Raw genomic sequence first — 112,253 nt, 5'->3', positions numbered from 1 at the left:
GAATCAGAACAATCTGTAAAGCACTAATAGAAAAAAAAACATGTGACTTGTTCCAAAGGATGCCAATTCATCTGGTGGGAAACTGGAAGGCATTGAGCCATGTTAATTTGTGCAAAATATTTAGGATATTCCAGTATTAGAATAATTATATGTCAACTCAGTTATTGTGATATTTCAGTGAATTTCAGTGAATGTCACTCCCTAGTAAAAATAATAATATTATTAAAATCCGTCAAATTCTATTTTAGACAGGCCATGTGGCTTCAAGGTTAGAATCTTGGGCTAATGCACAAAATGATGGAAAATGTCAACTCTATTAGTGGTTTAAAACAACCAAATGTTCCTCAGCACATTTAAACATTTTGCGTTATTATTTTACAACAAAAAAAGATTCAGTTTACTTGACCACAATTTTTTTTTTGTATGTCATTTCAATGTAATGAATTTGAATGAAATTAAGTGATGTCATGCCTTTAGTTTCGGCCTCATGTGCGCTTTGCACTCAACCTACAAGCGTACTGCACCAAAGCCCAACTGAACCGTTCTCTGGCACACCTCTTTCCAACCAGGCCAGGGCCGGCCAACTGAACCGCGCCTGAGCCCGATTCAGAGCACTCACACTTGTCAAACGAACCGGAAAACGTGTCTGGGAACTAATGCTTGTGAATTATTCAGGTATAGATGAGACTTGCTAATTAATATGAGATCATTAATAGTTCTAACACTTATGAAAGAATATTGTTTGTAGCTTTAGAAATCAGTCCATTAACTGAGATATTTGATTTTCTCCAATAATCCTATTGCTTTGAAGTGTCATATTTTCATTAAATTGTCATTTTTCCCATTTTATCTCACAATGTTTGCTGAAAATCCCATAGGCAGAAATGTAGTTCATTCATATCATCTCAGATCTCTCAAAATCATCCACACTGCCTTACTGAAGCAACAAAGCAGTTTAATACTATATAAGATCATAATTCTCATGAGACTAACATCTCAGGGAGCAAAACAAGCAAAGATGTTTATATATGAATTGCGAGCTGTATATCTTGGCATATTTATTAAATATGGCAGCCTAGTCAGATTCACAGTAAGTAAAACCATATGAGTCTCCAAATGTACAAAGATATTTTGAATTAATGCTTTGCTGATAGTGAGGGCATATCTGGTTCAGATGTCAAGCGTTTTACTCTGTTTGACACACATATTCCACTTGTTTTTCATGGTTTGGTTTCAGGTGTTCCCTGTGGTATGATGAAAAGCAGAGATAGCTCCATAACAATATTCACACAACCTTCAGTCACCAAACACCAGAGCACCGAGACTGTGTTTGATATTCTGTCGCATGGTTTAGAATCATAATTCCCTTGATGAGGTCACTGATTTGTATATTTTCAGCTTGTACAGCTGCACTGAAGCCGGACAGACCCCCGTCACACCCTAAACACTATTTTCCCAAAACTCCCCAAACATTTTCCCTAATCTCATTTCCTCAAACTGAGGACTGTGCAACAAAGACATCAAATGAAATGTGGGAATCAGTTGAAAGTGTATTTTTCCTACATCTGGTGACATGTCCTTTAACACATTGCAAGAGAGGATGTATTTTTCCTCTTTGGAGATTTGTTTAGCAGATTTTTAGTTTTCTTGTTATTATTTTGTGGGTAGTCGTCCTTTTGCAAGTGTTTATCAACTGTTCCGATCACTCTAATCACTGCATAAGTGCTTGACATTAAAGAGAAGAGGATGTTGCCAAAACCAAGAATAACCAAATTAGTGGAAGTTTACTTCCAGAAAACTTGCCACTTTGGGTGATCAGGAATAGACTTATTTTGATGTTTTATTCCTAAGAAAAATATGTGAGCTATCAGTATTTCTCAGCCATCCCTAATCTAACATGAATACATTTGGCCTTTCCTCCATTTCAGAGGTGTTGACTTTACTTTAGGCCAGTGTTTACATGAATTTAGCTGGAACTGGGTCAGGCTGGGGTCCTTCACACTCTGGTAGATATCTGTGACCTAACATATTAAATTATTCGTTGTGTTTTCTTAAGTAACAGTGAGCACTTTTAATAAACGTGACTGCATACCTTTCTGATGGTGTTTCACTGAATAAAAACATATTATATTTTCAAAAATCTTTGACGCGTCATGAACTTTAACATTCCAAGATGCATCACTGGAAAAGCAGACTCTTCCAACACTGAGATCTTTAAGGTGTCAAAAGGATAGTAAAAACTGAAACTGAAAAGAGCAGTGTATGACTAACTAAAAATATGTGTTTATCTGCTAGTGTGCCTGTAAACTTTTACTCTTCTGTTGTTGTTTTTTATGGTTTTGAAAAAATTCAACGGTTATGTCAAGTATATATTTTAAACTAAGCTTTTTATACACTTTGTGAACTCCATAGCCTTAACTTTTAAACTGCAAAACGGTATTCTTTAGGGGTATCTTTAGGTTCAATCTTAAAGGGTCATGAAACACCAAAACACATTTTTTGAGATGTTGAGAGTCATATATGTGTCCCACGCTGCTAAAAACACTATTAGGACACATATCTCACAAAAAAAGTGAAAATTGGTAGTTAATGCGTTATTTTGAGCAAATTTGTTCTTCTGGCTTGAAAAGAAATTTAGAAGCTACATCATGGCGATTAGATCCTTGTGGAAATTCCAGTGCGGAGAGTGGATGTCTGTACTGGTGGGTACAACAAGACGTCTTTGAGTTTTAATCATTAATTTACGAGAAACACTTGGTTCGAACCAATCAGCACGCTCTATTGTGTATGAGGTGCAACTTCATAAGCATGCACGATAGCTTTGAAGACCTGTTACAGTGTTCAGACAGCAGAGAGACGCCACGTTGTGTTGCCAACCATACTTAAAACAAGTGGAAGAAGAAGAATTGTTTGGAGACATGGGTCGTCAGTTTTACGTTTATAAATGTGTCCCAACGAAGGTTGTATTTTCATTTCCCTGCTATGAGACTGCAGCGTGTGGACTCACATGTGTGGATTACAGTGGTCTGCTAACAAGTGACAAAAATGTGTTTGTAAGGAACATTTTTTTTACCTGAGAGCTTTTCGTAACTGGAAATGATGAAATCCGAATTTCCGAAGATCCGAAGGACGCGGTTCCAGTTTGTGTTGATTGTCCTGTCTCTACAGATTTGGTATAAATTCCTCACCTTCCACCACACACCACACCCGAGAACCTTCACCTGATTACTGATCACCTGCACCCGCAATCACCACTCATGATAAATACTCACCTCAATCACTCAGTCTGCGAATGGAATCAAAGGGTTCCCCTCGTCTTCTCCTTAGAACTCTCCTGTGCTCCTCCGTGGATGTTCTTTTTCTTCATCCTTTGCAGCTGCATCTATTTAAGGGAAGTGACTATTGTTATATTGGCGTTTAACCACAGTGCTGAGCTATCTACTGAACTGTTTGTGTTTGAGATCGCTCACCCTCCTCAACGGCATTCACCTGCTTCTCCTACTGTTGTTGTGGCTACGTTTAAGTAAATGTCCTTGAAGTTTTACCTTCCTTGTGTGGCCGTGCCAACAACATTATAATTCCTTACATAAAATTACTGTAAGGCAAAAGCAATGGCGGCATGATCAAACAAACTAATAGTAGACTATTTGTGCAAACACTGCTTAAGAGCACTACTAAAAATATTTATATTACTTTCTAATTTTAGGCTAACAGGTAAATCATTCTGCAATTTGTCTCCCTTAACAGAGAGCACAGATTGACCAAAAAAGGTCTTACACTTTGGCACTATACAGTCCCATTAGCAGCTGCTCATGTGACTCTGTGAGAGGTTTGATGCCTACTCATTAGATCTGAAAACACCATTGGAACATGATTATTTAACATTTAAAAACCAATTAAGATAATTACATTTAATAAAACTATCATAACTAAAAAGTTATGTTTACATAAAACATCACAATGATGCCATCTCATAGGCTTTAAGGCTCATAGGCTTTTAGGCTTGTTTATATATCGAGTCAATAGGCTTTAATATAGCTAAAGAGGCTTGTGACCATGATGTAATGCAATATGTCAAGTGAGAGAATATCATTGTGTGTATGTATAATTTAGCAGTTTGATATGTTAAATATATTGTAATAAAATGAAAACAATTTAGACTTGGCAATGACCTTCTAACTTATATTTTTAACATGACTATCAATTTTTTGATTAATGTCTAGAATTATGCCAAGATACATTCACTTCAGTAATTTTATACCAATAATTTGGTAAGTGTGCAATCAGTGTTCTTTGTTTATGTTTATTCAGAGACAACATTAGTTAGTATCATCAGCAGTACTCTTTCAGTTTTTAAAGACATACCTTAGTCAAAAGTATTTAGTTACTAAGTTTACAGTACGTTAATATCACTACAATATTATGGACTGAAAGACTGAAACATGTAAACACCTTAATCAAACTATTACCGTTGTGTAGGATTTTTGCCGCATTTTGTGACAGGATAGTCTGATAGTGATAGATTGTGACACTATTCTCTGCACCTACCCAGTGCATCTAAGTTACCGAGAAATACAGTTTTTTTCTCTCATATGGCGTGCGGTATTAAATATTCCATTAAATCTACACTCTTCCAGCAGTTCCTCACATCCAATATCTGATTTGACATGGGGGGCATGCATGAAATGTTCTTCAAAAAAGTGAAAGTGCCAAACTGCAGTTAAAGTCAACAAATTAAGAATGAAACACTCGAAATTACATGAAACTCTAGGAAATGTGGATAGCGTGGTGAAGCAATGACGTTAATTGAATTATGTGCTATAACACGTAAAACGGGATCATGAAAGGAGCATTTAAAAAGCAGCTCATGTAAACACTCTAATCATATTACTGTCTTATTTAGATTAAGGCAAATAATTGGATTACTGATGTCCATGTAAACATAGACGCTGTCTATCTCCCCTGCATCTGTGTTGCCTCAGTCAGTGCGTGCAAGTACCGAAACTCCCCCTTTTTTATGCAAACCCTTCCCTCTTTCGCCACTCGACACTCCCGCCTAAACAAAGCCCCCCCGCCTAAACAAAGCCCACTTTCCTAACTTTTTCAAACTAGAGGTGTGAAAACACCCTGCTAAGACAGCGGGGTTTCATGGCCCTTTATTTAGAATTTAGAATTTTCATTTTTGGTCTGCATGGTTTTCATATCGATTTGTAATATTGCATAAAACTATTCTTTAGTCTAAATTTCCTACGAGGAGTTACAAAACTCCAAATTTTTCATGGCTTAATATGATGGAAAGATGATGTTCGTACTATTAACATCTGTTCGTCAAGACATTAATCCTTTATCAGGTAACAAGCTGAGTTGTTTTGGCAGCAGCCCAGCATGGAAAATACGGTAAGACCATCTGTTTCTCCCATTACTCATTCATAAAACAAAGACAGGAGAAATAAAAATATCTCTGATAAGAAAATGTCCCTGCTGTCTTTGCACATTTGAAATCCTGACATCATTGGCTACACCTGTGTGGTGTTTATTCTCAAGTTTTCCTCAAGCATCAACACGTGTCTTACACATCGTCCTTTGATTTCTTAAACAGTGAATAAACTATATTTATCTAGAACAAGAGCACAATAAAGCAGGTCTTTCAGCAGGATGATTTATGATGAGTACAGGAAATCTTGAAGTGTTGAGACAAGTTCCCTCATGTGAACTCCTTGATTGTTGCCACAAGATGAAGAACAATGTGGGCAGAGGACAATGAACACATTACACTCTAGTAGAAAGATGAAGACAGGAAGCAAGCTTTGATGAACCGGCAACACCTTAAACAACAATCAATGCAATAAGGAAAAGGTAAAACCAATTAGATGTTTTAAAATCAGAAATGCTTTGAAATTTCAATGTTCTTAATTCAGGAAACCCTTAGTCTGTCTTTAAAGGGTACCTATCATGCTAAATTAATTAAGTTTAGGCTTTGACCTATTAGGCTTTGATCCAAATTGTGCCATTTGGTGAACATCGCTTTAAATTCAAGTGAGATTGTAGTCCCAGTCAGAGGGCGGAACTATAAATGTCTGTGCCCCAGCGAGATTATCAATAATGGGCGGGGCTTTCCCCCTCTGATGACACATACAAACACTCAAAGAAAGGATGGGTTACTTAAACTCAAACTGGGTAAAATATGGACTAACATGAACAATGGGTTAAATTAGGATGAATACAGCAGTTAATTTAGTCCGTATTACATCTAGAAACGGGTTGAAATAACCTAGCTTGTTTTTTAGTAAAAATAGAATCAATACAATTTTTCCATCACAGGCTAGCTATGTTCACACACTGTTGCCATAAAACTGTGTTATAAATAAATAAATAAATAAATATATATATATATATTCTCACCATTTACTGGGGGTCCAAATGTTTATGAGTCTATTGAAGACAAAATAAGATATTTTAAAGGATACTGGAAACTGGTAGACACTGACATTTGTTAAAGGGAAAAGATATGTAGGCTGCTGGTTTCCAAGTGTTCAAAATATGTTATTTTCTCTTCAACAAAAGGGAGAAAAATGACTAAAAAGGAAGAGGTTGAGGGTAAGTAAATTCATTTTTGGCTGAACTACTCATTTTATATTAAAGCATGTTATATCCATGATAAGTATGATAAAGTTTACTTCTTTTTCAAAAGAGATGTTACATTACAGGTCATATTTACACACGTAAATAAGACGGGAAACTATCAGTGAGAAAAGAGTAAAAACAAGTGACTTTAAGATCTAAAATAACAGACAGACTGCTGCAATGGAGGAAATGGGTTAATAGGTCATTTCCATATGTTTACAGGCAGCAGCTGTCCATGATAACCTTCCTGATAACCCGGATGTATCCCCCACTACTCTTAACTTAACACACCCTGCTCATGTATGACCACCCCATTTCAACCAATAAATGTTGCTATCTGAAAGAATTCATAGTTGAAAGTCTCCTCTTTCACTCCATTGTTTGGTTAGAGCCCCTCCTAGATATTTCAGTCAATCATTTGCTAAAGTTAAGTAAATGGCATATTACTGTGCTGACCTTAATAACACGTTCTTTCTGTTAAATCAAAATATGTAAATCGTGTAATGTTTAGCTTGTTCAATTAGCAGACTCAATGTCCAGGTAACATCTTATAGTTCCAGTAGTTAATGTTAATTATTGTGTTTACTAACATGAACAAACAATGAACAATTAATTTCTTACAGCATATATTCATCCTTGTTAATGAAAATAAAGTCATTCATTCTTAGCTTTATGTGAACTCCCAGTGAACATTATAGTAATTATAATAAGCATATAATAACTGTGGGTTTTAATAATGCATTAGTAAACACTGTACCATTATAAATGCTTTAATAAACACATTATGGATTGATTGTAAAGTGTGACCAATTTCAAATGCTGAAGTACTGAAAGATTTAGTTACTCCGTTCTACATTTTATTTAAAGAACATGTCTTGTGTGTCAATATTGATGGAAAAATATAATAAATGTGCGAAAAAAAATTGTATTATCTGTGTACCCTAACTGTGTCACTTTGTTTGTTTTTGGCGTGTTGAAACAATATTGGTGAATGGTTTACAAAGTCAGAATTTGTAATGTAATGTAAATTTACACTCACGGGCGACTTTATTAGGTCCAACTGCTTGTTAATGCAGCCAATCACATGGCAGAAACTCAATGCATTTTGGCATGTAGACATGGTCAAGACGACCTGCTGCAGTTCAAACTGAGCATCAGAATGTGGAACAAAGGTGATTTAGGTGACTTTGAATGTGGCATGGTTGTTGGTGCCAGACAGGCTGGTCCGAGTATTTCAGAAACTGCTAATCTATTGGGATTTTCACCCACAACTATCTCTAGGGTTTACAGAGAATGGTCTGAAAAAGGGAAAATATCCAGTGAGCGGCAGTTCTGTGGGTGCAAATGCCTTGTTGATGCCAGAGGTCAGAGGAGAATGGCCAGACTGGTTCCAGCTGATGGAAAACTCAAATAACCACTCGTTACAACCAAGGTATGCAGAACAGTATCTCTGAAAGCACAACACATCCAAACTTGAGGCAGATGGGCTACAGCAGCAGAAGACCACACCGGGTGCCACTCCTGTCAGTTAAGAATAGGAAACTGAGGCCACAATTTACACAGGCTCACCAAATTTGGACAATAAAAGATTTGAAAAAGCGTTGCCTGGTCTGATGAGTCTCAATTTCTGCTGCAATATTCGGATGGTAGGGTCATAATTTGGCAACATGAAAGCATGGATCCATCCTGCCTTGTATCAATGGTTCAGGCTGGTGGTGGTGGTGTAATGGTGTGGGGAATATTTTCTTGGCATACTTTGGGCTCATTAGTACTACTAATTTAGCATTGTGTCAACAACAGCCAACCTGAGTATTGTAGCTGACCATGTCCATCACTTTATGACCACAGTGTACCCATCTTCTGATGGCTACTTCCAGCAGGATAACGTGCCATGTCATAAAGCCAAATCATCTCAGACTGGTTTCTTGAGTTAACTGTACTGAAATGGCCTCCACAGTCACCAGATCACAATCCAATAAAGCACATTTGGGATGTGGTGAAACATGAGATTCGCATCATAGATGTACAGACAACAAATCTGCAGCAACTGTGACGCTATCATGTCAACATGGACCAAAATCTCAGAGTAATATTTCCAGTACCTTTTTGAATCTGTGTGCCACAAAGGATTAAGGCAGTTCTGAAGACAAAAGTGGTTCCCCCGGTACTAGTAAGGTGTACCTAATAAAGTGGCCGGTGAGTGTATTTAACTAATATTTGTACATTTATTACTCTTCACAAAATAATAAATAAAGAATTATAAAAAAAGCTTATTGTTACTCTTTGATTGCTAATGAAATGTTAATGTACATGTTAACAGAGATGACGTATAGCAATGTGTTAATTTTTCATATTAAAGAGAAAGATCAAGACTAAAAGTACATTTTAATTAAAAAATGTTCATGCTATTATTGTTTTTATGTGATAATATATTGGCAAAGATGCTGTCATGTGAACTAAACTTGTGTATTCCTTGAATATAGACTGTGACTTGAAGATAAATACTAAATTGATCAGAAGACACTGGCTTATGGTAATGTTTTTTTGGGTTTTTTTTTTTTGCATTGTTTTTCATTGATAAAATGTCTACTGGACTTTATGATGACCTGAATGAATGCAAACCTTCCCTGAGACATTCTTTTCCATTATTGCATGCGAGGCTATTGGATTTCAAGCATAATTTGGGCAGATTTGGCTTCAGGCTCCTGCGGCATCTACAGCGCTTCATTCTTTAAGATGGAAGAAAGGAAGGAAGGCCGAAGAATCACTGAACAGACACGTGACGCAGAGCACAATCTCTCCCAAAGGAAAGATAAGACTGCTCTGGGACAGTGCGCAGGAGGGAGTCCTGTCTTTTGACGAAAAGCTGTTTTGTAAATGGATCTGCTCTTATCAAGCGTGAAGAATTTCAGAGCCACCTTTGTTTCACTAGCTGTTGGCTTATGCTCAGAATCCACTGAGTGTGCACTCAAAATCAAATTAAAAGCCATAAAGCATGAGCTGATGATTTTCAGCAAAACTTAATTATAGTCACTGATCATGCATAACTACGATTATAGAAGAATTTCTATTTATTTATTTTTAAATGAACCAGACTTTGAATAAATCCTTTTGATTTATATATATATATCATCTAAATCCACACTTTGCAAGGGGCAAAGCTTTTTTTTATTTTATTTTCTGAATAAACCTGTTAGGGAAAGCAGAGCCAAGATTCATTCCTGCAAAAAATACAGATCAGTAGCTTAGACAATTATGTGTGAAAGACTACAAGGCATATTATGTTGTAGATTTTTACTTTAAATTAAGCCACTGCTATGAATATTAAATGAGAGCCTCAGAGCCAGCAGCCATAGCAGTGTCAGGCTCACCTAATTTGAACTCAAAAGGGACGAAATGAAAACAACTCTTTGCTGCCACCTTGTGATAAACAGAATTTTTAGGTTGAGAGAGAGAAAGAGAGAGTGTAAATAAAGTTCAGTGTAAAGTTCTTGCTGTTTGCAGATGATCTTGTGCTGCTGTCGCCAACAGAATAGGGTCTACAGCAGCAGCTGGAGATCCTGCACAGCTTCTGTCAGACCTGGGCCTTGACCGTTAACCCAAAGAAACCGAAAGCCTAATATTCCAGAAAAAAACCCCAGATGTCAGGGAAAGAAACACAGTTTTACCCTTGGTATGACAAAAGTTGAACCTGCCACAAGCTACACACACCTTGGGTTGAAAATTAGTGCTAATGGAAAACTAAATTTGGCTGTGAATGAACTGAAAGAGAAAGCAAGAAGGGCCATCAAAAAATCAACACAAATAGAAATTCCAGTTTAAACCTGGCTCAAAATTGATGTGGGGTCGTCTCCTCGGTAATGAGTTTGATAAGTTGGATAAAAATCCAATTGAAAGCCTACATGCAGAGTTCTGAACATCCTCAAGGTACAGAGGAACCCACCCAGCAATGCACGCAGGGCAGTTAGGCCAGTATCCTCTACTCATGCTCATTGAGAAACGAGCCATCAAATTTTGGAAACACAATAAAACTAGTGACCCCAACTCTTATCATTTCAAAGCCCTCAAAAACCATGAAATGGACATTGAAAAAAGCCGATGATTCAGATGGTCCTGAAGCTGCAAACACAAACCAACATAGCAAATATGACTAACAGCAGCCAGCATCAGGACACTGACATGCTCATCCACAGAGTTAAGCCCAATCAAATTAGAAACACACAAAAAGAAGAGTATCTGATTTATTGGAATGAAGAAGCAGGAAAACAAAGTAAACTTAAATGTTATTTAGACCTAAACAAGGGTTATACCACAGCAACATATCTGAGTGCAGTAAAGGACAGTAAATTAAGAACAACTATGACCAAATACACAGTTCTCACAGTCTGACTGTAGAGACGGGCCGATACAGACAGAACTGGCAAGGCAGAGGTGGAGACGGAGGAACACTTCCTCACCCGCTGCACAAACTATCAGCACATCAGAGAAACATTCTACCCCAAACTCCAGAGCATTTACTCACAATTCAGTGAGTACTAGGGGTAACTAGGGGTAAAAAACGGACTGTATCCTTCTAGTGGCACAATACATTAATGCCTGTCACAAAAAGAGAAAGGAGACCAATAAAAACATTACAGTGATGCGCTTGCAAACACGCGCACACACACACGCGCACACACACACATCTAGAAAAATTAATTACTGTAAATGTACTGATTATTACTGTTTTATTACTCCTTTATCCTAAGATGTTGATTGTTAAACGTACAGTTTATTCTGATTTTTATCTATCATTATTTTTATTGATTTGTATGAATAATATGATATATTGGATAGTAATATGATATACTGAATAATAATATTAGATATTGAATAATATGATATATTATTTATATTTTATGTAATTATTATATAAACATCATCTTTTTACTACTACTATTTACTGTGTTTTTATTAAATATGTATGTTACTTTTTATGTAAACTTTATAAATGCTTTGGCAATACATTTATAACATTCGTTAATAAAGCAGTTATTGAATTGAATTGAATTAACTTGAATTGAGAGAGTAAGCGTTCCTACTCTATATTTTGATTGGACGAACTGGTCACTTGGCAACCGTGGTATGAACCGGAGCAAACTTGGCTATTTTGCAACATTCAGTTTCATGTTATGATCATTTTACATAATAATAAAACTGATGTGGGCAACGTGAGACCTGATAGCACGTGGCCAAAGGTTCTATAGGTTCTACACATCAAGTACGACAAACAGGTTTGAGTTTTCCACTTCCAGTTGAGTTCACCCAACATTTTAGTGTAAGGTTAACTTATTAAATTAACTACAGTTATTCGTTCAGTTGAAGTTATGCATCATATTAAGTTCTTTGAAGTATAGACCTAACTGATTGAAAATTACAAAAGCCTTAACGATGGAAAAGGCAGTGTGACATACCTCATATTGTGATGGGGAAATTCCATACAGAGGCCATTTCGTTGCCATATTAAAAAATAAATAATAATAATAATAATATATAATAATCATACAATTTTTTTCTGACAAATATGGAAAAACGCAGAAAGTTCTGTGAAGCTTAATTGTGTTTAACGTTGGGTAGGCCTACAGGAAATACGATTATGTCAGTATAAAACATTATAAAATAAACTTTCTCTTCTCAAATAAATATTGAATCTTGAATGGTAACCTCATTTCATCGACATTTATAATATACATTTTACAGTTATACAGTATGCAGTATACATTTAGTTATTTAAGTAATGCGTAAAAGAACACGTGTCTGTGAGGGTGTTTGGGCGTGTGCGAGGGATAGATGAAAGAAAAGATCTTGTAACCCTCCTCATGTTGCACTGAATGAACTCTACTTTCGCGGGAAATATCTACTAGATTGTTTGCATACGTACAGCAGTGTCAGGGATGGAAATTAATAAGCCTTTAACTCTTAGACTTATTCGCTAACTTATTTTACGAATAAAATCCCTTAGCGACATTATAAGTGATAAATATGGTGTATGGAATCATATTGTTGTATAGTATTGCAAATAGCGGATCTTTAAACGACCACCGTTGAACGTGCACCCCTCCAAATTTAAGCTGTAATGGTATAGTCCACGGTGGCGCGAAACGTCTTGCAAAGTTTCACGTTACACACGCGAGGTGGTGTATCTACCGGCTGTGTGACGGAAAATCAGCTGCCTTTAGGAAAGTGGTTGTATAAATCTATATTTTGCAAAACTAGGTTACGTCTAAGTACATTAATGCGTTAATTTGCGTTGCGTTCTGCAGTTACAAAACAGTCCCGCGTTTTTGTTGTGTAAGGCTTTGTTGTATGTTAGCTAATCGGGTCATTAGTGGAATATTCTTGCTGTGTGTTTCATTCTGGACTGCATTGCAAATATTTGGTAAGGTTTGAGAGATTTAATTCAGCAACCCGCTACCCTGATAGCAGCAGAAATGAGTGGGTAAGTTCATTTGTTGTGTATACAGTATGATGTGTTGGCAGGGATGTATGTTTTTGATGGTTTAACATTCATGTTGCAGCATTGTTAAAGAAGAGACACGCAGTATTTCTCCCCACTGCCCCAAACCCAACGAATCTGAAGAGCCTGAAGGCACTACAATTGAGGAGACCACAATGGGTGGGTAAAACGCCGATCACACACGGTAAATCTTTATAAGATGGTGTCCAACGCGTCTGTGCTGCATTTAACTTTATCCTACAAATTACAGAAAAAAGCAAGCATGAAGAGATGGTCATTACCAAAGAGATGGAGGAAGAAGAAAAGAATCTAGAAGAGGAGGGAGAGAAAAAAGAAAGAGAAATGATGGAGGAGGTAAACTGTTCAACAATAGGTTTTTAAAGATCTTAATATGGTTGCTGTTCTGCATTCCCATACTCAAAATAACAACATGATAAATATCTTCATTGAGGTAAAGTTGGTTTTATATTCACACATATGGACTTTATCCTTAATAATTAAATTTCAGGAAAGTATCATTTGCATATTCTGAATAGTAAAATCAAATTAGCAGTCAATGACTGTCAAAGTACAATATTATTCAGTCAAAGAAATGGTGCTAATTTTTTATTATACTTGCATGTGATTTCAGACCAAATATAGTAGAGCTAACGAAAGTAGCATGGTAAACAATATACCATGAGCGAATGTGTGAATATAAAACCAAGTTTACCTCAATATCTTCTGCTTATATTGCTTAAACTGAAACCCTCATGTTCGTTCCACTGTTCAGTATTTTCATCATTTAAGGTTATTCAGTATAAATAAATGTATCAGACACTGATATTCACTTTATCATAAGGGTCTATATTATGTTGCGTGTTGTTTTGACAGGCCAGACAATCCAGGGGGAACGATTCTCAAGAAATGCGGTTCAAAAGACTTCAGCACCTTCTGGAGAAAAGCAACATTTATTCAAAGTTTCTGCTCACGAAGATGGAGCAGCAGCAGCAAGAGGTATGTATTGTGTTCGGTACACAGGAAAGAGCTGGCAGGTTTACCATTTCCGCAAATAAATCTTGCTTGAGTGTTTAACTGAAATGAATTGTAAACTGGTGAAGCGGCACAGATGCGGATGTTTGCGATAAAGGGAGCTGTGAAGGAGCCAATCAAATGCAACCGTTGCTCTGCACCACCTGCCCTATTGTGTGGCATTACAGAGTGTACAGTGTCTTTTAATTACAGACCGTTAAGATCAGAATAAAATCTTTTTATTTGACACTGATCATGGAAGCATTTGAGAAATCCACTGCACTAGAACACTTCTGATTGTCAAGTATTTTTAAGTTTATAATTAGCAGAGAGATGTAACATGCTCATGTCAACTGTGTTATTGATGAGCAATTCCATGCAAATGTCAACCTTGCCATGAAAAAAATGAAGTTTTTACCAAAATGGTGAAACCGTTTCGACATTTTTTTGCGTAGGCAAGAATTTTACAGTACTTAAAAATACTTAAAAATGTCTGTCAGTGTTTTCAAACTATTATATTTGATTGACAAAGTCACAGAAGTGAAATTTGTCACACTCATTACGAAGAGATGTCACATCCATAAGGAAGCTTTTCCTCATAAATGCAAAAATGTCAAATAAAATCAATAATTTTTGTTCTATAGTGAGCTAACTCGTATCCATTTGATTAGCATTATTTATTTTGGGTTGTGCAGTTTAATTCACAGAATTTCTACAAAGTATGTTGTAGGGCTGGAGGAATCATCATAAAAAAATAATCGAAATAGACATTCAGAATCTATAATTGATCTAATCTTTCCAACTCAATTTTTTTTTTCAATTACTTTCCCCAAAATGGGGAAATGTGACCGCACTCTGTTAAGACAGAATTATACTTCTGTGTCGAATGTACGGGTATTGTTCGGCGCAGTCGTATACCTGCGCACCTCTCAAATGTCACTAGGCATTGCACGTTTGTATTACATTGATGATGATTGAAAGCTGTGGCAGAAAAGCCTTGAGACCGCATATTTTCCATTACAATAAAATAATTGTTTACAGTAAAATATTTGTTTACAGAAGATTCAATAAACGCACTGTTAAATATTATTTACAGGATGTACAAGAGGTATTTTATTTAGAGATGCTGCTTTTTTTTTACTTTTAATATGAAAAACATAATAATAATTGAGTTTTTCACTTTTTTAAAAAGAAAGAGTTGCTGTTTGTTTTAGGCAATGTGTGTTTTAATTTCAAAGTTGAAGTAAATGGTCATAAATAGTGTGTGTTTTCGATTATTTTAGAATCGAGTGATGCACCAGTTAGTTCAGTCAGAAATCTCTCACTTGTAATATGCGAGTATATTTACTGTACAAAACTTATCAGTGAACTATGAGGATTAAAAAATTTAATTAAATAATCGCTCATTAATCGCAATAGTTAAAATGTTCAATTAATCAAGATTATGATTTTAGGCCAAATCCCAGCCCAAGTATGTTGCATAATGTAATTTACTAACTTTTTTTGCTGTCATTGATAACGCATGTTTGTTTTTTTTTTTCAGTTAAAATCTATAAAATGTTTACAGGTTAATATTTTTCTGATCCCATAACTCTGTGGTTAGTTGTTTTGAAGAATATATACCGATGTTGCAATATAATATTAAAGTATATTTTTTTCTATGAATTTATGTTTTGAATTTTTACTGCAAATGTCACATCCATAACGCTGGAATTGCTCTGGTATAATTGTACTTGTATTCTTTAGGGATGCTCCGATCAGGATTTTTGCAGCCAATACCGAGTACCAATTTCTTGTCATGATGATCTGCTGATACCAAGTACCAATTCTGGTGCTTCATAATGCATAAAACACATTTTTCCGTACAAGTATGATACTTAAGTGGAGATCTTGCCTTACAGAAGATAATAAATTAAAGATGTTGCATATAATTCCTTAAACATGTAAATCTTATAACCATTTAGCGTGGACATGTAATGGTCAGAAGCAGTTTTACAGAAAATAATAGATAAAACGGATACAAAAAAAAATGGTAATTTAGAAACATTGCAAATGATAGAAGAATTCAACATGTCTCAGTGAAGTTTGGAACGCATATTTAATCTATTTTAAGTTAAAATGCAAATCTATAAATCCATTACTTTACTAAAAGCAAATCAATCTATAGACTACTGTTTATTGCAATAAGTATATTACATTATTATGCATATATACATATAATTATATTATATTAGAAGTTATATTTATTAAATATTCAAGTTAAAAAAAATTGTATTTCTCTAATTTTTCCAGCCAGGTTTTCATGAACTTGCAATATTGTTGAAAACACAGAACTTTCAGCTCTGATATGTAAACAGATTTCAGTTCTTATATGTCCTCTGCTTGTAAACTTATAAACAAACCAACATTTGTGATCAGTTCATGAGATTGGCGAGTACCGATTGAGTCATGAAATGTGATTATCGGCTAATGCTGATCAATCGGAGCATCCCTAGTGTTTGTGCATGTTTGTGTTTGACTAAGAAACTAAACTAACATCAATTTTCCAAAAATAGGAAAAGCTTAAAAAAGAGAGACTGGAAAAGAAAGCTGCTGTTCTGAAGCAAAAGGTAATGTTCCATCATGGTTTGTCACACTTTGTTGCTCGTATTAAAAGGGTAGATAAAATGACTAATGGTTGAACTTAATTTTCTCTCCCACAGGGCAGTGATAAAAAGACTGTAAAAGGTAAGATTCAGAGGACACATTTGTTTATGGGGTGTTTATTATGATTCTGTATATGCATGTGATGTTTTAAAAAGTAGTCATTAATTCTGATCTGTTTCTTACATGTTAAGTTGAGAGAAAGAAGCGTGTAAGGGAAGAATACAAAATTGCAGATGTTATGTCCAAAGAGGTGAGCATCTATTTTTAGCTTGTTGTAAAGTGTCATTGCTATTTTACTAATGTGTATATTTTTATTTTAAGGAAATTATGTCTAAAGCCAAAAAGCCAAAAATGGAAGAGGTAAAGTTTTTATTTATTTTATCAGACACATGAAATTAGTTTTTGAATCAAAGATTTAATTGGATGAGAATCATTTGAACTCATTGTAAATTGTTTAAACACCCTTGTGTGCACATTCTGCATTGATGACAAGGAGCTTGTGTATCTTACCAGCTGTCTAGCAGTTGTAATACATGACTTGGTTAAAGAAATTTGTTTAATTTAATAATGTAATGTTTGCTGTACGTTGGTGTCATTGTTCTCAAGTGTTTTTTTTTTTATTCTTCTGAAGGAGGCTCATGCTTCTGTAAAACTGGAGGCTGAGGATATAGAGAAGCTAAGTGACACAAACTCGGATATTAAAGGTCGACTCTCTGAGACTTTGAGGGAGAACAGCAAGCAGATGCTGGATCCAGAAAGAACCGTCAATGACCAACCTGTGCCAGCACAGCAGCCCCAACTCTTTACCGGGGGTGTGATGAGGTGGTACCAGGTGGAAGGCATAGAGTGGCTCAGGGTAAGTGCATGCTCTGAACACTTTTAAACAGTCCTGATTAAGTAGATGGCCTGCAGAGGGCAGTAGAGTTATTTTCTAGTGTCTCCGTTGAAGTTTAATGTGCATTTTTATTATGAATGATTTGGAAGTCTTCAACTCTGCTTCTAGAGATCCACTATACAACAGATTTTAGCTCCAACCCTAATAAAGCACACATGAAGCAGCTGAACAAGCTCTTAAGGTCAATTTGAAAATACACGGGTGCTAAAGCAGATTGGAAATTAACTTTGCAAGACAGTGGGTTCCCAGGAGCAGGTTTGAATACTTCTGCTTCGTGTTTATTTCTACCCAAACTCATTTGACTTCTCATACTTGTGAGTCACATGACAAGGATGTTCTGGTTTTCTTATTCACTACTCTGTCTGTTAGATGCTGTGGGAGAATGGCATCAACGGTATCCTGGCTGATGAGATGGGTCTTGGAAAAACCATCCAGTGCATCGCACATATTGCAATGATGGTTGAGAAAAAGGTCCTTGGGCCCTTCCTAGTTGTGGCTCCTTTGTCCACTCTTCCGAACTGGATTTCAGAATTCAAGCGTTTCACTCCAGAGGTGTGGAACAATAACTATAGCTCTGCTTATTGTAATCAATGCTTTAATAAACCAACAGCTGACTGTTTGAGAGGTTTTATCTATTTCACCTTTGTTCTTTTTTTAAGGTGTCTGTCCTGCTGTATCATGGACCTCAAAAAGAGAGGTTGGACCTGGTGAAAAAGATCCGTCAGCACCAGGGATCCCTCAGAATGTGTCCTGTTGTTGTTACATCCTTTGAAATAGCCATGAGAGACCGAAAGTTTCTTCAGGTAAACTGATTCAGCCTTTTATTTAAGACAGAAACTTGTTAATTAGCAACTGGTTGCATAGACTACATAGATGGGTCTTTATTAGTCATCCATTTTTAAGGTCTCTTATATAAAAACATAGACTTTTCAATTGAAAAAGTAAGATTATTCATTTGTCAACTCTTTTTTTTTTTTTTTTTGGCAGACTAGGTTTTATTGTTCTCATGTTTGTCTCCTCAGCGTTTCCACTGGAACTATCTGATTGTGGATGAGGGTCACAGGATTAAAAACTTGAACTGTCGTCTGGTGCAAGAACTAAAGATGCTGCCAACTGACAACAAACTGCTCCTGACAGGAACCCCCCTCCAAAACAACCTGTCTGAGCTGTGGTCACTCCTCAACTTCCTCCTCCCTGATGTGTTTGATGACCTGAAGAGGTATGAACTAAGAAGAGAAATGCAAAGGGAACTCAGGATCTTGTTGTCCACCATTCTGATTCTTTATAGGAGTGAAACATTTTCTTGATTTAAGATTGAGAGTTTTAATACACCAAATTAAACATTTGATGATGATTTTCCCTCAGTTTTGAATCCTGGTTTGACATCAGCACCATCACTTCAGATGCTGAAAATATTGTGGCTAATGAGCGGGAGCAGAATATCCTTCATATGCTACATCAGGTATCTTCACATTATGATTTTCTTTTTCTTGTAATTTACAGCTAGAGCATGGAGTATTATTAAATGTACTGACTATTTGACAGCGTTTACACATCCTCCCTTTGTTCTAAACCATTTTGAGTTTCTTTTTTTCCTCCTGAACACAAAATAATGTGTTTTGTAGAGTATTAAAAATCTTTAATAATTGACTTTCATAAAAATATTCTACTGTGGATGTCAGTGTTTTCCCATTCCCACCAAAAAAATGAACTTGTAAAGATTTGGAACCATGTGAGATGGAGCAAAATGTCACTTTTGGATAAAATATATATTTAAGTGTATATACAATTGTGATCCTTAAATGAATGCCATTTATTAATGTTTTCAGATCCTTACACCCTTCCTTCTGAGAAGATTGAAATCAGACGTCACACTGGAGGTTCCACCTAAGAAAGAGATTGTTGTGTATGCACCCCTAACCAACAAACAGGAGGCTTTTTACATGGCCATTGTTAACAAGACTATTGCCAAACTGCTGGGTCAGGAGAAGGTAAGTGTCAGTAGAGGAAGTCAGTAGAGATTTTCCTGGACAACGATTTACTTTACATGCAATAACAAGTAATTATTGTTTGTTTGATTCATAATCTCTTTTATAACTACAAGGATGAATCTGCGCCTGCTCCGCTAACACCCAGTGGCCGACCAAAACGCAGGAGCAGGAAGGTGGTGAACTATTCCGAGCCAAACACTGACTCTATGAAAGACCTTGAGAAGTACCTAGAGAAAGTTCAGCAGGAGTTGGACAGTCAGGCAAGGTCTGCCTCTTGTTTTGTTTGACCTCTGGTGTTTTTATTCAGTTACTTCTGTGTGCTAATGCTATTTATTTATTTTTTCTTTTAAAATTTCATATTTTTTTGCCATAAACTCAATTATACAGCATTTGCAACTTCTTAACATGTTGGTTACTTTCTCTTTAGCTCTACTCCTGTGGTGAATGTGTTTATGCCGGTTGATGCTCAAGTCAACTTGAAACTGCAGAACATCCTGATGCTGCTGAAGAGATGTTGCAACCATGCATACCTCATAGAGTATCCTCTGGACCCCACAACTGGAGACTTTAAGGTATCTTGCACAGAATTTGACATCATTTTGTACAGTGAAATGATCACATCTACTTTGCAGTAGTAACACTGGCAGTAATCTTACTTACAGATTGATGAACAGTTAGTGGAAGCATCAGGGAAATTTCTTATCCTGGACCGAATGCTTCCTGAACTGAAAAAAAGAGGTCACAAGGTAAAGGTCACAATAATTCCTCATACAAACAGGCATGCATTTTAATGATTAACAACTCTATCAGTTAGTGTCAAACTCCATTGTGGTTGTAAGCCAATCATGTGCACATTTAATTGCCTTTATAAAGTTTTTGTCCTCTAAACGGTACATTGGATATTTGTGATCCACTCAAGACAGCACATTTTGTTAAAGAAGTTTATAAAAACATTGTAGGCTTTACATTATTGTTCACATACAATACCGGTCAAAAGGTTGGGGTCAGTAGGATTTTTAAATGTTTTAAATTAAGCTTCTCCTGCTCACCAAGGCTGCATTTATTTCATCAAAAATACAGTAGAAATTGTGAAATGTTATTGCACTTTAAAATAACTGTTCAAAGTAGTTTATAATTTAATTTAATCATTTATTCCAGTGATTTTAATGTTTTTAGCTTCATTACTCCAGTCTTCAGAGTCACATGATCCTTCAGAAATTTCTCTAATATTATTAATATTATTATTAGTAGTAATAGTAGTATTATTATTATTAGTAGTAGTAGTGTAAGTAAAACATTTAAAAATCCTACTGACTTCAAACTTTTGACCAGTAGTGTAAGTTTTCGGTGTCAAATTCCTTCAGAAATCATTCTAATATGCTGATCAAAAGACAGATGTCATTTTTGATCAGTTTAATGCATACTTGCTGATTAAATGTGTTGGTTATTAAAGTCATGTTAATGTTTGCTTTGTTCAGAACACAAATAGCACTTTTTGAAAAAGTATGTTTTATTAAATAACTGCTGGTTAACTGTGCATATGCTCGACAGCTGTGTTGTCCACCTTTTAACTTATTCAGATTTTGAATGTAATGTCATTAGGGATGCGCATTTCCGTTTGCCAAACAACAATCGCAGCTCGTTAACTGAATATTAATGGTTAACTGGTTAGAATAATATTAAATTATTATTTAATACAACAAAATTTGACGTGTCTATTTTGTGACATTAAATATTGCATTTTAAAATACTGATTTATTTTAACATACGAACAACAGTATTCAGAACAACAGAACATCTTCACGCACCTGCAGTGTTTCCAACAGCATAGACAAAAAGTAAATTAAAAAAAAAATAGGCCTGCTCGAGATTTTTCACAAATGACAAATTTTGATTGCAAAACGAAAACATTCATTCATTTTCTTTTCAGCTTAGTCCCTTTATTAATCTGGGGTCGCCACAGCGGAATGAACCGCCAACTTAACCAGCATTTGTTTTAAGCAGTGGATGCCCTTCCAGCTGCAACCCATCTGTGGGAAACATCCATACACACTCATTCACACTCATACACTACGGACAATTTAGCCTACCCAATTCACCTGTACCGCATGTCTTTGGACTGTGGGGGAAACCCACGCAAATACGGGGAGAACATGCAAACTCCACACAGAAACGCCAGCTGAGGCTTGAACCAGCGACCTTCTTGCTGTGAGTCAACAGCACTACCTACTGTGCCACTGCGTTGCCGCAAAACAAAAACACTGAATCCTTTTTAAGAACCGGCATAGGCTGTTTGTCCAATCATGTTTTTTTTTTTGTCAAATAAAAATAGCAGGCCTATGCATTTAATTAATGCTCCGCTCTAATTCTTACATCACAAACCTCTGTCAACATTTTTAATATAAGTCTTTAAAGATTGCCTTGAGCATCTGATTTTACCTTAGAGCGTCTGTGCTTTCATTTCCTCTCACCCGTGGTTAATGTGCACACGCTGCGTGTGATGAAAGACAATGACAGTGTGCATGTGTTGACTTTTTGTAAAGAATAGGCAACTATTGCATATAAGTTTTGTTGTTATAATTGTGATATTCAAGGTTTGTGAAGTCACAGCTCTGGATAACTTGAAACAGCGATAACCAGTAGTGTAGGCATCTTAACAACATAAACACTGCAGTCACTTCAACGAAAACTCTGCCTCTGCTTTCATTTGATTGATTAATAAAAAAGACGCGACTGATGTAACGGGCATTTTTCCAGTCAGGGTTGACTTTTATTTCAACTGCGGGTGAATAGCGCGCAACAGCAAAAACGCGAGGCATGCAGGGTACATATGCAGTGTGCAAAATGCCCGCGGCCTTTAGTAAGCCACAGCAAGCACGCCTCAACGCATTGAGTTGTGATTAGCCCCTCATGCAGCCAAACTTTAAAAATATATAAAATAATATATATTTTTTTTATAATTTAACTGATACCATTAATCGGGTAAACCCATCCTTTCGGTTAACGATTAATCTGTTCTTTTGAGCATCCCTAAATGTAATAACGTGCACGTTTTGTAAAACTGCTTTAGAATCATTATTGTGAAAAGTGATACACAAACTTGATTTGTTTAATAGCATAAATGTTTTTGAAAATAGGTGCTGATATTTAGCCAGATGACCTCCATATTGGATATTCTGATGGATTACTGTTATCTCCGAGGTTATGAATACAGCCGGCTGGATGGGTCAATGAGTTATGCTGACCGTGATGAGAATGTAAGTAGCATTTTGTTGTTTAATATGCGTTGCTGATATAGTATAGTTAATGTCGGATGTTTTAAATGTTTAATTTGTACCTTTTTTTATTTTTTGCTTTGCAGATGAAGAAGTTTTCTTCAGATCCAGAGGTGTTTCTTTTTCTCCTGAGCACTCGAGCTGGTGGCCTTGGGATCAACCTGACATCTGCTGACACAGTCATCATATTTGACAGTGATTGGGTAATTTTAGACGTTCACAGGCACTTCCTTGATTTTATTATTTTATTTATTTGTGAGTGGAAAGACTCATTAACTATCTTTTTTTTTTTGTTTGTCTTCTTCAGAATCCTCAGGCAGATTTGCAGGCACAGGATCGCTGTCACCGTATTGGGCAAACGAAGCCTGTGGTGGTCTACCGTCTCATTACGGCCAACACCATTGACGAGAAGATCCTGGAGAGAGCTTCTGCCAAGAGAAAGCTAGAAAAGATGGTCATTCACAAAAGTATGCAGCAAATGCTAAAAACAATAATTTTGAAAAGCACAGATGATCTTATAACTATGCATAGCGTTTACGAAACATATTTCAGCAGTTATCAGCATCATAAATCAAGTCTGAACTTAAAAACATGTACATTTATCAAAAAATACTATGCAAACTATATATTTTCAACATTTAATCGAACTACGCTATTTCATTGGGGTGTAACGGATCACGACCCACAGCTTGGAACACACGTGACCCGCGGATTAATAACTCTTTTGAATTTGTAGGTTAATCCAACATTTGTAACGATTGCAGAGAGATTGCTTCCGCATCATTCAAATTACGTGTATGAAAGCATTTTGGCTTCCCTGTAAAATATGATGATGGAAAAAGTCGTGGTGGGACCTAAATGCTTTCTTAGGTTATTAATTAAAGGTGTTTCTGTCACTGTTTGTTTAACCAACATTAATGCATTCAGTGTAAAGCTACACAATTAAACGTTAAAAGATCACGATCTCAATTCAAACCCGCGCAACATGAATGATAATGATTTGCATATGCTTATTAATCCTTCAAAGCGCTGCATTTCAATCTGCGCTTGATCGAGATTTAGTTTTTACACTTTGTCAGTTCGTTACAAACGATTAAATAGTTCAGATATAAACACTGATGTTTATAGGAACATTTAAAATCACCGTTTAATGGAACTTGGTGCTGATGAATTACATCGTTTAAACAATAGGTGGCGATAAACAACCATCAAATGTATGTCACTGAATAGGTTTTCAAAAATGATCCACCTATAATGAAACATGAAGTTTTGTGTGTGAATTTTTAACTCATTAATTGAAAATAAAATATATGTTGTACAAGATGTTGGATTTCGATATTTAGCATTGGCAGCAAAGGTAGCACAGATCATTTTTCGTATCGGTTATTTTTCGTATTTTAAGTTCTGTTTGCTAAATCCAGTGGTTTTTGCAGTAATATTTTTGTATAAATGAAAAGCAAAATGACATTTGTCTCCTTTTTTGCTGATAAATGGTCTGATTCATGACTTGTGATCCAAACCATGAGATTTGTAATCCGTTACACCACTACTATTTCAACTTTGCAACACATTACGAAAAGCGAGTTAATGCGTATGCAGGGATGTTTCTAATGTACTGTCTGACATCATCCTCCTCATTAGTAGGTGCTTTTTTTGCCATTTAAGAAAATAAACATAAATATATATATATTTGTGGTACTCTCCCATTTACTGCTCATACGTATACCCAACTATCATGAAACCTGGAAATGTGAGCTCCAGTTGTTGTTTTGAGATGATCGACTTTGTTTTTTATTGTGACTGTTGACGTTTTGTATCCTTATCTTTTATTTTAGACAAGTTTAAAGGCTCTAAAGCAGAACTCAAGGCAAGCAAGAGCTGCGTGGATGTTGATGAGCTTGTAGAACTACTGAAGTCCAGAGACTACGACGGGTACAGTTATTTATTCATTGATCTATTTCTGCAGTGTTGTAATCCAGAGTATGGTGTTATTCTGCACTGTAAATTGCGCCACTATACAGACTGTCCTGACGCAACTTTAAATTATTGCAGGGCAGTGAAAGGCACTAAAGGAAAGGTCATCAGCGACAAAGATCTGCAGATCTTGCTGGACCGCAGTGATTTAATGAGTAAGTGTATCGATGCCATGAAGATATCAATATCCGTGTGTATAATCCACTGCATAGTGTTTAATGTTGTAATCTTCTTTTTCAGATCAGGCCAAGAAGCGTGTTAAACAGGAGAAAGACGGAGTGTTTAAAGTTATTGAGGCCAAGGATGACAATGGTGAGATCAGTCTGTCCTGAAAGCGTTAATGCTCGACTTTTAGGCCAAAGTTGAGTTATTACCACTGATCAAGCAGCGTTAACCGTCTTTCAAAACACACTGCCTGAATACTGAAAGATTAAGACCTTCTCCATTTTAAATATTTGTCAACCACTGCTGCTTTTCGTCAGTCCATCCTTTGTTTGAATTTTTTTTTTTAGCAGTTTTAATGTTTCTCATGCCAACTTTTTGGGAGGAATTAGCTCTAAAACAACCTCACACTGTGGCTTCTTTGTAAATACTGTTGTATATTTCATGTGTAGTTAACTGGACAGGATTCACACATGTAAACCGCTTCTAAGCACCTTGACCTAGAATACTGTAGAACAAATGTATCGTTTTATTTTTCATGTTTTCAAAATAAATATTTTGTATTCTGCCTGTGCTTATTTAAACCTGTCGTTTTCTTTTTGTAGTAACTGTAGAATGTTATAGAAATGTATGTTTAACATGTAGAAAAACAAACATTTCCAATTATAGATGATAGTCTGATTTATAGTGCAAGTGAAGGCTGGAGGTTGATCAACTAGCATCAGTTGGTAACCTTTAATTAAGCTTTGGAACATATGGTTACTTCATTAACACTGATTCGTTCAAAAGGCTTGTAATAATCCCCAGTAGTACACCAGGGGGTCTGTTCTTAATACTTCGTTTCAAGAGTTCCCACTTAGATATGCTTGGCGTATAAAGCAGATTTGGCATGCTGTCCCAGGAGAGAACCTTGAGCTCGGAGATATTTGAGCCCAGGGCTCCCACCCGGTCGATAAGCGCATCAGGAGATCCGAGATCAGGTTGGTCTCGAGAGCTCCCCCTTTTGAAAAGGAGGAGATGGGGTGGAAGGGGGGATTCTTCCAAACAAAGATAGAACAGTAGGGAGAAAATGATCCATTTATAGTAAACTAGGATCACTTTGATTGGATTACTGATTACAGATGAGTGGCCAGACGTGCTCAATCATATCACGTGCTCCTCTCGAAATTAGTTTATGAAACTTCACTTAAATGATCTAAGATGATTTTGCAGATCCTGGATCTTTTAATCTTGATAACTGAACTCTGGCTAATCTGGTTCTTCAAACAAGTTGGTGAATCAGATTAAAATATTTTGATGAACTCATCTGAGATTGCTGCATATCTTATGGAGGACAGATCTATCGATCCTTGAAATCATGATCGGCACAGCAGCATAATGACATCATCTGATTAATATTCAATTATCTATGTGAGCATTACATAAAATTCATAGGAAATGGTTTGTTAAATAGCTACAGTATGATACGCAATAACTTTCCACATTTGTTGTGAGCTGTGGGTTTTACATGTGTCAAGAGTATTTAGCAATTTATTTAGTTTTACCTTTACAGCAGATTTTCTTTTTATGGTAGGCCTATTCAAGTATCTTAAACAGCTGTTTAAATAAAATTTGCATTAAAAAAGGCATTTGATATCGGTAAAAGTGTCTGCAACATTGGCAAAGCATCAAATTAGCTGTCAAAACATGTGTGTGACTGCATGAATTACTAAAAAAAAATATATATATATAAAAATATATAAGTATGGCCGTGTTTATTATCGTACACAAATTGTACTAAAGCTGGTACCTTAAAATAGTACACATTTGTATCTAAACACTTAATAAATGTTCTCTTTGAAGCTCTAGGGAGAGAACACTAACAGTTTTTGTACTTTTATTTGAGAGTGTAGATTGCATAACAGTTTTGTTTATATGTATATAATTATACATTTTAACTATTTTAATATTTTTCCCAGTGTTTAAAACCTGTACATTACTACTGTAAGGAAATTACATTGCACTTCCAGTATCACCTTTACTTGAAATGATCCAATCCAGTCCTGTTTACATGAAATAAACCTGCTCCCAAGCAGATTGACAACAACTCTCGAATGAGTTTTGAAGAACTAAACAATCCTGGATCGTGTCAAATCAGCAATAACCAAATCAACCAGATCAACTAATCCACGTAGGAACTACCACGAACGAACCCCAAGTCTTTTTTATCTTTGTTTTGTCCGGTATTATGGGTATTTCATTGAGTGCCTTAGGAAGGGACTTTGCCTTAAAAGACAAGTGCCTGAAGTCTTAAAAAGATCATTTTTGCTGATTCTCCTCTTCTAGTTTTCTTCTTATATCTTGAATCACTGTTGGCAAAAATAAGCAATTTTAGAAATGTCAAAGTTACCAAAGTAAGACCATTTTCATTTAAATACAGATGAATAGTTTTAGTACTGAACTCTTTTACTAGTTTTTAATATAAAGAAAAGTAGCCATATACAAAAGTTGAACATTTAAAGTGGATCGAAAAAGTCAAGAGTGTTTAATAGTTTGTCAAACACTTCAGATGTTAACTACTGTAGATAAGGATAAATGCTGTGTACAATACTGGGATGAATAAATATATGAAGAACTACGTTACTACGGTGTAAAAGCTGACTGAACATTAGGTCCCCATTATTCCTGATTTCACATCAGTTCTTCAGAAACCGTTCTGTTTTAATGTCAGAAACATTCTGCTGCTTGTGTGGAAACTGATACGTTTCAGGATTTGCAACTAAAAAACAAATCTTTGGTAAAATGTTAAGCAGCGTCAGTGTTACTTTAGTTCCATTTAATGTATTTAAATATAGTACCGCAAACGTTGGAATGAAAGTATTCATCTAGGATGATTCATCTCCCACATTTGAAAAATCTCCTACCCTCTACGCCCCCAACCAAACAAACATAACCGAAAATAAGTGATACGGGGTCAGATGTTGTTAGATTTGAGTTCTGCTGGAACAAATTTGCCATTAAGCTAGAAAAAACAACAACTATATCAGACAAGCTGTGAGATTAACCTATGCATATTTTAGAAACAGAAACATACCATCGTCGGTTGGAGAGAACTTAAGTGCGTTTCTTTGACGACTTGTAGTGATGTCAGTGATGGTCATTGGAGGATCAGCTGCATCAATGTGGCCAATTTTCTGCATAATCCTGTCACTGATCCCAAGGTAATCTTTACGCAAGTCTTCCATCTCTGCTAACAGCACTTCTCTCTCTCGCTCCAGCAAACCAATGGCCTCTTTGAGTCGTTCTCCCTCCTTGGTGCTTGCCATCTCCGACACCATCTTATCTTTATGAATAGCCTCCATCTTCTCCGCCAGGACTTGCTTGTCTGTCTTGAGTTTGTTGACCATCTCCATCAAACTCTCACACTCTCTTCTCAAAGCTTCATTTTGCTGCAGAAAGGCTTTTTGCTGCTCCTTCAGTTGAAGTATCTCGACTCTCTGCTTGTTGTGAATCAACTTCGATTCATATTTCATAGTCTCCACCTGCTGAAGTGTCATGTCTCGTTCAGTTTGGCACTTCTTCAATTCAACGTTCAGATTTTCAATCCTGTCCTGAAACTGTTTAACATTCTTCTCGTGGTCAGACTCTTTGGAGCAGGTCGACTGAATGAGCTCCTTGTTCTTCTCCTGAGCTTTCCGTAAATGATCTCTGAAGTTTGCAGCTTCACTTCTCAAGGCTGACACGTCCTCCTCAAGTCTCCGAATAACGCTGATGTTCTTCTTGTGCTCGGCATCCATCATCTGCAGCGTCTCGTTACACAAAGCAAGATCTCGTCCTGCTACATCTCTTTGCTCCTCTAGAAGTTTCTGCTTGGTTAGCAGCTCTTGAGACATCTGCTGAAGCTTCTTTAAGGATTTCTGACAGTTCTTTTTCTCAATGAGCTCCTCGCCGAGTTGGTCCTTCAATGTCTTGGCACGTGTTTTGAGGCGCTCGTATTTTTCCATCAGTGCCTTCAGCTGCTTCATCAAAGTTTTGTTGTTACTCTTAGCTTCATCAAGTTCCTTCTTCATATCTTCACAAATGTGGTCAAACCTGGTGGTGACCTCTGCGTTTTTCTGCTCCTCGCATTTCAGCTTTTCAGCTAGAAGTTGGGTTTCTTTGTCATTATGCTTTAATATTTCTTTCATATCTTTAAGTTCTTGTTGCTTCACCAACAACATACGGACAACATGTTGATTTTCCAAATCCTTTTGCTGGAGTTGTTCCTTCACAACTTCAAAGAAGTCAAAATGTTTGCTCTTGAAAGAAATTTTGTCACCTCTGCCTTTTTCTCTGCCCTTTGACATTTCTTTCAAAAGAACTTTGGGTGTGTTTGAGGAGCATTCAACAGATCTTGATGAATTAGACCTTACCAAGTAACCAAAGGGCAGATGTAATGATTTATGATCCATCTGAAAGTCATATTTTGACCTAAGGATACTCATCGTAGCCTCTTCTTTCTTCATCAGATCTGCTCCTGCTAGAATTCTGTGCAAGGATTCCATTGCCTGTTCATTCAAATCTTGAGTGGCATTTCCATTTGATTTTTGAAGTAAACCCTGGCGGACTTTGAAAAACCTGTTTTCAAGACTAGCATCCCCTGCAGCACACTGTGATTTAGCAGATGGGAGCTGTTGTCCTTTCTTCCACTGGCTAAAAAGCTCTTTATCACGTGACTGCATTTCACTGTTGGTGGTTTCTGGCTGAAGGGTGTCTAAATGATCCGGAATTGGTCCGTTTATGTCCTGCTGGGTGTCTTGAATGCCACCAAGTTTAGAGTTGTGCACAGATTTTCTCATCTTCTTGACATCAGAGTCCATTTTAAGTCAATTTCTTTGTGCTGTAAGATATTCAGGCAAGTCAATTAGCCAAACATTGCCGTTCGAGATTTACTTGAAACAACAGGCACTTTAAATAACATAACATGAAACTTTCTTCCAGAGCTCTTACCTTACTTGCATTGCGTCTCTCCAAACGGACTGCAACAGAAGCCTACTGTGCAACTCAGTCTTCATTGTTTAAAATGTTTTAAAATGTCTGTCACCATGGCAACAGGACTAATGCTGGCAACGCTAAGCGCTTGGAAAAAGACGTTATAAAAATGGTTTTGAACCAAACCAGTTCAGCCTGGTTAGCGTCAATTGAACAAAAGCATCCATCATCTCACAGACTTACTACATACTTCAGTCCAGCATTTCTTTGCATTTTCAGACAAAAAAAGTATTTACATTACTGTTAAAAATATACTGGTAAACACTGACTAATTTAACCAGTTAATGAATTAGACATTGTCAACTATAATTGAGCATTAAAGTCAAACACACAATTGAAGTCAGAATTATTGGCCCCCTTTGATTTTTTTTCTTTAAATATTTCCCAAAGGATGTTTAACAGAGCAAGAAAATAGTCAAATTTGCTAGAATAGAAGCAGTTTTACATTTAAAAAAAAAAAAAAAAAAAAAAAAAAAAAAAAAAAAAGCAGTTAAGGTCAAAATTATTAGCCCCTTTAAGCTATTTTTTTCTGACTCTACAGAACAAACCATCATTTGTTAACTAACCTGCCTAGTTAACCTAAGTAACCTAGTTAAGCCTTTAAATGTCACTTTAAGCTGTATTGAAGTGTCTTTAAATAATATTTTACTAGATATTTTTTTCCTGTCATCATGGCAAAGATAAAATAAACCAGTTATTAGAAATGAGTTATTAAAACTATTATGTTTAGAAATGAGTTGAAGAAATCTCTCTGTTGAACAGACAATTAGGAGTTGAAAAAATATAGAAGGGGGCTAATAACTCCGACTTCAACTGTATTTTTTTTTTTTTTTTTTTTGCTAATTTCTTATTTATGATTTAAATAATAACTCTCAACTGATATATAGAACTTCACTGTGAAAATGAATTAACAGATGTAGCCAGTTGAAATATGTCCATGTGGCATATAGACCAATTCAATGTGGTCATGTCATTGGCCCATTATCATTTCCTGCTTGTTATCAAACTTCTTCATAGCTGTAACATGAGGCAATTAAATCATAACTGCATGTTAAAACAGCTTTCATAACATTATTTATGAATATGTGGCTCTTTTTGAATTCTCGGGGCCTACAGAAATTAAATTATTAAATAGATTTAATTTTCAAGCCCAGTTGTTATGAGAATACATTTTTTCTATCTTTAAATGAAACACAAAAAAAGCAATTACAAGACACTGGTTACTTCCTGAATCCCCAACAACCCAATGGCTAGAAGTAGTATATAATATTTATGTGATGGAAAAAATTACATTATCCCTTCGACTTCAAATGAATGCCTTTAGAAAAATCTGGTCCAAGTGGACTGATTACATTAGATTGCTCCATCCAATCTTCATAGAAATATAAAAATATTACTATCTAATTCCCATCCACAGAACAAACATTCTTCAATTTACGACCCATTGCACTCCCCCTCTTAATCCTCTCTTTAGATTCAGAATTTACAGTTGATAATAACCTAAAGTTGAGTGAATAAATAAAGATTTGACCTTCTCTGACCTATGTATATTTAGTTATTGATATTATTTGTTACCATTTTATTGTTACTGTTATTTTTAATATTTTTAATATTTAATATTGTTCATTTTCATATATTTAATTTTATGAAACTTTTAATTTTTTTTATTGTGTTCTGTTGTTTAAAAAACGTTTAGCAAAGGGAAATGTACACTCACTTAAGTGGAATCATTGTACTGTATTTATTGCTACTAATATAATACTAATATAATTGCTACTAAAATAATAATAATAAAATAAAACACCAAAAGCAAGCAATCCCACAAAAATCCAAACTAGTCAGAAACACATTTGACATTTTAATTGTTTAAAAAATAAATTAAATGGCATAACCTTTAAAAGATTGACACTCAAATCATCTTGTGAGCACTCCTCATGCATTAGAAAACTGCTCAGTGAAAGGTGCTCTGAACTTGGAGAAGTACAACAAAAGGCAAATAGGGAGACACATTCATAATAATCTCCAAACGTTTCTGTAAATTAAATCCTCGTATGATCTACAGCTGATATTTGTACACTCATTTACATGCATGAGGCTATTATACAGTCTAAAACAACACTGTACAGAAAGAGGCCCAGCAGAGGGGTGTCTTGGATGGATTTACAACTTCAGCATTCCTTAAAGGCTCTAAAAATACCTCACAAGAAATCCAGCAAAAATGCTAATAGGTTTTTACACCAAGTAACTATGCGGTAGAAGTCTAACTGGAAAATGCTACCAATTATCCACAGAGAACTGGAATTCAACTGTTCAACAAAAGGAAACGCAGTGTCCGAATTAACTTTCAGATTGTAAAACATTTGCCGTGCTTTTCTGAATAATCCCTCTAGCCAAGGGAAATTCAAAGCTGCACATATACCTGATCACTTAAACCTGAATTTAGAAGCATTTGTAATGATGTCCTTTGAGGTTATAATGCAGTTCTGTACGTTGGTGTGTATATTGGTCGGGGTAAATAATGCTGTAAACTTTGGTTAGAGTCTACATGACCAAACATCACAAAAACTACACAATATAAAAGCAGTGATTGTTCAAACACTGGGCAGATAAGGCAGAGCAAACTGTCAGTTGGTCTTCAACTTTGTAGCTTGTGTCACCTGATCTGTTAGCGTGGCTCTTATCGAGTTCACAACAGTCTGTCGGACATTTTCTTCCATGTATTGCTCAGTAAGTGGCTTCAGCACCTAGAATGATCAAAGAATACAAATAATTAATTATATATGAATATATAAATACTTCACATTTGAATGATGCTTTTCTGAACCATTTTTATCTATTGCCAACGGGTTGTTAGACATTTTGTGTGGATGTTTACGGGTTTAAAAAAGTATAGAGAAATTGGCAACTATTTAAATACTCCCCATGGCCGTTATTACACCTGTAAAATATGTTATATGTTATGACTTCAGAGTGCAGTGGATCTTTTATAATAAAGAAACAATCCATGACATTATTGCTAAGTTTTCCGTAAACAGGAGAACTTAAAGGTTAGGATTTTGCTTAAGCCCTAAATGGTTTAATACTGTCATTCCAAACCCATAAGACCCATCATAAATTTGTCTTTCAAATGAATTAAAACCTTTCTGGGTAACACTTGAACATGGTGTCCATAAGACTTTTAAGAAACCTTTATAATCGTGACATGACAATGAACATTTATGCCATTAGCTCAATTTTGTTCTTTTATAATGACATCGTATGAGGCGTCTTTCTTATGACAACTTGATATAAACAAATACAATCACAACCTGTATTTGTCATGACAGCTTGACATTATCAAGACAACATTACTTATCAAATATCTGTCATAAACATGACTGTCACGAGGCCGTAATAATGGTGTCATGAATATTTTTGTTGATATCATTGGTACATCTTGAACTTGTCTATGAGTTAACTGACAGGCTTGGTTGTCTTGGTAATGTTAAGTTGTCATAAGCTACATATACATGCGCTCATATGCAAAAGTTGGGCACCCCTGATCATTTTCAGAATTGCAAGCATAGCCTGCTGGTTGTTTAAATCAGCAATTTCATTTGGATATATTTTATACCCTAGGGAAAAAGCAACATTTCAGTTCTGACATAACATTTATTTAATCAGATGCAATGCGATTTAAGTCTTAACAAAAACAGACAGATGCAAAAATTTGGACACCCCAACAGAATAATGACATCAATATTTTGTGCAGCCACCTTTTGCTGAAATAACAGCCTGTAGACGCTTTTTTAGCAAATATTATATATATATATATATATATATATATATATATATATATATATATATATATATATATATATATATATATATATATATATATATATATATATATATATATATATATATATATATATTAGGGGTGGGCGATATGACCTAAAATTTATATCACGGTATTTTTCATCTTTTGAACGGTGACGGTATAATATCATGGTATTACTTTCAATAGCAAAATAATATACATCTCAAGGAAGAACGGACAAAAGAAAGTCTCACTTCTATCATTCTTTAAAAGTTTTGGTTTGGGTCATTGTAAATGCTCAGTCTCGTTATGAGGAATTCATTTCTCTGTGTTTCTGGAATAAAGCAGGCGAGTCAGCCGCACCAATTTATAAGCAGACAGAGCAGGATTCTCACAATGACCACCAGCGCAATTCCGCTCTTTGTTATGAGCCGTTGTTTCAGTGTAAACTTAGTAAAGGTGAGTTTCTTTGGCGATGATGTGTACAGTGTTAGATTTTATATTTAGCAGACATTTGCGCTGAACACGCGGTGAATGCAATGCATCGAGATTCGGGCACCTTCTCCGAAAACACTCGATTGATCTCAGCTGGCGAATCAACATTTACCTCATGTTATGATCGCTGTCATCTGCGTCATTATTATTATTATAACTTTAAGTGAGGTTTGCAAACCTGTGCACTTTTCACTCTTCAGCCGTTTGCATTTCCTGCAGTAACAAAAGCTCCCTGTTATCTGACAGCGGGAAGCGTTGAGTGACTGACAGCTAAATATACCAATACAGCGGCAGGGTAGAGCGATTCAGCAAGTTTTTAGAGAAAATCAAATTAGATTGCACTACAACCATTATATTCAGACACACAAATGCTCCCAAATATATTATGAGGGCGCATAGATTAAATTTCAGGCGCTCATGCGACCAAAATGGTTGCAATTTCGAGCCCTGTAGTATAAGGACATGTATTCAGACCACAACTGAACGTTTGAAGAAAATTGAATGCCTTATTATTTAGAATTAGCTATTATTGATGTAAATGCAGCCGTTCAAGGCGCATAATTGATTTATTACGGTATTGACGGTATTAGAAAATCCATGTCGTGGCGCAATGTCACACCGGTGATGACTATGACACCGGTGTACCGCCCACCCCTAATATATATATATATATATATATATATATATATATATATATATATATATATATATATATATATATATATATATATATATATATATATATATATATATATATATATATATATATATATATATATATAAGATTAAACTTTATTGTCATTACACATGTACAAGTACATATAAACCCGCTTGACAAACCCGTTCTCAAAGACTTGTATTTAGTCATTACTTGGGTAGCACACATATTCTGAATGCCTTCTGCAGAATTCAAATGAGCAATTTTAATCTAGACTAATTCAGATTAATTCCAAGATTACAGTGAGATTAATCTAGATTAATCTATGCCCACCTATAGTATTCACACGTATTTAAATTTGGATTGTTGCCCTAGAAAATTTGGAAACCCAAGGCAAGGATTTGAACCACTGGTTTATGGGAAGGAATAAACATAAAAGACAGGAAAGCAACTGAAACAACAATGTGTGGGGAAGGGGACAGAATATGGGATGGCCCAACCAACATGTGAAAACACAACCAAGAGGTATAACTCACCTGTACCCACAGGGCCTCTGCTATTAGGTCTATAGTCACACCCACTTCTCGATATTCTCCTGAGTATCTCACATATGACCAGGCACACAGCGACAGCAGAGCCACCCCCATCACCAGACTGGCCAGAGCCGCGATGAACGATAAGCCAATAAAACCAGCCACGGTGGAGACCATGTAGGTAACAAACATGACTGCAAACAGAGTGGCCGGAGTTCTTGCTGCATAGAAAATGTTCTTGCTTTCATTGTGTTTTACAAAATTTGTGTACACTTCATCAAGCTCTGTCTCTAACTGCTCCTGATAGCGCTGACTGAACTCTACACCGCCCATTTTCTTCACCCCGCGAAACTGATCAACTGAGGTTTTCTTAAACTCATCATGATAGCGCTGAAGGTCAACTGGGGCGATGTATGGTTTGTCTCCTCCACACACCTGTGACATACAAACAACAACATAAAATTGAGGCTCATTTTCTAATAACATAAAACATATATTGGAGATATAACTAAACCAAAACAGGCGCACTGCTTATTTTGCGTTATCCAGGCCAAACCTACTATTTTAGTACACTGGCCTCAAGTTATTTTCAGTTATATAGGCTAGCTCATCTCACGTCAGGCTTCTGCTATATTTAAATAGAAATGAGGTCCTTCTCTATCTACAATCCATTAAACTGAATAACCTTGATTCAATGCATCTCCTTGATACAATGATGCATACTCATATTTCCTATGTTTACATGCATGCTTCTGAGAAGAAACAATTAGAAAAAAACAGCAGCAGCAGTAACTCTACCTGCTCCATGGTTCTGTTATAAGTGTCTTTTGCTCCAGCGACAGCTGTCAGGTTGTTCGCTTCAGCAGTTGCCTGAGTAAACGAGGCACAGTACGCATTTAATATCTTCCATATACACTACAGTTCAAACATACTGACACAGCAAGATTCATTCAAATAAATCAATATTCAATAAGAACATATTAAAAATTATACAAAGACAGTTGGAATTTATCATAAGAATTTACAGTAATATTATTAGATAATATTTAATATCACTATTAATGGTAAGATTTTTAAATAAATGTTCCTTTGACATTCTTTTAAAAGAAACATGCATACCATTAATATATACAGTATATTAATATATACAGTATATATATATATATATATATACAGTATATATATATATATATATATATATATATATATATATATACACAGTATATATATATATATACAGTATATATATATATATATATATATATATATATATATATATATATACAGTATATACAGTATATATATATATATATATATATATATATATATATATATATATATATATATATATATATATATACAGTATATATATATACACAGTATATACTGTATATATATACTGTATATATATACTGTATATATATATATATATATATATATATATATATACTGTATATATATACAGTATATACTGTGTATATATATATACAGTATATATATATATATATATATATATATATACAGTATATATATATACACGGTATATACTGTATATATATACTGTATATATATACTGTATATATATATATATATATATATATATATATATATATATATATATATACTGTATATATATATATATATATATATATACTGTATATATATATATATATATATATATATATATATATATATATATATATATATATATATATATATATATATATACTGTATATATATATATATATATATATATATATATATATATATATATATATATATATATATATATATATATATATATATACTGTATATATATATATATATATATATATATATATATATATATACTGTATATATATATATATATATATATATATATATATATACTGTATATATATATATATATATATATATATATATATATATATATATATATATATATATATATATATACACACACACACTTTTTAAAATATTTCCCAAATTATGTTTAACAGAGCAAGGAAATTTTCACAGTATGTCTGATAATATTTCTTCTTCTAGAGAAAGTCTTATTTGTTTTATTTCAGATAGAATAAAATAAGTTTTTATTTTTTAAAACCATTTTAAGGTCAAAATTATTATTAGCCCCTTTAAGCTGTATTTTTTTAGATTGTCTACAAAACAAACCATCATTATACAATGACTTGCCTAATTACCCTAATCTGCCTAGTTAACCTCATTAACCTAGTTTAGAAGTGTCATGAAAAATATCTAGTAAAATATTATTTACTGTCATCATGGGAAAGATAAAAATATTAGCGTTATTAAAGATCAGTTATTAAAACTATTATGTTTAGAAATGTGTTGAAAAAAATCTTCTCTCCGTTAAACAGAAATTGGGAAAAAAATAAACAGGGGGCTAATAATTCTGACTTCAACTGTATACTAAACAGCGCTTAAACAACTATTTTCAACATTTCTTGAGCACCAAATCAGTCCATTATCAAACAATCTCTGCAGGATCATTTGACACTGAAGTTTGAGTAATGGTTGTAGAAAATCCATCTTCATCATATAGGAATAGAGAGCAGCATACCTGCAACATGGATTTAGGATGTGGAAGCTCCTCCCCTTGATAGATTTTGATATATGCCTACAAAAAAGGAATTAATACTGGAATAAACATGGGTATTTACTGAATGTTCTGAGGCACTGCAAAAAGCAAATGTCTAACCTCACAACAACTCTAAGAAAGCTAAAATAAAATGAAACAAAATGTTATTTTCTGACATTTTAACAGGGCTCTCATTGTACTCTTGCACATCACAGAAAGAAATGTTAGGATTCAACTGTTCTTAGTTTTGTTTTTTTACATTTAAAATTTACATTGCATTAATGCAAGCTTATTTAAACTTTAAAGCTTATTTTGCAACGTGTATTTAAGATGGAACAAAGCATTTTATAAGCTGTTGTGGATTATGTGGTTATGTGCATTCCATTACAGCAATCAAAGGAAGTATGTGTATGGTGCATTTACAAATCCATGTAGATTACACATATAAATTTTCTGTGTGTAAATGATTTGTAGCATGCATTTGTAGACATCTTTGGTGGTGTTTTAACTCAATGAGAGAAAAATAAAAATGCCTTAATCTGAAGATGTCCAGCTTTCCTTATGCCATTTTTCAGCTTTAACAGGCCTGCTTTGGCAGAATTATTTTTAATAATCTGTTGCGATAACAAACCAGTGCTTAAACAGGTAGTGTCAAGAACATTTCATGCAGCTTGGTAACGGTTAATAAGCCACTGACAGTTTCTACATGCACCATAAATTTTGCCTTAAGAATTGTTTATGATTAATAACTAAATGAATGTTAATTTCATTTATTATCACCAAAAGACATTCATCACATCATAAACTCTACAAAGAACACCTCAACAGAGTCTCTTCTGTTTAAAGCTTAACACAATTAACGGCTAATCTTATTTGTGTTTACAGCTGCTGCAGCTAAAATAATGGAATCTGACCTTGAAGTACTCCAGCAGATCTCTGCATGTGACTTTGGCTCCACCGATTTCTTTCTCTACCAAGTTCTCTGGTGCCAGCAGTAAAGGAACTAGATTCTGCAGCTCCCTTTTGAACTCATCATCAATCTCTGCAAAAATAAATACATAGAATTAACAAAAAAAACATAATAATATAAATACAGGGTTCATACAGGCACAAAATAATGAAAATCAAGGACTTTAAAGCACTTTTTCCAGCACCTATTTTTATTTTCAAGACTGACACGCAACCTATTGAACACCTAAAATGTATTCTCAGCAATCCATAAAAACATTGCAGAGGAACTATCTAGCAATTTATGGAAACAAAAAAAAACAATTGCTAATAAAATAATTAATACAATATTAATAATTAATAATATAATAAACCTGCATTAAATGTGCTCGTGAATTTTTTTTTGTTGTTGATGTTCTCTGACAGCTGGAAAGAGAACTGAAAATTTGTACTCAAGTAGAAATACTATTACACTGCTAAAATATTACAAATTGTAGTAAATAATACCAATATTAAGTAAACGTACTTTTAGTTTAAAAAAACTACTCGGTGTACTAGTTAGTTAGTTTTGAAAATCAGATTTTCATTACGGCCCTTTTTTTGAGTGTAAACTTGTTTGAGTAGTTTAATAGTTTAAATCACAAGGCTACATTTATAGGAATAGCACGAACAAAGAAAGTATGCTTGATTTTTTCCTTTCATGACAATTAATACATTTCAATACCACTGGCAAAACTACCACATACATGGAGATGCTTTTTGTCCATTTTTTAAAAACATTATTATCAAGCTTCGAACGGTTTAATTAAAGTATATGATGAAAAGGTTGAAACTTATCCTGTCTGTCTTTACAATATGGCCGATTTGTTGCTTAAAGAGCTTTAAAGCACATGGAAACTGAAATGATTTTACAAAGTATGCTGTCAGTAATACAATGATAAAAACAAATGACTTTAGGCTGAGGTATTTGAAATATGCAGTTTTCAAAGCAGTGCAATTTTCCAGGATGTGAATTTCTAAAAGCACTAAGCATTTTAAGCACTAGGGATGCAACGATTATAGATTTTGGTTGTATGATTATAGTCTGAGGAATAATCACGGTTGCACGTTTATCACGATTATGCATTCATTAATTTTAAAACACAATTAGTTTGGAAAAATCACATGAAAACTCCTTATATTTAAAGTGTTACTTATTGCTGCTCAGTAACTAAATACTACAGCACAAAATAATAATAAAACACAAACAATAGTCCATTTCTTTATGGACTTAAAAATAAGTGAAAAAGGAAAATAAATGACAGAACGATAAATAAATAAATAAATAAATAAATAAATAAGAATAAATTAAAATAAATAAAAAATAGTATTTCATCGCCTTGGAATTATAAGGTTCTATCTGAGTTCGGAATTATTTTGAGATATTGAGCTTTTGAGATATTAAGGTTTTGCATTCCATATAGCAAACAGTTTGTGTGTAATATTTTTTTATTAAAAAGTCTTAAAATGTAAACAACTTATAAAAAACTTCCCATAATGTAAATAAGTAGTCATTTAATAAGAATATATCAATAACTAAATTAACAAAAATGTCAGATAGAACCTTATAATTCTAAGGTGACGATTTTTCTAATGTAAATCTAAGCATCATATTAGCCAAGTATTTCCCTTTTAAAGAGAACAAATCAAAGGCTGCTGAACGTCTGTCTGAAAGGCACTTTTGATCAACTATATTATGAACTTGTTTGGTATTTTGTATTGAAGTAGAAATGTGTATATTCCATAGCCTACAATGTATAAATGTTCTTGTCACGTGCACGTCGCAGCATTCTTTCAACTAGGTGCGCCTGGAGTGTGAGCGCATCATGTCAAGTAATTTCACTCCCAATATGCACGTAAGAAAAGAAATAACGAGCTTGTGCATGCAAAAAATGGCCCTTAGTTAATAGCCTAAGCTATAGTTAATCCAGTGTGCCTGTGTATTAGCCTCAGTGTACAAGCTTGGAACTTTAAACTAGCACACAGTTGGCATAATTTTGTTTAGTTGCAGCAGTTTTGTTCGGTCCAGAAACGCAGTGTTGAGAAGCCTTTACGATTAATTAACCGTGACAACTTAAAGTGCAGTTAATAGTAAAATCTGTTATTCATTGCATCCCTATTAAGCACCTTTTGCGAACCCTGTAAATAGAAGAAATAAAAACAGCCTAGAGTTGAGATATCCATGGTCATATCTGTGTCTAAAAGAAATTCTTTATGTACCTCTCAGTCTGCCATCAAAGTGAGGGTTGGTGGCCACCTTCAGACCTGGATGTGGCAGAAGAAAGCAGCCTATGTTGGAGAAACAGCTGTGGATGTGCTTCCTCACATTCTGCAGCTCTTCGTGTTGGTTCTGCTTCACCTTCAGAGCACAAATAAAACAATTCAAACTCTGCTGAACATGCAGCTGCAGTGTTCATCTATTATTAGCTTCATCTTACCTGCAGTCTTCTCTCCAAAAAACTATTCCCTCCTTTGAGCCCATAGTCATGTTCATAGGGGTAACACCAGTCTCTGATCAGAAACAATAGTTTCTGGAACACAGGGGATTAAAGATGTATTAGAAACTAAAGGTCTATTAGTGAGAAGAAGATTGTAACTGAATAGATGCCCCGTTAAATAAGATAAATTCAAATAAATCTGATTAAAAAAGCAAGTTACTATTACAAAGAAATAGTCTAATTAATCAACCAACAATTCTGTCAGATTCTGTAGTAACCCACAAAGCAATTTTGTGTTTAATAGACATTAACATAGATGGCTTGGCTAATACAAAGTTGTTAAAGAAAAAAACAACAACCATACATCTAAGGATTGACTAAAACTAGTCATCAAATAAACAGATTAGACAGACTTCACCGGCCATTATTCAATCCTGGTGACTAGTCTAGTTTTAGACTATTCATGGACATCTATTAGATTTTCACTGACAGCCCAAATTTAGCCTTGGCTAAATCTACCTATGTTTAGACTCTATTAGACTAATTTTAAACACACACACAGAAAAAAAATTGTTTGCTTTGAAATAGTTCTGGAACTGAAAGGAAATATGAATATGATTTTCCCTTTATTTCCTTTCTCCCTCACAGGGATAGCTTCTTATTTAACCATTTAAGGCACAAACACATTCAAATACCCATTTAATCCTTTAAAACAAATGATTAGATTATTCAAACATTGCTGCAATTGCGAAACCTGTTTGCCTGTGTGTCACTTTTTGTCCTGAGCACAGGTTAGTATTGGCCCGTTTCCACTCAGTGATACAGTACGGTACAGGTCACCTTTATCAGGCTTGAATTTCTACTGCTAAGGGTACCAATGGTACTCTTTTGGTAGGCGTGGTGTACGACAAAAAGTTTCTACGTCATTTTCGCTCAAAGAAATGTCAAAGTAAAGCTGTACGGGCCGTTCCCATATAATATGAGAAGCATTTCTTACAAAACAGAGGCTTTATACACATAAATACTTGTGTATAAATGTTTATTACTAACCTTTCTAAGAACATGATTTGATTATAACGGCAGATCAATGATGTGCGAAATAGCCAACTGCAATGTCTGCGATTATATAAAATAAATAAATAAATAAATGCAACATATATGAACACAAACAGACCCTACAGTCTCGTTACCAGTTACAGAAAAACTACACACAGCATACATTTAGTCCTTATTTGGGTTCAAAAACATGCAACATATAGCCCAGTCAGTGCAAACCTCTCATCTGCATCTTTAATCTTCACCAGCACAAGTAACCTAAAGGTATTCCATCATTCTGAGTTCATAATAGTCCAAAAGGTGATGATAATAGTTAAACATGACAGTTTGTTCATGTTTTAGTTTGCTGAAAGAATCCTCTGCTCCTTTGTTTTTCCTGCTTCTCCTTTGTTTTTTCACACTTCACTCTCGCGTTTGTCCATTTCTGAAAGGATCGGATGTCAAAAGCACTTCAATAATCACACGCACGTTAATATCATCAGCTCAAGAAGTTAATTATTTCAAATATAGACACGCGGCTCGGCACACAAGAAAGCGAAACCACTCACGCTTCAGACGGCCTTGCAAAAAACTACAGGGCACAGGGTAGATTATGTGCTTTGTTGCTGTTCATCAAGACAGCAACAAGGGTTGTTTAAGCTCGGATCGACCAGGGCCCGTTATTATATGTATATATTATTACGGCTTAATGTCTCGACTGTGTATTTAAAAAAGTATCACTAAGTGGAAACAGGCCATATGGGGTCCACAACAGGTACTCAACACGGAAATTATCAGCTTTATTACCTGAAATGGCTTCTCGAAGATCTCCTCCATTGCAAGTCGACCATATTCTGTGAAAAGCTATAAAACACACATGATGTTACAGTCCTACATACACAGTACTAACATACTACTAACTAATGATGTACACTAATAAAGTTGCTACCTGGAGATGCTGCAAATCATCTTCTTGGATATTCTGAGAAAGATTATAAACCTAAAACAAACGAGATCAATAAGTCATTTGAATTCCATGAATTATTCAGTCCTTGAACACCACTGATGTGTTTTAACGCACCTGCACAGAGCTGGTCATGGTGCTTAAAGCAAAAACAGTGGCACAGTCTTTGATAGTGGACTGACTGTCAAAGGCTCCCTGAGTGTCCACCAGCAGCACAGCCACCTAACATCACAGAGATCTGTGTAATCACTCAGTCAACATAACTTCACGGCAACATAAGCCTTTAAATGAATATCTATCCACCTTAGTTCCATCTTTCTTTTCCACAACAAACACTTCGCTCCAGGCCTGGATTCCTGTGGTCTCTCTCTCACAGCCTCCTCTCCAGGAGAAACCGGTCAATGGCTCATCATCTCCTCCCATCCATGACTCAGCTGACTACAAAGAGACGAAAGAAATTGTTCATGTGAATGCTCTAAAATGAATGTAATAAAACATGTATGCTCACATTCATGTGACCTAGCTGGTTTTCAAGATGCAGGATGCAACCCACAAGTTAAGGCATGCGAAAGATTGGAGTCATCAGAAACCTGTTCTCAGGAATGATAAATCAGATAGACTTATTCTTAACTGATGTGTTGGAGGAAACATCATAATGCAGAATGGTAGTTGAACAGTAATTTTACAGTCTTCACAAAAAAGGCCAATACATGTTTTTTCCTTTTTGTGATTATTACGATACGAATATGTGGATAACATTAACAATAAACGAATAACATTTTAAATAATGGGTCATTAGTTAATGTATTTACTAACATGAACTAATTATAAACAATCTTGTACAGCAATTATTAATCATAGTTTATAATTTACTAATGCAAATAATTAAAATCTAAAGGTTGTTAGCATTAGTTATTGCACAGCAGGTTAACAGAAACTAACAATGAACAACCTTATTTCCATTAACTAACATAGAAAAGATGAATAAACATTGCAATCAGTTTTGTTCGTTGTTTGTTCCTGTTAGTAAATACATTGGCTGTTTCTCAATATGCGTTCTTCAGTGATCTTGCATCCTTGTGTTCTCATGTAACGTCATCATCAACTGCCGAAGTTCAGTTAAAAAACTCAAGACCGCAAGAACGGAGGACATGTGAAAGTTCTCGGATGTGTTCTTGATATCGAGGACACACCGATGCAGACTTGAGCACCGAACTCGCTCGAGAAGTCCCAGAAGATATTGCAATGGGTTAAAGGAGGTGGGAAGTGCAGCATTTAATATAGATTTATTAAGTTCAGAGATATAACTTATTTATGTCTGGAGTTTCCCTAAATGAGAAGTTGAAAGTAAACATTAAAATGAAAATCTTAATAGAGACATAAACACATTAAAGCCTGGTTTATACTTCTGCGTCAAGTGATCGGCGTGACCTACGGTGCAAGTCTTGCACGCAGGCGTACATTTATACTTTTGCGCGGTGTTTCTCTTGCTCTGCAATACACTTCCGAAACGCTAGCTGGCAGTAGGTGTCTATGTTTCTCTGTGTCGAGTTCCTTCGCTGGTGTTTTGTTTTTTCTGAACGCTTCCTTAATGTACAAGTGGCTCAAATTTGCTCATTTTGAGGCGTGAACCGGCGGACGTGCAACAACTTTAATCATAAGGTAAACACAAAACAGCAGTCTCCATCCAGAGCTCCTTCACGGGACTCCACACTTGTGAACACCCGCTGCATCACACTCACGTGGCTCTCACCTCCGCCCACACTGGTCAGCGTTACCAAGCTGACCAATCACAGAGCTTGCGCTACGTGTACACAGACCCATTTTTTGAAAGGTGCCTGTAAGTGACGGCGAGGGGCAATGCGTCCACGCGTAGGCTGCGCCATAGCATACACGTGCGCTTGACGCAGAAGTATAAATCAGCCTTAAGGGTGTTTATTTGCTGAAATTTGTATTTAAATCTGCTTTATTTCTATCGTGCAAAGTATATTTGAAAGGCTTTTGTGCATGTTAAATGTATATTGAAATAGGGAAAAACAATAAATCGTTGTATGAATAAATAATTTTCAGTTTTAAATAATTTTCAGTTAAAAATGCGTGCAGGTCATGTGACCGTCAGGAAGAACACAGCATCTCATTTCTCACAGGAGGCATTCCCTGTTCCCTAAGCACATGAGTCTGTTCTTTGCGTTCTTGGAATTGAGAAATAGCAATTAATTAGTATTAACTAATGGATCATTATTTTAGTGCTAGCCATTTACTCTAAGAGGTTTGAGGAATTTTATTCATTCATTATTTTCATTAATTCATTCAGCAAATGCTTTTATCCAGAGGGACTTACAAATGAGGGACACAACAAGGGATTTATATGAAAGTGGCAAATTATTATGAAAAGTGCTAATTATCATGAATTGTGAACCAAAAAACTAAGATGTGGATTGGCAAATTAGGGACTACATTTACACTTTAACAACAACAGAAGAGACTTGAGGTCCCTTGATAAATATTGTGAAGACATAGTTTAGCTTATAAAAAAGACAAATATAAGGAATTGACATTTTACCTTAAATTTTTTATTTTTTTATTAAAGTATACAGCATGTGGACCTTCTTTACCATTTTTGTAGCAGTGTGTAGTAAAGCTTTAGTATAAAAGAAGAGCGTTAACATTATAAAATGAAAAGTAAATTCAGTTTTTTGTGTGTGGTTGTAGTACACAACACTATAAGTGTTATAAAGGGAAGTAAAATACATCTTGAAGTGGAAAATGCACACACACACATATATAATGAGCAGGAAAAAAAATGAAATTTTTACTGCCCCTCAAATGGGTCCATATGTTTATGGGTTTCTTTGTTTAAGACAAAATAAGATATTTTAAACAATGTTGGAAAATGATAGCTAATGACATCCAAAAAAAAATAATAAATAAAATAAAAATCAATTAAACGATCGGTTTTCAACATTCTTTAAAATATGTGTTTTTGTGCTCAACAGAGGAAACTCAAACTGGTGTTGAGGAAGAATAAATTAAAAACATTTTTTTAGGGTGAATTATCTTCATTAAATGAATTAATGATATAAATTTAATTAATGAAAGGAGATTCATTCTAACCTGATCATGCATGTAACGCAGCATGAAGTCCAGTAGAAAAGATTTGCCCTTGCGGAAGGCACCGGCAACAGACACCACAACCACGTTGAGATCCTTAACATGTTCCTGCATCAGGATTTTTTCCAATGCAGCAGCATCCAACTCAAACTTATGATCGTTTTCATTAGTAATTACAATCTGGATGGGTCGAGCTCCTTCTGGAACTGGGTCCTCCTCCAACTCGAGCTCTTCAGCTACAGCACATGGTGCCACACCGTTAGTATCAGAGCTCAACTCCTCCAGTGTACTCAACGCCTGAGCTGGGCTGATGAATGGGACATCTTCCACCCCAGTCATATCTGTAGCGGAAAGGGAAAAAATATATCAAAAAATGACATGAAAACTACTCAGGAAATAGTTAAGGATATTCGGCTTTCGAATTAAATTTCAGGATCCACCTAAACCATCTCACATTGCTCTAACTCAAGAGCAAGGTGAGAGGGAGTTTTTTTTTTTTGCCTCTCTCTCCTGAAATGTATCCTATTTCCTGTTCCACCTCCTGTGACCTGTCTTCCCCTGGAATTGTGATGTTTGTGTATGGTCGGGGGGGGTTCAATTTTACTTGCATTTCGTTGCCTTGTACTTGTACATGTGTAATGACAATAAAGTTGAATCTAATCTAAAAAATGCACTATAAACAGGTCCAGTTCATTTCCCTTAAAAAGTGAGCTTCACTTTTGAATGTACATGTCTAACTGTTCAGTGTTTCAGTAGATTTGCAAAAAATGCTGTTCACTAATAGGAGAGAATTGGTATTTAAATATCATGATCTTCATCATGATCACATTTTGACATCATGAGACCCACATGACAATAAACACAGGCCTAATTTCATCTTCATGTACAACAATGCTCTAGCTTATCAAGGTCGCATCATTAGAGAAAGATTATTGGAGGCATGGGTACCTCAAATCGAGTTGCCAGTACTTTCTACGGTGGGTGTGACTTTGCCAAGTACGATGTGATTCTGGATTAACACCTATGTTAATCACCCAACTGTAAATTATTCCCAAAATCAGAGGGAAATAATAAATGATAACAATCATGTAGAATTATAACCCTAACACTAAGCCTAAACTATAAACTATAAATTTATCCCTTAATTCTGATTGCAATGTTGTTCCAGGATCAACATAGAAGTTGATCGAGGTACATGTCCTACTTGAAATCACAGTAACTCACTTTCTTCAGACTTGAGACATTGGCATTTTTCATTGTAGTATACCCACCACTTCCTCATGCTTCCACCAAAATGCCCTACTTTTATGATATAATATCACTGTAGCATGAGTTTCACATTTCCCATAAATTTCACCAAAAATCCAAACATCCTTAAGTTTTTGTGAGTACTAGTGTATAGATAAAAATGAAAACACTGTATTTAAACTAACAAAAATAAAATAGTCAAAAGCTAATTCAGTGCATTAATAAATAATTTAAGAGTACTTAAGCATTACATAAAATAGATTTTCTACACAAAAATATGCATTTTATAGCCGATTTGACTATTCAAAAGGTCATACATAATCACTACAAGCTTTTTTGTTGTTGTGCAAGGGTTTGTGGGCAGGAATGGGCAAAAATACACTAAAATGTATCTTAAAATAAACTTCTAAATACCTCAGTTTTACACATATCAAATAAACTTCCAATACAGCAGCCACAAGTGTCAAAATAAAATACTGTATTTTGCATTTTGAAATACTACAAAATACCTTTACAAAGGAGCATGACATTCTTCACAAACCTTCCATCAATAGGCCTATTCAATAAATCCACTCAGCGTTAAACTGACTTCCTTGTAGGAATCGCCATTGTACTTGTTTTAATTCACCTTAACAGCTTAACATAGAAGTTCTAGTAAATTTAAAATTCAGCCCAGTTAATGTAGGTAATGTCTTATTTTCTTACCATCTACATCATCAGCCATATACCCTGCAGCCCAAGACCAGTTACTCACTGAAGCTAAGCAGGGCTGAGCCTGGTCAGTACCCTGGACGGGAGACCACATGGGAAAACTAGGTTGCTGTTGGAAGTGGTGTTAGTGAGGCCAGCAGGGGGTGCTCAACCTGTGGTCTGTGTGAGTCCTAATGCCCCAGTAAAAGTGAAGGGGACACTATAGTGTCAGTGGGTGCCGTCTTTCGGAAGAGACGTTAAACCAAGGTCCTGACTCTGAAATCCCATGGCACTTCTTGTAAAGAGCAGGGGTGCAACCCCGGTGTCCCCTCCCAATCATCCCCATCCACGGAATTGGCTCTATCACTGTCTCTTCCCTCCACCAATAGCTGGTGTGTGGTGAGCGCACTGGCGCCGTTGTCCTGTGGCTGCCGTTGCATCATCCAAGTGGATGCTGGACACTAGTGGTGGTGTGGAGAGACCCCCCTCATGATTGTGAAGCGCTTTGGGTGTATGGCCATACACAATAAATGTGCTATATAAATACACATTACATTACATCAGCAATCCATTTAAAAACGACTATTATTTGTGCAGTTTTCTCATTCTCCCAAGAGTTTTTAAGTTCTTCTTTAACGGAGAGTCTCAGTTTATCTTCTTAGTGAACACAAGTACACCATCGTGAGCTGTTATATATTTCTAAACTTCCTCTGCATTTCCACCTGCAGCACTGAGACTGAGAATGATGATGTTCTGAAGGTTCCTCAACCTGTTTTTGGACTTATTTCATCTCATATCTTAAGCAAAGATGCTAATGCATTGTACACTATAATGCCATTATATATAACTAGTCTTAGCATTGTGCAGTATACCGTTTTCAATGATTGTGGACTTGCTCCCAAACCTACCCCTGCAATTGATCAGTTATTTTCTTCATGTGTGTTGCATAATTTCATTCATACTCAAACCATTGACCACCATCTTCAATATTAATCTGTTTACAGTTCTGATCTCAAGCCTAGGCAAATAACTGAGAAAGCACCAATCAGAGGCAGCATATTTATGATGTCATCATGTAGACTTCTTCCAAAGTAGTTAACCGTTTTTTACAAATCAATATTACAGGACACTAAAGTCTTGTGATACAAAGTATTAACCCATTTTCATTAACCCTATCAAATACAAAATATTATTTTGTATTTGAAATACGTATTTGAAATACTCGCATCATAAATACTGCCCATCCCTGATTGTGGGTAATAATGGGTAAAACAATGAATTGATGAAAATAAATCCATTTACTGAGAGACACAACTCATCATAATGTTTTTTTAACATTTACAGCTTTGCTTTTCAGCACTTCACTAGCAGCTCATTACTGTGGTCACTTTCTATTCCAGGAGTGTGGGTCTCTGTTCTAACCCCATGCACTTTACCCATGAGCTGCGATAAGCCTAGATCCCTTTGGCCACAGGGCTAAATTTGGTAATTTTTGTCCTCAAGTTAAGACACGTGTAACACAAAACAAACACCCTCTCCCCTTCGCACTAGTCTCCTCAGGCTCATGGCCAGCTGAACAGAGCCCCTGAAACAAAGTCAACTACTGTCAAGGACATACTGGACGGGACACTTCAGTCAAAACTCCTTAAACCTTCTGAATTTTGGGTCACACGTACTTCAAAGCAAAAAAAAAGTACTAAAAGTAAAAAGTCAATAATTGTAAATTGTTATTGGTGAAAACAAGACAAATCTGGCCACAGAGGCTTTCATTTAAAACGGAGCAAATCATTTGAACGGAAACACACTTTCCTCAATGTAAATTTTTTAAAGCGATGCTTAACCAATGCAGAAAATTAGGTCTCACACATTGTTGATCTCTTACTTTTGTATATTGTATTACTGTATAGTATTACAGCATTTAGTAATTCAGTGTAATAGAGTAACAGGCAGAACTTTACATGATACAATAAAATACTTAAATAATTCAAATTTATGTATAATGTGATTTTTAATTAGCAACATCTTCAACAGCTGTTTATTGCAGTCTTCAGATTTTCAGATGAGAAGTAGTTCCATGGGCAACATGGTGGCTCAGTGGTTAGCTCTGTTGCCTCACAGCAAGAAGGTCACTGATTTGCGCCCCGGGTGGGTCAGTTGCCATTTCTGTGTGGAGTTTGCATGTTCTCCCTGTGTTCATGTGCTTTTCCTCCGGGTGCTCCAGTTACCCCCACAGTCCAAAACCATGCAAATTGAATAAACTCAACTGGCCGTAGCGTATGTGTGTGAATGAGTGTGTATGGAATTTTCCCAGTAATGGGTTGCAGCTGAAAGGACATCTTCTGCTTAAAAAAACAAATGCTGGATAAGTTGGCGGTTCATTCCGCTGTGGTGACCTCTGATGAATAAAGGAACTAGAAAAGCTAGTCCATGTTTTTATGACTTCTAGGCTGGACTACTGTAATGCACTGTTTGCTGGCTGCCCAGCAACCTCTATTAACAAACTTCAATTAGTACAAAATGCAGCTGCCAGAGTTCCAGGTCTAGAAAATTTGATCACATCACCCCAATTTTATCCTCCTTACACTGGCTGCCTGTTAAGTTTCGCATTGAATTTAAAATATTGCTTCTTACATATAAAGCTTTAAATAATCTAGCTCCTGTTATCTAACCAATCTTCTGCTCTCGCTACAATCCAACTCGCTCTTTAAGTCTCAAAACTTAGGGCTTCTGGTAGTACCTAGACTAGCAAAGTCGAGTAAAGGAGGTCAAGCCTTCTCATTTATAGCTCCTTAACTCTGGAATAGCCTTCCTGATAACGTCTGAGGCTCAGACACACTCTCCCAATTCAAACTAGATTAAAGACCTATCTGTTCAGTAAAGCATACACTTAGTGCACCCACTTAGGGGGCTTCCACATAGGATCTGCGTCTAGTTTATATACACTATGAACAGCAGCTACGCTAATTATCTTTCTTTATTCTCCATTTCCACCTGGGGATACTCTTCCCGAGGCCCTCAGACTATGCAGAGTAACTGATTCGATCCAAGACCAACGACGAGATGATCCCAAGGTTTCCATATCCTGGACCAGGCCGTATCCTGAGCAGCTACTGTGGTGGTCATGGAAGAGTGGAGAACATGAGACTGATTCCTGTGACGCTCCAGAGACAGACGAGGTCTTCACTGAGGCCAGCTTCCAGCCTCCGCCACTGAGACTGCAGCTCTGCACAAGACGTTTGGCCAGCGGAGAAATTAAAATGGTCATGCCCAACTGAGTCTGGATTCTCTCAAGGGTTTTTTTTCTTCACTTCCGCCATTTAGTGAAGTTTTTTTTTCCCTCTCCGCGGTCGCCACTGGCTTGCATGGTTCGGGATCTGTAGAGCTGCGCATCGTTGGATTTGCTCTTCAGTGTTTGGACTCTCAGTAGTGATTATTAAACCACACTGAACTGAGCTAAACTAAACTGAACTTAAACACTACAAACTAAACTACACTGTTCCTATTTACTGTGACCTTTTATGTGAAGCTGCTTTGACACAATCTACATTGTATAAGCGCTATACAAATAAAGGTGAATTGAATTGAATTGAACTAAAATGAAGGAAAATGAATGAATAAAGAAAGTAGTTCCGCATGTAAAAGGGTTTTTAAGACACTGTGGTTGTTTTTATTTACACACTTGTGCCATCGAAGTGTTGTGTAAATGCATTATTACACTTCTAGCACTGCAATATGATTATATATCAGCCTGTAATCACATGGGCCCTCTCACCATCCACTCGCTCAAAACCTATTTGAGTTTCTAAACAAAAAAGACGACGACAAATTTTGGAAACCAGTGAACACTCCATAATGTTTAAAATAACACTTCCATTAAGGTTTCAAAAACTCAAAATAAAAACTATTTCTTAGGGCTGGGTGATAAAATAGATATCGGACGCCATTGTCAATATCGATAATAAAAGTTAGGTATGAAGTTTCGATATGAAAGCTATAGTTTTATTAAAATGTGTCTGCTGAGCGCGCACCTTGGAAGCAATGCCAATAAGCTTAGGGTGTCAGTTTGTCATTTCCAATGGAGGCGCGCGAGGTGCACATGGTACGCAAGCGGCACACACGACACGCGCATTTTCCAGGTACACCTAGTTGAAAAACATCTAAACTTTTCAGAATGACGCGAGTGCACCGTGATTCATGCAAGTAATACTAACCAATCTGCTTCACACATTGTATGGAATATACAGGTTTCAGTAATAACGACATTAACTAATTACCTGAGACAAACACAGCGCATCCGAACACAGCAGAGTACTTTTCTCCACTTGCATCGGAGCTGCAGCAATGATTTGTCATTTGTAATCCTCTAAGAAAGCGGTCGCCTAGTTAAGAGAGATGCTATAGAAAAATGGTAAAAGCACGCGCTTGTCACTTCAGGTCAGAACAACATATGTGAAAATGAGTGCTGTATAGCAGCAGTGAGGTGATTGTAAATAAAAAAGGATGTGGCCAGAGTGGCTTTTTGGTTTCTTTTCTTGTGTATCCCAGCCACTAGCTCCCATTTGAAAGACTTTTTAGCATAGTGGGTAATAGTCATTCAACTTCACATTGCACACACTTTGTAACATTTATTTATCTAGTTTGAGTCTCGTACCACATACGTTTATTTTATTATATAGAGATCAGATATTTTTTTTATATTTTTGTTTTTGACAATAAAATTATTAGCCTTAGTAATGTTGGTAAAGTTAAAAAAGTGGGTAAATAACAAAAATCCTAATATTCTAAATGTATTGTTAAAAAATATTCAACAATTATTGAAATCAGATGATACGAAACATGATATTGTGGTAATTTTTGTAATATTGCCCAGCCCTACTATTTCTAGCAATACATTCTCTAAAAGTTGCTGATAAATCATTTAATACTTTTTTATATGTAAAAAATGAAATACCTTTGTTTAATACTACCAAGACATAAATCTTCTATCTCATAAAATTCTATCGGTTTGCTTTAAATTCAACCAATAACGGATACAGTAAAACAAGCCATTAAAAAGACAAATATTATAGACCACTAACTAGAGGACAGACAACATATCAAACACAACAACCATCTGCTCATTATCAGTTCATAAAACAACTGATATGTTTGCACTGATAAAACGTAACTTATAATAATTGGTCTGCACACTTTGCAGCACGTGTTGATCTTCTGGACACAACAGCCAAACCCTAAGTCAAAGTAAATTTACATGGCAAATTACCCTGGTTAATTCTGTACTAAATACACAAGGGATACAGGACATCCACCACCCTAAAGCTTAAGAGAACAAACAAGGAGCGTGAAAACTCATGAAAGACAGACACAATACACAAATTCAAGAAAAAATGAGAGTGAAGTGAAGTGAAAAACTTGTACATCTATTCATTAAATGCGGGTGAGTGTTCTGAGGCGCGCGAGATCTTTGAAGATCTGTGACCGCGTGTAAAATCATTGCGCGCGCACGAACATAAAGCAGCAGCTGAATTCAGCGATAGAGCAAAATAACAAAATAATTAAATGAAATTATCCCACTGTTGGGGTCAAATACAGCCTCATAATGTGGGTTAAAGCAAAACATTACGAAAGACTCGCAAGTTTGCAAGGTTGCCAATTAAGCAATCTAATAATAGAAAGCATAAAAATAACTTAAGAAGTCCCCGGGAACACTGGCGTCAACCAAATAACGTGTTGAGAATGTTTGTATCACGCATAAACCGTTAACGTCATGTGTCAATGACAGGTATCTGAACTCTCTGAAGCGCGTCTCACGAGGCTCAATGCTGCCGCAAGTAAACAGAGCTAACGTTAAACGTTTTATAAACTCTCAATTTTCAGCCCTCGGGCACGAGGCCATGCGCTTTGTGGTCCGAATTGATTCACACCTGGTTTAAAAAGGACCGTGACCAGAAATAACACGAGTTCAAGTGCCGTTTTCAACTTTTAACGTGTCAACAAAGCGCCAAACCAACAAGATGTTACCGGTAAAAACAAATATGGCATTGTGAGAAACCGACGTTACAAGTATTCGTGTATGAAATAAGGTTGTCACCTTCACCAAAGTTGTTGAATTTATGTTTTCGTCGAAGGAATTGCCGATTCCTCGGTCCGCTGTCTTCCGCCATCTTGGTTCTGTTGAAACTTTGTTGCGTGACGTCCGCACAGCCCTGATCTCACATACTGTACATATCAACTTCATGCACTCATTCAGAATGTTTTGTACACAAAGGAAGGTGGTTCTATCACTGTGTTTGGCAAAGAGAAATAAATTTGTTTCAAGAGCTGTTTACAATATATGTCTTTATAAAACAAAAAAGAAATAGACTCTATAAACTGTCTGCATCTATGATGAATGAAATAACTATTGTGACACTGATAATGCGACTTAGAGATGAGGTGATTTCCTCAAATCAAGCTTTTTAAAGGAAACATGCGGGTGAATATTCCACATACATAATATATATATATATATATAATATATATATAATATATATATATATATATATATATCTATATATAATATATCTAATATATATATATATATATAATTATTATTATCTTTTTTTTAAGCCATAATTATTAGCCCCCCTGATTTATTAGCACCCCCTATTGGGAAATATCTAAAAAATAAAACAAAGAGGTGCTAATAATTCTGAAATTAACTGTATATACACAGTGCTCAATATAATGGAGTACATTTCTCATCTATTCTCAGTGAATATAGGCAATGTATTTTGGTGAATTTAAACAAAACAGATTTATTAAACAGATATATTTATTAAAATAATATTTTAGTCACCAAACAATTAGAAATTGAAAGATAATACAATTAAATTCTTAAATCAAGCAAATACTGCAAAGAAAATATATATAGATATATATATATATAATATAGTATATATATATATATTATATATATATATATATATATATTATATATATATATATATATATAATATTATATTACAACCTACAAAATTTCAACAAAATTTTTTCCAAAAAAAACAATTTTTTTTTCCCTCTTTTGACAATTGTATTTAACATATTTATTAATATATAACATAAATTTGGGTGTACTGTTTTTGGACCGTTTATTGTATGTTTTTTGTTAGATAAACTCCAGATTTGGCTTCAGTACTGACTAATCTAATGTATGTGCACAAATATAATATAGTATAGCTTCCTATTAAAATATCAATTAAAATACAGATTTGTGAGGGGTGTACTTATATATGCTGAGCACTATATATATATCTATATATATATATATATATATATATATATATACTTTTTTTTTCAAGCATTTTCATTAGTCATCTCAGACTTTTGAAATCTAATATCAATTGTAATTTGTCTCAGTGAAGATAAATTACTGGAAAGCAGAAGAGGAGCACAGCATATCCAGGACTTTCTATTTTTAGACTGACACATTTAAAATCTATCTGCAATTATTTTTAGAGCTATCCAGGTCAGAATGTCACAAAATGTGTGACATATATATGTAAATATTTGTCTAGGACATTGGATTTGGTTTGTTGTTTTTGATACTAGTGTTGTAAATTTAGAATAGAACTTATCAGAAACCTAAGTAATTGTAACTGCATCGCATTAGTTTTAAGTGTGTCTGTGTGTAGAGCTGTTTTCTAATGTTTGTTTTAGCCATGTGCATATTTTTATGATTTTAAGTTATTGCAACATTAAAGTTTAGGGTTTAGTTAAGCGACACAAAATACCATGGCTATTTATACACGCGCAATTGCTCTCCCAATCCAGACGGTGGCAGTACGACACAACGAACTCTTCCTCTGTGGCAGAAGAGAGATTTTGAAAGAGTGGGCGGTACTTTGTAGTTTATTAACTCTGTTTAGTGTAGTCAGCAGTGCTGTAACTTCTCTTGCAAACAGTTGTCTGTACACCTGTTTAGAGCCAACAGCTTGGTTTATAATGACCGAAGTGCGTAAGAGAAGTCGGCACTGCTCTGGGTCCAGTGGAGAGATGGATCCTGCGGTCAGCGAGTATCAGTGTGGAGATCATTTCTCTGGGCTGCGTGATAAAGTCCATCAAAACAGCAGATCGCAGCGGTCAAAGTGCGGATATAGTGTTGGGATTCGATGATGTAGAAGGCAAGTTCTGCAGTTCAGTGCATGGAAATAAAAGTCAGGAAGCCTTTGGTACTGTGAATGGCAGGTGTTTTCGACTGATGTGCTGATAGAGACAGTTGTAATGATTATTTGACTAGTTAGTTTCTCTATGTTCCGGTCACATGTCTTCACAGGAAAAATAAAAGTAAATAAGTAATGTTTCTCTAATTAATATCTCAGCTAGTCTCTAAACATTCCTTCGATTAATTGGAGAACAATTTTATTATTTGTTTTTGACGAGAACTTGTAAGTAATAAAATATTAATATATGTACAATAAAATATTAATATATGTACAATAATATAATATATATATATATATATTATATATATATATATAATATATATATATATATAGATATATATATAAATACACGATCTAAAAAAACGTCTTATTTTAAGTTACTTCAATTATACTATGTGGCTATCCAAAGATATTTTTACAAATATGGTAATCATAATGTTAATTTGAAAAAAATCTCCAAGTTACTCTGTATGGTTTGATGTGTAGTCAGTCACACATCAACATTATTATAAAAGTATATAAAAAAATTTAGCAAATGATAAATTCTTAAAAAGGCCAACAATTGACTGAATTACCTGAACACTTTATTAAAATCTTAGATTGGAGACTTTGAAACAATCAGAAGGGAAACTAAGATTCTCTAATCCAGTGTTTTGTTTTGTTTGTGTTTGTTTTTTATTTTTGTTTGTTTTAAACCAGGGTGCTGGGATGCTAACTACTGGTATCATAGCAAACATCCAGTTGGTACTCAGAATCACCTAAAGCAATTTACAGAAAAGCAAGCTTCACAATTATTGAAACGTCTGAAAATCAAGATAAAACAATTAAATTTGTCTTTAAATGTGATTGTTAAATGTTCAAATAACATATAATTAGGAAATCTTGTAATGAAAGCCAAGATCTGAAATGATTGAGTAGAAATTGAAAGTTAAAATATTTGTAATATTCCTCACTAAGTAAACAATTCAATCAAGAAAGGTCAGGTAATTAATTGGTTAAAAATCGGGGAAACCTAAAGAAAATGTAGTTCTTTAAATAATGGAAATGTCAAAGTTAATTTGGGCCTTTGGATATTTTTTGTGGACAACGAGGGGCTGTAAGTCAAACACATCATGCTGTGATCAACTAAAGAGATGATTTTCCTGGCTGATGTATTTCCAGTTCTAACTTTATGAATAAAAATAATTATTAATTTCCTTTTTTTTCCCCAAGCTAGGTTTATTTCTCCAATCCTCGCTACTTTGGAGCTGTTGTAGGCCGGGTTGCAAACCGCATTGCAAGGGCCATTTTGTGATCAATGAGAAAGAATATAAACTAGCTATAACAATGGACCCAATGCTCTCCATGGAGGACTGAAGGGTTTTGACAAGGTAAACAAACAAAAGATTGTATCAACCTGACTGAAAACCATCTTTGGTCCAACATAATTTACGCATATTCTTGCAGATTAAGAGAATGTGTGTGTTGTAGGCTGTGTGGAGCACAGAGGCCGTGAATAATGGAGTGAAACTGAGTCACAGTAGTCCAGATGGTGAGAAGGCTATCCTGGAAACCTGAAGGTTTCTGTCACCTACACACTAGAGAAGAGCACACTGAGCGTGCTGTACCATGCACAGACTGACCACACCACACCAATCAACCTCACCAACCATTCTTACTTTCAACCTGGCTGGACAGGTAGAGTGAAAGGTTTTAAAAACTTTCGATAACACTGTCTTAAATCCCCATGCTTCATAATGAGTTATAACTCTGTTTATATTATCTATATAATTATTTTTAGACTGACACATTTAAAATCATCTGCACTGCTTAGTTTAATAACTATTCAGGTCAGAAAGTCACAAAATAACTATTTAATGAAACAATAAATACATAAAATAATAAATAAATGATTACATAACTCAAGAGACAGTTGGTTTGTCTTAAATTTTACTTTAATCATAGACAAGTAGCAAAAGTAGACACTTGAATTTATCATAAGCTTAAGCAGGGCCGGGTGGGACTCTTTTCAGCTTGGAGTTTTAAGCCTTAGACCAGCTCACCTCAGTTCACGACTGACTAAATTAAAATAAGGTCATTACCAATTCAGTTTCTAATGACACTATCACGACTTTTCAAGGACACAGCTGCTTTAGAACTTCAAATGTTTTTCATAATATGAGAACATTAAAGGGTAGCTAAATCTCCAACATTATTCTTTAAAACATCACAATGTCCTTTCCTGCAATATCTGAATATATATTCTGTGCAAAATTCTTTATAGGATATCCAGTCCTTTGTAACGGTGGTCACACAAACACCTACATAAGTAACCCAAACAGTGATACATGTCTTAACACTAAAAGTGAAGAAAACAACAAAAAATAAATTACTCAGGCGAGGTGCGAACTCCGGCCGGCGTCAGTGTAACGTAACGTGCTGACACTGGACCACAATGGCACTGTTGTCAGTGCGTGTGGAAGAAAAAGTATTGCAAAAAGTCATCTGCAAGACTCTTTCAACCACAGTATTACTTTCTATTGATGGCTTAATCTTTTTGTCCCCTTTTTAGATTCTGATTAAATTATGTCAGATTTATTAATGTAGTGAATCATCTGATTTGCATTAAGCGGTGTAATATTCATTAATATATTCGAATTCTTATATACACCAAGGTGCCGCTGTTTGGGGTTGAATGATAGTTACATCATCATTAACCTGGAGGCTGCATTTTGTCTCACGGGGCTGCGAGAAAATAAATAAAAGAGCGGAGAGCTGCGGCAAAATAATGATTAAAAAGAGTGAGACTATGGTCAAATAAATAAATAAATGGAAAAAGTGTGAATGTTGAGAGTGCAAGCAGCTAGGGACTCCAGCCCTCGCGACCAATAAACGGACCGGCCCACTGGGAATTCTCCCGGTCCTCCCAATTAGCCAATCCGGGCCTGAGTTTAAGTAATTACATCATGTTTGTTTTGTGTGTTTGTCTGTATAGTGCCGTTTAATCAAGCTAACCAAGTTTAACACAAAATTTTAAAATATGTTTAAATATACGTTTAAGAGCTCAGAATCAGATTAAATAAATTTATAAACCACAATGTTTTCATACAAGGACCAATTCTCTTGCCGCTGGCAAATCTTTTAATACATTTCTTTGCAACTGCATCATGTATAAAAACCAACATATGCATTACTATTCAGTCACTTAGCCACATTGTTAAACATATAGTTTATGTGTGTGGGAGAGATGGTGTGGAGGTGCAGCAAAACCTAATCATTTCAAATGAGTTACTTTGAGCTATGAAATCTCCCATTGCCTTTCACCTGCCGAAATGTATATGTAAATATCAAAGATTTTTCTAATTCATGAATGGTTAAATATGAAAATAATTGAACAGTCAGTTCTTCAAGGTTTTTTTAACACACCTTAAATGAACAAACATGTGATTCTGTCATCAAATGCTTTCATTAAAACTCTCTGCAGGGAACCCCTGATATTTATGACCATGAGGTGACCATCTCAGTCCGAGTCCTACCTCCCTGTGATGATACAGTGATACCCAAGGTATTTACATCACTTTGTTTTATTATACTCTTTAATCACTCCATGTCAGAAACTGTCAAATGCAATTTAGCATTATTATGTACAGGAGAGGTTAAACCTGTGAGAAGACCCCGTTTTGACCTAAGGAAACCTGTCATCCTTGGGTCTAGACTGAAAGAACTGTCTGGTCCAGGCTTTGATCACAACTTCTGTTTGTATTTACCCGGTGAACCTCAACTGGAGCGAAATGTGCCCGGTAAGCAAAATTTAATTTGTCATGTGATTACTCTTCATAGCCCTTAAAAGTTTTAATTCACCAAAAACGAAAATTCAATACCCTGAGGCCTTGCTTCATCTTTAGAAATTTTTTTTCTTATCTGGTGTTTGGCCAGAGTGGTCTGAGCTCCTGATTTAGTGCGTCAACTTACTATTGTTGTTTGTGTTAGTCAGCTAATTGTATTTGCACCATTATGTTATCCATTTTAGATGTAGCTATCAGCTGTTGTTGAAATTTAGAAAGTGCCCAGCACATAACTTTGTCACCCACATAACTTTCCACTCAATGCACACTTTTAAGGGACCTGACAGTCACCTGTTTTGTAAATCTGCTGGTATGTTTCTTACTGCACATGTTGGTCTCTGAAGATGTGGTGCATCCTGGAACTGGTCGTGTTCTGGAGGTGAGCACTACGCAGCCTGGGGTTCAGTTCTACACCTCCAACTTTCTGGATGGGTCGGTGAAGGCAAAGGTGGAGCTGCTTACTCCAAGCACAGTGCCTTCTGTTTAGAGACCCAAAATTGCATGATGCTGTTAACCAGGTAATCTAATAAAAGTGGTATCACTGGATGTATGTAAAGTGTGACGTTAATAAGGTTTTATATTTAATACTTTAATTTAGTAATGATGCATCAACCGTACAACATTTATAATGTAAAAAAAGAAAGATTGCATTAAATTATCCTGAAAGAAATGATTAGTTACACTAAATATATGACAAAATGTCACGAAAACAAATGTTTTGTTACTTTAAATAATATTGAGTTGATCATGTTTCAAAATTTTTTTATTAGTTACCTAAAATTAATATTTGTAGTCGGTTTTGACTGATGCAAGTTGAGATGACTTAAAAGTTCCTTTGATTCAACTAAAAAGCAATAATTGTTTACAGTGTACAACAAAACATTAGTTTTCAACAAAGATAATACATATTTTTTGAGCACCAAATCAGCATTCTATGGTGATTTCACAGGAATTGTGTGGCACTGAAGTCTGGAATAGGAATCATGTTTCAAAATATTAAAATGGATAAAAAATGGCCTTGAAATTATTTCACAGTATAGCAGCTTTTTTTGTTCATACTGTAAAAATGTGGCATCATATTTAACGAGGTAATTGACCCCAAAAAATGTACTCACTAATTTATACACCTTCAACTGCTTCAGATTTTTTTATTATTGAATGCAAAGATATTTCAAATAATGTTAAAAACCAGCAACCATTGGCACCCATAATAGGAAAAAATGAATACTATGAGGTCAATCAGACAGCTTTACAAGATTATTCAAAGTAACTTCTAATATAATCAAAAGAGACTCAAATAGGTTTGTGACAAGTGAAGGATAGTGCGAGTAAATAATTTTTAGTTTTGGGAAAACGATTCCTTTAAACAAACATCATTCCACTCTTTTGAACAGTTCCGTATAGTACACTATATATTGTATACAGACCATATTTGTGTACATGTTTATCTGCATGTAATAATTTTGCTTTAGTCCATTTTAAACAAAGGAATTAATAGTTCTCTCTCTTTCCTCAGCCCCATTTTCCAGATGCTCTGCTGAGGCCAGGAGAGACATACTCGCATAAACACGCTTCACATTCTCTGTGGTGTGAAATTGCAGAAAGATGTGAATTATAATTGGATAAAGTTAATTCAGCAACACTCATAACATTACATGGCCATTGTGTACTGCTACTTAATGTTGTATTTCTACAACTGCCCAAATATTCTTGTTTCAGTAGGGCATATATGTTCCTCCTACCATAGATATTTTACACTAACATGAATTTCAGTAATGATGTATTGATTTTAGTGCAATAATAAAATCCTGTAATTTGATTACAAAATAGTAATAGTACTTTTGAGGTATTTGGGTCAATTCCTTAAAAGAATTACTCAAAAAATGCATACATTTAAAGATGCATCTATAACATTGTATAAATTACATCAACGTAATAGAATCAAATGAATGTTTTGTTACTCAAGTTAACTGGGGAAAATGGTTTATTTTTAAATAATTCCACAAATTGGTGTTTCATGTTCATTACAATTGATTAGGGCTGCTCGATTATGGGAAAAATTATAATCATGATTATTTTGGTCATTATTTGGTCATTATTATTGTTTTTATTTATTCATTAATTATTATTACTATAATCACGATTATTCAAAATGATTATCAGTTGAAGTCAAAAACTAGCCCTCCTGTGAATTTTTGTTTTTTTTAAATATTTCCCAAATGATGTTAACAGAGCAAGGAATTTTCACAGTATTTACTATAATATTTTTTCTTCTTGAGAAACTCTTATTGTTTTATTTTGGCTAGAATAAAAGCAGTTTTAAATTTTGAAACCTATTTTAAGGTCAATATTATTAACCCCTTTAAGCTATATATATATATATATATATATATATATATATATGATGGAAACTACTGTTATACAATGACTTGCCAAATTAAGCCTTTGAATCGCACTTTAATCTGAATACTGGTATCTTGAAAAATATATAGTAAAATATTATGTACTGTCATCATGGCAAAGATAAAAGAAATCAGTTATTAGAAATGAGTTATTAAATCTGTTGTGTTTAGAAATGGGTTGAAAATAAATCTTTCCATTAAACAGAAATTGGAGGGAAAAGGGTCGCTAATAATTAAGGAGGGCTAATAATTTTATATACAGTATACATAATTTAATATATAGTTATTTTCCTCCCTGTAAATAAGGAAAGGGAAATAAATACAATAGAATAAAAATATGAAACAAACTTTAGCTACAAAAGTCCTTCAGTTAAGAGCAGTGAGTGATTTTGTCCTTTTGTTGTTTGATTGATAAAAACAGTCGGCAGCAGGAATATTGTGCTCTGTCACTTTAAGAGAAGTACGGTTCTGATTAATGGTTTCACTTTGACATGTCTTTAGATTCTCAACTCGTTTATTACACAAATGAGGGTTGGCACAAATTTGCATGTATTAAAGCGCTCGCATTAAGATGACTTTTGATGTGTGTGCTCTGCTCGTCTCTGAGCTTGAGCGCATACACACAACAGCATGCGATCTCTTTCACGCTTTTAAAAACATGAATGATTCGAATGTACACCAATGAATGATGCGCATCCCGTGCTGCAAAAGTTACATTACAGTACATGCTTTTAGTCATTTTCACGTCAAACTGAGCTATGACAAGCAACAAATGTGTACAACTGGAAAGGGGGCGGTAAATTATTTATCTCGATTAATGTTTTTTCATAATCGTTAGAAGCCAAAATCGAAACCGGATTTTCGATTAATTGCACAGGCCTACATTTGATAATGCATTATTTGGCAGATTTCATAGTAGTCTCACATCATCATCATCATAGAAGAACTCAAAACACCATTGTCTTTTATAATATTTAACAAGTACGTTCATGTATCTCTCACACCATACATTCAAGATTCATTTACATGCAATCTGTTACTACTTTTTTTTTAATATAGATATTTATTGAAAGCAGTCCAACGTGGACTCTGATTCAGATACTGTTTGTGTGGAATCACACAATGTCAAAATTCAACAAACTAGTCCGTCAAAGAGAATGAATCTAAAATGAACGTCAACAAAACTTCAACTCGTGTTATAAGGTATTCAGGTGAACATCCCATGTGTATTTGATTGACAAACCGTTACTGTGTTGAGATAAGTGACACAATTGTGTGTATGATGCGAGATCCTCTAGGACAGCTGATCAGATCCATACTGGGATTTTTGATCTTCTCTTCTAAAAGCTGATCCAGCTCCCACCGCAGCTCTTTCACCAGCTCAGCCACCTACATGAACAGTTTGGTATTAAAACACTGTATTTTTTTTTTCTGACCACCATTCCAGCATCTATGTCTACAGAATATTCATGTTTAGAGCCACCAAACCACTGTTACACCACCTTAGCAGACTATTATACAACAGTGCCTTGAAAAAGAATTCATATCCCTTGAACATTTACTAAAAAATAAAGTCTTTCTGCATATACCCTATTTGGTTTAGGTCTGGGCTTTGACAGGGCCATTTTAACACGTGAATATTTTTTGGCTCTGGCTGTATGTTTAGGGACTTTCTCATGCTGGAAGGTGCCCTAATATCAAGCATTTTGCAGACACTACCAGCTTTTCTTCTAAGATTAAATGCATGGATACACAAAGCTGACGTTTCGGCCGTTAGGCAGCATCGAGCAGTCAGTGCATGTCTGTCAGGTTAGTTTGTTTAGTGTGTTCCACACAGTCTCTCATCGGACTCTCATCGGACTCAGCATGCAGAATCAGTGTCAGCCATTGGTAAAAGAGAGCGCTCTTATTGGCTGTTCAGCTATGAATCAATGCATGGGAACATCCAATCCGATTCTGATTTTGGTGGTCATAATCCGATTCTAAACTCTGCTGTACATTTACATCTTTAAATTTGAACCAGAACTAGAGTTTTCTATGCTTGTTTAATAATCAGAATCTCTGTATTAAGTTTCAAACTTAGGTTTAAATATTCATCATATTCATTTTCTAAAACAAGCCAGCTTTAAAACATAGTAATGCTTCTTTATGTTTTGCAACACAGTATTGTAGGCTTAAATCCCATTGATTCACAACCCATGTTTGCAGAGCACAAGCCACGAGTCTTCACTCATAATGGAGTGTGCTGTAATGAAATACTATCCCATCCGCCTCCTTTAGTGATTCTAAAACCGCTGGGACTCCAGGTGAGTTGCACAGAGTGGCACCCCAGCAATGACAACTCAAGGCTTTGATTTCACTTTCGGGTGTGTAAGGAATTCGAGCAGTGACCTGAAGCTGGCCACGCAACAAATCAGAAGCACCACAACTGTAATTATTAATCTGTCCAAATGATGAAATTCTGCTTAGATTCTGTTTAGATCTCGTGCCCGAGCAGGCCCACACTACCATGATCTATGGTTGGAAACTTTAGAGAATTGATCCAGAATCATAGAGAAAGAATCACGATGCATTAATTTTTTTTCTCTCCCTCTAGTGAATGCTGCTTGGTTTAGTTGTATGTGTGCAGCACTAGTTCCTGTTTCCCTTCGTGGAATGACAATACAGACTAATGCCATCTGCGTGTATTGAAAGATGCATTCTCTCACACAGGTCCAGAATCATTTCAGTTGGCTGTCATCTGTTTGTTGTGTTCACTTTGCAGCTTTTTGGTCCAGAAGGGACCAGATGAGGCGACAATACAGTTTGTTATTATTGTTGCCAGTTCTTGACGTCGGCTTGGTGTATCCCTGGCTCTAACAGGTTTTCATCTAAGGGATCTAAGGATCTAAGGCTTTCACCCCTAGACTTTTGTTCCGGAACCTGCCGCGTCTTCCCAGTTAGTGCAGTTCGTTTGGATATGTGAATCCAGCAATCGCACTCGGATCCACGCCAAAACAATCAGTCTGAGATCACCTGAATGAGGTGGCCTGGGCTCAATTGACCCTTCACTAAGCCCCACCCTCCTTAGTTACTGTTGCTACGCCTGTCAAGCTTTCATGCCTGGCACGGTTTTTACAATGCTTATCCGCTGGTGTCAGACATTGCCAGGGATATGTCATTTTTGGCGAACAGGTGAGATATCCGAGAAAGCCAGACAAAAAAGGACTGCAGTATACATTACAGGGTATATTCATGACATATTAGGCAACCGATAGAAGACAACTTAATCAAATTGAAGCTAGCTTAGCCTAGCCGCCTCATACGCTGACCATTCAACAGCTTAGCTAATGCCTCAGCAGGAGAGGCGAAATTTAAAAAGAACCAAAAAATAACAAATTAAACCGTGATTTCTCTATTTTTCAGTCAAAACGCCAGATAGACTATTGTTGTGCCATGAAATATAGCGTTACTAACCCACGAAGAAACACGCATGGACAGAGCTTTTACATATTCATAGAAAGAGCAGCCAGAAAGGGGAAATTGGTGGATTTGTGCCGAATATTAGCATGTAACAGTGTACAGTAAGTTATGTATTACTGTCAGTATGTTTGTGTGCTCTTTATAAATGAATGAAAAACAGCTGCGGGTGAAGAATATTGATTCCAAGTGCTCAGTTTGTGATCACATCTCTGTTTTGTTCAGTTGATTTTGTAATTTCAAATATTCGTAGCTTGAAACAGATGGAAATATGAAGTTCAGTGAAGTTAGCAACAGATTCGCAGATTCGTATTTTCCGGATCAATAACTCATCATGACCTACTCGCTATTAGTATGACTAAATTACTATGGTGAAGGCTTAAACGGAGCAGTGCTCATAATATAGAGCGAAAAAAAGAAAAGACAGCTGTGAACATAACCTGCTTTGTATTTTTGTATAAAAACAGTTTAGATGTGTTTAGGGTAAGAGGTGTGTGAGTTATTGCCGTCTATACTGAATGTGTCAGGAATATCAACACCAACATAACTCCGCTCCTTTAGCGCCCCTCACACAGCTTGATCCAAGCTGGCATTTCTCCACTTGGGTTTTTGGTTTTGAAAAGGGAAAAAAATTCCACCACCCTGTCCAAGTTTTAGGATACCGAGTATTAGATTTGCACAATCTATATGCACAACACTTTGGCCTGTTTCCCTAGCTCGAAAGCTTGACCAAGCCCCTGCCGCATAGCTACGGTGCTAAGCCACGATTGGTGGGTGGCAGTTTTTGGGTGTGGCTTAGCTAGGGGTCAATTGAAACGAACTCTGGAGCAGATCGATTGTAGTGAGAAAGCAATACAATCCGAACCTGGCTATATCACATTGGATTATGAATATGTAATAGAAATATACAGCTATATGAGAGAGATGTTTATCCGTTAAGAAAATTGATCGACAGCAGTCTTGGTTTATTTGTATTTCTCTCTATAATGTAAAGCCTATAATGCATAATTGTAGCCAAGGGCTATGTATGAGAAAGTCTTACCTCTTATTTAAACTTGGTGACGATGTCTGTGGGTGTCACCATTCAAAATTAAAGCGCAGCTTTTCGCTTATAATGTTTTATTGCTCATTACCATAAATAAATATGGACGCATGACAGCTGAGCGGGACTCTGCAAAATAAACCGTGAAACTCTGACCAATGTGAGCAGAGTTACTCGCACGTGACTTGTTTAGCTATTTTTGTCCATTTAGAAACTTTGAAGTGTGAAAGTGAACGGCACCAGAACAAAGAGCAACATGTAACACTTTGAATCCTGTTTCGGAACAAAACAATTAATCTAAGGTGTGAAAGCACCCTGAGATCGCCTGTAGTTGGCTCTATCCATGTTCCCATCAACTCTGACCAGCTTCCCTGTCCCTAGTGTACTCATGATTTATTTACCTCATGAGACGCAGCAGCAAATTTGATCCAGCCATCATCCAGAGAGATGATGAACTGTCCACGCTGCAGTTCCACATTCACTTGTCCCCCGCCGAACAGCACCATGGGATACACACAGACCATGCTACAGTCACGGATAAACACTCGACTGGTCTTCACTTTTTCATGGTACACCAGGTACGGACTGTCATAGTAGCGCACCTACATGTACAGAGGAAAAAAATGTCAGATGTAACAGCATTATGCTTTCAATTTTATTGAATCCTAACAATGATTTTTATTATAATCCAAGTCCTGCCCTAAACATTTCTTGTTATTAATCAAAACATTTTTGGGTGCTAAATTTAGCTCAAATATAATTAATGTAAGATAGTTACACAGAAGTTGACAGATGAGGGATGAATGTGGACGGCCCCATCGCTCTTAGTCATGAAGCGCAGTTCCTCTGCTTTGGGCTGCATCTTCATAGCTCCTTTGCTAGTGAGCTTATACTTCCCCTGGGGAGATCTCACCTAAACACACATTTTATTAAAGAAACAGTCACATCTTATACATTTACCAGAGAAATGAGTGAGACTGACCTGGACTACATTAGGGTAGAGGGCTGCACACAGCATGGCTGACATCAGCTTTGTGTTGTCAGAGTTCAGGTTGGCCTACAGTAGAAGAGAATATTAACAGATCACATTTTGTTGGACACGTTACTTATGTCATATTATCTGTTACTGAATATATGCTTTTGTCATTATGTATATATACAGTGGGTACGGAAAGTATTCAGACCCCCTTAAATTTTTCACTTTTTTTTATATTGCAGCCATTTGCTGAAATCATTTAAGTTTTCCTCATAAATGTACACACAGCACCCCGTACTAACAGAAAAACACAGAATTGTTGACATTTTGCAGAATTATTTAACTGAAATATCACCTGGTCTTAAGTATGTCCATTTTTTCTGATCATCCTTGAGATGGCTCTATACCAGAGGTGCCCAAACTCGGTCCTGGAGGGCCAGTGTCCTGCGAAGTTTAGTTCCAACTCCAATCAGACACACCTGGGCTAGTAAATCAAGCTCTTAGTAGGATTTCTAGAAACATTCTTGCTGGTGTGTTGAGGCAAGTTGGAGCTAAAATCTGCAGGACACTGGCTCTCCGGACCGAGTTTGGACAACCCTGTTCTACGCTTTCATTTGAGTCCAGCTGTGTTTGATTATACTGGTGGACTTGATTAGCAAAGCCACACATCTGTCTAGGTAGGACCTTACAGCTCACAATGCATGTTAGAGCAAATAAGGAATCATGAGGTCAAAGGAACTGCCTGAAGAGCACAGAGACAGACTTGTAGCAAGGCATAGATCTGGCCAAGGTTACAAAAAAGAAAAATCCTGCTGCTTAGGTTCCTAAGTGCACAGTGGCCTCCATAATTCTTAAATTAAATATGTTTGGGACGACCAGAACCCTTCCCAGCCAAACTGACCTATCGGGTGAGTAAAGGTGAGAGAGGTAAATAATAACCCAAAGATCATTGTGACTGAGCTCCAGAGATGCAGACGGGAGAAAGTTGTAGAAAGTCATCCATCGCTGCAGCCCTCCACCAATCGGGGCTTTATGATAGAGTGGCCCGACGGAAGCCTCTCCTCGGTGCTAGACACATGAAAGCCAGCATGGAGTTTGATAAAAAATAATAAAAAAACACCTGAAGGACTCCACGATGGTGAGAAATAAGATTCTCTGTCTGACAAGACCAAGATCGAACTTTTTGGTCTCAATTCTAAGTGGTATGTGTGGAGAAAACCAGGCACTGATCACCTGTCCAATACAGTCCCAACAGTGAAGCATGGTGGTGGCAGCATCATGCTGTGGGGGTGTTTTTCAGCTGCAAGGACAGAACGACTGGTTGCAATCAAGCGAAAGATGAATGCAGCCAAGTACATGGACATCCTGAACGAAACCTTCTCCAGAATGCTCAGGACCTCAGACTGGGCCGAAGGTTTACCTTCTAACAAGACGATGATCCTAAGCACACAGCTAAAATAACGAAGGTTATTCATAACAACTCCATGACTGTTTTTGAATGGCCCAGCTAGAGCCCTGACCCAAACCCAATTGAGCATCTCTGGAGAGACCTAAAAATGGCTGTAAACCAACAGTTACCATCCAACCTGACAGAACTGGAGAGGATCTAAAAGGAGGAATGGAGAGGATTCCCAAATCCAGGTTTGAAAAACTTGTTGCATCTTTCCCAAAAAGACTCATGACTGTACTAGATGAAAAGGGTGCTTCTACTAAATACTGAGCAAAGGGACTAAATACTTAGGACCATGTGATATTTCAGTTTTTATTTTTTAATAAATCTGCAAAAAGTCAGCAATTCTGTGTTTTTCAGTCAATAACTTAAATGATTTGAGCAAATGGCTGCAATATAATAAAGAGTGAAAAATTTAAGAGGGTCTGAACACTTTCCATACACACTGCATCTTGTATAGAGTTACTGCAATGTTTTAAGTAAACACAATCTTTTACAATGCAAACTTCGATCCACCACTCAGCAAACTCACATATTACCACTATCAAAAAGCACTCATTACTGAGATTACTGAGATGAGATAGAGTTTGGATAATCATCTTGCACAATTTGCCTGCCATTAGTTGCTTAATTTATAATGTCATAAATGTTACTAATAATTATAGACTAGATTCTTTAGAATAACACAAATGCAGCACTTAATTTAATTTTCTATTAATCTAACAGAATTATGCTATTTATCACTTGTTAAATTGCCCTAAAATAAACATTTAAGACAAACTATATTAAAATGAATTTCTTCAAACAGATTTCAGTTTAAAGGTTAAAATCAAATCTTGCGACACAGTCATTATGCCATCATGATACTGTATATGTAAATATCTCTCTGTCTCTCTACACTAAACACATCACAAAATGTAGGAAAATATTTAAATGAGGCTTAATTAATCAGAAACACTATATAGAAGACCTTCTTTTACTATTTCTACTATGTTAGTGCATACACTAATTCCAGTTCTCAAGTCTATTTCTGCCCCAGCCCTCGAGAATCAGTTACCTCATAACCTGTAGCCTCCAGCACCCCATCACTTCCCTTCGAGCTCATTTTTTCAATGACCCTGGCCTTCAGCCCATCCTTCACAAAGCCAATGTCAGACAGGAGCTCTGCAAACTGCCTTTTAAGACATGCTATTTCCTGAGAGAGAATACACACAACAAAAAAGTTATCCAAGTGTGATTGACATCTATAGTGAGCCAATCAGAGAACAGGATTACCTGTAATCCTCGGATTGAAAGGAAGTTTTCTCTGCAGTACTGATATCCAGCCTTAAAGCCCGTCTGAGCGGCGTTACACCAACCCTGAACAAACACACATTAGTACATGACTTCATGATGTATAAAACATTCATAAAACAAGCACATTTCATGAAAATATTGAGTGAACTGCAAAAAAATAAATAAATAAATAAAAACATGTATTGAACTACATCTGATTAGGTTAAAATTACATAACCCTGATATTATATGAACCTAGTTAATTATTCAATGTATTTTGGAAAACCGATAATTTATAAATTATTTGATTTGATTTATTTATTTCGAACAGAAAAATCTAATTAAGAGGGTGAAATGTAAAAAATACATTTCAACATGGTCGAAATGAAGCGGGATGAAGCACAAGCCTTTTAGGATCAGATTTTTTTAGTATTAAAGAGCCCCTGTTGTGGGTTTTTGAAAATGACCTTCCATGTAGTGTGTAACACAGCTCTAAATGAAGTGAAATATCCAGCTAAGGCTCAAATCTGAAAGTGGACCGTTTTTAAAACTATTGATTCATCTAAAAAAAAAGAGTCGACTCAGTGGTTAGAATGAATCGTCTTCAAAACGAGTCTTTAGCCGTTTCAGCGTGATGTGGCTACGAAACATAAGCCCCGCCCAATTGTTGTGCGCGCAAACCCGGGAAATTGTAAACCTGCGGCTCCGCCCACTAACCCAGCAGCAAAGACAAACAGATCCTGAAGTCATCATGAGTCATGAAGACGCTGTGCTTACCTGGATATTATTGGAAGTGTGAGGGAAATGGGCGATTCATTCGTTTGTTAAAGGAAGGATCAGAAAAGACTACTGATGTATGAGACTTGTGAGACGAATGGACAGACAATACACCAGGGGTGCGTGCAAAATAAAGCCAGTTTATTAGGCACACAGGCAGCCTGCTGCAACTGAGGAGCTCTGGTGAGCGCTACCACCCCCTGGCTGGGGATGTGATCTCTGGGCAAAGCAGAGTACATGTAAGCCCTGAGAACATATAACACTTCAGGCAAGAAGTGCCACAGCAATGATTGTAAATAGAAATGATCTAAGTTATAGCTGAGAAGGGAGAAAAGCTCCAAAATAAAAGACCTGGCCCACGACACATTTCATAACTGTAAGTAAATGGCTTCTCTCATTGTTTTCTCTAGCTTGCAAATGATGCATTCAATTGTGTTTTGTTACTTGTAACCGCTTGTACTGTATCAGGTTAACTCTTTATATTCTCATATCGCGTCTAATGCTCTAATGCCACGTTGAAACGCGACCCGTGCCGCTTTGTTTACGAATTTGAATGCGTTTGTGAGCTGGTGTTCCACGGCCGTTTGTGGTTGCTATGGCCACCGTCAGCTGTTTAGGTGTTGCTGCTGTGTGGATTAATACTGAAAGTGTATCATAGTTAAGAATGGAGCAATATGCTGATGTTTAACTACACTGCTTTTGGTGGTAAGGTGTCTGAATAACACTGTTGAGTAAGTTTTACTATGAAGCGTGTTTCTGGCGTCCACTGAGATCGGATCCTATACCAATGTTGGCAAACCAGGGGCTTGACAAATCGTGCTGGGTGTCATACTGTCTCGCGCTGAGCGCTGTCGACCAATCACAACAGGCTGTCATCGGACCAATCAGAGCAGATTAGCTTTGCGCTAAGGAGGGGTTTGGGAACAAATTAATCTCTGAACGGTTCATATGGGAGTCGCTGGGATAATTAGGTCAAAATAAATTCATATTAGGGCAACGCAGTGGCGTAGTAGGTAGTGCTGTCGCCTCACAGCAAGAAGGTCGCTGGTTCGAGTCTCGGCTGGGTCAGTTGGCGTTTCTGTGTGGAGTTTGCATGTTCTCCCTGCATTCCTGTGGGTTTCCTCCAGGTGCTCTGGTTTCCCCCACAGTTCAAAGACAAGCAGTACAGGTGAATTGGGTAAGCTAAATTTTCCGTAGTGTATGAGTGTGAATAAGAGTGTATGGATGTTTCCCAGAGATGGGATGCAGCTGGAAGGGCATCCGCTGCGTAAAACATATGTTGGATAAGTTGGCGGTCCATTCCGCTGTGGTGACCCCAGATTAATAAAGGGACTAAGCTGAAGAGAAAATGAATGAATGAAATTCATATTATAAGACTATGAAAGTGTTTTTTGACCTTGCATGCATATCAGTATGTTGTTGGAGATCCATAAAACCGAAATAAGACCCTTTTTAATGTATAATATGGGCTATTTAAAATTATTAGAATCAGATGATGAAAGTGTATAACAATCTAATTAACAGAAGTGTTTCTGGTTTTATCTTCAAAATCTACCGACAGCAGGTCTATGGAAAATGAGCAATGTTTAAAGAGGATATACTAAAAACATGTGGATTATGAGTGAATATTGAGTAAAATAACTTAATTTCATAGCAAAATGTATGTCATTTACTATTATTAAACTGCATCATGAATTGAAAAACATTATAAGGCTACAATATTGCAATCATTTTATTATAAAATACAAATAAGCAGTAAAACTGAGGAAAATTAATACAATTTAAAATAATTCATTTTGCTTTTTGAACACATAATTAAATACATGCCTATTATTAATGTGTATGATGTATCAGCAGCCATTACTTCAACCTTCAGCAGCCAGGGTTACCATCACCCTGTGTTAATGCACGTTTTGAAGCATCACATGAGAAACTACTGATGAAAATGGCTAATTTCATAGTTTTTACGTTCACTTGAGGTGGTTTTTTGACTTGTGAGAAAAAGGATTCATGCAAATAATGGAAGATGAAAATGCATTTGCCAAATAACACATTAAATACATGCGACTCGATTATGTTTGCCTTGTTTACTGTTGGTTACTAGGTTAATGCAGTCAGCCGCTCTGACAACTTGATGGTAATGCACCTAATTTACATTTAGGATTTTCTTAAAAAGCAAAAACCGAACTTTGAAATTATTTGCTTCGTGTTAGGATGAAAACCGGCTAATGTCACATGAACCATCACAAATCATTAATCTTGATAACAGTTGTGCTGCTAAATATTTCTGAAGTAACAATTAAACATTTTTCTCAGGGTTCTTTAATAAATTGAAAATACTGACCTTGTACGCCTGCATTAAAGCTAGATGGTCACTGTTCGCCAGAGAGAAAGCCAACTTCTTCTCATTAGCCTCTTCTCGTTTATCCCATGGAGACACCTTTGAGTGCAGTCACCAAGAAAACAGTCATCTCAGGAAAAAATACTGCATTAGACTGATGATTTCTATTATGAATTGATTGACTTACGAATGGACTCTTGAAGGCCAGGCTGGCCGCGATGGTGAGGGCAGGGTCCAGGCAGCGGAAGATGGCTCCCAGCAGCATGAGTTTACCAATGCGCACGTCGACTGGCAGACAGGCCAAATGCCAGCCCAGTGGAGTTAGAGACTCCTCATCAGTCAGGGCACCAAGGGCACACAGACGCTGTTTAGCTGCTGCCAAACTGCCTTCTGTGGGCGGCTCAATCAGCTGAGAGAAAACAGAGTCCAGAGGACGCTCTGCAAACACCTCCAGCACCTTAACCCTGGGAGAAAAAATGCAATTCCTTTTAAATAAGTACAAAAATAAACAGGAAAACAACAACAAAACCCAAATATGAGACACATTTAATAAAACGGCATTAGACTTAAAGTGACAATAACTCTTGATCAACATGCAAAACCAGATAACACTTACATTATAATAGGCTATATGCCAGTTCAAGCGCTTCCGGTGAACTGTATGCAGTTACAAAATCGATGTGTTTAATGTCCGTTTTCTTTAAAAATCTATGATCTTCACTGCCTGATTGAAATACAATATAAAGTGTGTATGAGACTCTACAAGAAGCACTGTATTAAATCCTGTTGTCCAGTGCCATGTCTATGCTCGCCTGCTGCTCCTGAAGGTGCTTGTGTTTAAACAGATCTTCATCTTGTTTTACAAGCAATGAACAACTAAATGAATGCTTAAGTCCATTATATATATTAATAAATATAAATAATATTGATCAAATGTCAAAATACAACTTTCATTACTACGCTGATGACACAGTTATATACACAGCTGCATCTACACCCAATCTGGCCCATTCTCAGTTACAGGTTGCATTTAATGTCGTTTAACACAAATTATTTGCGTTGAAAGTAGTTTTAAATGCTGATAAAACAAAACTGATGTTGTTTTCCAAGTCAAAACAAATTCTTCAAAATCTGTCTTACTACTATATAAGGTTCAGAGATTGAATTTGTGTCCCAGCACAGGTATCTTGGAATTTTAATTGATGACACTCTTACCTTTGGCCCTCATGTTCAGCAATTGGCTTCTATTTTAGATTTAAATCTGGTCTTTCTTTTGATGCAAAAAAGAAGCTCATTTCTGCAACTTTTATGTCTGTATTGGACTATGGCGATGTTATTTATATGCATGCTTCAGAGTTTGCATGGTTTAGACCAGGGGTGGGCAAACTCGGTCCTGGAGGGCCGGTGTCCTGCACAGTTTTGCTCCAACACTAAATCAAACACACCTGAACATGCTAATAAGTGTCTTTGAGATCAGTAGAAATCTATAAGCAGGTGTGTTTGATTAGAGTTAGAGCTAAATGGTGCAGGACATCAGCCCTCCAGGACCGAGTTTGCCCACCCCTGCTTTAGACACTGTTTACCATGGTGCACTGAGGTTTTTAACAAATCTTAAATCCATCACTCATTATTGTGTGCTGTACACTCGGGTAGGATGGTCTGCTTTGTCCACTCGTAGACTCAAGCATTGGCACATCTTTGTTTATAAATCTATTCTGAGTTTACTGCCCTCATATCTCCAAACTTCCATTTGTAAAAAACCTGTCTCCAACTATAGCCTTCGGTTTCAGGAAGTTTATTTATTATCTGTACATGTGGTGCATACTGAAATGGGAAAAAGGCTTTTGAATATGCAGCACCTTTTGCATGGAATAACCTCCAAACAAAGTTGCAGTTTAGAGAGTTTGTTTCACTACATGCTTTTAAAAAGATTTTAAATGATTTGGAGTTTGAAACATTGGCCTCTAGATGTTCTGAATAGTTTTTAACTGTCATTGTATGCGTGTTTTGATGGATGAATGATGTTACCTGTTTTTTTTTTTTGTTAAACCCATGTGAACTGTATACTGCCTAATCTTGGCCAGGACGCTCTTGTAAAAGAGATTTTTAATCTTAATGTGCTATTCCTGGTAAAATAAAGGTTATAATAATAATTATATAATAATTAAACTGAATATATTTTAATTACATTGCAACATCCATTCTGTTAAAAGAACTGCATTACATTAAAAATTGTAGCATTAACCTTTCACCGGAAGTTTGTCGTTAGGGCAAATAACACTAGCTGTGCATATAACCCATTGAAAGAAATTTGTCATTTCAATTAAATTCAGGTATACAACGGGCAATTACAGTGGCATTATACAGGAAAAAACTGACATTGCAATGTTTTTTTTTTTGTAATATATTTTCATATAAAAAAAATTTGGTCCCACTTTATATTAAGTGGTCTTAACTCATATGTACTTACACTGATATAAATACTTCGTTACAATGTGGTTATTGTGTAAATACATGTTTTTACTGTGTACTTATGCTTGATTAAATAACTGTATGTAATTACATCTGTAGTTAACTTCTCTAATTACACTTGTAAATACACTGTTGACCATCCCTTACACCTTAACCCACCCTTAAACCTACCCATACCACCAAACCTGTCGATAACCCAACCCCTATCCCAACTCAAGAGCACCACAAGTGTTCTCAAATACTTTATGAACACAGTAAGTACATTGTATTTATTGTTTGATGCAAGTACATAGTAGTTAAGGAAACTTAAAGTGGGACCAAAAATTTTACTAGATAACAAAGCTGCATTTAAATAGCTGTATTTGTAAAAGAATTCATAATTTTAATATTATTGGGCTGATTCTGTATAGTTTGGATGGATGGAATGATGGATGGATGGATGGATGGATGGATGGATGGATGGATGGATGGATGGATGGATGGATGGACGGACGGACGGAATGTTCAAAACCTATTTGAGTTTCTTTCTTCTGTTGAACATAAAATGAGTTATTCTGAAGAATGCTGGTTGATGGAACCCACTGACTTCCATAGTATTTTTCTTACTATATAAATCAATGGGTACCATCAAACAGAAGTTTTCCAAAATATCTACTTTTGTGTTCCACAGAAGAAAGAAAATCAAAAAGGTTTAAAACCACCATTTTTTGGGTGAACTATGCCCTTAAATAAACCGCACTTTTTGTTTTTCTAGGTAGTTTAACAGTACTTGAGTATAGTAACTGAATAATTAAACTTGAAACAACAATACAGGGGGCTCTATAGTTTCCAGCAAACGAATAAATGATTAATAATAATGAAGTGTGGTCAAAAAAGCTATTTAAACACACATCCTATTCTTATGCCCCATATGGTGATGCAGACGTCTCCAAAACCCAACAGGTGGACAAATATAAACTTGTTTTTATTAAAATAAATATAAATATGCACATAATAAATAATACAGCTAATAATAATAACATTATACAAATGCAAATCTCGATTCGAGTCTCGAATAAACTGAAAAAAGCCCCCGTGAAGAAGGAGGTATAGAGGCAGTGGGTTTTATATTTATGTATAAAATAATAATTTTTGTAACATTTTAATCCTTTTTTTCCATATGTAAAGATATTTGTGTGTTGCTGAACATCCTGTGTGTATTAAGCAATGTGTAAGCGTTTAAACCTGCATAGGCACATAACTAACGCGCTCTGCACTGGACTTTAGACCAGCTTTTAGTTGGTCAATATCAGTTCCTCAAAATAGCAGCATGACAACAAACCACCTTAACACACCTCCTTTATAGACTGGAACACTCATGAGTCTACAAAGTGGCGCAAATGGATTCGCTATTTAAACAGCGTGCCGCAAAACGTGAGACCAGCGCTGGTCTGAAAATAGCAACAAATTGTGCCAAACACGTCTTGCGCATTATTGCGCAGGATGTATGATAGGGCCCAGAGTCTTCACGGAATAAGATAAATATAACAAATTATTAAATCTGCAAATGAGAAGATGCATGAGAACAATTAATACGTGGAATAATTGACTGTGGGCCACTGAATTATCAGAATTTTTTTTTTTGATTACTTAATAATAGTAACATAGCAAATTCTAATAATTTATCAACCTGGAGCCAATAATTCCTTACTATAACTGTGTAGATGTAAAATTTTGCAATAACTATTTTGCTAAAAATACATTATTTAAGTTTCTCTTTTTATTCAAATACAGTAATTTCAGTGAAATTGAAAACAGTTTCACTGAATATGAAGTGTCTTAAACCCCAGTTAATCAAGTAAAAGTCAAAAATTATTCTAAGCTATTCCAATTTAAAGAGATATTATATAAAATTTTACAGTAGATCTACTTAGTACGTATAGCATTGCAGGTTGTCCTTTAATGATGCTTACCTTAGACAGAGCTGCTCCAGAGGAACTCTCTGGATCTCCGGCAGCTGCTGTTGGCTCAGATGGTGTGTGAAGCGATGGTTTGTAAACAGATGAAAGCAAACCCCTGATGCCACACGACCAGCACGGCCTTTTCTCTGAAGAGCATTGGCACGGGACACCCACACATCTTCTAGACTCTCCATACTGCGACTGGCATCATACCTATCGCACACAAAACCCAAATGTTTAGCGTATTTCAGCTAAATGCTTTTACATGGTTCATGAAATATCAGCATCATCCCCAATATGTAGTACATTTATCAAACCTTTTCTCTTTCATCCGTCCAGAGTCTATGACATACACCACATCATCGATGGTGACAGATGTTTCAGCAATGTTTGTGGAAATGATGATTTTGGTTACACCATCCTGTGGGCGGGTAAACACAGCCTGCTGCTCCTCATTGGACAGGGACGAGTGTAGAGGATAAACTACACACCTGCAAATGTTACGCACCAACAAGATGTCACCATCAACTATTAACAGGAGAATCTGAAATAAATATGTCCGGTCACATGTTGTTTTATTATAAATATTATTCGTATTAGGGCTGCACAATATATCGTTTCAGCATCGATACCACAATGTGTTCATCCACAATAGTCACATAGCAGGATCTAGATTATAGTCAGAGATTATTTCAGGAGCTACAGTTGAAAACACTGATTTGTGGAGTCATTGTGAAGTTTAATTATAGTTACTGAAATATTTGTCAATAGGTAAATTATTCAGGCACAAGAATTATAATGTTTGCAATTTTTTAAAAGATTAACTATAATTATGTATATTCAATGAAGGCTATATTATGTTATATAAACAAAAAAAGTGCCACACAATCAATTTTTGTGACATGTCTTGAGTATTCTATAGTCTTTGATTATACTCAATATCGCAGTATGTATGACAGAAAAATAAAGCATTGCAATGACATTTTTTCCAATATCGTGCAGCCCTAATATGTATAGTGTACTAGTGATTCTCAACTTCAGTCTGCACTTTTTCTCACATTCGTCTCTCTACACTACTGATTTATATGTGTTTACATGGACATCAGTAATCGAATTATTTGCCTTAATCTTATTAAGACAATAATAAGATTGAGGTGTTAACATGAGTTGCTTTTTGAATGTTTCTTTCAGCATCCTGTTTTACATGTTATAACGCCACGCTATCCGCATTTCCTCCGGAGTTTCATGTAATTTCGGGGGTTTCATTTATTTGTCGACTTTAACTGAGGTTTGGCACTGTCACTTTCTTTCTGGAACATTTCATGCCCTTCAAGTACAACATAAATCACTTATAGAAAATCGAGTTTTACGATTTAAGCATTTTACAATCTTTTTTTATTATTATTTTTGGCAGTTTTTCACCTTTTATATTGGCATAGGCTAGTTGAGAACAGACAAGAACGCATTGGAAGCAGTGAAAGGGTATGGATCAGCACGGGACCTTGAGCTGGGAATCGAACTCGGGTCGCTGTGAGAACCATGGTGCTACAGTATATGTCAGTGTGGGAATATACATTTATATAATCCAGTTCCAAATTATCAATAATCTATATATATATATAACTGAAATGTTATATTCTTTGGTTATTAATTAGCTCATTTCATTCAAAACTCTAGCTAGGGTGTGACAGATCTTAAAATCTCTTGGTTTCTTGAGCACTGACTGTGCCAAAGTGATGCAAATGCTAAAGGCATCGTCTCAACGACTCTTCTTTTGTCTTTGGGTGATACTTTCAAGCTTGTCAAGTGGCTGTCTCCAGTACTTTATTTGAATGCTTTGTGTTCATGCTAAAATGTATCATGAATAAGTACTTATATTGGGGCTGGGGGGAAAGGCAATTTACCCTGCTGACAACAAAACTTCATTTGCATGCTTTGTTTAGGTTTGTCCCCACATCTATGCGTCACTGTTTGTAAAATGTATAAAAACTTAGTGCTTGCTGAACTAACTGAGTTCTTTCGATGACGAGTTCGTCTTATTAAAGGATTCTGCTTTGTAGATACCCGAAAGTTCTCCCTGGTTTTTGGTTTTGGTGCTGTGAGCCAGCTAGAGAAATTCACAACATCAGCGTACTTAACCACAAGGCTACTGGTGCCGACAGCGATTTGCAATCTTTAAAATGTTTGTGTACTTGTTATACAAAGGCATTACGTACATTGCGCTTTTAATTTTGCTACATTATTATAATTTTTTATTTAATTTCCTCTCCAATTCGAAATGGTACACTGCTGAATTTCTACTATTCTCAATGGCTTTTGCCACTAACCATTTACATTTACCATATAGTCACCTTGGAATTATAAGGTACTATCTGCGTTCTGAATGATTTTGAGATATTGAGCTTCAAAGTTTTTCCCTTCCATAGCAAACAGTATGTGTGAAACATTTGTTTTTTAAATAAAAAGTCTTAAAATGTTAACAACTTATAAAAAAACATCTTTTAATGTAAATAAGCTGTCATTTAATACGAATATATGAATAACTCCATTTTGACAAAAATGTCAGATAGATCCTTATAATTCTAAGGTGATGATATGTTCACAGCAGTACACCCATTCTGGACAAATATTTTTCAATGAAACTTTTGAGGGACACAATACATCTGTTTTTATGTATGCTTATGAGAAAGGGGACAAGGGTGTCTTATTAAAATAAAAATAAAATCTTGATAAACAAGAAAAAGTTTAGATTAGAAACAAATAGGCTCTAAAATAGTCTTTCTTTAGTTGATTTTTAGATAAAATGTGTTTTGCTTTTTGACGTATCGACTTGCTTTATGCACTTTATGCAACTACCAATTTGCAAGTAACAATAACTACTGGCCCCATTAGAACGACATACCTGTTTGTTCTTCTATTATTGAACATCCTGTTAGACTGCAGCTGCTCATATAATTGCTTTATTTCAGCCAGCCCTGGTAGGAAGACCAAAACAGCCCCTGTGCACATAAAAAACAATCGATCGTCAAGAAGGCTGTAATTATTATTAGAGACAAAATGCAGTGTTTATGATGCTTTTTTACCTGGAGGGTAGCTGTGGTCTCCATCAACAATCCACTCCAACAGACTCTCCACCAGGTCCATGTTGATTTTGTCAAGATCCATAGCAGCCAATGTTTTCACCACAGACTTTGAATAATCTTAACAAGATATGAACAAAGATTACTCATTCATTAGAGTTCAGTGTTTTAAACAATATACACAAACAAACACACAAACACACATCTAATTTAAAAAATGACTTTAAAGTTATGCCATTTTGTAAATCTCATGTGTCCCTACAATGCATTTATAATGTTTCAGTTCAAAAACGGCCCACAGATCATTTATGACACCACATCGCAAATGCCCCTTCAGGGTCAAAGGATTTTTATTAGACTTTCTTTGAATACAAAAGAGACAAATGAATATTAAAAGTATTTTTTTTTATGTCAGCTGTCAAATGCACTCAGCTTTATGTCAAAAAGTTTGCATGTAAATGGTTAGGGATGACAAAGCATGTGTATCAGAATATTAGATCTGTGTTACTTTGACTATGCAGACAGCACAAAACTAATGCAATTCAAGCAACCCTCATGCCCTTGAGAGAAATTTATATTAACTGTGAATATTGTAATGCAAATAAAAATTTTAAATGTTATTCCTTTATTTTATGTGGTCTTAACTAATATGCACTTGCACTAAAATCAATAATTTGTTCAGGGTTAATGCAGGAATCCTAAAGGTAATTTCAATACCTTTTTAAGACTTTTTAAAGACCTTCTCAGAATATTTTAAGACCTCATCGCCACTTCAAGTTCTAATCAGTATCAAACCTTTAACTTAATAAACAGTCGTTAATAAACCGTAGTAGTTAAATAAATGAATGGAGCACAGCCGTGAAACAGAACTTGGATAAGTTCGGAAGAAACAATCCTTGAAAGAATAAATTATGTGGTTGTTTTCAGCGACAGGTTTCAGCCACTGTTTAAACTCGTCTTTCTCCAACCAGGAGTATGCAAACTTGCATTTTCCCATTTTGCCGTCTGTTTTGCTCTATGGCAGGGCTATTCAATTAGTTTGTCATAGGGGCCAGTTCATGAAAAGCATCCCAAATGAGGGGCTGGAGAGATATGATAATATAAGTGATGACACAACAGCATATAAGAGCCCATATCTTGTATTTTTGCTCCTTAAGACACCCAACATGGTTTTACGGTTATCATGTCTAATGTAAATTTAAAGAGCCCATATTATAGATGAAATAGGGTCATATTTAGGTTGTAAGGGTCTCCAACAACAGTCTAATATGCATGCAAGGTCAAACAACACTTTGATGGTCTTATAATCTGCATTTATTTTTACCTAATTATCCCAGCGACTCCCATATGAATCGTTCAGCGATTCATTTGTTCCCAAACCCTCCTCAGCGCGAAGCTAATCTGCGCTGATTGGACCAATGGCAGCCTGCTGCGATTGGTCGACAGTGACAGGCTTCAGCGCGAGACAGAGTGAAATGCCCAGCTGCTAATCTACAATATAAAAGTAGTCACAGTGCATACACGCTTCATAGTGGATTTTGGCTGCCAGTGGGTGAATGTAAACACAGACGATGGACTAGAAAATACTGACGACGAACTATTTTATTGAGCAAAAAGTCCAAGAACTGGCGAGGAGATCTCCTAGCCTCCTAGTCACAGTCTTCTTACTCTTTTCACACACACACACACACAAAGGGCCTGCGCGTCCATAAATGAGCGGCTGAATAGAGAGGGCGCGGCGCTCAGTTATATCCGCGAATACCCGTGCGTTACACACACACACACACAGGGCCGGCGCGTCCATAAAGGAGCGGCTGAATTGAGGCGGCGCGGCGCTCAGTTATATCCGCGAATACCCGTGCGTTGCACACACGAGGAGACACACACACACAGGGCCGGCGCGTCCATAAATGAGCGGCTGAATTGAGGCGGCGCGGCGCTCGGTTATATCCGCGAATACCCGTGCGTTACACACACACACACACAGGGCCGGCGCGTCCATAAAGGAGCGGCTGAATTGAGGCGGCACGGCGCTCAGTTATATCCGCGACTACCCGTGCGTTACACACACACGAGGAGACACACACAGGGCCGGCGCGTCCATAAATGAGCGGCTGAATTGAGGCGGCGCGGTGCTCAGTTATATCCGCGAATACCTGTGCGTTACACACACGGGGAGACACACACACACCCACACACACATTACTTGACCGTTGCATGTGTGTAAACAGCTGACGATCCGTAATCAAAGCGGCACGCGTCGCGTTTTCAACGTGGCTTTACACGCGATATGAGAATATAAAGAGTTAACCTGATACAGTACACGCGGTTACAAGTAACAAAACACAACTAAATACATCATTTGCAAGATAGAGTAAACGAGGCAATAATTTTAATCGCACGTACTTACACTGGTGAAATGGGGGTAGAAACTGATCCATGATGCTCTGATCCATGTTCAGACAGTCTTCACTGATCCTTCCTTTAACAAACTGATGAAGTTTTCTTTGAAAGCATATAGTTTTCAGAAGCATTAGAACTGCTCAAGGCTGGGCTATAATGCTGAGGTTTCCTCTTTAATTAGACTCAATAATATCCATCTGCACAGCGTGACTTCATTCGACCGGTGTCTGTCTGTGTGTGTGTGTGAGACTTTTTTTTCTGTTAGCGGGCGGGGCCGCAGGTTTCAAATCTCCCGGGTTTGCGCGCCCAACTACTTGTGTTTCGTAGCTGCGTCATCGCGAAACACCTAATGACTCGTTAACAAGACGACTCGTTTGAAGCACTATGAGTCGACTCTTTTATAGATGAATCAATAGTTTTAAACACTGTACACTTACAGATTTAAGCCTTAGCTGGATATTTCACTTCACTTAGAGCTGTGTTACACACTACATGGAAGGGCATTTTCAAAAACCCATAATATGGGCTCTTTAAGCTTTATATTAGGTTAGTATTTAAATGAAATGTTGTTATCATCTGCGTTCACATTCATACATAATCATTTTAATAAATTGGCATATAATCTAATATTGTAAATAGAGAACTTGCAGGCGAAAAAGACGCGAGATGTGAACGGCCCGCAGCTACAGTTAATCCAGTGTGCGTGGGTATTAGCCTTGGTGTAGCTATAAGCTCGGAAATATGCTAAAGTATCTAACTGTTTTCGGCTGCTAGCACCACTCACTCGCTTAATGTCAGGTGACTCATGCTCTGCGCAGCCTTCAACTGCAGCTTGTGCTGTATTGAACAGACGCACATTACTTCATAACTATAGCGGCCGTTTTTCGACTGAACTAAATTTATTTTTGATGTCTTGGTCACACTATTTGGAGGGCCGGAAGAAATTGCCCACATGTGGAGAGCGTCCTGCGTTTGTCGCAAATGACAAATGATCACCCAGACAGAGGAGCTTGGCCGGATGGACCCGGCCCAAGTTAATCAAAGAAAATAAATATATGCTTTTTTGGAGTCAACACTTTGGACAACGCTTGAACTAAATTTAAGACCTCGTAAAAACGGGATTAAGACTTTTTACCTTAGTTTTCTCATAATTGATTTATCAACGTTTAATACTCTTTAAGACCCAGTGGACACCCTGTTGTTACAATGTACTTGTGTAAATGTTTTACATTGTACTTATGAGTGATTAAATAGCTGTATGTAGTTACATCTGTAATTACACTGTTGACCATCCCTGTTGACCTCAACCCACTCTTAAACCTACCTAAACCTGTACATAAACCCACCCAAATCCCACCTCAGGAGTACCAGAAGTGTTCTGCAATTCATTATGAACACATTAAGTACATTGTATTTACTTTATGATGCAGCAACATAGTAGTTAAGGCCACCTAATATAAAGTGAGACCAAAAAGTTACTAATAATATTTAAACACATCAGTGGACTTTTGTAGTGGATTCATGCAAGATCTTTTGGTGCCACTTTACAACGGTTGTATTAGTTAACATAAATTAACAGCAAACAACACATCTGTTAAGCATTACTTAATCTTTGTTAACATTAACTAAACATATATTAATGCGTTTAATGCATTAGTTAATGATGAACAGTGACTTTGTTCAGCATTATATAATCTTTGTTAAGGTTAAGTTACATTCTATTCTAATCTCTACACGAACAGCTTAATTAGTTCATGTTTACTTACACATGCTTTACAATAAACGCTTATTATTAGTAAGGTAGTAGATGGGTTTAGGTATTGGATAGGATTAGGAATGTAGAACAAAATCATAATTACTAATAAACAACCAATATCCTAATAGTAAGCAGGTACGGATAAACCAGTTCAGGTGAGAATCGGAACTTAAATTAAAATGTTGTCCTTCAAATCTTGGCTTCAACGTGCATGTTATTCATGTTTGTATGCTAACATGATTTACCATTAACAAAGCATTCATTAGCCTTTGTGTTGTCCCAGAATACTAAATACACACCAAGTACACTGTATTTTGTTTTTGATGCAACTTCATAGTAGTTAAGGCTACGTATTATAAAGTGGGACCAAACATTGTTTAGATGTTAAAATTGTGCTCAGATCATTTTTGACACTTAAGAGAATTAGCAAACTTATTGCAGTGTACATTATCTACTTTACATCACCTACATCATCTAATGTTTTTCCAATGTTATCTAATCCATGAACAAATACTTTAGTGTATGTAAGTAAACAAACTAACTAAGCTGTTTATGTAAAGAGATTTGAATAGAATGTGTCAATTAACATTAGCATAGGCTTGGGCGGTATCCAAATTTTGATACCGTCAAACCTCCTCCCTATTTTACCTCGGTATACGGTATTACCATGCATTGTAAAAAAATTATGATGCTAGGCTCAGACAGCGTCACCAAACTGTTGGCTTTTGCCTAAACCATTCAGAAACTGAATAGCGTACATGCAACCTTAAGGTTCGCGGTCACCTGTTTTATTTTCTAAACAAAATTTTGGGGGGGGGGGGGGGGGGGGGGGGGGGGGGGGGGGGGAGAAGGAGTGGAGAGATGATGTGTTCGCGAACAGAAGAGCAAGTCCAAAAACCACCCAGCTAGATGATACAGAGTCCAGACATCCTATAACAAGCCTGTATAAACACACACAGCACGACGCTCTCTCTCATTCACACAGACAGACAGCACCAAGCCAGCGATGCACAGCATCACGCTCCCTCTCTCTCCTCATTCAACCACACACACCACACACACATTATATATATATAATATATATGTGTGGTGGTGTGTGTGTGTGTGTGTGTGTGTGTTATATATATATATATATATATATATAAATTTTTTCAATTTTTTATTTTATTTTATTTATATATAGACAGCACCAAAAAAGTGACATCCAGCATCACGCTCTCTCTCATTCACACACACACACACACACGAACAGCATCTACGTAGATGCGCGCGTGCTCACTCGCTCGGGGGAGCGATATTGTTAGACCGCCCACACCAAATTACACCAAAGTTATCGACCGCTCCCGTGATCTAATCCTGAACAAAGTCAGTGTTTACCATAAGTTGATGTTAACTAATGCATTAACACATTGATATACGTTTAGCGAACATTAACAAAGATTAAGTTATGCTTAACTGATGAGTTGTTCGTTGTTAGTTCATGTTAAAGAATACATTACTAACGCTAACCAAAACAACATTATGGAAAGTATTACCAATCTTTTATGATGTCAAACAGTAACATTAGCCATTAAAGGAAGCTGACAAGTATAAAGTATAATAGGAACCACTTTACAAGAAGGGAGTAGTTTTTTAAACACTATAGCTTAAATTGCTCAAACAGTCCATAGACCAATCCATGAAAACCCCCCACAAAACAGCACAAGAAAACAACTGGTAATGACTCAAACTGTTCTTACTGCAATATCGGACAGTGAGATCCTGTTGACTGAGCTGCTGATCAGAAACTGAGTCCTGACGGACTCCTTTTTTCTGAAGGAGGTGAAGGACCAGCCACGTCATCATTATCATCAAAGTCTTCAATAGGAGCCCGTCCCTTCCCAGTTGCACCACCCTGACCGGAGGAACGATTTTGCTTTGTGGAGCGCCGGTATGGACTGCCATCTTCAATTACATACCTTTATTGCAAATGAACAAAAACCTGGTGATTTAAAATTCTCATATTTTTCATTTAGTAAAGAATACATGTGAATAATAAATAATTGTGTTTTAAAGCAAAATGTTTTTTGGATATTGATGTGAATACCTGGTCTTGGCAATGGCATCTTCAAGGAAGAAACTGCTCTACTGGGAAAGTACGTCCTAAAGATGGAAGGAATTTTGAAATGTATTTAAAATGTAAAGTAATAATAAGGTAAGAAATGTGTGGTACAAAAAGGTGATATAATAGAAGTAAATATAAAAGATCTTAAATATTGGGGCAATGTCTCTCGCTACATACATATGTAAAAATAATAATAATAATAATAATAATAATAAAGATAACAAGAAAGTCAGAATTATTAGCCCCCCTGTTTATTTTTTCCCCAATTTCTGTTTAACGGAGAGAAGAGTTTTTCAACACATTTCCAATCATAATAGTTTTAATAACTCATTTCTAATAACTGATTTATTTTATGTTTGCCATGATGACAGTAAATAATATTTTACAAGATATTTTTCAAGAAACTTCTATACAGCTTGAAGTGACATTTAAGGCTTAACTAGCACTGGTACAGCCTAGCCTCTTCACCCTTCAGCCTTGTGTATTACTCCCCGCCCACATACAGCGACAAACAGAGGACACTCTTCAGTTTGACAAATATTGCTGCTGTTGGCAACATAATGTACTTTTGAGGCTTTTTTATTTATAAGGATAGTGCCTATTTTAAAAGGTTTATAATTTTGGAGCATTAGAGTCAGTGCATCGGCCGCCATCAGCCTGTCTGAACAGACCAAAGAAAGTGACGGTGGACGTTCCGCCACAAGATGGCGACAGAGACCGCATAATAAGTCCTTAGGGGAGAAAAGCAACAAGGTAAGAGACGTTCTAAGTCGATCTTTCTCTTTGTATTTGTAGTGGTGTATTTATACTGGGTACCAAGAAACTGCTAGCTTTGCTTTGGCTTTTTTGGGGTAATTATTATGATATCCGGATTGCTACAGAGAAATACTGGGAAATCTGTAGATTGATGGCACTTCATGCCATTCACCTTATAATCTTAATATGTGAGCAAAAATTACCTGTTTTGCCATCACTATGGATGTGCGATATAGCTGTATATCGGCACTAGTGGGGAACACTAAGGCACTCAGCTTGCGCCCTCGAGCCAACACACGCCTCCCACCAGTGCCGATATACAGCCATATCGCACTGCTACTCGTGTTATATTGCTCATAAACAATGAATAATAAATATAATGCATACATAAATGTAATTTTTTATAAAATAATTTATTTTGAAAGGACATTAGGAGAGTAAATAATAATAAGTACGTGTTTGTGTATTTATTATTATTTACTCTGCTATCATCCTATTAAAATAAGATATCTAAATGAATACAATCGTAATGGCAAACCCCTTTTAACGACAAATCCCAGAGAACAGAGTTTAATAACTTAAAAAAAAATATTTCCCCCAGAGCTGTATATAAAATCAAATGTCTTATGAAACATAAATGATGTAGGGTTTACCTGGTATATGGATGCTGGGGCAGTTGTTGAAATACTGTGAGAACAGTTCAGCATTCAGTGTTGCACTCATCATAATTACTTTCAGATCTGTCCTTTTTACAATCAGATCCTTCAAAACCAGCAAGAGGAAGTCACTGCAAGACAAGTATTGTGCTAGTATTAGATTCATGTGACGGTTTATTTATGAGCATTTGTGTTTCCACAAACCTCTCTTCTGTTCGTTCATGGACCTCATCCACGATCACATGTGTGACGCCGCTGAGCTCAGGATCACCTTCTAACCTCCTCAAAAACACCAGTTGTGCAGAACATCAGCCTGGTGATGGAGGACTGGGCACAACAAAACACAGAAACTTATATTAATAGGCTAGGTATTATTGCTTAACACTACCATGCAAAAATCACACAGTCAGAAAGGAAAAAAGAAATAAACAAAAACAAAAAAAAATAAAAATGGAAACTAAATATTTTATTCAGCAATGATTTATTAAATTGAAAAGAAATAAAAGTAAAGACATCACAATGTTTGACAAATAATATTATTCTTATTCACCTAATGGTAAAGAGAGAGAAGAGAGAGCTGATTTATTATTCTGATTTATTATTTTATTTATTTATTTTTACTTATATTTAATTATTATACCATAAAATAATACTATACTACTATTTGCTGTGTTTACTATTTTATATATATAGCCCTGAATTATTAGCCCCCCTGTTTATTTTTTTCCCCCAATTTCTGTTTAACGGAGAGAAGATTTTGTCAACACATTTCTAAACACAATAGTTTTAATAACTCATTTCTAATAACTGAATTATTTTATCGTTGCCATGATTCTATACAGCTCCTATACAGCTTAAAGTGATTTCTAAATGCCTAACTAGGTTAACTAGGCAGGATAGGGTAATTAGGCAAGCTATTGTATAATGATGGTTTGTTCTGTGGACACTCAAAAAAATTTGCTTTAAGGGGTTAATAATTTTGTCCTTAAAATGGTTCATAAAAAATTTAAAACTGACTTCAACTGTATTAAAAAATAAAAATAAATAAATATATATATATATAAAATAAATAAATAAATAATAAATAATATATATATATATATATAATATATATATATATATATATATATATAATTATATATATATATATTATATATATATATATATAAAATTATATGTATATATATAAATAATATATGTATTAATGTATACATATAAACTCCTATAATGTCTTTTGTCGGACGAAGGGAGACTGAGCAGAAGGAACACTGGGCAGCTTGTTTGTTCGCTTCTTTATAAGTTTCAGGGTGTGTTGTCTGTAAGTGTTTATAAAGGCATTGTTGCTGTGCACGACTTTCTTATCACAAATATTTTCGTGTTTCAGCTGATGAGCAGGAACACACGATACGTTACCTCTCTGCCATTGTGTCATTCTGTAATGCAGAAGTGTGCGATTTGCATGTGTTGAGTACGTAAGTTATCTGAAAGGCACATTATCGCTCACGTCACGTTCCACCACAGCAGATTGATTGGTGTAATGTCTTGTATACAAAGCGTCAATGACGCTAAAACATTTAATTATGCAGAATTTATTAAAATATAGTTAAAATATCGATACTTTAAAAAAAATCGATACCAAATTAAAAGCTTATCGATATATCGATACTCAAGCATCGATGTGAACATCCATACTTAACATTCAAGTGAACTTTCTTTAAGTTCACGGTCCACAAAACATTCACAACAGGAACTAATTTCAACTATGATAATTTCAGAAGAATCATGTGACAACCTGAACCTGAAGAATCATGTGACAGCTGAAACACCAACAATATTTGTCATAAGAAAGTCGTACACATCAACAATACAAGCAGCCTTTATAAACACTTACAGACAACACACCCTGAAACTTATAAAGAAGCAGAACAAAAACAAGCTGCCCAGTGTTCCTCTGCTCAGTCTCCTCTGTCCGACAAAAGAAAACTAGAGTAATGGCTGCTGAAAATCAGCTTTGCCATTACATGAACAAACTACATTTAAAATAAATACTAGAAATACTGGAAAGCTTTTAACAGTTAGAAATCAGTGGAGTTGCTTTTCAGTCTGAATTAAAATGAACTGAACTTCAACAGTGTCATTTATACTAAACGGAACTGAATCCGTTTTAATTAACTAGAACTAAACCAGCACTCTACCACTACTCTCCTGCCTGCCTGACTTGCTGGAATGTTCCACAATTAGAAATATTTTATGTATTTGTATCTTTTTTCTTCACCTATGTTAAGCTGCTTTGACACAATCTACATTGTAAAAAGCGCTACAGAAATAAAGATGAATTGATCTGAATTACGATTCTAAAAATATTTTACAATATTGTTGTTTTATGACTGTTCTCTCAAAAACATTACAAAAAATCTTACCAACCCCAGCTTTTAAAATGGATTTTTGGGATCTGTTATGTGATACATTTGTTTTTTGATAAAAAAAAAATCTTTATTACAAATATTATTTTATTTTAAAAATTGAATTGAAAAGCAAGAAAACACAAAAATGACAAATAAAGTCAATAAATTAATTGATCTACAAACAAAATGACATATTCTTGTGCATTTTCTATCATTTATACCAATAATAAATCAACAAATGGTAAAAGATGATGAAAATCTTATGACATGCAGTTGGTATGTAAAGTGGTGTTACCCTGACGGTCTCCAGGCGGATCTGGTAGCCTGTGGAGTGCCCCAGGGCCTCTGCTCGCTCCTGAGCCACTCGGGTTGCAACAGCAATGGCAGAGATTCTGCGTGGCTGAGTGCAAATAATGTTGGCTACTCTATCCGGCCGCCCAGTCAGGAGAAAATTATCCAGAATAAACTGAGGAATCTGAGTGGTTTTCCCACACCTGAAGTTACAGTAATAAAAATAAGATATGATATGTAAACAACAAGGGTTAACAGATTGTAAATATGCAGATCACAGTCCTACCCGGTCATCCCACTGATGACGAGAACCTGGTTCTTAACCAAACACTCCAATATGGCCTCTCTCTTCTGCCATGCTGGGAGTTTCTGCCTCTGCTCTTGCATTGATATATCGCCTCGATGACTGAAAGAAAAAGCACATAAATATCAGTTAAGCCAAATCAAAATAGTTTTTTTTTTTTGAAAGCTGTAGAAACACAACCAATAGAGTTTTTTTTTATTATTTCCCCGCATTAATTTACAAAAATAAATCTGTCTACACGAAAAGACCAAAAACACTGTGCTGCATGTTAAGAAGGCTTTTATGTGTTTATGATGGGTTCACACCAATCAGGGAATTAAGTATTTTTAGATACAAGTCAGGGCATCCTGCATTGCGAATAATGCAGATTACGCAATGCGTTTGCCGCAAAGGTGCAGAATTTGCCTCATTTGAATATTTCACATTTGGTGTGAACTCAACCATGTTGCCCAATCAGAAAGGAGAAAACAGTGCACACGCTAGCATTATGAGGTGAAAACACCAGTTATATAGGTTTGGACAACGAAACTGAAAAGCCGGGCTTTGGACAACAATGATTCATTAGTAGGGTGTAGTGCCTCCTTTTGCGGCCATACAGCATCAATTCTTGGGAATGATAGATACAAGTCCTGCACAGTGGCCAGAGAGATTTTGAGCCATTCTTCTTGCATTAATCTTGTGAAGGTGGACTCATTAGAAAACAAAACATGTTTCAAATTGTCCACACCCTAAGATTTTCGCTGCTGGCACCATTGAAACCTACGTTTGGCATTGGCACGAGTGACCAAATGAAAGTTGAGCAAGTGTGGTTTTATGTTTCCTGGATACAATCTGGGTTAGCAGTAATTTAAACTGAAAACCGGATTATTTTTCTTTAAGGAAAATCTCGCTTAATTTTTACTTATGATTTCTGAAAACAAGACAAAAAATTTCACTTCCTTCTTTTATCAGAATTTTCAGATATTTGGACAAGAAACATGACAAAACTTTAATCGCCCTATCATACACCTGGCACAATAAGGCGCAACATATGTTTGGAGCGATTTGTTGCTATTTTCAGACCAACGCAACCCTAATTTTAATTAATGAATTGATTATTAATTAATTTCTTACATTTATAAGCACTTTCTGGACACTCAAAGCACTTTACATATTTTTTGAGTGAATCTCTTTATCCGCCACCAGTGTGCAGTATCCACCTGGATGATGTGACGGCAGCCATATTGCGCCAGACACCACACACTAGCTGATTGGTGGCCAGAGGGCAAATTTGGCCAGGATGCCATGGTTAAACCCCTACTCTTTTTCAAAGGACATCATGGGAATTTTTAATGACCACAGAGAGTTGAGACCTCAGTTTAACATCTTATCCGAAAGACAGCGCTCATTGAGCAGGATACAGTCCCAATCAATATACTGTGGCGTTAGGACCCACACAGAAAACAGGTTGAGCTCCCCCTGCTGGTCTCACTAACACCCGCAACCTAGCTTTTCCATGTGGTCTCCCATGCAGGTACCAACTGGGCAAAGCCCTGCTTAGCTTCAATCGGCGACCATGTGAGAGTTGCAGAGAGCTAGTTGCCGGCTGGCAATTTTAAGAATAAGATGCGTGTTTAGATCCAGCTCAGTTTGACCACACTTTGTTATTATTGTTCATTTATTTATTTTCTGGAAATTAGAACTGAAATTAGAAATAGTTTTGAAACAAATCTTTGCGCTCTTCAAACTAAATTAAATATATAGGACGCCATGTAAATAGCAAATGCGCCAAGGCATGACACAAGTGACTCTCAAAGGGAATAATAATAATAATAATAATAATAATAATAATATAATAATATAATAATAATAATAATAAATGTTATTTGTAATGCACTTTTCTTAAACTCAAAGCGCTACAAGGAAAAATACTAACAATACAAGGCAAGCAAAACAGCACAACAATAAAAGATGCAATAAAACAATAAAAATATGAACCATAAAAAGTTAATAAATTGATCATCCTAAATTAAAAGTCTTAAGAGTCTTACGAAGTTTCTTAAAACAGTCCACAGATGTAACCGGGTGCTAGCCCATGCACTGCTTTGAAGGTTAAAATCAAGGTCTTAAAATCAATCTGTGATTTAATAGGAAGCCAGAGTAATTCTTGTAGCACAGGAGTAATATGGTTACGTGATGATGTGTGTGTCAGAACCCGTGCAGTGGAATTTTGTATATATTGTAATCTTCTGAGAGAACTTGTAGGTAAACCCCCAAAAAGTGAACTACAAACATCAAGACACGTGGATTCAGACACGCCCTTAATGCCTTTGTGCCATGCGCACATGTCTTTGCGCTTTAGGCTTTGCATATAGATTGTTAAAATAGAGCCCCATGTAAGAAGAGCATTTTTTGACAAGAAAAATTTTAGTTTTGTACATTAAACAACCTGATTTGATGTTTTTGTTCACTCTGCCTTTAGATGCATTTTGCTCTGTACTTTTAAAAGTTTAAATGCATCCTTTTTTTCTAGTAACAAAAAAAATCAGTGCAGCGTATTAAGCTTGTGTACATACACCTTGTATGCTTGTTCAAAAATGACAGAAGATTTATTTTACTGAAAAATAACCTGTACCTCATTAAACTTTACTTTAGTAAACAAATATTTAAATTTTTATTTTCATGAGCTCAAATATTCAAATGTATTGTCTGTGGAAAACACTCATCCACAGTGTACATGTTGATCAGATTCCCTCTATGGTCTCGGCCAATGAAATCTGAAGGTCTGGCTATGCTAATGATGATGTCTAGATTATAGAAAAATAAATCATCACTGCAACACTCTTTTGAAATAGGAGTGTGAGCAAATGACCTGAAAATTATGATACCATCAGACACATCAAAAACAGGTATTAATTGTGTTACCCGTTTTCTTTTGAACTCTCTGCACAGCTTCTTGTTCTCTTCCTGCATTTGCTCGGTTCTGATTTCAGTCTTCTTCACCATCCTCTTCCTCAAGTTAACATAGCTCTCGTTTTCTACTGGGATACATTCCTCGTCATCTTCATCATCTCCTTCGTCTTGTTCATCCTCACTCAGGATTTGTGCAACTAATTGAACACAGAGCTTTCATTATGTAGTGAAGTTTTATTTCAAGTATGATTAAATCATGGAGGTTTTAGGATGTTCGGTTCCTTACCTTCCTTTGGTTTCACTCTGTGGTTAGTGATCTCGGTGATGGATGACTGATCTCTAGTTGCTGTATTCCTGTTGTCTGCATTGTTTTTATTGCTTCGACTCTTTGCCGGTGTGACAGAGGGAGGAGCCAGCACAGGAGGTGGGGTACTATACTTGTGATGAGCAGCTGACAGCAGCTCTCTGACAGGACCATCCTCTTCCAGGCTGGAAATAAGGGTGTAGACTACTGGCTCACCTTCCTCTGAAGCACTGAGTGACTGACCGAACAGATACTCTGTGACACTGAGACGTCCAGCCCCTGAGAGTGATTCATCTGTACTACTGAAGGCCACAAGCGGAGGTTGAAAAGGATATAAACTGCCTGGTTGGAAACGAATCTCCAGCTGGTAAATTGGAGCATCTGTGTTGCTAAACCCCGGTTGACTTGCCTTACAAAAATCTCTTGAAGAGCTTGATTCTTGAACTTGGTGCTTGAACTTGCACCGATTACCAAACTTACAACCTGCCCCCTTAAGTAAAACTTGCAAATCTGATTGGACTCTGGCCGCTTTTCAGAATGCTTAGAGTCTGAAGTTTGATCCTGCGTTCATCCAACCACAGCAAATCAAGCTGAATTGTCCAAACCTGATTACTGATGCGCTCGCAGAACCTTTCGCCGTAGATTGCCGTCAAAGCAAAGGCCTCTTCTTGTCGCAAAGCTACACATTCCCCCTGTGAAGGGGGATCAGATGTTTGCGGGCTGAGGGCGCTAGAGCCAAATCGCTCTGTGAACATCTGTGATAGGAGGAGCTCTAATGTTGCTCCAACCTCACCGCATCCACTTCCTTCTCCGGCTTCCAAAGCTTGTCTGCTGCGCTCACGGTCAAACCCATACCTGCAAGATGGGAAATTCTGAGTTGCTAATATATGAATAGTACAAACAATTTTAGTACTTATAAACATCGATCATCTACAATCTAGACAAAGTATCTGCACACATAATTCTGTTAATAATAATAATAATAATAATAATAATATAATAATAATACAGTTATTTTTATAGAAAAATAAATTTGTCATTCTAATTTTTATAAAGTTTAATGTTTTAATTAATTAAAAGTAGGCCCACACGGAATTTCGCAGATTTTTAGTCCATCATTGATTCCGTTTATTTACTTGTGTAAATGTGTGTAACTTTATATTTATTCAGTTATTAAATTAATTTCAGTATAATTACTGACTAATATGAAAATATTCATATTATTTATTCACAATACAGTTCGTAAAGTAATATTTTCTGTCTTTTAGTAGTTATATTATAGAAGACTTGGTTGTTCACCAAATAAAGCGGATCTAATTGGATTTGTATTGTAAACATTAAATACAAGTTAAAAAGGTGTTATTTTTTTGTTCATATATTAAGGTTTTATGGTTTATAAGGTTATGATACTCCCAAAATCATTCCGCATAAATCCGCAGATTCTGTCTGGCCCTAATTAAAAGTTACCTTAATATACTACAAAAATGATTTAACATGCCTGTTAAAATTCTACTGTACAATACTGTATATTTTGTATATTGTATATACAATACACACCTACCGGCCACTTTATTAGGTACATCTCTCCAACTGCTCGTTAACACATATTTCTAATCAGTCAATCACATTGTAGCAACTCAATGCATTTAGGCATGCAGACATGGTCAAGATGATCTGCTGCAGTTCAAACAGAGCATTAGAATCAGGAAGAAAGAGGATTTAAGTGATTTTGAACGTGGCATAGTTGTTGGTGCCAGACGGGCTGGTGTGAGTATTTCAGAAACTGCTGATCTACTGGAATTTTCACACAACCATGTCTAGGGTTTCCAGAGAATGGTCCGAAAAAGAGAAAATATCCAGTGAGGGGCAGTTATGTGGGTGCAAATGCCTTACTGAAGCCAGGTCAGAGGAGAATGACCAGACTGGTTCGAACTGATAGAAAGGCAACAGTTACTCAAATAACCACTCGTTACAACAGAGGTATGCAGAAGAGCATTTCTGAACGCACAACACATCGAACCTTGAGGCGGATGTGCTACAGCAGCAGAAGACCACACTGGGTGCCTTCGTGTTGGTTCTGCTTCAACCTTCAGAGCACAAATAAAACAATTCAAACTCTGCTGAACATGCAGCTGCAGTGTTCATCTATTATTAGCTTCATCTTACCTGCAGTCTCTCCAAAAAACTATTCCTCCTTTGAGCCCATAGTCATGTTCATAGGGGTAACACCAGTCTCTGATCAGAAACAATAGTTTCTGGAACACAGGGGATTAAAGATGTATTAGAAACTAAAGGTCTATAGTGAGAAGAAGATTGTACTGAATAGATGCCCCGTTAAATAAGATAAATTCAAATAAATCTGATTAAAAAAAGTTACTATTACAAAGAAATAGTCTAATTAATCAACCAACACATTCTGTCAGATTCTGTAGTAACCCACGCAATTTTGTGTTTAATAGACATTAACATAGATGGCTTGGCTAATACAAAGTTGTTAAAGAAAAAACAACAACCATACATCTAAGGATTGACTAAAACTAGTCATCAAATAAACAGATTAGACAGACTTCACCGGCCATTATTCAATCCTGGTGACTAGTCTAGTTTTAGACTATTCATGGACATCTATTAGATTTTCACTGACAGCCCAAATTTAGCCTTGGCTAAATCTACCTATGTTTAGACTCTATTAGACTAATTTTAAACACACACACAGAAAAAAAATTGTTTGCTTTGAAATAGTTCTGGAACTGAAAGGAAATATGAATATGATTTTCCCTTTATTTCCTTTCTCCCTCACTAGCTTCTTATTTAACCATTTAAGGCACAAACACATTCAAATACCCATTTAATCCTTTAAAACAAATGATTAGATTATTCAAACATTGCTGCAATTGCGAAACCTGTTTGCCTGTGTGTCACTTTTTGTCCTGAGCACAGGTTAGTATTGGCCCGTTTCCACTCAGTGATACAGTACGGTACAGGTCACCTTTATCAGGCTTGAATTTCTACTGCTAAGGGTACCAATGGTACTCTTTTGGTAGGCGTGGTGTACGACAAAAAGTTTCTACGTCATTTTCGCTCAAAGAAATGTCAAAGTAAAGCTGTACGGGCCGTTCCCATATAATATGAGAAGCATTTCTTACAAAACAGAGGCTTTATACACATAAATACTTGTGTATAAATGTTTATTACTAACCTTTCTAAGAACATGATTTGATTATAACGGCAGATCAATGATGTGCGAAATAGCCAACTGCAATGTCTGCGATTATATAAAATAAATAAATAAATAAATGCAACATATATGAACACAAACAGACCCTACAGTCTCGTTACCAGTTACAGAAAAACTACACACAGCATACATTTAGTCCTTATTTGGGTTCAAAAACATGCAACATATAGCCCAGTCAGTGCAAACCTCTCATCTGCATCTTTAATCTTCACCAGCACAAGTAACCTAAAGGTATTCCATCATTCTGAGTTCATAATAGTCCAAAAGGTGATGATAATAGTTAAACATGACAGTTTGTTCATGTTTTAGTTTGCTGAAAGAATCCTCTGCTCCTTTGTTTTTCCTGCTTCTCCTTTGTTTTTTCACACTTCACTCTCGCGTTTGTCCATTTCTGAAAGGATCGGATGTCAAAAGCACTTCAATAATCACACGCACGTTAATATCATCAGCTCAAGAAGTTAATTATTTCAAATATAGACACGCGGCTCGGCACACAAGAAAGCGAAACCACTCACGCTTCAGACGGCCTTGCAAAAAACTACAGGGCACAGGGTAGATTATGTGCTTTGTTGTTCATCAAGACAGCAACAAGGGTTGTTTAAGCTCGGATCGACCAGGGCCCGTTATATATATGTATTATATTACGGCTTAATGTCTCGACTGTGTATTTAAAAAAGTATCACTAAGTGGAAACAGGCCATATGGGGTCCACAACAGGTACTCAACACGGAAATTATCAGCTTTATTACCTGAAATGGCTTCTCGAAGATCTCCTCCATTGCAAGTCGACCATATTCTGTGAAAAGCTATAAAACACACATGATGTTACAGTCCTACATACACAGTACTAACATACTAACTAATGATGTACACTAATAAAGTTGCTACCTGGAGATGCTGCAAATCATCTTCTTGGATATTCTGAGAAAGATTATAAACCTAAAACAAACGAGATCAATAAGTCATTTGAATTCCATGAATTATTCAGTCCTTGAACACCACTGATGTGTTTTAACGCACCTGCACAGAGCTGGTCATGGTGCTTAAAGCAAAAACAGTGGCACAGTCTTTGATAGTGGACTGACTGTCAAAGGCTCCCTGAGTGTCCACCAGCAGCACAGCCACCTAACATCACAGAGATCTGTGTAATCACTCAGTCAACATAACTTCACGGCAACATAAGCCTTTAAATGAATATCTATCCACCTTAGTTCCATCTTTCTTTTCCACAACAAACACTTCGCTCCAGGCCTGGATTCCTGTGGTCTCTCTCTCACAGCCTCCTCTCCAGGAGAAACCGGTCAATGGCTCATCATCTCCTCCCATCCATGACTCAGCTGACTACAAAGAGACGAAAGAAATTGTTCATGTGAATGCTCTAAAATGAATGTAATAAAACATGTATGCTCACATTCATGTGACCTAGCTGGTTTTCAAGATGCAGGATGCAACCCACAAGTTAAGGCATGCGAAAGATTGGAGTCATCAGAAACCTGTTCTCAGGAATGATAAATCAGATAGACTTTTCTTAACTGATGTGTTGGAGGAAACATCATAATGCAGAATGGTAGTTGAACAGTAATTTTACAGTCTTCACAAAAAAGGCCAATACATGTTTTTTCCTTTTTGTGATTATTACGATACGAATATGTGGATAACATTAACAATAAACGAATAACATTTTAAATAATGGGTCATTAGTTAATGTATTTACTAACATGAACTAATTATAAACAATCTTGTACAGCAATTATTAATCATAGTTTATAATTTACTAATGCAAATAATTAAAATCTAAAGGTTGTTAGCATTAGTTATTGCACAGCAGGTTAACAGAAACTAACAATGAACAACCTTATTTCCATTAACTAACATAGAAAAGATGAATAAACATTGCAATCAGTTTTGTTCGTTGTTTGTTCCTGTTAGTAAATACATTGGCTGTTTCTCAATATGCGTTCTTCAGTGATCTTGCATCCTTGTGTTCTCATGTAACGTCATCATCAACTGCCGAAGTTCAGTTAAAAAACTCAAGACCGCAAGAACGGAGGACATGTGAAAGTTCTCGGATGTGTTCTTGATATCGAGGACACACCGATGCAGACTTGAGCACCGAACTCGCTCGAGAAGTCCCAGAAGATATTGCAATGGGTTAAAGGAGGTGGGAAGTGCAGCATTTAATATAGATTTATTAAGTTCAGAGATATAACTTATTTATGTCTGGAGTTTCCCTAAATGAGAAGTTGAAAGTAAACATTAAAATGAAAATCTTAATAGAGACATAAACACATTAAAGCCTGGTTTATACTTCTGCGTCAAGTGATCGGCGTGACCTACGGTGCAAGTCTTGCACGCAGGCGTACATTTATACTTTTGCGCGGTGTTTCTCTTGCTCTGCAATACACTTCCGAAACGCTAGCTGGCAGTAGGTGTCTATGTTTCTCTGTGTCGAGTTCCTTCGCTGGTGTTTTGTTTTTTCTGAACGCTTCCTTAATGTACAAGTGGCTCAAATTTGCTCATTTTGAGGCGTGAACCGGCGGACGTGCAACAACTTTAATCATAAGGTAAACACAAAACAGCAGTCTCCATCCAGAGCTCCTTCACGGGACTCCACACTTGTGAACACCCGCTGCATCACACTCACGTGGCTCTCACCTCCGCCCACACTGGTCAGCGTTACCAAGCTGACCAATCACAGAGCTTGCGCTACGTGTACACAGACCCATTTTTTGAAAGGTGCCTGTAAGTGACGGCGAGGGGCAATGCGTCCACGCGTAGGCTGCGCCATAGCATACACGTGCGCTTGACGCAGAAGTATAAATCAGCCTTAAGGGTGTTTATTTGCTGAAATTTGTATTTAAATCTGCTTTATTTCTATCGTGCAAAGTATATTTGAAAGGCTTTTGTGCATGTTAAATGTATATTGAAATAGGGAAAAACAATAAATCGTTGTATGAATAAATAATTTTCAGTTTAAATAATTTTCAGTTAAAAATGCGTGCAGGTCATGTGACCGTCAGGAAGAACACAGCATCTCATTTCTCACAGGAGGCATTCCCTGTTCCCTAAGCACATGAGTCTGTTCTTTGCGTTCTTGGAATTGAGAAATAGCAATTAATTAGTATTAACTAATGGATCATTATTTTAGTGCTAGCCATTTACTCTAAGAGGTTTGAGGAATTTTATTCATTCATTATTTTCATTAATTCATTCAGCAAATGCTTTTATCCAGAGGGACTTACAAATGAGGGACACAACAAGGGATTTATATGAAAGTGGCAAATTATTATGAAAAGTGCTAATTATCATGAATTGTGAACCAAAAAACTAAGATGTGGATTGGCAAATTAGGGACTACATTTACACTTTAACAACAACAGAAGAGACTTGAGGTCCCTTGATAAATATTGTGAAGACATAGTTTAGCTTATAAAAAAGACAAATATAAGGAATTGACATTTTACCTTAAATTTTTTATTTTTTATTAAAGTATACAGCATGTGGACCTTCTTTACCATTTTTGTAGCAGTGTGTAGTAAAGCTTTAGTATAAAAGAAGAGCGTTAACATTATAAAATGAAAAGTAAATTCAGTTTTTTGTGTGTGGTTGTAGTACACAACACTATAAGTGTTATAAAGGGAAGTAAAATACATCTTGAAGTGGAAAATGCACACACACACATATATAATGAGCAGGAAAAAAAATGAAATTTTACTGCCCCTCAAATGGGTCCATATGTTTATGGGTTTCTTTGTTTAAGACAAAATAAGATATTTAAACAATGTTGGAAAATGATAGCTAATGACATCCAAAAAAAATAAATAAATAAAAATCAATTAAACGATCGGTTTTCAACATTCTTTAAAATATGTGTTTTTGTGCTCAACAGAGGAAACTCAAACTGGTGTTGAGGAAGAATAAATTAAAAACATTTTTTTAGGGTGAATTATCTTCATTAAATGAATTAATGATATAAATTTAATTAATGAAAGGAGATTCATTCTAACCTGATCATGCATGTAACGCAGCATGAAGTCCAGTAGAAAAGATTTGCCCTTGCGGAAGGCACCGGCAACAGACACCACAACCACGTTGAGATCCTTAACATGTTCCTGCATCAGGATTTTTTCCAATGCAGCAGCATCCAACTCAAACTTATGATCGTTTCATTAGTAATTACAATCTGGATGGGTCGAGCTCCTTCTGGAACTGGGTCCTCCTCCAACTCGAGCTCTTCAGCTACAGCACATGGTGCCACACCGTTAGTATCAGAGCTCAACTCCTCCAGTGTACTCAACGCCTGAGCTGGGGCTGATGAATGGGACATCTTCCACCCAGTCATATCTGTAGCGGAAAGGGAAAAAATATATCAAAAAATGACATGAAAACTACTCAGGAAATAGTTAAGGATATTCGGCTTTCGAATTAAATTTCAGGATCCACCTAAACCATCTCACATTGCTCTAACTCAAGAGCAAGGTGAGAGGGAGTTTTTTTTTTTTTGCCTCTCTCTCCTGAAATGATCCTATTTCCTGTTCCACCTCCTGTGACCTGTCTTCCCCTGGAATTGTGGATGTTTGTGTATGGTCGGGGGGGGTTTCAATTTTACTTGCATTTCGTTGCCTTGTACTTGTACATGTGTAATGACAATAAAGTTGAATCTATCTAAAAAATGCACTATAAACAGGTCCAGTTCATTTCCCTTAAAAAGTGAGCTTCACTTTTGAATGTACATGTTAACTGTTCAGTGTTTCAGTAGATTTTGCAAAAAATGCTGTTCACTAATAGGAGAGAATTGGTATTTAAATATCATGATCTTCATCATGATCACATTTTGACATCATGAGACCCACATGACAATAAAACACAGGCCTAATTTCATCTTCATGTACAACAATGCTCTAGCTTATCAAGGTCGCATCATTAGAGAAAGATTATTGGAGGCATGGGTACCTCAAATCGAGTTGCCAGTACTTTCTACGGTGGGTGTGACTTGCCAAGTACGATGTGATTCTGGATTAACACCTATGTTAATCACCCAACTGTAAATTATTCCCAAATCAGAGGGAAATAATAAATGATACAATCATGTAGAATTATAACCCTAACACTAAGCCTAAACTATAACTATAATTTATCCCTTAATTCTGATTGCAATGTTGTTCCAGGATCAACATAGAAGTTGATCGAGGTACATGTCCTACTTGAAATCACAGTAACTCACTTTCTTCAGACTTGAGACCTTGGCATTTTTCATTGTAGTATACCCCCCACTTCCTCATGCTTCACCAAAATGCCCTACTTTTATGATATAATATCACTGTAGCATGAGTTTCACATTTCCCATAAATTTCACCAAAAATCCAAACATCCTTAAGTTTTTGTGAGTACTAGTGTATAGATAAAAATGAAAACACTGTATTTAAACTAACAAAAATAAAATAGTCAAAAGCTAATTCAGTGCATTAATAAATAATTTAAGAGTACTTAAGCATTACATAAAATAGATTTTCTACACAAAAATATGCATTTTATAGCCGATTTGACTATTCAAAAGGTCATACATAATCACTACAAGCTTTTTTGTTGTTGTGCAAGGGTTTGTGGGCAGGAATGGGCAAAAATACACTAAAATGTATCTTAAAATAAACTTCTAAATACCTCAGTTTTACACATATCAAATTAAACTTCCAAATACAGCAGCCACAAGTGTCAAAATAAAATACTGTATTTTGCATTTTGAAAATACTACAAAATACCTTTACAAAGGAGCATGACATTCTTCACAAACCTTCCATCAATAGGCCTATTCAATAAATCCACTCAGCGTTAAACTGACTTCCTTGTAGGAATCGCCATTGTACTTGTTTTAATTCACCTTAACAGCTTAACATAGAAGTTCTAGTAAATTTAAAATTCAGCCCAGTTAATGTAGGTAATGTCTTATTTTCTTACCATCTACATCATCAGCCATATTACCCTGCAGCCCAAGACCAGTTACTCACTGAAGCTAAGCAGGGCTGAGCCTGGTCAGTACCTGGACGGGAGACCACATGGGAAAACTAGGTTGCTGTTGGAAGTGGTGTTAGTGAGGCCAGCAGGGGGTGCTCAACCTGTGGTCTGTGTGAGTCCTAATGCCCCAGTAAAAGTGAAGGGGACACTATAGTGTCAGTGGGTGCCGTCTTTCGGAAGAGACGTTAAACCAAGGTCCTGACTCTGAAATCCCATGGCACTTCTTGTAAAGAGCAGGGGTGCAACCCCGGTGTCCCCTCCCAATCATCCCCATCCACGGAATTGGCTCTATCACTGTCTCTTCCCTCCACCAATAGCTGGTGTGTGGTGAGCGCACTGGCGCCGTTGTCCTGTGGCTGCCGTTGCATCATCCAAGTGGATGCTGGACACTAGTGGTGGTGTGGAGAGACCCCCCTCATGATTGTGAAGCGCTTTGGGTGTATGGCCATACACAATAAATGTGCTATATAAATACACATTACATTACATCAGCAATCCATTTAAAAACGACTATTATTTGTGCAGTTTTCTCATTCTCCCAAGAGTTTTTAAGTTCTTCTTTAACGGAGAGTCTCAGTTTATCTTCTTAGTGAACACAAGTACACCATCGTGAGCTGTTATATATTTCTAAACTTCCTCTGCATTTCCACCTGCAGCACTGAGACTGAGAATGATGATGTTCTGAAGGTTCCTCAACCTGTTTTTGGACTTATTTCATCTCATATCTTAAGCAAAGATGCTAATGCATTGTACACTATAATGCCATTATATATAACTAGTCTTAGCATTGTGCAGTATACCGTTTTCAATGATTGTGGACTTGCTCCCAAACCTACCCCTGCAATTGATCAGTTATTTTCTTCATGCGTGTTGCATAATTTCCATCCATGCTCCAAGCATTGACCACCTTCTTCAACATTAATCAATTTCTGTTCTTATCTCAAGCCTAGGCAAATAACTGAGAAAGCACCAATCAAAGGCCGAATTTTTATAGTCATAATGTAGACTTCTTACAAAGTAGTTAACCGTTTTTTACAAATCAATATTACAGGACACTAAAGTCTTGTGATACAAAGTATTAACCCATTTTCATTAACCCTATCAAATACAAAATATTATTTTGTATTTGAAATACGTATTTGAAATACTCGCATCATAAATACTGCCCATCCCTGATTGTGGGTAATAATGGGTAAAACAATGAATTGATGAAAATAATCCATTTACTGAGAGACACAACTCATCATAATGTTTTTTAACATTTACAGCTTTGCTTTTCAGCACTTCACTAGCAGCTCATTACTGTGGTCACTTTCTATTCCAGGAGTGTGGGTCTCTGTTCTAACCCCATGCACTTTACCCATGAGCTGCGATAAGCCTAGATCCCTTTGGCCACAGGGCTAAATTTGGTAATTTTTGTCCTCAAGTTAAGACACGTGTAACACAAAACAACACCCTCTCCCCTCTCCCTTCGCACTAGTCTCCTCAGGCTCATGGCCAGCTGAACAGAGCCCCTGAAACAAAGTCAACTACTGTCAAGGACATACTGGACGGGACACTTCAGTCAAAACTCCTTAAACCTTCTGAATTTTGGGTCACACGTACTTCAAAGCAAAAAAAAAGTACTAAAAGTAAAAAGTCAATAATTGTAAATTGTTATTGGTGAAAACAAGACAAATCTGGCCACAGAGGCTTTCATTTTAAAACGGAGCAAATCATTTGAACGGAAACACACTTTCCTCAATGTAAATTTTTTAAAGCGATGCTTAACCAATGCAGAAAATTAGGTCTCACACATTGTTGATCTCTTACTTTTGTATATTGTATTACTGTATAGTATTACAGCATTTAGTAATTCAGTGTAATAGAGTAACAGGCAGAACTTTACATGATACAATAAAATACTTAAATAATTCAAATTTTATGTATAATGTGATTTTTTAATTAGCAACATCTTCAACAGCTGTTTATTGCAGTCTTCAGATTTTCAGATGAGAAGTAGTTCCATGGGCAACATGGTGGCTCAGTGGTTAGCTCTGTTGCCTCACAGCAAGAAGGTCACTGATTTGCGCCCCGGGTGGGTCAGTTGCCATTTCTGTGTGGAGTTTGCATGTTCTCCCTGTGTTCATGTGCTTTTCCTCCGGGTGCTCCAGTTACCCCCACAGTCCAAAACCATGCAAATTGAATAAACTCAACTGGCCGTAGCGTATGTGTGTGAATGAGTGTGTATGGAATTTTCCCAGTAATGGGTTGCAGCTGAAAGGACATCTTCTGCTTAAAAAACAAATGCTGGATAAGTTGGCGGTTCATTCCGCTGTGGTGACCTCTGATGAATAAAGGAACTAGAAAAGCTAGTCCATGTTTTTATGACTTCTAGGCTGGACTACTGTAATGCACTGTTTGCTGGCTGCCCAGCAACCTCTATTAACAAACTTCAATTAGTACAAAATGCAGCTGCCAGAGTTCCAGGTCTAGAAAATTTGATCACACACCCCAATTTTTCCTCCTTACACTGGCTGCCTGTTAAGTTTCGCATTGAATTTAAAATATTGCTTCTTACATATAAAGCTTTAAATAATCTAGCTCCTGTTTATCTAACCAATCTTCTGTCTCGCTACAATCCAACTCGCTCTTTAAGGTCTCAAAACTTAGGGCTTCTGGTAGTACCTAGAATAGCAAAGTCGAGTAAAGGAGGTCAAGCCTTCTCATTTATAGCTCCTTAACTCTGGAATAGCCTTCCTGATAACGTCTGAGGCTCAGACACACTCTCCCAATTCAAAACTAGATTAAAGACCTATCTGTTCAGTAAAGCATACACTTAGTGCACCACTTAGGGGGCTTCCACATAGGATCTGCGTCTAGTTTATATACACTATGAACAGCAGCTACGCTAATTATCTTTCTTTATTCTCCATTTCCACCTGGGGATACTCTTCCCGAGGCCCTCAGACTATGCAGAGTAACTGATTCGATCCAAGACCAACGACGAGATGATCCCAAGGTTTCCATATCCTGGACCAGGCCGTATCCTGAGCAGCTACTGTGGTGGTCATGGAAGAGTGGAGAACATGAGACTGATTCCTGTGACGCTCCAGAGACAGACGAGTCTTCACTGAGGCCAGCTTCCAGCCTCCGCCACTGAGACTGCAGCTCTGCACAAGACGTTTGGCCAGCGGAGAAATTAAAATGGTCATGCCCAACTGAGTCTGGATTCTCTCAAGGTTTTTTTTCTTCACTTCCGCCATTTAGTGAAGTTTTTTTTCCCTCTCCGCGGTCGCCACTGGCTTGCATGGTTCGGGATCTGTAGAGCTGCGCATCGTTGGATTTGCTCTTCAGTGTTTGGACTCTCAGTAGTGATTATTAAACCAACTGGAACTGAGCTAAACTAAACTGAACTTAAACACTACAAACTAAACTACACTGTTCCTATTTACTGTGACCTTTATGTGAAGCTGCTTTGACACAATCTACTTGTATAAGCGCTATACAAATAAAGGTGAATTGAATTGAATTGAACTAAAATGAAGGAAAATGAATTGAATAAAGAAGTAGTTCCGCATGTTAAAAGGGTTTTTTAAGACACTGTGGTTGTTTTTATTTACACACTTGTGCCATCGAAGTGTTGTGTAAATGCATTATTACACTTCTAGCACTGCAATATGATTATATATCAGCCTGTAATCACATGGGCCCTCTCACCATCCACTCGCTCAAAACTATTTGAGTTTCTAAACAAAAAAGACGACGACAAAATTTTGGAAACCAGTGAACACTCCATAATGTTTAAAATAACACTTCCATTAAGGTTTCAAAAACTCAAAATAAAAACTTTTCTTAGGGCTGGGTGATAAAATAGATATCGGACGCCATTGTCAATATCGATAATAAAAGTTAGGTATGAAGTTTCGATATGAAAGCTATAGTTTTATTAAAATGTGTCTGCTGAGCGCGCACCTTGGAAGCAATGCCAATAAGCTTAGGGTGTCAGTTGTCATTTCCAATGGAGGCGCGCGAGGTGCACATGGTACGCAAGCGGCACACACGACACGCGCATTTTCCAGGTACACCTAGTTGAAAAAACATCTAAACTTTTCAGAATGACGCGAGTGCACCGTGATTCATGCAAGTAATACTAACCAATCTGCTTCACACATTGTATGGAAATATACAGGTTCAGTAATAACGACATTAACTAATTACCTGAGACAAACACAGCGCATCCGAACACAGCAGAGTACTTTTTCTCCACTTGCATCGGAGCTGCAGCAATGATTTGTCATTTGTAATCCTCTAAGAAAGCGGTCGCCTAGTTAAGAGAGATGCTATAGAAAAATGGTAAAGCACGCGCTTGTCACTTCAGGTCAGAACAACATATGTGAAAATGAGTGCTGTATAGCAGCAAGTGAGGTGATTGTAAATAAAAAAAGGATGTGGCCAGAGTGGCTTTTGGTTTCTTTTCTTGTGTATCCCAGCCACTAGCTCCCCAGTTTGAAAGGACTTTTTAGCATAAGTGGGTAATAGTCATTCAACTTCACCATTGCACCACACTCTGTAACATTTTATTTATCTAGTTTGAGTCTCGTTACCACATACGTTTATTTTATTATATAGAGATCAGATATTTTTTTTTATATTTTTGTTTTTGACAATAAAAATTATTAGCCTTAGTAATGTTGGTAAAGTTAAAAAAAGTGGGTAAATAACAAAAATCCTAATATTTCTAAATGTATTGTTAAAAAATATTCAACAATTATTGAAATCAGATGATACGAAACATGATATTGTGGTAATTTTTTGTAATATTGCCCAGCCCTACTATTTCTAGCAATACATTCTCTAAAAGTTGCTGATAAATCATTTAATACTTTTTTATATGTAAAAAAATGAAATACCTTTGTTTAATACTACCAAGACATAAATCTTCTATCTTCATAAATTCTATCGGTTTGCTTTAAATTCAACCAATAACGGATACAGTAAAACCAAGCCATTAAAAAGACAAATATTATTAGACCACTAACTAGAGACAGACAACATATCAAACACAACAACCATCTGCTCATTATCAGTTCATAAAACAACTGATATGTTTGCACTGATAAAACGTAACTTATAATAATTGGTCTGCACACTTTGCAGCACGTGTTGATCTTCTGGACACAACAGCCAAACCCTAAGTCAAAGTAAATTTACATGGCAAATTACCCTGGTTAATTCTGTACTAAATACACAAGGGATACAGGACATCCACCACCCTAAAGCTTAAGAGAACAAACAAGGAGCGTGAAAACTCATGAAAGACAGACACAAATACACAAATTCAAAGAAAAAATGAGAGTGAAGTGAAAAACTTGTACATCTATTCATTAAATGCGGGTGAGTGTTCTGAGGCGCGCGAGATCTTTGAAGATCTGTGACCGCGTGTAAAATCATTGCGCGCGCACGAACATAAAGCAGCAGCTGAATTCAGCGATAGAGCAAAATAACAAAATAATTAAATGAAATTATCCCACTGTTGGGGTCAAATACAGCCTCATAATGTGGGTTAAAGCAAAACATTACGAAAGACTCGCAAGTTTGCAAGGTTGCCAATTAAGCAATCTAATAATAGAAAGCATAAAAATAACTTAAGAAGTCACCGGGGAACACTGGCGTCAACCAAATAACGTGTTGAGATGTTTGTATCACGCATAAAACCGTTAACGTCATGTGTCAAATGACAGGTATCTGAACTCTCTGAAGCGCGTCTCACGAGGCTCAATGCTGCCGCAAAGTAAACAGAGCTAACGTTAAACGTTTATAAAACTCTCAATTCAGCCCTCGGTGCACGAGGCCATGCGCTTGTGGTCCGAATTGATTCACACACTGGTTAAAAAGGACCGTGACCAGAAATAACACGAGTTCAAGTGCCGTTTTCAACTTTAACGTTGTCAACAAAGCGCAAAACCAACAAAGAGTTACCGGTAAAACAAATATGGCATTGTGAGAAACCGACGACGTTACAAGTATTCGTGTATGAAATAAGGTTGTCACCGTTCACCAAAGTTGTTGAATTTATGTTTCGTCGAAGGAAGAGAATTGCCGATTCCTCGGTCCGCTGTCTTCCGCCATCTTGGTTCTGTTGAAACTTTGTTGCGTGACGTCGCACAGCCCTAGATTCTCACATACTGTACATTCATAACTTCATGCACTCATTCAGAAATTGTTTTGTACACAAAGGAAGGTGGTTCTATCACTGTGTTTGGCAAAGAGAAATAAATTTGTTTCAAGAGCTGTTTACAATATATGTCTTATAAAACAAAAAAGAAATAGACTCTATAAACTGTCTGCATCTATGATGAATGAAATAACTATTGTGACACTGATAATGCGACTTAGAGATGAGGTGATTTCCTCAATCAAGCTTTTTTAAAGGAAACATGCGGGGTGAATATCACATAAATAATATATATATATAATATATATATAATATATATATATATATATATATATATATATATATATATATATATTAATATATATATTATATAATATAATATTATTATTATCTTTTTTTAAGCCCTAATTATTAGCCCCCACTGATTTATTAGCACCCCCTATTTGGGAATACTAAAAAATAAAACAAAGAGGTGCTAATAATTCTGAAATTAACTGTATATACACAGTGCTCAATATAATGGAGTACATTTCTATCTATTTCTCAGTGAATATAGGCAATGTATTTTGGTTGAATTTAACAAAACAGATTTATTAAACAGATATAATTATTAAAATAATATTTTAGTCACCAAACATATTTAGAAATTGAAAGATAATACAATTAAATTCTTAAATTCAAGCAAAAATAATGCAAAGAAAATTATATAAATATATATATATATATATATATATATATATATATATATATACTTATTTTATAATATATATATATATATATATATTATATAATATTATATATATATATATTACAACCTACAAAATTTCAACAAAATTTTTCCAAAAAAACAATTTTTTTTCCCTCTTTTGAAATTTGTATTTACATATTATTTAATATATAACATAAATTTGGGTGTACTGTTTTTGGACCGTATTGTATGTTTTTTTGTTAGATAAACTCCAGATTGGCTTCAGTACTGACTAATCTAATGTATGTGCACAAACTATAATATAGTATAGCTTCCTATTAAATATCAATTTAAAATACAGATTTGTGAGGGGTGTACTTATATATGCTGAGCACTATATATAT

The 112,253-nt window shown here is 36.1% G+C and overlaps 4 protein-coding genes and 1 pseudogene across 4 annotated transcripts; 2 read left to right on the top strand and 3 right to left on the bottom strand.

Moving 5' to 3' along the window:
* Window positions 1–12,778: 12,778 nt before the first annotated feature.
* hells (helicase, lymphoid specific) lies at window positions 12,779–25,648 on the top strand. The gene is made up of 23 exons (XM_056471272.1): window positions 12,779–13,102; window positions 13,182–13,279; window positions 13,371–13,474; window positions 13,994–14,116; window positions 16,687–16,740; window positions 16,834–16,858; window positions 16,969–17,027; window positions 17,099–17,137; window positions 17,409–17,633; window positions 18,042–18,224; window positions 18,332–18,475; window positions 18,695–18,891; window positions 19,038–19,134; window positions 19,502–19,663; window positions 19,777–19,928; window positions 20,091–20,235; window positions 20,326–20,409; window positions 22,801–22,920; window positions 23,025–23,141; window positions 23,246–23,405; window positions 24,774–24,870; window positions 24,991–25,067; window positions 25,153–25,648. Exons 1-23 carry the CDS (start codon window positions 13,095–13,097, stop codon window positions 25,242–25,244), a joined length of 2,562 nt encoding a protein of 853 aa, XP_056327247.1. The 5' UTR covers window positions 12,779–13,094; the 3' UTR covers window positions 25,245–25,648.
* A 1,704-nt stretch (window positions 25,649–27,352) lies between these two features.
* On the bottom strand, window positions 27,353–29,926 carry si:ch211-250c4.5 (coiled-coil domain-containing protein 110). The gene is made up of 2 exons (XM_056471360.1): window positions 28,148–29,926; window positions 27,353–27,422 (listed from the first exon to the last, which is right to left on the bottom strand). Exons 1-2 carry the CDS (start codon window positions 29,910–29,912, stop codon window positions 27,373–27,375), a joined length of 1,815 nt encoding a protein of 604 aa, XP_056327335.1. The 5' UTR covers window positions 29,913–29,926; the 3' UTR covers window positions 27,353–27,372.
* A 2,003-nt stretch (window positions 29,927–31,929) lies between these two features.
* On the bottom strand, window positions 31,930–54,805 carry atl2 (atlastin GTPase 2). The gene is made up of 13 exons (XM_056470981.1): window positions 54,733–54,805; window positions 46,707–47,044; window positions 43,896–44,030; window positions 43,710–43,814; window positions 43,578–43,628; window positions 43,436–43,492; window positions 41,594–41,686; window positions 41,376–41,514; window positions 39,083–39,210; window positions 38,151–38,207; window positions 36,368–36,439; window positions 35,573–36,004; window positions 31,930–32,828 (listed from the first exon to the last, which is right to left on the bottom strand). Exons 1-13 carry the CDS (start codon window positions 54,803–54,805, stop codon window positions 32,709–32,711), a joined length of 1,800 nt encoding a protein of 599 aa, XP_056326956.1. The 3' UTR covers window positions 31,930–32,708.
* A 1,609-nt stretch (window positions 54,806–56,414) lies between these two features.
* LOC130239327 (galactose mutarotase-like) lies at window positions 56,415–62,616 on the top strand (annotated as a pseudogene).
* Window positions 62,617–63,359: 743 nt separating this feature from the next.
* LOC130239681 (putative ATP-dependent RNA helicase DHX57) lies at window positions 63,360–95,554 on the bottom strand. The gene is given in 22 exon segments (XM_056470980.1): window positions 63,360–64,460; window positions 67,974–68,174; window positions 68,351–68,485; window positions 68,555–68,629; window positions 71,056–71,193; window positions 71,274–71,357; window positions 74,395–74,490; window positions 74,579–74,855; window positions 78,816–79,016; window positions 79,121–79,294; window positions 81,706–81,802; window positions 81,887–82,003; window positions 87,782–87,884; window positions 87,886–88,000; window positions 88,129–88,160; window positions 88,162–88,184; window positions 89,556–89,689; window positions 89,763–89,846; window positions 89,848–89,885; window positions 92,259–92,457; window positions 92,541–92,660; window positions 95,463–95,554. Coding segments are annotated over 21 exon segments (2,568 nt in total). The 5' UTR covers window positions 92,642–92,660; window positions 95,463–95,554; the 3' UTR covers window positions 63,360–64,316.
* Window positions 95,555–112,253: the final 16,699 nt, after the last annotated feature.

Source organism: Danio aesculapii, chromosome 13 (genome assembly GCF_903798145.1).
Source record: "Danio aesculapii chromosome 13, fDanAes4.1, whole genome shotgun sequence".
NCBI lineage: Eukaryota > Metazoa > Chordata > Actinopteri > Cypriniformes > Danionidae > Danio > Danio aesculapii.
The sequence above is the reverse complement of the archived record's forward strand: the minus strand, read 5'-3'. Positions and strand labels throughout refer to the sequence as shown.

Coding starts and splice junctions, on each gene's coding strand:
- hells (XM_056471272.1), top strand. Junction 14,117..16,686: donor TGGAGCAGCAGCAGCAAGAG/GTATGTATTGTG, acceptor TTCCAAAAATAG/GAAAAGCTTAAAAAAGAGAG. Junction 18,476..18,694: donor GAGACCGAAAGTTTCTTCAG/GTAAACTGATTC, acceptor TTGTCTCCTCAG/CGTTTCCACTGGAACTATCT.
- si:ch211-250c4.5 (XM_056471360.1), bottom strand. CDS start 29,912: ATGGACTCTGATGTCAAGAAGATGAGAAAATCTGTGCACAACTCTAAA. Junction 27,423..28,147: donor GTTCTCTCCAACCGACGATG/GTATGTTTCTGT, acceptor TTTTGCCAACAG/TGATTCAAGATATAAGAAGA.
- atl2 (XM_056470981.1), bottom strand. CDS start 54,805: ATGGCGGAAGACAGCGGACCGAGGAATCGGCAATTCCTTCGACGAAAA. Junction 41,515..41,593: donor TTTTGGAGAGAAGACTGCAG/GTAAGATGAAGC, acceptor TGTGCTCTGAAG/GTGAAGCAGAACCAACACGA. Junction 36,005..36,367: donor ATAACAGAACCATGGAGCAG/GTAGAGTTACTG, acceptor TGTATGTCACAG/GTGTGTGGAGGAGACAAACC.